A 144,179-nucleotide genomic window follows, 5' to 3' on the forward strand; every position below is an offset into this window, starting at 1 on the left:
CCTGCGCTGTCCACCTTCCCACTGCAAGTGGTGGGAACGTGGACAGAGCAGGAGACATTGGCAGACACACATCAGGGGATCTGCTGACATTACAGAACCCCAGTAACCCAGGAACACCTGTGGATTGGGCAGACGGCTGCTGTACGCATAAACTGGCGGTGTTGGTGGTCACGTGAAATCCTGGAAACAGAGTGGAGTCAGATGCCTAATTGGAGCACGTTGACAGTCTGTTGTAGCCTACAAACAATCTAAAACTACCACCAAGTAGGACTCGGCCTACACCATGATTGTCCCTGGGCTCCAACAACGCCAGTTGGTGCTCGGCAGTATCTTTGGCACGGGTACTCCCTGTTGTCCAACCTGGTTCCAGCACGCCAGCTGTTTCCGGGTAGTGTCAAGGTCACTATGCCACCAATCCATTGTCCTGTCGTCTTGCGGCCGGGTTAGCCGACTCTACGGTGCCTGCAGTTTAAGTGACTCGTATGTGGGCTGCGGGAACTGGCACTGAAGGCTGGATCCGTAGTGCCAATGGGACATGGACCCCCTGTAGGACTGTGGGTTTTGGTAACTGCGGCCGGCTTGCGGCCTAGCTACTTTGCTTTGGATGGGTACCTTCTGCTACCCACCTGGGTTCCGGCATTGTCAGCTGGTTCTCGCCAGAGCCTTTGGCCTAGGTGCCTCCATCTTGGTATCCGAAGGTCCAGCACCGTCAGCTGGTCCTTGGTAGTGCTTTCTAGCACAGGTACCTCCTGCCTAGTAACCGTGGTCCAGCACCGTCAGCTGTTCCTCGGTAGTGCCATTGGCTCTTGTAGCTTTTGCTACCCATCTGGGTTCCAGCACCGTCAGCTGGTTCTTGGCAGTGTCTTTGGCACGGGTATTCCCTGTTGCCCAGCCTGTTTTCAGCACGCCTGCTGTTTCCGGGTAGTGTCAAGGTCACTATGCCACCAATCCGTTGTCCTGTCGTCTTGCGGCCGGATTAGCCGACTCTACGGTGCTTGCAGTTTAGGTGACTCCTATGTGGGCTGCAGGAACAGGCACTGAAGGCTGGATCCGTAGTGCCAATGGGACATGGACCCCCTGTGGGACTGTGGGCTTCGGTAACAGTGGCCGGCTTGCGGCCTGGCTACTTTGCTTTGGATGGGTACCTTCTGCTACCCACCCGGGTTCCAGCACTGTCAGCTGGTTCTCACCAGAGCCTTTGGCCTAGGTGCCTCCATCTCGGTATCCGAAATCCAGCACCGTCAGCTGGTCCTTGGTAGTGCTTTTTAGCACAGGTACCTTCTGCTTAGTAACCGTGGTCCAGCACCGTCAGTTGGTCCTCGGTAGTGCCATTGGCTCTTGTTCCTTCTGCTACCCGTCCAGGTTCCAGCACTGTCAGCTGGTTCTCGCCAGAGCCTTTGGCCTAGGTGCCTCCATCTCGGTATCCGAGGTCCAGCACCATCAGCTGGTCCTTGGTAGTGCTTTTTAGCACAGGTACCTTCTGCTTAGTAACCGTAGTCCAGCACCGTCAGTTGGTCCTCGGTAGTGCCATTGGCTCTTGTTCCTTCTGCTACCCATCCGGGTTCCAGCACTGTCTGCTGGTTCTCGCCAGAGCCTTTGGTCTAGGTGCCTCCATCTCGGTATCCGAGGTCCAGCACCATCAGCTGGTCCTTGGTAGTGCTTTTTAGCACAGGTACCTTCTGCTTAGTAATCGTGGTCCAGCACCGTCAGTTGGTCCTCGGTAGTGCCATTGGCTCTTTTTCCTTCTGCTACCCATCCGGGTTCCAGCACTGTCTGCTGGTTCTCGCCACAGCCTTTGGTCTAGGTGCCTCCATCTCGGTATCCGAGGTCCAGCAACGTCAGCTGGTCCTTGGTAGTGGTTTCTAGCACAGGTACCTCCTGCATAGTAACCAGGGTCCAGCACCGTCAGCTGTTCCTCAGTAGTGCCATTGGCTATTGTTCCTTCTGCTGCCACTACGGGTTCCAGTACTGTCAGCTGGTTCTCACTAGTTTCTCAGCCTTCTTGTACATTCTGCTACATTTCCAAGATCAAGCTTTTTGAAATTGTCTTTGGTAATCCTTATTGATCTCCATGACGACGACCCTGATGATGACGACCCTGAAGACCACACCAAAGAAGACCAGAAATATGACCCTAAACAATAAGACCAAGAGGACAAAGAACATGAAGACAACCACCAAGATACAGAACAAAAGACAGAAGAACAAGAAGCAGAAGAAGCAAAAGCAGAAGAACATTAAGCATAAGACTAAAAATCAGCATAGAAGAAATCAAAATTATAAGCAGAAGAAGACTAAGCAGTAAATGGGGAGAGTCCGTTCCTCCTCGTGGTGCCCCTGGAAAATGTCTGCTGCTGCAGGCCAAACTGAACGCGGACAAATCCTGTTGTAAATCTTTAGTGACAGGCAGAACGTAAGGTGTAATCTTATAACTTTTATAGATAAGTACTACAGGAATGCCTATCACCATAAGAAAATGAAGAAAAAGAAGAATAGGAAGAAGATGAAGAAATAGCATATGAAAATTAATAATAGCTGAATAAGAAGAATATGAAGTATGGAAAAAAAAATTAATTAATGGGAAGAAGATGAAGAAGAAGAAGATGAATAAGGTGAAGAAAAAGTTGATGAAAAAATTGATACTGCTGCGGATCATGAAGGAGAAAGTGTGGGAGAAGTACAAAAGAAGGTGAAGAGCATGGAAGTTGTGAAACATACATATCTGACAAAATATAAAAAAGGTTAACATAGTCAATATCTTTTTAACTCCGAACGTCTTGAAAAAAAAATTGGAATTAATGCTATGCCATGTGATTTGAATAAACCACTATGCCTTTAATGTCTCCTCCACCTCCCACAATACATTCTACATGATTCTTATTTGTTTTCAATTATGTAGAATTAGCCAACAAGGAAATAAAGGGGTTTTTTAAATTCTGATACCGGAAGTCCCATTGACTTGAATGGGACTTCCGGTATCGGAATCAGCGATACCCGATATTTTTTTCGTATCGGGCGATACCATCCGATACGATATTTTTGGGTATCGAACGGTATCGCTCAACACTAACAGGGATTCATTTTAAATGTTACAGGATCCTTTTGGGACAAAACAGCTCCTGCACCAATCTCAGAAGCGTCCACCTCTACCTGGAACGGGAGTGAGACATCAGGTTGCCGCAAAACCGGGGCAGAAGTGAATCTTCGCTTCAGCTCCTGAAAGGAAGAAACAGCCTCCGGAGACCAATTTAACATATCAGCATCCTTCTTAGTTAGATCAGTCAATGGCTTGGCAATACTAGAAAATTTTGCTATAAATTTCCGATAAAAATTAGCAAAACCCAAAAATTTCTGGAGGACCTTCAAAGAAGTGGGCTGAACCCAATCATAAATGGCCTGTACCTTGGCCGGGTCCATTTCAATAGTTGACGGAGACAAAATAAATCCCAAAAATGAAATCCTCTGTACCCCAAAAAGGCATTTTGAACCTTTGACACACAGGGAATTCTCCCTCAAGATCCGGAACACAGTCCGAACATGTTTCACATGAGAATCCCAATCCTTGGAGAAGATCAAAATATCATCCAGATAGATAATCAAAAATTTATCCACAAAGTCTCGGAAAATGTCGTTCATGAAGCACTGGAAGACAGAAGGGGCATTAGTGAGCCCAAAAGGCATCACCAGGTACTCAAAATGTCCCTCCGGAGTATTAAACACCGTCTTCCATTCATCCCCATGCTTAATGCGGATAAGATTATACGCCCCCCTGAGGTCAAGCTTGGTAAACCAGCAAGCACCTTTAACTCTGGAGAATAGATCCAAAATCAGGGGTAACGGATACTGATATTTAATAGTAATTTTGTTGAGGGCACGATAATCTATACAAGGCCTTAATGAACCATCCTTTTTGGCCACGAAAAAAAAACCAGCACCTAAGGGTGAAGAGGATGGTCTAATATGACCCTTCTCCAACACCTCCTTAATGTAGGATCGCATAGCCTCATGCTCGGGTACAGATAAATTGAAGAGCCGACCCTTGGGAAATTTACACCCAGGGCTCAGTTCAATTGCAAAGTCATAACTCCTATGAGGAGGCAAAGACGCAGACTCATTCTCACTAAATACATCATAAAAGTCTGCCAAATAGTCAGGAACATCATGCGACTGAGAAGAGGTGGAAAAAACCGAAGCCTCACTAAGGGCACACCGACAACCCCAACTCACCACAGACACAGATTTCCAATCCAAAACTCGATTATGAATTTGCAACCAGGGAAACCCCAGAACAATGGTATCATGCAAATTATGCAACACCAAAAATCTGCAATTTTCTTGATGGTCTGGGGCGACCCGCATTACCACCTGGGTCCAAAACTGAGGTTTATTTTTCGCCAAAGGAGTAGCATGAATCCCCCTCAAAGGGATAGGCGTCCGCAGAGGTGTCATCGGAAATCCACAACGTTTAGCAAAATCTAAGTCCATTAGGTTCAGGGCTGCTCCCGAATCCACAAAAGCCTTGGCGGAAAATGTGGACAGGGAGCAGATCAGAGTAATTGCCAGAAGAAACTTAGGTTGAACACCACCCACAGAAAACGTGTGTGCAAAACGTTTCTCTCGTTTAGGACAGACAGAAATAATATGCGAGGCATCTCCACAAAAAAAACCACAGCTTATTACGCCTTCTGAAATCCTGACGTTGCTCCCTGGACAAAACTCTATCACATTGCATAGGTTCAAACACTTTTTCAACAGGTGGCAACACCTCTCGTGCAGTCCTGCGTTCACGTAAACGCCGATCAACCTGAATGGCTAATGACATAGAATCGTCAAGACCAGAGGGAACAGGAAATCCCACCATAGTATTTTTTACGGCTTCTGACAAACCCTTCCGAAAGAGAGCAGCCAAGGCATTATCATTCCAGGTAGTAAGGACCGCCCACTTTTTGAATTTTTGACAGTACAATTCTGCAGAATCTCAACCCTGGCTCAATGCCAACAGGGTCTTTTCAGCCTGATCAATAGCATTAGGTTCGTCATACAACAACCCCAAGGCTTGAAAAAATGCGTTCACATTAGTCAGAATAGGATCATCTGGTTTCAAAGGAAACGCCCAATCCTGGGGATCGCCACACAGCAAAGAGATGACAATTTTAACCTGCTGCGTGGAGCTCCCTGACGAGTTAGGCTTCAAGGCAAAAAATAATTTACAATTATTTTTGAAATTCAAAAATTTAGACCGATCCCCAAAAAACACATCAGGAGTAGGGATCTTTGGTTCAGCAGCATGTGAATGAGCAAGGTAGGCGGAAATTCCCCGCACTTCCGCAGCGAGCTGCTCCACACGATCAGACAATTGCTTTATCTCCAGTGAGAGAAAAAAAATTCCCCCTATGGCTTCAGAGATAGAGGAAAAAATATACACACTTTTTTTTTTTACAATTCTTTCCTGCTATTGAGTACCCTAGGATCTGCGGTATGGCTGGTGATTCTGTTATGAATGAGTCACCGTAGGAGGCAAAAACAGAAATACTAGCTAAGTCCAGAAAACCAGAGAAGTTGGCAGCTATCGGATTACAGACCCCTGAACCTATCAACAACAACTAGCAGTAGCCGTTGGGGGTTCCTACGGTGCCCTAGACCCCTCGATCACAGCTGAAGAACTACATAGCCTAAAGACAGAAAGGGAAATCTAAACTGCCCCAGAGCAGACCCCAAAGCAATAGGCAGCCCCCAACATATAATGACTGTGAAGCAAGATGAAAAAACACTCACACAGATAGAAAGATAGGCTGAGCAAACGATGGGGCCCAAGCTAACTACAAAGGACAGGATAGAAAAGCTGCTGTCTGCAATCCGCCAAAACCCTATCAAAAGAGCCAACAGCTGATAGGGAAAAAAGCCGTGAAGACGCTAGGCTTCAAAAAGACTACAGTATATCAGTACTCAGGTATTTTCTGAAGACAGAGCAAAAAGGAATTCAGCACACCCCAGCAGGGAATGGCAGAAATCCAGAAAAAACAAGGAAAAACAAAACCAAAACAGAAATGCAAAAAACAGAGCAGAGAACTTAGCTTTTGAGGAGCAGGAATCAGACTGGTCTCCTAGAATCCCTCAGAGAGATCACCAGCAAGGAAGAAGGGCGTCGGCTGCCTTATATCCAGTCAGAAATTCCCGTCACCCAGTCATCATCATCCAGCTCAGGTGCTTGGTAATCAGCCTCACTACCTTCCTTCACCAGAAGAGGGAGTTCATCAGACCTCAATGGTGAAGGGGAAAATGAACTCACAACAATCCTCGATTCATGCTATCAAGGCAAATTACAGAACATCATGCCACAGGAGTACCTAGAGCTAATATTGGCGAACAAACAAGCAACTCTGGTAAACCGTTTGTTAGAGGCATTTCCAGCACACAGCAGCGGGGCAGGATCTACCACGAGCCGTACTGGGCCAAATGGAAGAGGTATTCGTGGTGCACACAGCCGAACTGGCATTGGAGACAGGGGTTTCATGACCAGGTTTTGGACTGATTTCTCGATGACCGCTCACACGACTGTTAATACTGAATCGATTGCAGCAGACAGGAGACAGCAGTTGTCAACTATGGTTCAAAATTACCTCTCCTCCCCTATTGATGTTCTCCCTCACAGTTCATTCCCCTTTGACTACTTGACCTCTAAACTGGACACCTGGCCTGAATTGGCACAATATGCCTTACAGGAGCTCGCTTGCCCTGCTGCTAGTGTGCTATCAGAAAGAGTCTTCAGTGCTGCTGGATCAATCCTGACAGAAAGAAGGACCCAGCTGTCGACCCAAAATGTTGGTGATCTCACCTTCATTAAAATGAAACATGCCTGGGTTTCAAAGGATTTTGTACCACCTTCCCCTGATGGCACATAAGTTGCCAGCAAAATGGCTTGCTTTGTCCTCCTCTTCCTCCAACTTCTGCAATTCCTCCATTTGCAGCTGCTGAACGTCCAGCCTACACCTCAACATATGCCAGTTTTTCCACCTCCCTAACTGGCCTGTACCCCCCCCCCAGGGCCGGCGTCAGCACCTGGTGGACCTGGACGAGTGCCGGGGCCCTGAGGAGGTGGGAGGGCCCACTCGTGGGCGACGGCATTGACACAGGGCCCATCACAGTACGCAAAAGTCTCTGACGGTGGGGGGCCCACTCCCCGTCACAGACAGCATCGTACTATGAGGAGCCCTGTGCCACTGCCTTCGCCCACGAGTGGACCACTCCTGCTTGCTCAGGGCACCAGCACTTGCAATACTTACCTCTCCCTGCTCCACTGCTGTGACCTCTTCCGCATTTCCTGACAGTGACATTCAGATCAGAGAGCGCGATGATGTCACGTCTGTACGCCATCTGCCTGAACAGTCCAAGTGCAGAGAGCTGGACTATGGCGACGTTAAGGCATCTAGAGTCGAGCAGTGCCCAGCGAGGAGAGGTGTTTAAATTTTTTTTAATGTTTGGAGCAATATATGGGGAGCATTATACACTGGAGAATTATATATGGGGCCCATCATACACTTGAGCATCATAGATAGGGCCCATTATACACTGGAGCATCATCTGTGGCCCATTATATATGGAGCATTATACACTGCTTGCAGATTAAATTTTTTTATGTCAGGTAATTTTTTAGTAAACATTTTCAAAAATTGAAAAAACAGGTAGTCATATACAGGATATTTCACAAATAGTGTATTACATAAACACAATAGAATCCCTCCCAACTCACCCCCCCACCCACACCCGAAAAAACACCTCTCGTCTCTCCCAATGCATTTGGTCTCTCACAGCTACAATTTTTGGGTTATATCCTCCTCAACGCTCTCATCCATGTTAATCTCAGAGGCGCCAACCCGGGTGTGTCCAACTAAGGTGTCAACATATCTTCCCATTTCTTAGTTGTTCTTCTGTTTAATACACATATTTTTCCATATCTATATTATCATTAACTGCATCGGTAACTTACGTGATTGTTGGTACAGAGGATCCCTTCCAGTGAGCCGCCACCTTTTTACGAGCTTGATATAATATTCATGATACTGCCAGCTGGTGCTCCTCCAAAAGCAGCAAAGTCTCCAACCACCCCAGAAGAGCCATTTTGGGGTCTAGCACCATTTGACATTGATAGACAGTATTAAGTAAATCATTCACACCTCCCCAAAACCTACGTAACTGAGGACAGTTCCAGGTCATGTGTATCAGATCCGTATTGGGCGTTCCACATTTCCAACAATCTGCCTCTCTAGCATAGCCCATTTCCAACAGCCGTACAGGAGTTCAATAAACTCGATGAAGCAAATAAAGATGCGACACTCTCTGTGCCTCGCTAACCGAGACTTTTGTGACTTCTTGCAATGCATCCTCCCATTCATCATCTGTTAAATCCCCCACATCAACTGGCCACTTATTCTTCAGCGTCTCCAAAGTTGCCACTCTTTTTTCCAACATGGTTGCATATATCATGGATATAATACATCTTGATCCTCCTCCCATCACTACTCTATCCAACAGCGGAGTTTTAGCTGGATTACCTAGTGGAGCGAGTCGCTGTTGTGCTTCACAAGCATGTGTCAGCTGGAGATATAGAAAAAATCTTTTATTACGGATGGAAAATGTCTGTTTGAGATCCTCAAAAGATCGAAACTCCCCTTCACAATAAAGCTGTGATTCTAGTTTAAGCCCTCTTCTCTCCCATAGCTCAAAACCCTCTAGTTTCTTTAGCTCTGTACATGTCAAGTTTCTCCAGATCAGGGAATGCGCCGTGACTCCCTGTATACCCAATATTTCTTTGGCCGTGTTCCATGCCTTATCCATGCACTTCATTATCAGACTATTGATAGCTTGACCCTGACGGAACCGCCCTGAGTCTAGCGCATGCACCAGTAAGTCCTTTCCCACTACGCATGTAAGCATACATCCCAAGGAACTTCACATGAAGGAATCCTCCTCCCCCCATCCTCTGAAATGCTGCAACTGCCCTGCAAGATAATACAGAAACGGGTCAGGACCCGCTAATCCCCCCAGTTCTTTAGATGTGTGCAAAACCTCCAACCGAATTCTAGGAACACTCCTCTTCCAGATAAGCTCTCTAAATATTCTGTTTATCTGATAAAAGATTGGGCGAGGAATCCAAATGGGTGCATTGTGGAGGGCATACAAAGCTTGTGGCATGAGAACCATTTTTACCAGGTTTGCCCTTACCACCTTACTCAGTGGTAACTTGCACCAGTCCTTTATTTTTGGATGAAATATAGCAAGTAGCGGGGTAATATTTAAAGCTCAAAATCTTGTATATTATACCCAATATGAAATACCAAGTTTTTAAACTCTTTGACTACATTTAATCGTCCGGCCAATTCCAAGAAGTTCTCGGGAGCATCTCCCACCCGCATAATTGAAGATTTCTCCCAGTTAAAACCTAAACCAGAGATCACTGCGAAGGATCCAAAGACTTCCATTGTTACCCTCAGAGAAGACGGCCACTCTCCCAAAAACAAGAGCATGTCATCAGCATACAACGCTATTTTTTCTTGCAAAGAGTCATCCCCAAACCCCTTAATTTCAGGTGTCGCCCAAATTACTACTGCCAAGGGCTCAATTGCCAGAGCAAACAGTAGGGGAGACAGGGGGCACCCCTGTCTGGTCCCTCTGTGTAAGTTAATTGTATTTGAGATCTCCCCATTTATTCTACTTTTTGCCTCTGGACTCGAATACAGCAGCTCTATCCAGGCAATAAAATTTTTATGGGAACCCATCTTGGCTAATATAGCCCACCGATATGGCCATTCGATGCTGTCAAATGCTTTAGCAGCATCCAAAGATGCAATAGCCCTAGGTTCCTTTCCCTTTGATGGGATCTGTAAATTTAGATACAACCACCGGATATTAATTGCAGTTGATTTCTCTGGCATAAAACCAGTTTGATCTTGATGAATAATACTAGATATTACTCTAAACAGCCGCATCGCCAGAATCTTTGCAAAAATCTTGACATCAACGTTTAAAAGGGAGATAGGCCTGTATTACTCTGGAAGACAAGGATCCTTATCAGCCTTGGGGATCACCACTATGATTGCTTCATTCAAGGACCGGAGCAAGTGACCATCTTCCCTAGCCGCCTCAAACATCTTCAACAGCTGTGGAAGCATTATATTTGAGTACTGTTTATATACCTCCACAGGCAGCCCATCAGACCCTGGTGTCTTATTCCCTGCCATAGAATCTAGAGACTCCTCTAATTCCTCCAGACTAATTGGTGCCTCCAGGCCAACAGCTTCTGATTCTGACAGAGTAGGCAGACCAGCAGTCCCCAAAAAGCTACTGAGCAACTCATCAGAGAACCCGCCCTGCGGATTATATAATGTCTCAAAATACTCACTGAAAGTTGCTAGAATTGCCCCAGAAGATCTTTCAAGTTCCCCATTTTTGTTTTTTATCTCCGCTACCATTGCAGGGCCAGATTGAGTCTTGATCAGGGTAGCTAGTAGATGTCCAGTTCCCTCCCCCGCCCCGAAATAAACCTGCCGCCGGAAGTATCGTTCATCTGCAGCTTTTGAAAGCTTATGTTGGGCTGATCGTTTTTCCGCATCTTTTAAAGCGCTAAAATGTATATCCGACGGAGTTTTCAAATATTGCAATTGTGCAGAGATGGCTTCCTTCTGTAAAAGTTCCTCATATTCTCTAGACTTAGTTCTAACTCTATTCACTTTCGAGATCAACATTCCTCTCAGATAAGCTTTAGACACATCCCATATTCTTTCCCTGGAGGCTGTACCCTCATTAATAGCAAAAAATTATTTTAGCAAGTCAGGGATCCTAGCATCTGCTTGAATAATAGGTAACCAGAATGCGTTAAACGACCATGGCGCCCGTTCCCCTCTCCTGCCATTTTCCAAATCAAATGTCGCCATAACAGGGGAGTGATCTGACAAGGCCCTAGGTTGATACTTGTTTGCATAATTATTACTAGGCAAGTTGTATTTGAGAGGATTCTTTTTATTATTGAACAACTATGTTCTCAATCAACCAAAAAGACTCTTAAATATCAAAGCTTAATATTTTTGGAAGTTGGAGTGGTGTTTTTTTTAGATTTGGCTATCTTAGGAGGATATCTGTTTGTGCAGGTAACTATTGCTGTGCAGAATTATTAGGCAATTTAATAAAAGCCAAATATATACCCATCTCACTTGTTTATTTTCACCAGGTAAACCAATATAACAACACAAAATGTAGAAATAAACATTTCTGATATTCAAACCCCAAAAAAAAGGGGACCAACAGAGCCACCTTTCTTTACGATGACACTCAAAAGCCTTCCATCCATAGATTCTGTCAGTTGCTTGATCTGTTTACGATCAACATTGCGTGCAGCAGCCACCACAGCCTCCCTGACACTGTCCCCGGAGGTGTAATGTTTTGACTTCATGTAGATCTCACATTTTGAGGCACCACAGGTTCTCTATGGGGTTCAGATCAGGTGAACAAGGGGGCCATGTCATTATTTTTCCTTCTTTTAGACCTTTACTGGGCAGCCACGCTGTGGAGTATTTGGATGCATGTGATGGAGCATTGGCCTGCATGAAAATCATGTTTTTCTTGAACAATACCGACTTCTTCCTGTACCACTGGTTGAAGAAGATGTCTTCCAGAAACTGGCAGTAGGTCTGGGAGTTGAGCTTCACTCCATCCTCAACCCGAAAAGGTCCCACAAGTTCATCTTTGATGATACCAGCCCATACCAGTACCCCACCTCCACCTTGCTGGCGTCTGAGTCAGAGTGGAGCTCTCTGGCCTTTACTGATCCAGCCTCGGGCCCATCCATCTGGCCCATCAAGAGTCACTCTCATTTCATCAGTCCATAAAACCTTACAAAAATCTGTCTTAACATATTTCTTGGCCCAGGCTTGACGTTTTATCTTATCTTTCTTGTTCAAAGGTGGTCGTTTTCCAGCCTTCCTTACCTTGGCCATGTACCTGAGTATGGCACACCTTGTGCTTTTTGATACTCCAGTAACGTTGCAGCTCTGAAATATGGCAAAACTGGTGTGAAATGGCATCTTGGCAGCTTCACGCTTGATTTTCCTCAATTCATGGGCAGTTATTTTGAGCCTTTTTTATCAACACGCTTCTTGCGACCCTGTTGGCTATTTGCCATGAAACGCTTGATTGTTCAGTGATCAGTCACGCTTCAAAAGTTTGGCAATTTCAAGACTGCTGCATCCCTCTGCAAGACATCTCGCAATTTTTGACTTTTCAGAGTCCGTCAAATCTCTCTTCTGACCCATTTTGCCAAAGGAAAAGAAGTTACCTAATAATTAAGCACACCTTATATAGGGTGTTGATGTCATTAGACCACACCCCTCCTCATTACAGAGATGCAAATCACCTGATTTACATAATTTGCAGTTGGTTTTCAAGCCTATACAGCTTGGAGTAGGACAACATGTATGCAAAGGATGATGTGATCAAAATACTCATTTGCCTTATAATTCTGCACACGGTTCAAAGGCCCATCATCCATGGGGCCCATCATATACTGCAGCATCATATGGGGCCCATTATATATGGAGCATAATATAGGCCCATCATACAATGGAGCATCATCCATGGGGCCCATCATATACTGGAGCATCCTATGGGGACCATCGGATACTGTAGCATTATGTGGAGCTCATCATATACTGTATGGAACATTATATCGGACCAATTATTCTGTATGGAGCAATATATGGGGCTCATTAGTCTGTATGGCGCACTATGTGGTGGCCATAATACTGAATGGAGGAATATACTGTCCAGTTTTTGAGCTATTGTAGAATTTAAAATAGATATCAGTCATGTAATGTAAGAAGTGAAGTATTTTTCATTGCACTATACCAATATTTCTCTGCCATATCGGAGGGTCATGAATTGTGACATGTGTTAAAGGGGCCCACTGACACTCTTTCGCCCGGGGCACACGAAAACCTGGAGCCAGCCCTACCCCCCCCCCACAACTTTAGCCAAATAACCCCCAGTTTTCAGTGCATAACTATTATTATAAAGTACATTAAGGTTGACAAGCTTAAGTAATAAGAATTGATGTTGTTGGCATTGAAATGGCCACTGTAGGTGTGTTTACTGTCCTACACTCCCTGACGACTTCGCTTCCCCATTGACTTGCATTGGGTTTCGTGTTTCAGTCGGACATCTGACTTTTCACGATAGTCGGCCAATTTCTTTCGACTCGACTTTTGAGAAAGTTGGGTTTCATGAAACCTGACTCGACCCTAAAAAAGGCAAAGTCGCTCATCTCTAATGATGGTCCCAACCCCATTTATAAGGCAAGAAATCCCACTTATTAAGCTTAACAGGGCACACCTGTGAAGTGAAAACCATTTCCGGTGACTACCTCTTGAAGTTCATCAAGAATGTGCAAAGCAGTAATCAAAGCAAAAGGTGGCTACTTTGAAGAACCTAGAATATAAGACACAGTATTTTCAGTTGTTTCACACTTTTTTGTTAATTATATAATTCCACATGTGTTAATTCATAGTTTTGATGCCTTAAGAGTGAATCTACAATTTTCATAGTCATGAAAATAAACAAAACTCTTTGAGATGTGTCAAAACTTTTGGTCTGTACTGTATATCTGCATATAGGGACTCATCATGTAGAGTCCCTGTCATGCTATGTCTTGTTGAGAATGCCATCACCTATCATTTTAGGCCTCCCTTGGTTGAAAAAACACAACTCGGTCATAGATTGGCAGTCTAGGGAAGTAGTCAGCTGAGATCAGTCGTGTGAGGGCTGCTGCTTGGTGGCTACTGTCTCCGCCGTTTTTCTACAACCTGCTCCCTTCTTCTCCAGTGTGGGAAGCAGAGGTGCTGCCAGGGAGTAGGGGGCAAGTCTCAACCCTCGCCATTAGCCAACACTGAGAGGCGTAGTCCTCGTAGGAGGAGGGGTCGAAGGAGGGTGGCGTTTCCCTCTGTGAATTGCGGGGGTGTGAGTGTGGTGAACGCCTCTGTTGTCAGTTCCTGGAAGAGTTCACCATCTTGTGGCAAACTTGTGTGTGGCAATAAACATTCAGGTCCGGACCTGTGTGTGAACGAGTATGTATGGGTGTCCACCAAAAACATCCGGTGGAAGTGTGCTGCAGGGGTCTGGAGTTCTCGGGTGATCGGGCCATATAGGGTGTCAGCCATTCTCGGGCCGGGGACTTACCAGCTGGAGTTACCCCCTGTAATGCCCAAGCACAACTCATTCACCAGGTCGGCACTCTGGAGATTTGTGGTGCCTCCGGAGCATACGTTGTCACTCCATCAGTCAACGTTTGCCATGAACCTGAGAGTCAGATGGTTGCTGAGGTGAACTCTTGTGGATCAAGGCATCCTCACTGTAGGTGGTTTTCTGGTGAGGTGCAGTGTTGAAGGTCCAGAGGCCCCTCATTGAAGGAGGGCTACTATCACAATCCATTTTGGGATCTGTCAGATTCTGGATTCTCTTTTATAAACTTTTTCTCTTTCAGGCCATCGGGGGTTAATGTCAGTTTTGCCCCCGGTGGTCGCTGGTGTTACTACAAATGTAGTTGGTCTGCTGATGGATTTTTCCCCCCAGTGGCTGCCGGCATTACTGCATGGTGATTAATTATCTATGCCGGTGGGTGCCACTCCCTCTTCTCTTTATAAGCCCACCTAGTGCTGCAGATCACCGTTGGTAATACTGGTCATTTGCTAACCAACCTTGGTGAAGACTGGACCTACCTTGTGCTGAGGGGGTTCAGCTTATCTGGAGCAGTGATGATGCTGCTGGATGCTGATCGGGTGCCTTACTCTGCTGCTTGGAGCATTGGCAGCAGATAAAGCTAAGTTTTGGTTTTTAGTTGCTTTAACTCTGTGGTGTCTGTTTTATATTTTCATTTTGTGCTATTGGTGCAGTTCACTTTATTCCCTGTCTCACCTCCTGGGGAGGGGGTTGGGTGTTTAGCTCTGGGCTAAACAGGAGATAGGGACAGGTTGGGGACTTGGGCCTCACTACCATCAAGTGTACCCCCAAGTTAAGGAGAGTCAGGGCACCCCCTTAGCCTGAGGGGCAGTACAGGGGCCCAGGTTCCATGTCTCCTGTTTTCCCCCTACTGCCCCGTGACACCCAGACATGGTGTCCACTAATGATTCCAGAAAATTTTGCATTCAAAAAGTCAACTGATGCGCCTTGTCTTCAAAGCACTGCAATGCGTCCAAAAAGTTGTTTTCTCCCACATATGAGGTATCGGCATACTTTGGAGAAATTTCACAAAAAATTGCTTAGTGCAATTTCTCTTGTTAACCTTATGAAAACACAAAATTTGAGGGGAAAATGTGATATATTTTTTTATTTTCACAGCTCAACATTATAAACTTTTGTGAAGCACTTGGGGGTTCAAGGTGCTCAATACAGATCTAAAAACATTCCTTGAGGGGTCTCGTTTCCAAAGTGGGGTCACTTGTGGGAAGTTTCCACTGTTTAGGCATCCATTAATGATTTTAGGAAATTTTACATTCAAAAAGTCAAATGACACTCCATTCCTTCTGAACCCTGCCATGCACCCAAATAGTAGTTTTCTCCCACATATGAGATACTCAGGAGAAATTGCGCAACAAATTTTATGGTGCAGTTTCTCCTGTTACTCTTATGACAATGCAAATGTCGAGCAAAAACATTTTTGTTTGGAAAATATGATTTTGTTTATTTTCATGACTCAATTTTATAAAATTCTGTGAAGCACCTGGGGTTTCAATGTGCTCACCATACATCTAGATAAGTTCTCTGAGGGGATTAGCTTCCAAAATGGTGTCATTTGCGGGGGATTTTTATTACTAAGGCACATCAAGAGCTCTCCAAACACAACTAAATGTTCCAGCAAATTTTGCAAAAAGTCAAGTGGCGCTCCTTCCCTTCCGAGCTCTACCATTTGACCAAACTGTTAGGCGTCTAGTTCCTGCAACTGCACAGCAGGAATCCAGAGCCTTGCATTCAGCGGTCTCCCATTCTCCACCAACCGCTCAGGAGCCTGCACAGCAATCCCAGCATTCCAGACGCCCTGCTCAGGCCAGCTCTGTGGGTCTGGCTGTTGCTGCCACCTCTGGGCCAGCAATAGCAGTGCAGGCTGGTCAGCAGCAAGCTACTTCAGAGGCTAAGTCCTCTCCTCACGCTACTGGGCATGCTCACAAGACGATCTCCCATTGGAGATCGGGAGTCACATGCTCAGGTCCTTCTCCTGATCTGATTAGTCCATCTCAGAGATCTGGAAGGTCCCGGAAGTGCACGGCTATAAAAGGCCCGCATGGCCGCTCGGCCATGCGCTAGTATAGATTCTACTTGCTACATGTGTGAATGATGACGGATGCATGAACCTGCGAATGACTCAATAAGACTCCCGTCCCTCTTATATTATGTTTGTGGATAGGGACTTAGTCATAGAGTCAGCGCCAGTCAGTGGCACGCTACAGGCCACAGTGCATATCATCACCTAACTAGCATCCAACAATGCGCCCCTCCTGGGCACTGTAGCATAGCGGCTGTGTCAGTTGCCGCGCTGCAGTCTGCAGCACCTGTGGGCGTCCACGGTAGCAATGCCGCATGCACGGTAGGTCTAGACAGACTCTGTCCCTCTGCCTTGAGCTCAGCTCCTGTGACCATATACCGTGCATGCATTTCTCTGAGACCTGTGAGTCCAACAGGCTCAGTACTTATGTTTATGTCTAAGGCGTCTCTGTGAAGCTAACAGAGTACGCCCAGTGCACACCTGGTGACGTTCAACCCGTGTGCGATATACCGCTGTATTGTGCATCTGCCATTATATAGCAGCAGTTTAACACGTCTGCATGGTGGACCCCGGGTGGCGAACGCACTGTCTATTATTTTATATTTAGTGCTTTCCTCCGTCCCTAACACAAACAGTGTTGTTACCATACATATGAGATATCAGCATGCTCACAAGAAACTGCACAACAAATTTGGGGTTCTGTTTTTTCCTGTTACCTTTGTGAAAATAAAAATATTGGGTGTAAATTAAATTTCTTGTGAATAGTTAACTCCTTAGTGCCGCGACCCTTTTTCATTTTTATGTTTCTGATTTTCGCTTCCCTTATTCCCAGAGCCATAACTTTCATATTTTTCCATCAATATGGCCATGTGAGGGCTTGTTTTTGGCAGGACAAGTTGTACTTTTGAATAACACCATTGGTTTTACCATATCTTGTACTCAAAGACAGGAAAAAAAATTCCAAGTGCGTTGAAATTGCAAAAAAGTGCAATTCTACAACTGTTTTTTGGAATTTTTTTTACCATGTTCACCAAATGCTGAAACTGACCTGCCATTATGATTCTCCAGATCATTATGAGTTCACAGACACCAAACATATCTAGGTTCTTTTTATTTAAGTGGTGAAAAAAAAGCAAAATTTGTAAAAAAAAAAAAATTATTTTTCAACACCCGTGGAGGCTCCATTTTTCGCAATCTTGGGTTGGGTGTGAGCTTATTTTTTGCATGCCGAGCTGATGTTTTTAATGATACCATTTTGGTGCAGATGCAATATTTGGATCTTCAGTTATTGCTTTTTAATGCAAATTTGTGATGACCAAAAAATGTAATTCTGGCGTTTTGATTTTTTTTTTTATATTGATAGATCTGGCGATTCTGTACACAGTGATACCAAATTTGTGTGTGTATGTTTGATTTTTGGATTGTATTATTTTGAATGGGGCCAAATGGGGGTGATTTAAACTTTTTATATCTTTTTAATTTTTATATATCTAAAATCATTTTTACTTTTGGCATGCTTCAATAGTATCGATGGGAGAATAGAAGCTGCCATAACCTTATTGGCTCTGTTACATACAGGCAATGATCAGATCGCCTGTATGTAGCAGAATTACTGATGTGCTATGAGCGCCAAACACCAGGGCGACGCTCATAGCAATCTGTCATTGACAACCATAGAGGTCTGCAGGAGACCTCTGGTTGTCATGCCGACCCATCGGTGACCCGCGATCATGGGATGGGGACACCGATGGGTGGATTTCCTGCACCATTGCAGAAAGTGTGCGTTAAATGCTGCTGTCAGAGTTTGACAGTGGCATTTAACAGGTTAACAGCCTGGATTGCGATTCCACCCACGGCTATTCTGGGCACATGTCAGCTGTTCAAAACATTTGACATGTGCCAGGAAAGATGTGGGCTCACCGCCGGAGCTCACATCAAAGGGGGAGACATGACATGCGCAGTACTAGTATGGCGCATGTCGTGAAGGGGTTAATGTTCAATTTTTCTCCACATTGGAAAAATTCCTGTGCTGCACCTGAAGGGTTAATAAACTTCTTGAATGTGGTTTTGCGCACGTTGAGGGGTACAGCTTTTAGAATGGAGTCACTTTTGGGTATTTTCTGTCATATAGTCCCTTCAAAGTCACTTCAAATGTGATGTGTTGCCTAAAAAAATTGTTTTGTAAATTTAGTTGGAAATATGAGAAATTGCTGGTCAACTTTTAACCCTTACAACTTCCTAACAAAAAAATTATGCGTCATAAACCGTGCTGATGTAAAGTAGACATGTGGAAAATGTTAATTATTAACCATTTTGTGTCACATAACTCTCTGTGATTTAAGGGCATAAGATTTCAAAGTTTGAAAATTGCAAAAATTTTCCAAATTTTTGCCAAAATTCTATTTTTTTTTTCCACAAATACAATATGCAAGTCATATTGAAGAAATTTTACCATTGTCATGAAGTACAATATGTCACGAGAAAACATTCTCAGAATCAGCGGGATTCATGGAAGCGTTCCAGAGTTATTACCTCATAAAGTTACAGGAAAGATGTATATCTTTGCACCATGTTAGCCAGTGGATAGTAAAATATTCAGAATTGAGAGTCCTCAGTGGTTGATACCTTTTAATGGCTAACTGAAAAGATGGTAACAAATGATGAAGAGACTTGAGTAGTCTCGAAAGCTTGCAATTTGCTACCATCTTTTCCTTTAGCCATTAAAAGGTATCAACTACTGAGGACTCTCAATTCTAAATATTCTTCTATCTCATAAAGTGACAGTCGTCAGAATTGTAAAAATTGACCTGGTCAATTTTTAATGTGCAAACCACCTTGAGGGGTAAAGGGGTTATCATAAATGTGAACACAACCACATCATCTATTACAAGAGGGTATACACAGATATGCAAACGTATTGTTTTAATTTTTATTTTCACAATCAAAAAGATTTCCATTTGTTATTTAAAGAAGCACTCCTCCTCCCATCAAAGTTTTTACCTCTTAATAGATTACAAGAGTCATATTTTATAGCACGGAGTACTTACAATTGCTCATTTTTCTTTTCCACCCAGGTCATTATTCTCTTTTCCTTTTGGTCTACGACATCACGTGATTAAACGCGGACTAGCTGAATCCGACTAAGCTCTATGTAGAAACAGGACTGCAATATATTAAGAGGATAAACATTTTGATGGGAGGAGTGCTTCTTTAATGGATTTGTGCTGATTATGGGTGACATTAAAGGTGGAAAAAGTTCTGAAATGATTCCTCTTGGCATGATTACTACATACAACAAGAAAATAGGGGGGGAAGCCAGCACTGCTTAAGGTTAGAACGCATAAATTGGAGTGCATATGCACATAATGTCTAGCTGTATTCAAAAATGAGATATTTAGCAAAAAAATTGTTGTTGGTTTGTGGCTCACCACCACTGTTGCCGTGCACGCTTGGTTATGTCCGCCATAATTTTTCTGTGTTCATTGTGATGGATTAGGCTGCTGTGCACACACACGGCAGCCCCACCCTGCCCCAAGCTTTATTTAATTGTGCACCTGTGTCTGGACCAACATCGTCCTTCATCTATGTTTGCTGGTCAGGCAATGTGTGGAGGCCATTCCTGATATGTCTGTGTTCAGACCTGGTTGGTCTTCATCTGCACTTGCTTCATCTGGCTTCATGGGAGCGATCCAGCAATGTTCAGGTACAGATTGCACTTGATGTGGTCATGCTCTAAATGTATTTAGGAGGCCGTAATGGCACAGCATTTATTAAAAATATATAGAGTAGGACCCCCCATATGAGATTGCCTTGGCGCGGCGGGGTGGCTCAATTGAATTGATCAATTTTTTTGCTAAATATCTCATTTTTGAATACAGCTAGACATTATGTGCATATGCACTCCAATTTATGCGTTCTAACCTTAAGCAGTGCTGGCTTCCTCCCCTATTTTCTTGTTGTTGGTTTGTGGCTCACCACCACTGTTGCCGTGCACGCTTGGTTATGTCCGCATTAATTTTTCTGTGTTCATTGTGATGGATTAGGCTGCTGTGCACACACACGGCAGCCCCACCCTGCCCCAAGCTTTATTTAATTGTGCACCTGTGTCTGGACCAACATCGCCCTTCATCTATGTTTGCTGGTCAGGCAATGTGTGGAGGCCATTCCTGATATGTCTGTGTTCAGACCTGGTTGGTCTTCATCTGGTTTCATGGGAGCGATCCAGCAATGGTCAGGTACAGATTGCACTTGATGTGGTCATGCTCTAAATGTATTTAGGAGGCCGTAATGGCACAGCATTTATTAAAAATATATAGAGTAAGACCCCCCATATGAGATTGCCTTGGCGCGGCGGGGTGGCTCAATTGAATTGATCAATTTTTTTGCTAAATATCTCATTTTTGAATACAGCTAGACATTATGTGCATATGCACTCCAATTTATGCGTTCTAACCTTAAGCAGTGCTGGCTTCCCCCTCTATTTTCATGATTACTACATAACCTGGAATTTTTACAGAGGTTTGGAAACTTTATATCCACTGTACGTGAGTTGCTTTTATTTTCTGTCCCTTATTTCTAAAGATAGCTTTGTGATAGACTCAGTTAAACTTTAGAACTAATGCATCACATACTACACAAGTAAATAAACTTATTTTTTTCCTTTAATGCTGAAATATTGGAGTTCTGATATTACTTTCTATCTATATATGCATAGGATATGGAGTCAGTAACCTGAGGCTCGAACTCTTTACCTGTTGCTGTTTTTATAGTGCTGCTTTCTCTTTTTTTCTATATTGCATCTATATATAAAAGGCAGATCTACAAACTGTACATTAGGGTGACCGGATCTCATATGGGGGGGAAAAAATGTCAGAATCTTGTTCGTCTGGACCCCACAAAACGATTCCCCTTTCCAGATATTGAGAGAGTCAAAATTTGAGCTCGATCAAACGACGTTAACCCGTGCCGCTCGTCGCTCAAAGTTTGAAAAAATCCAAATTGAGGTATTTTAAGATTTAGGTATTTTGCATAGTCTGTTAGACTATAAAGAATGTGACAACAACATTGCAGAAATAGCCCTGACCAAATTTTCGAACCATTTGTGGTATTTGAATGCAGAGTTGGTGGGATTATCGTTTTTTGATCCCACCATTACAGACAATGAAAAGTTGTTAATGGCTAATAAATTGCTCAGTAGCACAGATGAACCATCAGAGCACGCTAACCTACATGAGTTGATAATTTTACATAGTTATCTAATCTATTCTAGAGCTTTTGTTAAAGTAGTTTTTGAAACATCAGAATATAATGCTCGGCATTTGCTTACAACTTGCAGGACATATTGCTTTTGTTCTTCATCTTTTGTCAGAAGGTCGTTAAAGTCGGTTACTTCCTACCTCTTTTAATTTTTCTTTCCTAACTTTTGGATTTACAACCCTAGCGTGCTCTGATGGTTCATCTGTGCTACTGAGCAATTTATTAGCCATTAACAACTTTTCATTGTCTGTAATGGTGGGATCAAAAAACGATAATCCCACCAACTCTGCATTCAAATACCACAAATGGTTCGAAAATTTGGTCAGGGCTATTTCTGCAATGTTGTTGTCACATTCTTTATAGTCTAACAGACTATGCAAAATACCTAAATCTTAAAATACCTCAATTTGGATTTTTTCAAACTTTGAGCGACGAGCGGCATGGGTTAACGTCGTTTGATCGAGCTCAAATTTTGGCTATCTCAATATCTGGAAAGGGGAATCGTTTTGTGGGGTCCAGACGGACAAAATTCCGACATCGATTTTTTGCGGTCACCCTACTGTACATAAACACACTAGAAAGTATTAAAATGTATTTGGAATATTATTTTAACCCAAGATACAGTGTGAATGATTTTTTTTTTTTTTTTTTACATTTCTGTAGGATATCAATTTTTTTGATATGTTTAAATTGGATAATTAATTCATATTTACCCACAAACAAAAGCAAACCTGTTGCCTACTTCCCGTCTGCAGAAGCATATTTGACAGCTGGGAAGAGCAAAAATATATCAGCGCATGAAAAATAAGGAAAGTGAAAAGTATGCCAGAAAGAGATGAAAAATGGGGAAAAAGGAGTGATGCATGAATCACACTGACACTTCCAATTGTATGGCATCAGCCACCGAGCTTTTATACACCAATACTACAACTTGTCCTTGGAAACAGACAGAAGACAGATCTCCCCAAAATAGTGGAATAATAACGTATAACCTAAAGCCATACTATTTGGCAATCTTCATTAATTGCTTGTTTGGATCCAGTTTGATCTTTCCTTTTAATAGAGCTAGGAGCAGCATCAATAGTAAGACCAGATCAGAGAAATATAGAGACTGAAGTACAGTAGGTACAGAAAGTATTCAGACCCCTTTATGTTTTTCACTCTTTGTTTCATTTCAGCCATTTGGTAAAGTCAAAAAAGTTCATTTGTTTCTCATTAATGTACACTCAGGCACCCCATCTTGACGGAAAAAAACAAATGTAGAAATTTTTGCAAATTTATTAAACAAGAAAAATTGAAATATCACATGGTCATATGTATTCAGACCCTTTGCTCAGACACTCATATTTCAGTCATATATTGTCCATTTCCTTGTGATCCTCCTTAAGATGGTTCTACTCCTTCATTGGAGACCAGCTGTGTTTAATTAAACTGATAGGACTTGATTTGGAAAGGCACACACCTGAGAGAGGTAGAGAAGCTACAGCTACAATAACAAAGGAGTGGTTTCAGAACAACTCTGTGACCATTCTTGACTGGCCCAGCCAGAGCCCTGACCTAAACCCAATTGAGCATCTCTGGAGAGACCTGAAAATGGCTGTCCAGCAACGTTCACCAGCCAACCTGACGGAACTGGAGAGGATCTGCAAGGAAGAATGGCAGAGGATCCCCAAATCCAGATGTGAAAAACTTATTGCATCATTCCCAAGAAGACTCATGGCTGTACTAGGTCAAAAGGGTGCGTCTACTCAATACTGAGCAAAGGGTCTGAATACTTATGACCATGTGATATTTGTTTTTCTTTAATAAATTTGCAAAAATTTCTACATTTCTGTTTTTTTTCACTCAAGATGGTGTGCAGAGTGTACATTAATGAGAAAAAAATGAACTTTTGTGAATTTACCAAAAGTCTGCAATGAAACAAAGAGTGAAAAATTTAAAGGGGTGTGAATACTTTCCGTACCCACTGTATGTCTTGTTATTTGTTCAGAGTATCTTACATAGATGTGCTTTTAAAACTTTACTAAACTTGTGATACCAAACTGTATGACCCATCAGGACACAGTGCTGATACAATGTCTCTCCTCGTGAGACAGATTCCTAAAGTCCTTGGTCCAGATGAGTAGTTTGTATGCAGCTTGGACAATTGACATAGTTGCAGCATGGTCATAATTATGCAAAACAGAGGGTATGAGGCAGTGCTGAAACTATGACAAAAATGTACAATGGTAAATGCAGGAACGAAGCAGCAAGAAGTCCACAGTAGTGTTGTGAACATCAATATTATTGATCTTCAAGAAAATAAGTATGGTTGCAGTGGCACTTAGTATTGAAATCTGCCTCCAGCAGTTAATTTGGGTTGCAATTTCCACCTATTGCTAATAAAGAGGGACTATATATGATAAATAATGTAACCAAATAGCGCTTATTATAAGGGATTATATGTGACTCAAGGCAGAGGAGGCTAGAGGAACAACCCCTCTAGAGATAATATTCTTTATAAAGCGCAGGTTTGCCGGCCAGCTAATTTCCTCAACGCATAATCCTCAATATATGACACAGAGTCAATAAGTGAAGAGCACATGACCCAAGGTCTTCACATTGACATCCTACATATATACATATAATTGCCTTAGCAACTGTGAAGGATGACATCGGAGAGATCAAGCAGAATCCCACTATTATCTTGATCCCTCCACTTGTGAAGGATGACATCAGAGAAATAATGTAGAATCCCACTGCTGCCACCACTTGTGAAGGATGGCACCAGAGAAATCACTCAGAATCCCACTGCTGCCACTACAGTACATGTGACCTACCCACCCGCCTGATGTCACTATTATGTCAGACGGATATGTAATGCGGTCTCCCCACTTTCACTAACATGATGTTCCACACACCCCGGAGACACGTAGTCAGCTTGGTACAGTTTTAAACAGATACCCCCTGACAACACGGGCCCAAGGAGGCACGTGGAGTGATAGGATGTGGCTCACTCAGTCACTGACGTAGCATCACACTCACTCAAAACCCTGACAGGCTGAAAGGCCCCTTTCATTAGCACCAGTGAAACAGAGTGCTGCCACCCCAGTATGACTGCCACCAGCTTCTCTTTAAATCTAAGCTTGATCCTTTAACTAAATTATAAAGTGCCAGAAACCTTCCCAGGTAGCATAGAAAGTTAAACCAAGAAATAGATGTGTGGCTTCGTGGATCGAGATAACAGAGCAACCCAAGGTTAAATTATATATTTAATGGCCTTAAGGGCACACTAGACTATACATACACATGATGTTTGCACATATACAGTGGTCAGATATGCAAATACTGATATTGATAGTACAAAAGATATAGGAAGAATATATGGGTCAATTACCAGTAGATAAAAGGTTTGGCTTTTGGAGGAGGAGCTGCACATGGGAGGCATGTTGCCTCTCTGTACTTTGATTTCTCTGGGGAGGTTGCAGTGACTTCCCCAGAGAAAAAAGCAATATGCCACGCTTTGTACAAGCATTTAACCCCTTTGGGTCACTTCCCTCCTGCCCTCTAGGATGAACTTGAATCCCCTCCCCTTGCCTATGACAGCTGAAAACTCCAAAACCTAAGATAAGTCATAACTCCTTAATGGCCAGTCCTCGGGAGACAGTTTGGTTGCCATTGGTTCCAGCCCGGTCCCTGCTGCACATTAAGACCAAACACAGCTTTCCTATCTAGTATCTCTATACCCCTGGGTGCTAGAATGAGTTGAGAACCAAGCAAGCTTTCATCATGTTCTGGGGATCTTGGAAATATACACGATGTACAGCTGCAATGTATACTGTAGTATCTCCATAGCTCCTAATGGAATCAGAGCTGACTCAACAAAGCAGTTTAGACTGCATGGTTTCCAAATGGATCCTTTTGTTCTGTGCTTAGATGACTCAAGGTGTAAGATCTGTCACACACAGCTTTTTGACACTTGATCCCCCTGCTGCTAGCTCCACACTGAAGGGTGGTCTAGGTGCTACAGATGCACATTTACATGAGGATTATAAGCTGTCAATAAATCCCCCCCATCTTTCGCACCAACCTTTTTGAATTTTCATTATATTATACATGGATGGATGTAACTACCAACTATCATTTTTCATAATAATACTGAGGTGGAATGAGGCAATAGATGCTAGTAACAAGAAAATACATTATTTTCTCTTAATTATAATCCCTTATGTGCAATCATCTCATAAGCACTATACAGTTAGGTCCATATATATTTGGACAGAGACAACATTTTTCTAATTTTGGTTCTAGACATTACCACAATGAATTTTAAACAAAACAATTTAGATGCAGTTGAAGATCAGACTTTCAGCTTTCATTTCAGGGTATCCACATTAAAATTGGATGAAGGGTTTAGGAGTTTCAGCTCATTAACATGTGCCACCCTGTTTTTAAAGGGACCAAAATTAATTGAACAGATTAAATAATTGTAAATAAAATGTTCATTTCTAGCACTTGGTTGAAAACCCTTTGTTGGCAATGATTGCCTGAAGTCTTGAACTCACCAGACGCTGTGTTTCCTCCTTTTTGATGCTCTGCCAGGCCTTCACTGTGGTGGTTTTCAGTTGCTGTTTGTTTGTGGGCCTGTCTGAAGTTTAGTCTTTAACAAGTAAAATGCATGCTCAATTGGGTTGGATCAGGTGACTGACTTGGCCATTCAAGAATATTTCACTTCTTTGCTTTAATAAACTCCTGGGTTGCTTTGGCTTTATGTGTTGGGTCATTGTCCATCTGTAGTATGAAACGACGACCAATCCGTTTGGCTGCATTTGGCTGGATCTGAGCACACAGTATGGCTCTGAATACCTCAGAATTCATTCGGCTGCTTCTGTCCTGTGTCACATCAACAAACACTAGTGACCCAGTGCCACTGGCAGCCATGCATGCCAAAGCCATCACACTGCCTCCGCCATGTTTTACAGATGATGTGGTATGCTTTGGATCATGAGTTGTACCACGCCTTCACCATACTTTTCTCTTTCCATCATTCTGGTAGAGGTTGATCTTGGTTTCATCTGTCCAAAGAATGATCTTCCAGAACTGTGCTGGCTTTTTTAGATGTTTTTTAGCAAAGTCCAGTCTAGCCTTATTATTCTTGATGCTTATGAGTGGCTTGCACCGTGCAGTGAACCCTCTGTATTTACTTTCATGCAGTCTTCTCTTTATGGTAGATTTGGATATTGATACGCCTACCTCCTGGAGAGTGTGGTTCACTTGGTTGGCTGTTGTGAAGGTGTTTCTCTTCACCATGGAGATTATTCTGCGATTATCCACCACTTTAGTCTTCTGTGGGAGCACAGGTCTTTTTGCATTGATGAGTTCACCAGTGCTTTCTTTCTCAGGATGTACCAAACTGTAGATTTTGCCACTTCTAATGTTGTAGCAATTTCTCGGATGGGTTTTTTCTGTTTTTGCAGCTTAAGGATGGCTTGTTTCACCTGCATGGAGAGCTCCTTTGACCGCATGTTTCCTTCACAGCAAAACCTTCCAAATGCAAGCACCACACCTCAAATCAACTCCAGGCCTTTTATCTGCTTAATTGAGGATGACATTACGAAGGGATTGCCCACACCTGTCCATGAAATTGCCTTGGAGTCAATTGTCCAATTACTTTTGGTCCCTTTAAAAACAGGGTGACACATGTTAAGGAGCTGAAACTCCTAAACCCTTCATCCAATTTTAATGTGGATACCCTCAAATGAAAGCTGAAAGTCTGAACTTCAACTGTATCTGAATTGTTTTGTTTAAAATTCATTGTGGTAATGTCTAGAACCAAAATTAGAAAAATGTTGTCTCTGTCCAAATATATATATATATATATATATATATATATATATATATGGACCTAACTTTTCATATTTAACCCCTTTCTGCAATAAGACGTACTATCCTGTCCATGTGCCCTGTGCCTATTTGACTATGGACGAGATAGTACATCTCAGCAATTGGCCGCGCACACGAGTAGTGTGCGGTCGACCGCGGCCGGGTGTCAGCTTATTCTCACAGCTGACACCCGGCACTAAGTGCCAGGAGCGGTCACAAACCACTACCGGCACTTTAACCCCCTGAATACTGTGATTGAACATGTTCGCAGCGTTCCGGGAGCAGGCAGAGGGCTGAAAGTCTTTGAATTGGAGACTCTATGGCGTGACGCGGTGTCCCAATCGCTGCCATGGTAACCCGATGTTGTCATGACGACATCCGGGTTACCAGAGCTGAGAAACTTCTTGTCATGCGCAGTGCATGTCATGAAGTCTCTCAGGTCAGTATGCACGGATTGCAGAGCTGACAGCTTCTATAACATGCAGATGCTGCTTCATCTGCATGCTATAGAAGTGATCAGCCTGCAAAAAATGAGTGTCCCATAGTGGGACTAAGTGTGCAAGTTAGAATGAAGTTAAAAAAAATTAAATAATTGTGAAAAATATAAAAATATAAAAAAATCATAATAAAAAAATCAATATTTATTCTATCACTAAATAAATATTTGAATGAAAAAAAAAAATCTAAACAATAACAGTACACATATTTGGTAAACTGTCCCACTATATTTGGTAAACTGTCCCACTAGTTAACCCCTTTAGTGAACACTATAAAAAAAGGAAAAAAGCAATGCTTTATTTTACCACCGAACAAAAAGTGGAATAACATGCGATCAAAAAGATGGATATACATAAACATGGCACCGCTGAAAACATCATCTTGTCCTGCAAAAAACGAGCCACAATACAGTGTCATCAGCAAAAAAATAAAAAAACTATAGCTGTCAGAATAAAGTGATGCAAAAACAATTATTTTTTCTATAAAACAGTTTTTACTTTATAAAAGTGCCAAAACATAAAAAATGAGATAAATGAGGTGTTGCTGTAATTGTACTGACCCGAAGAATAAAACTGCCTTATCAATTTTAACACACACAGAATGGTATAAAGGCCCCCCGTAAAAGAAATTCATTGCTGGCTTTTGCTCATTCTGTCTCTCAAAAATCAGAATAGAAAGGGATCAAAAATGTCATGCGCCCAAAAATGGTACCAATAGAAACGTCAACTCGTCCCGCAAAAATAAGACCTCACATGACTCTGTGGGTCAAAATATGGAAAAATTATAGCTCACAATATGTGGTAATGCAAAAACTGTTTTTTTGCAATAAAAAGCGTCTTTTAGCGTGTGACAGCTGCCAAACATAAAAACCTGCTATAACACCTGTTTCACATGTCATGATATTTCCAGTACCGGAGATGTCATTTTTCATGTGTGTAATATTTACGGCACACGTGTGGCATATGTGTGCAGAATCAGTACCACACGGATGGGTGCCAGGGAAGAAGAGTTACAGTAAGCACTGTTTCCCGGCGCCGGGTGCTGAACACAGCTCTCATCATTCTCCCCTGCTCTGCTGGCGATCGGTACAAGCAGGGGAAATGATGAGTTGCATTTAACCCCTTAATGACCGCCGATACGCATTTTAAAGGCGGCAGTTAAGGGTACTTAAATCACAGCGCCGCTTTTTAATGATGCGGAGGTTTAAGGTTATAGCTCCCCCCAGCATCAGGAATTTCTCTGGGGTCTCGGCTGCTGGGACCCCAGAGAACATGATTTGGGTCATTTTTTACTGACCCCGTGTGGTGTGATTGCCGATATTATTGGTATAACGGCGACCACAAAAAAAGTCCGATTTTCCATTTAATTTCTCTCTCCTCAGATGTGATTGCACATCAGAGGAGAGAGAAATAGGGTCCCTCGGTTCCCCGATCACCCCCCCAAAGTACCTCCATTGTCTCTACAGGCCCCCTGAAGTCCCCCAGGCTACCGGCTTCTTCTTCCAGGAGAAAATGGCAGGCGCATGCACAGTGCGCCCGCTGAGATCTGCTGGCCGGCACCCGGCAACATAAGAGATTTTTTCCTATTGGTTCATTTTGATCACTGTGATAGACCCTATCGCAGCAATCAAAATAAAAAATAGTAAATCAATCCCCTCTTTATCACCCCTTTAGTTAAGGAAAAATAATAAAGTAAAAAAAATATTTATTTCCATTTTCCCATTAGGGTTAAAGTTGGGCTAAAGAGAGTTGGGCTAAAGTTAGTGCTAGGGCTAAAGTTAGGGTTAGGGTTGGGGCTAGGGTTGGGGTTGGAGGTAGGGTTAGGGTTGGGGCTAAAGTTCGGTTAGGGCTAGGGATAAAGTTAGGGTTGGGATTAGGGGTAGGGTTGAGATTAGGGTTAGGGGTGTGTTAGGGGTAGGTTTGTGGTTAGGGTTAAGGTTAGGGTTGGGATTAGAGTAAGGGGTTTGTTGGGGTTAGGGTTGGAGTTAGAATTTGGGGGTTCTACTGTTTATGCATATCAAGGGCTCTCCAAATGCAACATGGAGTCCAATCTCAATTTCAGCCAATTCTGCATTGAAAAAGTCAAACAGTGCTCTTTCCCTTCCAAGCTCTGATGTGCGCCCAAACAGTGATATATCCCCACATATGGGGTATCGGCATACTCAGGAAAAATTGGACAACTTTTGGGGTCCAATTTCTCCTGCTACCCAGCATTTTTATTGGGGATTAAAGTCTTAACCAATGCTATATTGGATACCTCTGGGCATTTCCAGCACTTCATTTGAGTATCACACTAGTGTCCCTGAGTTATGGAAATTAACCCCTTAATGGATTTTTTTGTCTAGGAATTTCTATGATTGCACAAGCACTTTACTGCTTTCATTGTTGCACAAATATTTTATTGATTCATGACACTTTCCCTGACTTATGTATTTGCATTTTATATACCATATTAAGGGAAATGCCTTGCTACAATTGCTGATAACTCTCCCTTAGGCCTAAGAATATTTAAATTAGGAGGCTTTTTTGCACCTTACTCTAAATATATTATTTATTTCATTATATTGGCCTTTATATGTTAATCTGTGCAATGAATATATCTTGTCTATCTATGCCATAAGACTTTTTCTGCAGCATTTTTTTGTATTTGTGATCCCCCTCTTTTACATATTTTTTTTGCATTGTTGCATATACTGATTTAAATAAACTTTCTTTTTTATGGTAAAAAGCTTCCATTTTCCTTTCGGGTTTCTATCTTTCTTTTGGAAGTACCTATTTATTAGGCAACACATATCTATCTGATTTATTTCCATTAATATGCTTGGATACAGCACTCTGTGAACAGCCAAGTTCTTTAGTAATGACCTTGTGAAGTGTGTCAATGACTGCCTTCTGGACATCTGTCAAGTCAGCAGTCTTCCCCATGATTGTGGAGCCTACAGAAACAGACTAATGGACCTTTTTAAATGCTTAGGAAGCCTGTGCAGATGTTTTTGTTATTTATTCTAATTTACCGAGATAATGACTTTTGGGTTTTCATTGGCTGTAAGCCATAATCATCAACAGTAACAGAAATAAACACTTGAAACAGATCACTGTGCTTGTAATGACTCTATATGAGTTTCACTTTTTGTATTGATGAACTGAAATAAATTAACTTTTTTTATGACATTCCAATTTTGTGAGAGGCACTTGTAGAGTCCCTTTCTCATGGTTATTTTTGCTCTTCATAGTTTTGGTTTCAGTTCATCTTAGGTCTTAATTGTGTATTAGTGCAATGCCATTGGCTATATATTATCATATGAAATGGGATGTTACCATAAATTAGCAACATTGCATTTTTTGTAGCTTGCCATGACTAGTAAATACTACTAAACGGTGTCTTATGATCTGTTTTTTTTCTATTTGTGACATCCATCTCAGAATAAAGACACTTTTTTTTAACTGAAGAAATAAAGATATCAATTTTTTAACTCAAAATGTTTCCAGCTGGATTTTTTTTAATGAAGTTTACTTCAGGTCCGCCTTGATATTTAGTGGTCACAGTTCCAGAGAGGGTACCCAGTACTGGCTATGTCCAGGAATACTCTAAGTATAGAAAAAGAGCATGAGTAATGATGATACATTGAGCCACCACATTGTCAGGTGGCGCAGATGAAAACCCATAAACAGAGAGGCTATTGCACCAATGTAGGGAGTTTAAACCAACCATGTGGCATACTAGACCTGAGGAGCTTCTGCAATTTTTTAGGATGAAGCATAATGTGATTGGACATTAGTCTTAATGAAGTAGGGCCTGGTCCAAAAAGACAGATCTTGAGATAGTGTGCTGGATACGTGATGCTGTATGTGAAGTATCACAGTCATGTAAGGAGATGGCAGGTCCCTTTAAATGCACTCTCTTCCCCTTCTCTGTGGCCCCTGTGCATCTCATGTAAATATGTGATACGTTCCTTATCGTAATGCACTGTTGTGATATTATGCTATGTACCACCAGATGAGGCACTGCATATGTCGTGTGATTTCTGTGTTTGCCCTGTAACATGAAGCTATGTCAGTAATGTTCCCGTATATATAGTGTATGTTTCTTATTGTAATGTTTGCAATGTTTATTTATGATGCCTTGCTATCCCTGTTATGTGGGGAGTTTCCCCTTTAACTACTATTAGTAGAATCAAGGAAAGGAGTAGTTAATGTTGGGGCTTGGACCTACAGCAGCAGTGAGGATACAGGAAGCTGCAGTTTTTCCCTTCAGAACTGCCTGTGACCTCAGACAGGACAGTCCCAAGTGGACACAGGGCATTGCCAGGCCTCCAGGACGGGAGGGAACTGCTGCCCTCAATTAAGGACTGAACACTCAGAGTGAGACTTGCAATAAGGGCCTTAGGATTGCCAGAAAGGCCACCACTTCTGTAGGGCTATGCCCGGTGCGTTCCTTAAAAGTTATTTTCCCCGTTGGAGTACAGCGTGTCCCTGGATCATCTATCATCTGGACTGCTGTGGCACAAGAAGAGAAGGTAACTGCACCTGGGGGAAAGAGCCTATCCATCCCATATTACTTGTATAAGTGGCAGGGGTGTATATAGACTGTGTTTAGTGGGTGAGCTCAGTCCTGACTACCACCCCGGTGCCCCTTGTATTACACCTATGAAGAGAACTAAATGAGATAGTTTTTTAAAATGGCCCTTATAACAATTATGCAGACAATCTTACCTTAATGCCTTCTTCTAAAGAAAGGTCAAGAATTGAAGAGAGTAGTGAATGTTGTCCAATTATGTATATGTACCCATGATGACTTAATGATAATGACCTATTACTAGAGAAGAACAAATTGACAGACTCCAATTAGCCAAATCATATAAATTTTCAGAGAATTTTGATTCAAAGTTAATCTGTGCAAACTGAATGTTCCTCATAATGCCAAGGGTTCACTACAGACCCCAGAGCATAATAAATGTAAGCTGTAAAGAAACAAAAACAAAACATTAACACTCACCTCTCACCTGTTTTGTCTTCACCGCAGTCTGCCTTACAGTCCTTGACAGGGCCTCTGTCACTACGTGTTGTGCTGTCACTCAGGTAACATGCACTGTAACATCATAATGTCTTGATGTGATTGTATGACATGCAATGATGTCAGTCAGATGCTTTGTCAAGGTGACAGCCGGGATCTGGAGTGAAAAAGGCCGAAGACGAAGCACAACGGCAAAGTACCGGAAGGCGTGCCATAGGCACAATTGGGCAAAAGTGAAGTATTATTTTTTTTTATTTTCTAACCATTTTCCCTGGCCCTCTAGGTTCAGTAAATGGCAGATATTGCTGATCACCGTTTCGCTAAATTTGAAGTAGATTAAGGATTTTTGTAAAATTTGAGAATTCAGTTCCACTTGTATAAATTTGTTCATCTCTTCCTACGACAGCCCTCTATGACCTCTAAAATGTTGGACAACAACACAATGACAGAGGAGATCTCGTATAAAATTGTAGGTTTACTTTAGTCAATATTCTAATGCAGGGTTCCCCAACTCCAGTCCTCAAGGCCCACCAACAGGTCATGTTTTCAGGATTTCCCTTGTATTGTACAGGTGATACTAAGGAAATCCTGAAAGCATGATCTGTTGGTGGGCCTTGAGGACTGGAGTTGGGGAACCCTGTTCTAATGCACGCATCCATAAAATAGTCAATACATAATCACTTCAAGCCAAAAAAAATCTAGAAAAGTTTCTTCAGTGACACTAATTTCATTTTTAATTATAAATGCTATTTGTTCCAAATATTCTTATCTGCATCTTGTAAAACTACCTGCAGAAGAAATTTAAATAAATGACTCAAAAAAAATATTTTTGCTGGAGATAAGACAACATTCATAGCACAATGAATTAGCTTCTAATAATAAATAAATTTGCCCGACAGGATGTTAAACTGGAAGATTTTTTTTTCCTCTCTTTCCTCCGCTTCTTAAACCATGTGGCTCTAAATCATTTTATAGTGGCAGGGCAGCCACAAAAATCAATTTTTAATTCTGCATTTGTTTATTTAACTAATCCTGTGCGGGTTACTTGTAAGCCCCCGAGAATCCTCGCTGTCAGTACACTGGCTTCACGCAGCTAGTCATCAGCTTAATACAGCGTGATTTCACTTCCCCCAGAGGTACAAGCGATCCTATTACAATCCCTCCTTATTAATGGGACTACGGACAGCGAGATACTTCATTATCTGATCCAGGTTGTTTATAGTTAAATAAAACCAAACTGGCTCGGTGGAGCTGCAGAATAAATCCCATTAATGACAGTGCAGGAATACACAATCAAACCCTTTATGACATATTTACCGCTATCTACCTTCAGCTGCTATTGAGCGGATATGGCAGAGGATTCTGGGATTTCTGGAAAGGTGCTGCCAAGGTTTGGAAGTAAAAGAAAGTCATCTCACTTATTACAAAGGTTATATGCACTGAAGGAAAAAGCCATAATGTATTGGGAAAAAAGTAAAGAAGAATTAGAGGGGTTATATTATTAATTCAGGTCTATATAGTATAAAAATAATAGCACTAAGGCCGGGATCACATATGCGAGAAACACGGCTGAGTCTTGCATCTTAATACCCAGCACTGCCGCCTGCACTCGGATCGGAACGTGCGGCCACATAGCAATACATGGAGCCTCACGCTCCGCTCCTGAGTGCCGGCGGCAATGCCCGGTATTAACAAGTAATACTCGGCCGTGTTTCTCGCATGTGTGATCCTGACCCAAGGGCTCAATGCATCAAGCATTTTATACCAGATTGCATGCATTAATTTTGACCCAACAAGTAGTTGCACAAAAATGAAGTAACTTTTGGTGTTTTAACACCAGCTTCACCAACAATGAAAAGTGTGAGGGGTTCATTGAAGTTCATTTTCAGATTCTGAAGCACGGGCAGGGAAAAAAATGCACCAAATTCACTAAGATCTGCAAGACTATTTTTGAATTTGGCACATTTTGCTCAAGTAAACTCTGGAAAAAGACTGACATGGCAGACTGGCGTATGTCTTAAAGATTTCCCACCTAAGTAAGAAATTTATCTTTCCATCCACACCAGGTTTTTTTTATCAACAATCTTTATCAAACTTATTACAAAAGATAGCTGTATTAAAACTACTGACATAATTACTACGATGTGTTATCACTTTAAATTCTGGAAGGTTCTGAGCCCAGCTGTAGCTGGTTATCTGTATGTGTTGCTGTACTTGGAAAATTTAGAAGAAGGGCATCAGTTGTGAATCAGCAGATTAACAATATTCCCTTTATTCACTAGTCATATATGGAACTCTGAAACCGTAAGAGAGACATCAGAATAGGGTTCCACTCCTGACAGCGACGCTGTCACTGCACTTTATTGCTACACATGTGAATCCTGTCCCACAGATACAGTCCGCCTTTCTGATAAAGGTCCTTGTTGGACTGAAACGTAATAGCTATTCATTGGACTGATTTTGGATTGTAAGAAAAATCACATCTATTGTCCGTCATCTTCTCTAGTGCCAAGTTTTACTCATAACATCTACTACAAATTGGAACCCTACTCTGGCACCTCTCTAGCAGTATCCCCAACATTTTTAGGATCAGTTGGGATCCCAGAGGTCCGATCCCTACTGATCATAAAATAATGTCATATTACATAACATTAGTTTACAAGATGGGGATGCGCTTTGAACTGAAACATCTGATGTGGTTATAGTGTCCGCCTCTATTTTATAATCGGCATATTACATTTCATTACATACACAGTACAGATAACTGACCAATTTCCTCTAATGAGATCAAAATTATCATGTGTAAACAATAGAGATGAGCAGATCTTTTGAAATTCAAATTTGCCCAAATTCAAGTTTCCCCAAAAATTTCATTGAGGGAAACATTTGTATGAATCTCAAAACTGTTAATATTGTAATTGCTAGGAAAATACACATGGGAGGGAGAGAGAGAGGGAGTCTTGCTGATCGTAAGAGCTTACACACTTCAGGAGAGAGGGAAAGGACCCCACTGACCATAAGAGTGTAGGGAAGGTGACATGACGGACAGACTTATTAGTAAGAAGAAAGGAGGGTTTGCACAGTTTAGGCAGATAGCAGTTATGACAGTGGGGAAACAGCTAGGAAAGTGTGGATGATGTGCAGTACCTTGGGTTGACCACTAGATGGCAGGGAGGAGTGTAAGTTCAGGACTTAACAGCAGCTTAGGGCTTTAGAAACCGTTGGTCATGGGGGGCGGAGTTACAGGGAACCGGGAGAGTTATAAATTTGACAGGAGGGTTCCAGAAAGTTCTAGTCCCCAGGAGGTGCTCAAGAGACAAGGAGTCTGTGACAGTTTGCATGCTGTGAGGAGAGCCAAACCAGGGGACTGAGGAGAGAGGAAGTCTGGGGGTGGTCCTGACAGACGAGGCCTCAGAGAAAAGCGTACCATATTGAAGATGATAACTAACCAGTAAAAGTACTGATGGTGAACGGGCCTAAGGCGGCCACAGTGACTGCGCTGACAGGATCGTCACTAAGTGAAAAAGGGACGGTACGTGTAATTACGTCCCTGGTGGAAAAGTGTGTAACGGGGCCTGGACCACGGAGGGCCGTGAAAAGAATTGCAATGTATCGTGAGGGCTGTCAGTCGGACTGCAGAAAATAAACTTGGACCTGTCGCACCTGAAATCTGCCTCCATCTTTTGTCTGTACGTCACTGTGCGGTATACAGAGGGACCACCCCCCAGCCCGGCCCATGACCCTACACGAGCATGCACTCTATAAGAGAAATGATGATGCTTCAGCAGTGTAGGAAATAGTACCGGGCAAGGTTTTTTTTTTTAAATGCGAATTGAATTTCAAAATATTAAAATTTACATGAAACCAGAAATTTCAGGAAAATCAATTCCAACTCTACTCTACCCTCTGGAGATCATTTCCAGTAAATAGTCAAGTGAACTGATTTTAAATTTATCTATTCTGCCCCAAAATTGATCCAATTTACTTAAAAATGTGTCTGTCAAACACAATAACTGTACTGTGTAAACAGCATCGGAAACATAACTGAAAGACATCTCCACGAAAGGGAAAATAAAAATGTTATTTTAGGCTGACAACATTTGAGGCAGATGAGAATATCGCTTGGTGTAAATGGCTAACACAGACCAATTTCAGCAAGATTGGTGTGATTGGTCACAAATCTGTAAGATGTTCTCTGCATTAAGCTGGGATTACACAAATTCACATAGTTCAGTGTGATTGGGTTGAGGCAAAAAATCCCCGCTCTTTCGAATATTAGTGAGATGATATTGAACAGCGACCAATCTAAACACTAGAAGTGGGTTTAGATGAAAATCTAATGTGTATGGAGATAACGAATGACTAGTTATCATGGAAGATGTTGTTCAACCGTGTCCGATTTTGGGCTGCCAATTGCATTATTGTCCTGGGAATAAGCTGCCAGCCAACATGTCAGCCACTGTATTTTCAAAGAAAACACAGAGGCACTTAGCCAAACGCGTATTCTTGTGTATGGAAGAGTTGGCTGACATGTCTGCTAGCAAATGATAGGCCAAAGCATCTAATGTGTTACATATTTTAAATGCTTTTGGAATGAATCTGCTGGAATAATGCCTCCCTACTTTTTGGTCTTCTAGGATCCTTGATGAAACTGTTCCCCTAAATATAAAAAATATGCTCTGTGTCCCTGAATATAACAAAGTAAACTGTGCCCCCTGGATATAAAAAATTTACAATGCGTCCCTGAATATAAAAGGGCAGGTTCTGCACCCTGAATGTAAAAAAAATGCACTTTACTGCATGAATAGTTATTAAAATAAATAGAATGTACTGTCTAAATTTAAGACTAAGAGTGCACACCAGCCACTCGAAACACGTCAGGCAACTTGTTTTTAATATGGCTTGATTTGCCGCAATAAAATATTTTTTTTTTCTTTATTCCTGGAGTATTGTCTATCTTTTTTGTCTAAATTTACATAGCACAGTATATTCAGGGAGCACAATGTGTTTATTTTTAAGCTATGTGCACACGTGCTTAATTTCCGCGGCAATTCTTCAACTCCCTGCCGCGGGAAATCTGCGGGAAATCCGCATGTGGAATTCCCTCTAAAATCTAGCGTTTTGCTAGCGTAATAAACTTGCAGAATGCTAGCATTTTCCAAGGATCTGTAGATTAATGGTGGCCCAAGAAGATGCTCCATAGTTAAATACCCCCATAAAATGCTGCACAAGGGTTAATGGTGGCCCAAGAAGATGTTCCATAGATAAATAAGGCCCTTATATTGCATTGGCAATATTCACCTGTCCCCGTTCCATTGCTGTGCGCCGCTCTGTCTACCGGGTCTCTGCAGTGACGTTCAGCAGACGACGCGCACTGACTACGTCATCGCGCCCTCTGACCTGAACGTCAGTCAGAGGATACGGAGGAGCGGCGCGCAGCGGTGGAACAGGGCCAGGTGAATATTGCACTGCTCCCAGTCCTCCCCGTCATACTCACCCCCTCCTGGTGCAGTCTCTGCAGCCCCCCTGCTTCTTCTATCGTCTCGGCACCACAGCTCTTCCAGGTTTCAGCAGTCACATGGTACCACTCATTAAAGTCATGAATATGCCCATATTCATGACTTTAATGAGCGGTACCCCGTGACCGCTAAATGCAGGAAGAACTGCGGCGCCAAGACCATGGAAGAAGCAGGGGGGCTGCAGAGACCGTGCCAGGAGGGGGTGAGTGTGATCTGACACCTGCGCTCTCCCTTCCCACCCACCCCTGGTATTTGACTCGAGTATAAGCTGAGAGGGACACTTTCAGCCTTAAAAAAATGGGCTGAAAATCTCAGCTTATACTTGAGTATATATGATATATAAATAGATATATTCAGACAGCACAGTGGATCCATATGTGTAGATATATTCAGGTGGCACAGCATATGTATTATACATGTAAATACATATATATAGTCATGGCCAAAAGTGTTGAAATTATTCCAGAAAATTAGGTATTTCTCCCCCAAAAATATTGTAATTACATATGTTTTGTTCTACACATATTCATTTCCTTTTGTGTGTATTGGAACAACACAAAAATTGTTGGCACTTTTTGAAAATTATGGGTAAACAACTTTGTTTCAAGCAGGTGATGCTCATTCAAACTCACCTATGACAAGAAACAGGTGTGGGCAATATGAAAATCACACGTAATACTGGATAAATATGGAGGAAGTTGACTCAATCTTTACATTGTGTGTCTGTGTCTGAGCATGGGGTACCTAAAGAGGAGAAGAAAACTGTTAGAAGACTGAGGACAAAATTGTTGAACAACATCAACAATCTCAAGTTTAAAAGTCCATCTTCTGATATCTTGATGTTCCTTTGTCCATGGTGCACAACATAATCATGAAGTTTACAACTCTGAAACTGTAGCGAATCTCCCTGGATGTGGATGGCAGATAAAAATTGATGAAAGGTTGCAATGCTGGATAGCCTGTATAGTGGATAAGCTGCCACAATCATGTTTCAAAGAACTTCAAGCTGTCCTGCAGGCTCAGGGTGCATCAGTGTAAGTGCAAACTATCAGTCAACATGTGAATGAAATTAAATACTTTGTCAGGAGACCCAAGAAGACCCCACTGCTGACACAGAGACATAGAAAACCTAGACTGCAGTTTGCCAAAATCCTTCTGGGAAAGCGTCTTGTGGACAGATGATACTAAGAGTTTTTTGGTAAAGCACATCATTCTACTGTTTTCCAAAAATGGAGTGAATCCTAAAAAGAAAAAACACAGTACCTACAGTCAAATATGGTGAAGTTTCAAAGATGTTTTGGGTTGCTTTGCTGCCTCTGGCACTGGGTACTATGACTCTGTTCTGGGCATTATGAAATCTGAAGATTACCAAAAGATTTTGGATCACAATGTAGTGCCCAGTATCAGAAAGTTCGGTTTGCATAATAGTTCATGGGTCTTTCAGTAGGATTAAAACAAAGCACTGGAGAGTTCTGAAGTGGTCAGCAATTAGTCCAGATCTAAATTTCATTGTTCACCTGTAGAGAGATCTTAAAATTGCTGTTGGGAGAAGGCACCCTTCAAATATGAGAGACCTGGAGTAGATTGCAAAAGAAGAGTGGTCTAAAATTCCAGTTGCGAGGTATTGAGAGGCATTGATGGTTATACGAAGCAATTGATTGCAGTTTATATTCCAAAGGATGTGCAACCAAATATTAAGTTAAACAATTTTGTTTGGCTCATTTTTGAGGTTTCGTGTGAAATTTTGTCCAATTTGCCTTTTTTCCGGTCTTTTTCGTGTTGCTCCAGTACACACAAAGAAAATAAACATTTGTCTAACAAAGCGTGTGTAATTACATTAATTTTGTGGCAGAAATCCTTCATTTTCTGCAAAAATGTCAAGGGTGCCAACACTTTCGTCTGACTATGTATACACACACATATAAACAAATATGTGGGTGTGTGTATGTGTCATATATATATATATATATATATATATATGATACATACACCATTGGCTGGAGAAAGCTGGACTCTGAGCCAGCACAGAGGCACTAATCATAGCAGCACAAGAGTAAGCACCAAGTACCAGATTCATAGAAGCAGGAATCTACCACACAAGACAAGAACCAAGGTGCAGACTATGCAAAGAAACTTCAGAAACAGTCCAACACATAGTGTCAGGATGCAAAATGCAAACTGGAACAGCGGATACCGAATGCCTCAACCAAGTATCTGGAATTGTATACAGGAATATCTGCATATCATATGGGCTAAGATCCCCTAAAGGTACTGTCACACTAAGCGATATCGCTGGCAATATCGCTATAACTTGTGACGTTATAGCGATATTGCTAGCGATATCGCTATGTCTGATACTTACCTACGACCCGCTCCCCCGCTGGTTATCGCTGATCGCGCGAGAACGTCCAGGACTGTTTCTCGTCGTCAGCTTCCTGCGGCGCTTCCTGTGGAGAGACGAGCGACGAGCGTGGACGCAGGCGGGAGGACATCAGGATCGCCTAGTGTGACAGGTAAGTAGTGACCTCATCCCCAGCGATGTTGCTGGTGAGATCTGCCTGTGTGGCAGCTCACTAGCGACCACTTAGCGATGTACCAACGATCCTGACCTCGTCATATCGCTGGTCGGGATCGCTGGTATATCGCGAAGTGTGACAGTACCTTTAGTCCAGGTGGGAGACCCCAGAGAAAGTAGTGAATGAAAAGGCTAAAGTCCTGTGGGACGTCAAGATCCAAGCGGATAAGCAGGTGTTGGCTAACCAACCAGACACGGTGATAGTAGAAAAAGGATCAGAAGACAGCAATGATAATAGATGTGGCAGTGCCAAGTGACAGCAACATCAGAAAGGAATATGAGAAGCTGGAGAAATACCAGGGCCTCAAAGGAGAACTGGAGAAGATGGGGAAGGTGAAGGCAACAGTGACTCCAGTGGTGAGAGGAGCAATTGGAGCAGTAACCCCCAAGTTGGGAAAATGGCTACAACAGATCCCAGGAGCAACATCTGAACACTCTGTCCAGAAAAGCGCAATGCTCTTAACAACTAAGATCCTGCGCAGAATCCTCAAACACCAAGGCTTTTGGTAGAAGATCCGAGAATGAGAAAGGACAAAAGAGACTACCCCACTGGGGGGTAAGAAGGAAGTAATATATATAAATGATACACAGTGTATCCAACATAGGCTGCAAGTTAACTAAAAGTGAATGAATACATTTCCTCCAAAGAACTTGAATCTGATGATGCAAATTCTAAGAATATGTAGACGTATACTATATTTTACATACAGTATGTTTTCAATTATGTATAGGTAGCTTCAAAACATTTTCTTGGCTCCTTCATTTACCCTTTTGCTTGTAATATAGGACTTCAACCTCATGATGATCACTCAAGATGCAGTAACGACATCGGAAGTCAACACAAGAATAGCTATGGGCAAATCAACAAATACTGTAAGTCACTGGACAAGATCTTCAAATTGAGGAACATTTCACTGGTGATGAGGACACATCTCGTACACATTATGGTCTCTTCTGTAGTAACAAATGGACAATAAAGAAACAAGACAGATGAAGAATCAATGCCTTCAAAATGTGGTGCTGCAGTAGGATGCTATCAATAGCATGGATGACAAGAAAAACAAATCAATTTTGGAACAAATGAAACCAGGCATGTCACTCAAAGCAAGGATTTTCAAGCTACGACTTGCCTACTTTTGACACTTCATACGAAGACAGCAATCACTGGAGAAGGACATGATTGTCGGCAAAATAGAAGGAACAAGGCGAAGAGGAAGACCAGCAACTTGATGGCTTGATACAATCTAGATAACAGCAGAGAAGACCCTGATGAACTTATCTAGGCTTGCACAAGATCAATCTTCCTACAGAGTTTTCATCCATCAAGTTGCCATGGTTCGAGATTGAGCTGATGGATGTTAATAAATAAATATATGCTCTGTGATCAACATATTTGCACAGGCAGCATCAGGACAGAAATTAGAACTGTTTCGTAAATTATGTAATTTTTTAGTATTGTACGTATTGCAATAACAAACTATTATACAATCTTTTTATTATGGAATATATGATTTGTCCTGGGTAAAAAATTTAGCATATGGACTGAATTACACTACTTTAGTTTTAAGCCCTCCTTGTGGCAAGTATTTTTCACTAAAGGAGTCACATGGTCTCTGTGCACTTTTTAATTTGTATTTTGATCTTTTTTTCTTCCTTCTCATCATTGCTGTTTTTGCAAATTAATTTCATGATTATTGTAAGGTAACATATCAAATTAAGAGGTATAAATGTAATCTTTGTACCTTAGCATGAAGATTATTTGCATCCATGACATGTCGGTAAATTAGACAAGTAGCATATATACGGGTATTTGAGTTCTAAGGCTGTCCTTCAATCTGTAGCCCCATGGGTTCAGCCCAAACTGTCATAAATCCTACACAGATTTAAAAAAAAAAAAAGGAATAGGCATCTTTTCCTTTTTTTGTTTCTTTTTATTTTCTATATGCAAATAACGCCTATAAAAAGACAATATGCCAAATACCCTGAAAGACAAACATATATGTAAGACTTTACATTTTGTCTCTTTATTTTCCCTTCTGTTTCATAACAACATTATCAACACATCTTCCCATACTGCAAAGTACACTCCAGTTTAACAGTTTGGGGTCACCCAGACAATTTTGTGTTTTCCATGAAAACTCATACTTTTATCAATCAAATGAGTTGCCAAATGAATTTAAAATCTAGTCCAGACATTGACAAGGTTCGAAAAAAAGATTTTTATTTGAAATAATAATTTTCTCCTTCAAACTTTGCTTTGGTCAAAGAATGCTCCCTTTGCAGCAATTACAGCATTGCAGATCTTTGGCATTCTAGCAGTTACTTTGCTGAGGTAATCTGGAGAAATTTCACCCCATGCTTCCAGAAGCCCCTCCCATAAGTTGGTTTGGATTGATAGGCACTTTTTACTGCCCCCAGCTGACTACTTCCCTTGCCCGCCAATTTATCACCTCCGGTACGCCACCAGCCAACACCTCTGCTGACATAGTACCTTGGGAGGGCAAAATGGAGGAAATATACACTCCCTGGTCGCCTCCCTCCGAGTGACCAGGGGACTGCGGCTTCTGAGATGGCACAGGTAATTTGGCGTGCATTGGGCAAGCCTTAAGGACATAACCAGTCTGCCCACAGTAAAAATATGCCGCCACCACTCCCTGAACCATAAGCAGCCCTGTACACAAACTAGCTCCTCCTACTTGCATGGGTTCGTCTGGAGACTTGACACGAACTAGGCAGGCTCTCATGAAATGGCCCGGCTTCCCACAGGAAAAGCATACCCCCCACCACGGCGAACCGCAGACAACCCCTTTTGTATACCAACAACACCGGGCTGCTTGGGTTCCTCCATCCACACTGGTGGGTCCTCCTCCCTAGCGAGGACTACAGGGGGCACATTTTGAGTATGTCTCTCCCTAAGGCGTCTATCTACCCGGATGGCAAGGGACATGGCAGCCTCCAGCGACCTGGGGGCGGCGTACTGCACCAGAGTATCCTGCAACTTTGGAGACAGACCCTGCAAAAATTGACTCCTAAGTGCAGGGTCATTCCACTGAATGTCAGTGGCCCACATCCTAAACTCTGAGCAGCACTCCTCAGCAACCCGGTCTCCCTGTTTACACCTACGGAGTCGGGATTCCGCCAGGGAGATGCCATTAGGATCCCCATACACAAGCGCCAAAGCCGCAAAAAACTCATCCATGGACTCTAATGATGGTGAATCGTCTGGCAGGGAGAAGGCCCAGGATTGGAGATCCCCCTTAAGAAGGAACATAATGATTCCCACCCGTTGCTCTTCACTCCCTGATGAACGAGGGTGCAGCCTGAAGTATAGTTTACAAGCTTGCTAAAATACCAAGAATTGATCTCTCCCTCCAGAAAACCTGTCAGGGAGGGATATCTTGGGTTCTGGCTGAGCCTGTCTCTGAATCAAGCCCCCAAAGCCCACCAACAGCTGCAGCTGCTGCACCAACTCACCGTGCAGCACCCTAATCTCATCCGTAAAGATTTGCAGCATTTGGGCAAAGGACTGCATTGGGTCAATGGCTCAGCAGAAAAAAAAAATGTATGGTTGGTGATAATGTCACGTGGACCCGTCCTGTTTGACATGACCCGCAGGCCAGTAACTAAAACAACAAGATACGGCACGTGTAACTGTCCTGTGTGACACGATCCGCAGGCCGGTAACTAAAACAACAAGACACGGGGGAAGGGGAAAGAGTTACAACTGTGCGCCCTGTGATAGAGAACGGGGACGTGGAAACCTTCTGCACTCCCCTGAGTCAGTGTCCCTCACACTCCTAACGTTACCTATACAGGCTCCTTACCTGTCGCTGAGCCGGAACCTGTCACCCTAGCACACCCTACACCTATCCCTTGCTAGGGAGCTGGGTGGTGCAGGCACTGGCCCCACCGCTGTACCAATACATACCAGGGAAAGATACAAACTGGGATAGCACCACTTATCTTTGCTCTGTTGCTAATGCTCCCAGCAACGGAGTCCACCACCAGAATGCAGCTTTCCTCCTGAATAGCTGCTACGTCACCCAGCGTTATCAGAGCTGCAAGGAACTCTCTGTAGCTCCTTCCACACCAGGGCTCTGACTGTGCTGCAAGGAACTCTCTCTCGCTCCTTCCTCTACCAAGGATGGTTGGAAATGTCCAATATCACCAACACATGCTCATAGACCATGTGACCCTATATAGGAAAAGGGAATGGTCAAATGATCAGGGGACAAAAGCTGCTATAATCCCAGTGACCACCGGGGGCAAAAGGCAAAGCAAAGAAAACATCAAGTGCAATGACCCTAACGGCCACTGGGGGCAAAACTAGAACTGAAACCACCAGCTTAAGGAAAAAAAAAAGGTTACTAGTGCTTTTATCTGTCATAATCCAGCATGGATCATGACAAGAAGTCCAGCAGTATATAGAAGAGGCATTAACCCGAGAAGGTCAATATGTGTACCTTTTGGGCTGAAAGTCCCGCACAAGTCCAGCACAGCAGCCCAGACAAACAGACCTAGAGGAGATGATGATGTCAGGATTCCTTACTGGCCACAGCAGTTCCAGGGGCGAATTGCTCCAACTAGCAGTCCAGACAGTAGTTAAGTGCAGACAGCAGCAGGGAGACGCACAGAGGACTGTAGGCAGCAGAACAAAGAGGGGCAGAGCACCGAGTAACAAGCAGCAGCAGCAGGGAGTCCACCAGCAGAAGCTCAGGAGCCAACAGCAACAAAATACTCAGGCAAAGAGGAGCACACGACCTGGACTTAAATAATGAGGACAGACAGGAAGTTCCATGACAGGGTGAGATATAAGGCTCCATCTTGGATCAGGGCAAAACAGGCACAAAGGAAAGTCTGGAATCCTTACAAGTCCATCGTTTCTCAGGTCAGATTTTCATACAAAACTATTTGATCTTTGCCTTAATCAATCACCATCCAAGTTTCACAAACGTGAAACATTCTCACAGGACACAGTCAAACCATGTGAAACAAAAATTTGAAAAATTATTATTGCATCTTAGCCATGTTGCATACTCTGATTTTATACAAAAAACGAACAATTTAAACTGTGTACAACCATAAGTCATGTTATTTGTTTATTTTAAGATTCACACATGATGAATCCATTTCTATTGATTGAATGATATTACTCCAATTCTCATCTGGAAGGGAGCCAAATATGTGCTCCCGTTGATATTTTGACTTATGTTTTATGTGCTGTAAGGTGAGTAGTGAGTAGTAGAGTTGAGCGACTTTTGCTTTTTTAGGGTCGAGTTTCATTTCATGAAACCCGACTTTTCCAAAAGTTGGGTCGAGCAAAATCGGCCGACTATAGGGAAAAGTCGGGGTCCGACCGAAACACGAAACCCAATGTAAGTCAATGGGGAATTAAAGTCGGCAGTGAGAGGAGGACAGGAAACACACCTACAGTGCCCATTTAAATGCCAAAAGCATCAATTCTTCTTACTTGAGCTTGTCAACCTTAATTAACTTCATAATACAAGTTACACACTGAAAAATGGGGGCTATTTGGCTAAAGTTGTGGGGGGGTAGGGCTGGCTCCAGGTTTACATGTGCCCTGGGCGAAAGAGCGCCCCTTTAACACATACCACAACTCATCATGCTCCGATACGGCAGAGAAATAGCGGTATAGTACAATGAAAAATACATCACTTTTTACATCTCATGACGAGGCTCATCTATTTCTCCATACAGAATGATTGGTCCCATATAATGTTTGAAACAGTATATGATGAGCTCCACATAATGCTACAGTATATGTTGGTCCCCATGGATGAAGCTCCACTGTCTTATGGGCCCAAATAATGCTCCATACATAATGGGCCCCATTTCTAATGCTCTAGTGTATAATGGGCCCTGTAAATGCTGCTCCAGTGTCTGATGTCCACCTTTGGAATGTTCCAGTGTATGGTGGGCCCCATCTATCATTCTCCAGAGTATAGTGCTCCCCAAAAATTGCTGTCCCAACATTGAAAACAATTTAATAAGTCTCCTCACTAGGGAATCCCTGTACTAGTCTGGACGCCTCGTCGTCCCCATCTTCCATCTCACAGCACAGTATTTCAACCTTGCAAGTGCTGTGATCCTGAGCAAGCAGGGGGGGCCCACTCGTTGGCGACGGCACTGGCACAGGGCCCCTGATAGTACGGTGGTGTGTCTGACGGCGGGTGGGCCAAACCTGCACTTTCATCTGCAGCTTCCTCTTTGTCACCGTGCAAGATGGAACTTTATATGGGAAGGGTAACCTGTGTTTCATCAGGGTCAGATTCAGTCCGTGTAGCGTGCGAGGGGAATGTAGTGGTCTGGGTCAATGTACCAGCAGATTCATCGAGCAGTGGCTGGGCATCAGTGCACTTGTGTCGCCCCCAGGAGTACGGTCGCCACAGTGGCATTACCTTCCTCCTAGGGAGTGTGATGTCATGCTTGGGAGCAACGAAGGATCTCTCTAACAGGTTAACTGATTGGGTGGCGTTATTCCCACGAGTCACGACCCTCCAAACAGCGTTCATGAAGGCAAGCAACAAAAAAGATGCACACATTGCAAGCTTAATTCCGTTAACGAACGAGACTCCGTCATGCCCCGCGGTCCGAGACCGGCTTACTAGAGGGACACACGAGGCTCTGGCATGTGAGATTGGCCAATAACTGGTGTGTCATGCCCTTACATGTCCGTGGCTGCATGTGCGCTACACTTAAAAGGCCAGCGTTTGTCGCTTACAGGTGCATAACCCGCTGAACAACGTTAGTGATGGGGATCTGTGATTACAATTATTACCCGCAAACGATGATTTCCCAGTAAGTGCAGGTCAACCGCAGTTCCCGGAATTAGGCCTAACCGTGATTCCTGAAAAAATGAAAAACTTACGTGTGCAAACCACAGGTGCTGTAGCTTGCTTAACAGCTCGCCAGCCTTTCTCAGGCCCAGTATGGATTACACATTATTGCACAAAGGTGAGAAAGGGTTACGTATCTCCGGATAACATGTATGGATAGCATAGTGTACACATTCAAAATATATGTCTATACATCAGGAGGCAGGCTCAGACGGTGTCAGGCCCAGTTTGGATTACACGTGATTGCACAAAGGTGAGAAAGGGTACCGTATCCCCAGATAACATGTATGGATAGCATAGTGTACACATTCAAAATATATGTCTATAGATCAGGAGGCAGGCTCAGACGGTGTCAGGCCCAGTATGGATTACACGTGATTGCACAAAGGTGAGAAAGGGTACCGTATCCCTGGATAACATGTATGGATAGCATAGTGTACACATTCAAAATATATGTCTATAGATCAGGAGGCAGGCTCAAATGGTGTCAGGCACAGTATGGATTTGACGGCCCAGACTACACAGCGGAGGAGCAGGGAGAGGTAAAGATTGCAAATGCTGGGGCCCTGCCCAAGCAAGGGGGGCCCACTCGTGGGCGTCGGTACTGGCACTGGGCCCCTCATAGTACGGTGGTGTGTCTGACGGCGGGTGTGCACCATCACCGTCAGAGACACTTGATTGCACTATGAGGGACCCTGTGCCAGTGCCCGCGCCCAAGAGTCGGCCTACCCACCTGTCCAGGGCAATGGCACTCGCACGGTTTCGTGCGCTAGGTGGTGACCCCGGCCATGGGGGGGGGAAGCAGCACAGTTAGGGAGTTTTAGAAAGTGGCAAATGTTGATGTTGGACATTCAGCTGATGCAAAAGGCAAAATTGTTCAAGTCCCAGGAAGAGGAGGACCAAAGCAAGCCATTTTTCTGTCACCCTATGTGTCATCAGGGGAAGGTGGGACAAAATCCTTGGAAACCCATGCATGGTTCATTTTAATGAAGGTTAGATCATCCACAATTTGGATTGACAGACGGGTCCTTTTTTCTGTCAGGATTGATCCAGCTGCACTGAAGACTCTTTCCGATAGCACACTTGCAGCTGGGCAAGCGAGCTCCTGTAAGGCATATTGTGCCAATTCAGGCCAGGTGTCCAGTTTAGCGGCCCAATAGTCAAAGGGGAATGACCTGTGTGGGAGAACATCGATATGGGAGGAAAAGTAGTTTGCAACCATAGTTGACAACTGCTGTCTCCTGTCACTTTCCATCGATGCAGTATTACCAGTTGTGTGAACGGTACTTGAAAAATCAGTCCACATCATTGTCATGAAACCCCTGTCTCCAAAGCCACTTCTGCTGTGTGCACCACGAACACCTCTGCCAAGCTGCCCCCGGCCCGTACGGCTCGTGTGAGAACCATCACCGCTGCTGTGTGCTGGGAATGCCTCAACCAACCCGTTTACCAGAGTTGCTTGTTTATTAGCCAATATTAGGTCAAGGTTCTCGTGTGGCATGATGTTTTGTAATTTGCCTTTATAGCATGGATCCAGGATGCTGGCCAGCTAGTAGTCGTCATCGTTCATCATTTTGGCAATGCGGGGGTCCCTTTTTAGGATCTGCAAGGCATAATCTGACACGTGGGCCAATGTTCCCGATGTCAATGATGCACTGCGAGTGCTGGTTGGAGGAGCACTTTCTGGCAAATCCACAACCCTCCAGTCACACACAAACCCTGTACCAGACCTTGCCACGCCAACATTTTCACTTGCCCCACAAGATGCATCCTCCTCCCCTAAGTAATCATCCCCATCATCATCCTCCTCCTCCTCTTCTTCCTCCACCTCGTCCAGGATAGGTCCCTGAGCAGACAATGGCTGAATGTCATCAAGGATTCCCTCCTCCTCTTCCTCCTCGTCATCATTGGCTGCAGACGCCTGCTCCTTAAGGTGCGTCAAAGTTTGCATGAGCAGACGCATAAGTGGGATGCTCATGCTTAGGATGGCGTCGTCTTCGCTTACCAGCCGTGTGCATTCCTCAAAACACTGAAGGACTTTACAGAGGTCTTTCAGCTTCGACCACTGCACACCTGTCAACTCCATGTCTGCTCTCAAAGTGCCTGGCCGTGTATCCTCCCACAAATGCATTATGGCCTGCCTCTGTTCGCACAGCCGCTCAACCATGTGCAGGGTGGAGTTCCACCTTGTTGCAATGTCGATAATGAGGCGGTGGTTGGGAAGGTGGAGCAATCGCTGCAGCTTCTGCATACGAATGGAGTGTACAGGCGACCGGCGGATGTGCGCGCACAGTCTTCGCACCTTCTGGAGCAGGGCTGTTATCTCCGGATAACTGTTGAGGAAGCACTGCACCACCAGGTTCAAGGTGTGAAGCAAGCAAGGTATGTGGCTGAGTTTTGAAAGGGCTGTGGCTGCCATAAAATTACGGCCGTTATCACTAACTACCTTGCCTGCCTCAAGATGTTTACTGCCCAGCCATGACTCAGTTTGTCGCTAAAAGTACTCGGCCAGCACCTCCGCGGTGTGTCTGTCGCCCAAACACATCATCTGCAACACAGCCTGCTGACGCTTTCCACTAGCTGGTCGATAGGGGGACACCTCATGTGCAACAGTGGCAGCTGCAGATGGAGTGCTCGCACGACTGCGCTTTGTGGACGAGCTTTCGCTTCTGGAGAAGGAGGAGGAGGGTCGAACGCCTACAGCCAACTGTTTCCTATACCATGGGCTAGGCAGCACTGTCCCACTACCGCTGTCCCCTGTGGACCATGCATCCACCACATTAACCCAGTGCGCAGTGATGGACTCGTAACGGCCCTGGCAATGCCGACAGGACCATGCATCTGTTGTGAGGTGAACCTTTCCACTCACTGACTGCTTGAGTGCATGGACAATGCGGTCTTTCACATGATGGTGGAGGGCTGGGATGGCTTTGCGAGAGAAGAAGTGGCGACTGGGTAGGTCATAACGTGGTACTGCATAGGCCATGAGTTCGCGGAAAGCTGCGCTTTCCACCAACCGATAGGGCATCATCTCTAACGAGATTAGTTTGGCAATGTGGGCGTTCAAACCCAGTGTACGCGGATGAGAGACTGAGTACTTTCTTCACCTACTCATAGTCTCTGGGAGGGTGAGCTGGACTTGAGAGCTGCATATGGTGGAACTAGCGGTGGACAGGGCGGACTGAGAGAGGGTTGATGATGGTGATGAAGTTGGTGTTCTTTCTGATGGCCTAGATTCAGTCTTTCGTTGATATAACAGTGGGATTCCCTGACTGCTGTGGCCTTGCAACGACACCTCAACATTTGCTGCTGTGCTAACCGCAGGGCTTACAGTGGGGGAAACAATGTAGCGTTGCTGACTACCTTCTTTGTGATCAGTTGCACATGTGGTACTTGAGGTTTGGTGTTGTGTCCACGCTTGCAAGTGCATGCTGGTTAAATGTCTAAGCATGCAACTGGTATTTAAATTTTTCAGATTTTTCCCTCGGCTAAAGGTCTTTGCGCACTTCTTACAGATAAACTTGGCCTGATCATGAGGATTTTGTTCAAAAAAGTGCCACACTGCCCTCTTCCTACTTTGGAAGACATTTTGCGGCCTAGCACACTGTGCTATTTTGACCATCTGGACAAGCTGTCCAGCAACTCTTTTGATTTTTGGAACCTGTCTTTGGAGTGCTTCGGGCCTGCCAGATAACAGCTGTTGCGATGTCGATGTCTGCTGTGGATGCTCCTCCTCCTCATCTGAGCTATTGGAAGCAGCACCCTCTTCCCCCAATGGATGCCAATCTGGGTCAACAACTGGGTCATCCATCACCTCCTCTTCAATGTCAGGTGCACCTTCCTCTGTGTCACCGTGTATGGTGGTATAGTATGTGGGAAGGGGCACCTGAGTCTCATCAGGGTCAGAATCTGGCTCATTACACTGCGAGGACAATGTAGAGCTCTGATTGAATGTACCAGCAGAATCATCTATCAGTGGCTGTGCATCAGTGCACTCCATGTCAGATTCATCTTGGCCTGGGTAATTCACCATTTCACTTGATAACCCAGGCATGGTATGTGAAAACAGCTCCATGGAGTAATCAGTTGTATGGCCTGCGTCATCCTTCAATCTTGGTTGGGGTGAAGGACACAAGGAAAGATGTGGTTCATGAACATGACCCTCCAATGACGACTCAGTGCTTTTATTTTTTACAACTTCAGAAGAGGAGGCGATAGAGCTGGAGGCTGAGTCAGCAATGTAAGCCAAAACTTTTTCCTGATGCTCTGGCTTTAAAAGCGGTTTGCCAACTCCTAGAAAACTAAGCCTTCGAGGCCTTGTGGAGCCAGACGATGACGCAGGCTCAACACCTCCTGCATTCGGTCCTATTTTGCTTTTGACACTACCATCAGATCCACCACCAACACCATCATTACCAGCTGGCAACCCCCGCCCAATTCCACGGCCTCTTCCACCAGCCTTCCTCATTTTTGGTAAAAATGTACACAAAATCCCACAAACTATATAGTAATGTAAAACAAGGTACAAGGTGTATATAGGACAGGGGAGACATCGAATTTCTGAACACACTTGTGGACACTGTTGGATTGTGTGAGGCCCAGTTAATATCACACCGCTATGTCACAGGCTCAATGTCGCAGGTGTGAAAAATGTCACTACAGGACATGGGAGATGTAGAATTTCTGAAAACACTTGTGGACACTGTTGTGTGAGGCCCAGTTAATATCACACCACTATGTCACAGGCTCAATGTCGCAGGTGTGAAAAATGTCACAATAGGACATGGGAGATGTAGAATTTCTGAACACACTTGTGGACACTGTTGTGTGAGGCCCAGTTAATATCACACCGCTATGTCACAGGCTCAATGTCTCAGGTGTGAAAAATGTCACTATAGGACAGGGGAGATGTAGAATTTCTGAACACGCTTGTGGACACTGTTGGATTGTGTGAGGCCCAGTGAATATCACACCGCTATGTCACAGGCAGAAATTGGCTAGTGTATGACAAACTACAAGATGTATATAGAATTGGGCAGAATAGGAATCTCCCTAGAGTGTAGGTCTGTAAGAACGGAACATGTCATCGACTTATTCTTACAGAGTGACACACAGATAGCTTCGCTGTGGCCGTGATAACAGCCGTTACACGGTACTGAGAGAGAAGCGTGCACGTACACCGCTGTCCGGTGTCCGTAAAATTGTCAAGCTCCGTGTTTTTTAAGTATACGGACTGACACACGCTGTCTCTCTATAGTTTTGAATGTGATCAAACAGCAAATATACTTAACTGTTTGAAAAGCAGACAAAACTAGAAGGTGTAGGTCTGTAAGAACAGAACATGTCTTCGACTTATTCTTACAGAGTGACACACACATAGCTTCGTTGTGGCCGTGATAACAGCCGTTACACGGTACTGAGAGAGGAGCGTGCACCGCTGTATGGTGTAAAAAAATGCACGCTCAGTACCTCACCAGGACAAAAAAAAAATTTGGATTGCTTTTAAAAAAGCAGTTTGCAGAGCAGTGGGAAAGCAGCAATGCGGCTATCAGGAAGCCTTATAAGGCAGCCTAACAACCAACACAGCTGATCCAGCAAAATATAGCCTCCACTTGCACTGCACACACAGTGACTGGTGTGTTGTACAGGCAAAATCGCTAGCAACAGAAGCAGTTTTTGGTGTCTTCTTCCCTGCCTAATGCTCTCCCTACAGAATCATCAGCAGCAGCAGCTCTCCCTATCCTGAGATCAGCATGAGTAACATGGCGGTCGGCGTGCACGCCCTTTTATACCCCCTGTGACGCCCCCCAAAGCAAGCCAATCACTTGCATGCCCTTCTCAAAGATGGTGGTGACCCCTGCCTATGTCATCACGCTGCCCACAGTGTCCGTGGATCCTGATAGGCTGAAAAAGGGCGGAAAACAAACTTTTGAAATGCGACTTTGACGCTAAAGTCGCCGAGCTCGTGGCCAACCTCACCCTAGGGTCGGGTTTCGTTTCATGAAACCCGACTTTACCAAAAGTTGGCGACTTTTGAAATTTTTTGACCCGTTTCGCTCAATTCTAGTGAGTAGCAATCCCACAACTGGTGTTTGAAATGTGGACAGTGTTCCCAGGGGAGCACGTGAGCCGGCTACAGAGGTACTGCATGTCCTGGGTGAAGCCAGCAAAAAATGTCAGACAGCATGGAGGACCTTGTGAAACACATGGTGCAAGCCCTGCTGCAGCAGCAGCACCAGCAACAACAGCTGGCACAGCAGGAGATGAATGAACTGCTTTTGCAACAGATCAAACAACAGCAGCAGTTTGATCTACTCGCAGGGGCGATTTGTCACTCAACGGCATCTCTGACTCCAAGGTTGACTGATGATTTTTCCATCCAGAAGGTGGTAAGAGGAGCCTTGCAGAAAATGACTGAGGGTAACGATATAGAGGCCTTTATGACCATTTTTGAAAGGGTCGCTGAGAGGGAGAAACTTCTGCCATACTTAACAGGGGAGCCCCATTATGCTTACTGTGACTTAGCCCTGCAATAAACCAAGGAATATGTAAAACTTAAAATGAAAATGTTGGCATGCATGGGTGTGAAGATGACTGCCAGGGTGCAGCAGGCCCACTGCTGGGCGTCTCCCCATGACAAACCCTCCCACTCCCAAATGTTTGATCTATGTATTCCTGCAAAGATGGTAGAGTGAGTGGTGATGAACGAGTTCATGCATTTTCTTCCAAGGCCAATACAGACTAGGGTTGCCCAGGGTGATCCATGGAATGCCAATGACCTGGTTGAACTGGTTTAGAGGTAAGAGTGGATCGAGGGTTCCTTGGGGAAGCAGCCTTCTCCATACTGTGGATCCCAACAATGGATGAAGGCCTGCGATACATGCTAGAAATGGCACGGCCCAGGCTATTTGGCCCCCCATTGTCTCATGACATGCAAGCAGATGAACTGTAGACTGGGATGCAGCTGTTCATACTATGCATATCTAGACTGCAGTGTGAACTGTTCACCCAGCGAGGGGCCACAAGCTCATCCCATGAAGGTGAATGGTAAGTGGCTAGACTGCTAGACTCAGGGAGTTTGATGACCTTCTTGAGGGCCACACTTTCTCTCCAGCTTATCCCAAGAAAGAAGATTGGCATCCGCTGCATTCATGGGGATGCTAAAGACTGTCCAGTGGCCAGAGTTGATATCGAAATGACCCAAGGTACTGAGTCCCACGAGTTTGGCTTTTTCCAGGACATATTGCACCCCAATATCATAGGCCAGGACTTTTCTTTGTTTTGGGACCTGTGGGGGAAGGGAACATAACTCGGTTGCTCAGATAAGAGACTGGTAGGCCCTAAAGAAGTATCACCACACCCAAAGTCTGACGGGTTTCCCTTCTGTGCCCTTGTGGGGAATGAGGAGGTAGTGTACACTGGGGCCAAAATTCCTCAGTTAGTGGTGCCCGGTGAAAATTTAACATCCCCCAAAATAAGGACCTAATTCTAAAAGTGGCATTCAATAATGTAACAGTCACAAATGATAAAGCGCAGGAGCCAGGGGCAGTCACTAGGTTTCCCAATTTTATCTTGAGTGGGAACTTCTTGTACTGGGTTACGAAAGTGAGAGAGGAGATAGTAGAACAGTTATTGGTACCAGGATCCTATAGACACATGGTGTTGAACATGGCTCATTAACATGTCTGGGGTGGCCATCTGGGTACAAAACTCGATAACAGGTCATGCAGAGGTTCAATTGGCCTGGATGTTTCTGGGTAATTTTAAAGTATTGCAGGTCCTGTCCCACCTGCAAGCTGACTGCCTCACCTCTCACTTTTGAAGCCCCCTAGTGCTATCACCCATCAAATCTGCTCGTGGGCATCAATATATTGGTCAGCTTTGACTATGTTACGCAATACCCTGAAGTGGTTCCCCTGAGATACTCCTCTGTGAAAAGTATAGCATGCGAGTTGGTTCACGTTTGTTCCTGGACTGGGTTACCGAGGGAGATCCTGATCAACCAAGGAATACCCTTTATCAGTAAAATGATGAAGAAACTGTACAACTGTACAAATTACATAACTGAAGACGTTATTGTACCATCCCAAGACAGGCAGCCTTGTGGAAAGATTCACTAAAACATTGAAGAGTATGCTTAGGAATGTCATAGAAAAAGACGGGCGAAACTGGGACTGTCTCCTACTGTATTTGCTGTTCTATATATGGGAGGTTCCACAGGCCTCTATTGGGTTCTCTCCTTTTGAACTTCTATATGGCCAACAGGCTTGAGGTCTCCTTGATATTGCGATGGAAACCTAGGAAGTTGAAGTCACGTCCCACCGGAGCGTCATCGAGCATGTCACTCAGGTGCAGGAGAGGAATGCAAAGGTGATGCCATCATAAAAGGACATCGCCTCCACGCACAAGAAGCCCAAGCCAGGGTCTACAACCGGTTAGCCCGAGTGAGGCAGTTCAGCCCCATGGACTGAGTCCTTGTACTAATTCTCACTGTGGAGAGTAAATTCTCTCCCAAGTGGCAAGGGTATATGGGCACAGGACTATGGGATGGAGGATATGTATGATGGGTATATGAGCACGGACTATGGGATGAAGGATGTGTGATGGGCATGGGACTATGAGATGAAGGATGTGTGATGGGTATATGGGCACTCGACTATGGGATGGCGAATATGTATGATGGGTATATGGGCATGGGACTATGGGATGGAGGATGTGTGATGGGTATATGGGCATGGGACTATGGGATGGAGGATGTGTGATGGGTATAGGACTATGAGATGAAGGAAGTGTGATGGGTATATGGGCATGGGACTATGGGATGGAGGATATGTATGATGGGTATTTGGGCACGGGACTATGGGATGGAGGATATGTATGACGGGTATATGGCACGGGACTATGGGATGGAGGATGTGTGATGGGCATATGGGCACTGGACTATGGGATGGAGGATATGTATGACGGGTATATGGGCACAGGACTATGGGATGGACGATATGTATGATGGGTATATGGGCATGGAATTATGAGATGAAGGATGTGTGATGGGTATATGGGCACTCGACTATGTGATGGCGAATATGTATGATGGGTATATGGGCATGGGACAATGGGATGGAGAATATGTATGATGGGTATATGGGCATGGGACTATGGGATGGAGGATGTGTGATGGGTATATGGGCATGGGACTATGGGATGGAGGATATGTATGATGGGTATATGGGCATGGGACTATGGGATGGAGGATATGTATGACGGGTATATGGCACGAGACTATGGGATGGAAGATATGTATGACGGGTATATGGGCACAGGACTATGGGATGGACGATATGTATGATGGGTATATGGGCATGGAACTATGAGATGAAGGATGTGTGATGGGTATATGGGCACTCGACTATGTGATGGCGAATATGTATGATGGGTATATGGGCATGGGACAATGGGATGGAGAATATGTATGATGGGTATATGGGCATGGGACTATGGGATGGAGGAAGTGTGATGGGTATATGGGCACTCGACTATGGGATGGAGGATATGTATGACGGGTATATGGGCACGGGCCTATGGGATCGTGGATATGTATGATGGGTATATGGGCACGGGACTATGGGATGGAGGATAATTATAATTTGTTATAACTAACCACAGTTAGTTACTATGCCCGGGCAGCGCCGGGCTCTTCAGCTAGTGTGTATATATATATATATATATATAAATCAGTGAGAGAGTACTGATGGCGATAATACTGTAGAGAGGGCTACATTATATTCTATGGAAGGGGGGCTGCACTATACTCTGAGGGTTTACATTACATTCTATGGGGGGCTGCATACTCTATGAGGGGGGCTGCATTATTCCCTATGAAGAAGCTTCATTACACCTTATAAGGGAGCTGCATTATACCCTATGAGACTATATTATATTCTATGGGGGGCTGCATGCTATACCATACGAGTGGGCTACCTTATAGTCTATGGGGGCTGCATTATACCCTATGAGGGGGCTGCATTATACTCTGATGGGGCTACATTATATTCTATGGGGGGCTGCATTATACCCTATGAAGGGGCTACATTATATTCTATGGAGGGCTGATTATACCCTATGAGGGGGCTGCATTTTACTCTATGAAAGGAACTGCAGTATACCCTATGAGGGGGTTACATTATATTCCATGGAGGGCTGCATTATACCCTTTGAGGGGGCTACATTACGTTCTATGGGGGGCCTGCATTATACCCTATGAGGGGGCTGCATTATACCCTATGAGGGGGCTACATTATATTCTATGGGAGATACATTATACCCTATGAGGGGGCTACATAATATTCTATAGGGGCTTAATTATGCACTATGAGGGGGCTGCATATACCCTATGAGGGGCTGCATTATACTCTATGAGGGGGTGGCATTATACCCTATGAGGGGGCTGCATTATATTCTATGGGGGACTGAATTATACCCTATGAGGGAGCTGCATTATACCCTAAGACGGGGCTACATTATATTCTATGGGAGGGCTGCATTATACCCTATGAGGGGGCTACATTATATTCTATGGGAAACTGCATTATACCCTATAAGGGGGCTACATTATATTCTATGGGGGGCTGCATCACAGTGGGTGCGGAAAGTATTCAGACCCTTTAAATTTTTCACTCTGTTTTGTTGCAGCCATTAGGTACGTTCAAAAAAGTTCATTTTTTTCTCATTAATGTACACTCTACATACGATTTTGACTGAAAGAAAACAGAAATATAGACATTTTTGCAAATTTATTAAAAAAGAAAAACTGATATCACATGGTCATAAGTATTCAGACCCTTTGCTCAGTATTGAGTAGAAGCACCCTTTTCAGCTAGTACAGCCATGATTCTTCTTGGGAATGATGCAACAAGTTTTTCACACCTGGATTTGGGGATCCTCTGCCATTCTTCCTTGCAGATCCTCTCCAGTTCCATCAAGTTGGATGGTGAATGTCTAAACATGGAGAAAGCCTATGTGAGAGAAGATTAAAAATTAGAAATGAGAATTATAGCTGTAGTTTATACCATGCTATCCGTATTAGTAAAAAAGCTCCAAGATCATGGTGCCAGAGTAATACAGGGTGCTGGCCGATCAGGCTGATCAAGGCTATTCACTAAGAAAACATTGTCCTATACTGTAGTGATGTCACCAGCTGTGCAGCTGTGTGCTTCGCCCCCTGAAAAAAAAATAAAGCATTAAGTATCTGCAATCCTCCTTCCTCAGGGATCTGAGTATTGCTCTAGTGCACATAGTACTAAGAGATTTGTTTGGTGCATCTGGGTGAGATTTTACAGGCAGCCTGAGAGATGGGCAGGTCTTGCTGCCCACATTTCCCACCCCTTGGTGTGGTTTACATGTTAAAATGGAGTCTGTTGCTTCACACTTGGTCTGTGTGTATGGAGAAAGAAGGCCTCCTGTGAGTTATCTCCAAACTGAGCCGGTATACTGGGTGCTAATACTCTTGCTGAATGAACCACTGCCTAAGAGCAATTTTGGGTTCAAACAATCTTGTATGACAGAAGCTTCCCAACAGTACATCGGTCTCTTCTTATCTCATTTCAGAGTTCGTGAGAATGGTTTTCTTGGATTTTTCGAAATATGGTAAAAAGGAGTTTTTAAAAAATAAAATAAGTGTTACCACTGAAAACCCTTGATGCCACAGTGGACTCCATTGGGTCTGGAAGTGATGACTTACATCTTTCAGTCATCTAACAGCTGAGGCCACTGCAACAGAATGGAGACTGATGGATGGCATGCCATTACTTCTGGTGGGATCATGTCAGTTTTTATTCAGCTGACCCATTCAGACTGCCCCAGTAATCACATGCCATGCATACATAAATGACTGTTGAGGCTAATGATTCTCGGCAGCACCCAGATTACATATAATTGATAAAACCCTCAAGTCCGTAACACTTTTATGGAATTGGTTATGTTTGTTTACGTGTCTCCTCTTGGTTGTAGCTATTGGGAATGTGAATGTACAGTCGCTTTACCTTGGTTTGAGTTCCTGATGGAGCCCAAAATTTCTTTTGCCAAATAAAGATAAAAACACATGATATGTGGGGTACTCAAATACAGCCTGTAGGAGTCCTACAACTACCATGTACATTGTACAGGTATAGCAGAGGAACAAAGAAGTCTCCAACTACCGCTTTGCATCTGCTCATGTTCTAGTACATCCAGTCCAGTCACTGATTCCACCAAGTTAATAGGGATAGACAATGTTGAAAGCCCTGTCCTGTTTTCTGTACAGTAGCAGAAGATTTGTTAAGAATGCGGAGGTTAATAAGATATTGAGAGAGTGTGCAGGGGATAATCACCTTCCTAGCACAGCTATTTAATGAGAAAATTGACAGTTCAGCCTTGATGAATCCATGGGGTTTATTGCCCGCATAAGCCGCAAGCAGCTCTCTGATTAGCAGGGGAAGGTCACGGATTTCCAATATGTGGAGCATATGAGATTTCCCTAGATAGGATCAGCAAATAGACGCTATCCAGTTCTAGGTGCACATCAACCAGCAAACCTTTTTCACTATTTATTAAGTTAAGCTACTTCTCTAAAAATGCGATAAAACACAGCTTTGATAACGCAAGGCTAAGAGAAAATTGACCTCATTATATCACCCCAAAATGAAGATGACATGTGACATGAAAGTATACACAAAAAAATAGAAGGGAAAGAAATTGAAATTAAAAAAGATAAAAAAGTAACACAATTAATGTAATAATGTACATTGATAAAAGAACAAATCACATTTACAATTTACAATTCTCAGCATGATGAAATAAAAAGCTTAAAATCAAAGGGTACCTAAAAAAACAGCTGCAGGTATCAATAAATATGTGAGCTGGCTTTTAAGACAGAGAAGAGTTAAAGTGTTCCCACAGGAGAATAGATAAGAGTTTGACCTTGAGAGGGAGTACAATTTATTCTATGGTACAAAGGCATACCTGACAGGACCCATCCACAAAGTGTACTGTACAGCTCCAAGTCTACAATATATCATCCAGCTAAGACCAAAGCCTGGATATGCCACATAGCATCAGCAATGCTGAGCCTACAGAGTCACAACATTCACAGTACATTTAGATCAACTTCATATCTCGTAAACATTGTACATATTAGTTTGTTAAATTGCAGGTTCACCATTTGTGAACCAATTACAGAAGGGTCCTCTTTTAGATAATCTCATCTTTTTGCTATATTGAAGAACATCTTTCCAGTGAAGAACAAGTCCTGTCCCACATTAGACAGCCTATTTATGCAAATGGTCACTATGCAATACATTTTTCCCCTGTGGTGCAACAAGTCGAGATGAGCGACTTTGCCTTTTTTTCGGGTCGAGTCGGGTTTCACGAAACCCGACTTTCGCAAAAGTCGGGTCGAATGAAATCGGCCAATTATTGTGAAAAGTCGGAGGCCGACTGAAACACGAAACCAAATGCAAGTCAGTGGGGAAGCAAAGTCGGCAGGGAGTGGAGGACAGTAAACACACCTACAGTGCCCATTTCAATGCCAAAAACATCAATTCTGTAATACTTAGGGGAACTCTACGTTAGAGAGTGGACCCTCTGGGTCACGGATCCGGAGCCCCTGGGCCGAGCACGCCAGGTGAAGACCGACCCCTATACAGGGATCGTTAGGGGCAGGGCCACAGAGGACGGAGGCGCGACAGCTGGAACCAAGAGGGACGGCTCCACGGACAAAAGGACTGGGAAGGTGACGGTGCGAAAACGAGCAAGGACCAGTGGCACAGGGGATGGAATACTACGGGAGAAAGGCACGTGGAAGGCCAAGGCGGACTGGAGACAGAGGAGGGCACAGGGGATGGAGGGAAGACAGCGCCCAGGCAGACTGGGTGGAAGGGAGACACGAGACTGAGGACGGCAGAGCGAAACAGGCAGAGAGAGGTTAACTACAGCAAAACTGTAGAGGCCAGAGGGTGCAGAGAATCTACACAATCAACAGGCGTCCTCCTGACAGCGAGGACGCCTGAAATACAGCACACCCCCGGAAGTGCGTCCCCTGGACCCGCCCCTCAGCGCCGCCCACCGCTGGAGAGAGAGCGTGGGAGGTGGCGTGCGCGAACCAGGAGGCGGGAGCCAGGAGCCGCCGTGAGGCCGAGTGGACGGCGGGCGCGTGACCGGACGGGAGCGCGCTGGAGAGGTAACGCTGCGGCGCGCGCCGCAGCAGCAGGGGCATCGGCGGGCATGCCCGCCGATGTGACAGTACCCCTCCCCTTACGTCCTCCCTTACTGAGATTGGCCAAAAACCTTTTCAGAATGAGAGGGGCGTTGATATTCTCCCGAGGCTCCCAGGACCTCTCCTCGGGGCCAAAACCCACCCAATCGATAAGAAAAAAGGTCTTACCCCGGACTCTTTTCATAGCCAAGATGTCCTTGACCTCGAAGACGTTGTCCGAGATCGCAGGTGAGGGAGGGACGATGGAAACTGGTTGGAACCGATTCAGGACTACGGGTTTCAAGAGCGAGACATGGGAGGCGTTGGGCACCCGGAGCGAAGCAGGCAACCTCAGTTTGTAAACCACTGCATTAATACGTCCAATCACTTCAAAAGGCCCAATGTACCGAGGACTTAGCTTGTAAGAGGGAACTCTCAGACGGATATGTCGAGTTGAAAGCCAGACCTTGTCACCCGGATGGTATGGGGGCACGTCCTTCCGTCTCTTGTCCGCATGTTTCTTGATTCGGACGTTGGCACTTTTGAGCGCGTCCCTGGTCTCTCTCCAAATCTGCGAGAATTCTTTAGCAAGAGAATCGGCTGCGGGTACTCCTGTAGAGGTGGAAAAAGGCAACGGAATACTTGGGTTCTGACCGGTTACCACAAAAAAAGGTGACTTAGTGGTAGATTCACTAGGATGATTATTGTGCGAGAATTCAGCCCAAGGTAAGAGCGCAACCCAGTCGTCCTGATGAGCGTTGGTGAAGTGACGTAGAAAGGTGGTTAACCCCTGATTAATTCGCTCCACTTGGCCGTTGGTCTGAGGATGATATGCGGAGGAGAAGTCAAGAGATGTACCCATAAGCCGGCAGAGTGTCCTCCAGAAGCGGGAGGTGAACTGGACCCCCCGATCCGACAGAATCCGCTGAGGAAGACCATGCAGCCTGAAGACCTGGTGGATGAAGATCTCAGCCAACTTCGGGGCGGACGGTAGTCACGGTAAGGGAATAAAATGGGCCATTTTAGAAAAACGATCTGCCACGACTAAGATGGTGGTACATCCGGCTGAGCGGGGTAAGTCAGTCATGAAATCCATGGCAATCTGCTGCCAGGGAGCCTCAGGAACTGGCAACGGGTGAAGAAGACCGGCGGGCAAAGTCCTTGCCACCTTATTCTGGGCACAGATTGTCCAAGAGGCCACGTAGTCCATCACATCCTGGTGAAGCGTGGGCCACCAGTAATACCGGGACAGCAGTAAGAGAGTCTTCTTTGTCCCAACGTGTCCAGCAATTTTGGAGGAATGTCCCCAACCCAACACCTCTGTACGTCTGCTTGAAGGGACGAAGGTCTTCCCGGGCGGAGGGATAGCAAAATTCACAGGAGCCACGGTGATCATCTTAGTCGGCTCGATAATATAGGATGGGACTTCATCCCTCTCTGAAGACTGCAACGACCTGGAAAGGGCATCGGCCTTGATGTTCCTATTACCCGGTCGGAAGCGAAGTTGGAAGTCAAAGCGGGAGAAATACAGGGCCCACCGGGCTTGCCGGGCATTGAGCCTTTGGGCAGACTGCAGATAAGCCAGGTTCTTGTGGTCCGTGAGGATGGTAAAGGGATGTACAGCCCCCTCGAGTAAATACCGCCATTCAGCCAAGGCCATCTTAATGGCCAGTAATTCTCGATCTCCAATGGAGTAGTTGCACTCCGCCGGTGAAAAGACTTTAGAAAAAAAACCGCAAGGGACCAGCCGTCCGGACGAAGCCTGCTGGGACAGGACCGCCCCCGCTCCAGTGGAGGAGGCATCCACTTCCAGGACAAAGGGTCTGCTGGTCACAGGCCGATGCAAAATGGGTGCTGACGAAAAGGAGCGTTTCAGAGTTTGGAAGGCGTTTTCCGCTTCAGGGGACCAGGTATTGGGCTTCGTTCCCTTGCGGGTCAGGTCCGTGATGGGTTTGGTAACCGTAGAAAAGTGAGGCACAAACTGACGATAATAATTTGCGAACCCAAGAAACCGCTGGATGGCCTTAATCCCCACTGGACGGGGCCACTTGAGTACCGCACTGAGTTTTTCGGGATCCATCCTTAGACCGGAGTCGGTGACGACATATCCCAAGAAGGGTAGAGACGACTGTTCAAAAAGGCATTTCTCGATCTTGGCGTAGAGTTGGTTCTCTCGAAGGCGGTGCAAGACCAAGCGTACACTCTTGCGATGAGAGGGCAGATCGGGGGAGAAAACGAGAATGTCGTCCAGGTAGATGACTACACAGGAATAAAGTAGATCCCGGAATACCTCATTGATAAATTCTTGGAACACAGCGGGGGCATTGCAAAGGCCGAATGGCATGACTAGGTATTCATAATGCCCGTCATGGGTATTGAAGGCCGTCTTCCACTCATCCCCAGCACGGATCCGGACCAAAATTATAAGCTCCCCGCAGGTCTAACTTCGTGAAGATCCGGGCTCCTCTCAGTCGGTCAAAAAGCTCCGGAATCAACGGAAGGGGGTAACGATTTTTGATGGTGATTTTGTTCAGACCCCGGTAATCAATGCAAGGCCGCAGTGATCCATCTTTCTTCCGAACGAAGAAAAAACCCGCGCCCGCGGGAGAGGAGGACTTTCGGATAAACCCCTTGGACAGATTTTCGTGGATATATTCCGTCATGGCAGAGGTCTCGGCTGGAGAGAGAGGGTATGTTCTACCTCTGGGAGGGACCGCTCTAGGAATCAGGTCGATGGGGCAGTCATAAGGCCGGTGAGGAGGCAGGGAATCTGCCTCTTTCTTGCAGAAAACATCAGCATAAGCGTGGTATGGCACAGGAAGACCAGGGAGGTCTGCAGACTTAAACTGAGGATGGGAACGAACCAGGGTACGTAAACAGTTTACATGACAGGCGTGCCCCCAGCGCAGGATCTCTCCGGAGCGCCAGTCGACAACTGGCTCATGCCGCCTAAGCCAAGGTAGTCCCAAGAGAATGGCGTGGGATAATTGAGGCAGGACATAAAAGGCAATCTTCTCAGAATGAAGTGCGCCAATTTGCAGGTTTACTTCAGTGGTTACCGTGGTGATGAGCCCAGGAAGAGGTTTGCCATCAACGGAGGTGATTGCTCGAGGGTTACTTAGGACGACTACGGGAATCTGGAGTCTGTCAACCTCCTCCTGGTGGATGAAGTTGCCTGCCGCGCCCGAGTCCACATACGCCTCCACGGAGCTACGCCCCAGACCTGAAATAAGCAGAGCTGAAACAGTAAGTGGAAGAGAGGGGGTAGAATCACCTAGGGGGCCCTCTCCTACCTGGCCTAGGCGGATGCGTTTCCCGGTCTCTCAGGGCAAGTGCGTATGAAGTGATTGGCCCCTCCACAATAGAGACAGAGTCCCTTGGTCATCCTCTCCTTCCGCCGTAGTTCAGACAGCTTGATGCGATCTACTTGCATAGGCTCAGGGGTAGGGTTGCTAGGGGGAGCAACGGAGAGCGGAATGGGAGCTTGGTATAATCTAAAGGACCTCTTCTCCCTGGCTGACTCTCTGGCGCGTTCCTGAAAACGCAGGTCAATACGGGTAGCCAGGGAGATGAGATCTTCCAGGGTGGTGGGAAGATCACGCCCGGCCAACTCGTCTTTGATTTTACTAGAAAGGCCTCTCCAAAACGCACCAACCAATGCTTCATTATTCCACCCCAGCTCTGAGGACAAGGTCCGGAAACGGATGGCGTATTGCCCTACCGTAAGGGACCCCTGGCTGAGGTTAAAAAGGGCCTCTGTAGAGGAAGCATGACGTCCAGGTTCATCAAAAACCTTACGGAATGTCTCCAAAAAACACTGAATGTTGGTCACCACCGGGTCATCCCTCTCCCATAAGGGGTTCACCCAAGCCAACGCCTCCCCCTCTAGATGGGAGATGATAAAGGCCACCTTAGCACGATCCGTGGGGTACTGTTGGGGTAACAGATCGAAGTGCAATCTGCACTGATTTAAAAATCCCCTACACAATTTTGGGTCCCCACAGTACCTGGGCGGTTTACCGACACGGGGGGGAGGACAAGGGACGGCGTCCCGGGCTTGGGAGGAAGCGGCCGCAGAGGACTGCAAAGAAAGCAGCCGATCATCCACGGACGCCATATACCCCAAAATGTGGGACTGGGCATCGCGCTGTTGTGCGAGCTCCTGCTGGAGACTGACTAAGAGGGGTGCGTGCGCTGGGTCTGCGGTTTGAAGAGCGGAGAGCCGGGAGTCCATGGACTTCATGAACGACATGATACGGGTCTGGTTCTCTCTAAGGAAAAGCAGTTCCTTTTGAGTGGCAGCCACGGCACCGGCGGGGTCCATGGCCTGATGATACTGTAATACTTAGGGGAACTCTACGTTAGAGAGTGGACCCTCTGGGTCACGGATCCGGAGCCCCTGGGCCGAGCACGCCAGGTGAAGACCGACCCCTATACAGGGATCGTTAGGGGCAGGGCCACAGAGGACGGAGGCGCGACAGCCGGAACCAAGAGGGACGGCTCCACGGACAAAAGGACTGGGAAGGTGACGGTGCGAAAACGAGCAAGGACCAGTGGCACAGGGGATGGAATACTACGGGAGAAAGGCACGTGGAAGGCCAAGGCGGACTGGAGACAGAGGAGGGCACAGGGGATGGAGGGAAGACAGCGCCCAGGCAGACTGGGTGGAAGGGAGACACGAGACTGAGGACGGCAGAGCGAAACAGGCAGAGAGAGGTTAACTACAGCAAAACTGTAGAGGCCAGAGGGTGCAGAGAATCTACACAATCATCAGGCGTCCTCCTGACAGCGAGGACGCCTGAAATACAGCACACCCTCGGAAGTGCGTCCCCTGGACCCGCCCCTCAGCGCCGCCCACCGCTGGAGAGAGAGCTTGGGAGGTGGCGTGCGCGAACCAGGAGGCGGGAGCCAGGAGCCGCCGTGAGGCCGAGTGGACGGCGGGCGCGTGACCGGACGGGAGCGCGCTGGAGAGGTAACGCTGCGGCGCGCGCTGCAGCAGCAGGGGCATCGGCGGGCATGCCCGCCGATGTGACAAATTCTTATTACTGAAGCTTGTCAACCTTACTTTACTTCAGAATAATAGTTATGCATTGAAAACAGGGGGTTATTTGGCTAAAGTTGTGGGGGGGGGTAGGTCTGGCTCCAGGTATTCATGTGCCCTGGGCCAAAGAGTGTCAGTGCGCCCCTTTAGCACATACCACAACTCATGATGCTCCGATATAGCACAGAAATATAGGTATAGTACAATGACAAATACTTCACTGCTTATATGATGTTAGCACCGCTCCCGCTGCCATACTCACCGCTCCTGCTTCTGCCCCGACTCTCTCCTCTGACGCGTCCTGCACGCGCGCCTCCACTTCCCTTGCTTTCCGGCGACCGGCGTCCTCCTCCACTTCCCTCGGCCGCGCGCACTGTGCCTCTGTGCACGCGCCGGAGGGATAAGCCGCACGCTGCTACCGGCAGCCACCTGTCTGCCGTGACCTGACCCGGACCGGCCCCCCGACCTATCAGAGGCCACCACCAGGTATTTCAGGCCGCCCTCCCTTAGTGGAGGCGCCTGACTATTGAGTTGCCTCTCGGTTGTCTAGGCCGTGCTCCCTGCTGCTTGTTCCTTGCTAGCTGCTCTCTAGTTTATTCCTTGTGTTTTGTGCCTCCTGTTAGTTCCTGTGTCCTCAGTGTTCCTCTGTCCCTCTGGTCCGTTCCTCCTGCCTAACCCCTGTGTCTCCTTCCTTTTCAGTTCGCCTCTTCCTGGACCCCCGCCTTCCTCCGTCCTTCTCCTCTTCCGCAGTCGCTGGACCCTGGTCACCCTGGTTCCTCTCTGGACCTTCCTCTGTTCCTCATCACTAGTTCACCCTCCTGAGCCGACCCCTGGTCCTGGCTGCCGTGGCGCTAGAACTTCCCGAGTCTGTTCCCTAACGGTCCCTGTATAGGGGTCGGTCCACTTGGTGCGCTCGCTCGGGGAGAGCTCGGCGCCACGGTCCAGTGGGTCCACTCTCGTCACCTGTGTCCACAGCGTAACAGTATAGTCAGGCCATGGACCCCGCTGGGGCCGCTACCCAAAAGGAGTTGGTTTTCCTTAGGGAGAACCAGACCCGTATTATGTCTTTCATGAAGACCATGGATTCCCGCTTGTCGGCCTTGCAGGCCGCTGATCCTGGTAACGCCTCCCAACTTGCCAGCCTCCAGCAGGAGCTGGTTCAACAACGGGACACCCAATCCCATATTCTTTCGTATATGGCTTCGGTCGACGATCGGCTGCTTTCCCTTCAATCGGCCGCCGGACGCGATTCGTCCCGCAGTTCAGATCCCGGACCCTCTCCGCCTCCCAGGCTTGGTAGACCGCCTCGGTATGGCGGCGACCCCAAGTTGTGCAGGGGCTTCTTGAATCAGTGCAGGTTGCACTTCGAACTCCTGCCCCAACAATACCCCACCGATCGGGCCAAGGTTGCCTTCATTGTCTCCCATTTGGAGGGAGAGGCACTCTCCTGGGTAAATCCCCTGTGGGAGCGGGATGATCTCGTGGTCTCCAGTCTTCAGACCTTCACTGACACATTCCGTAGGGTCTTTGACGAGCCCGGACGGTTGGCTTCCGCCACGGAGTCTCTTTTTTGCCTCTCCCAGGGCGCTTTTACAGTCGGACAATACGCCATCCGGTTCCGTACCCTGGCCTCCGAGGTAGGATGGAATAACGAGGCTTTGGTTGGGGCCTTCTGGCGTGGCCTCTCAGGCAAAATTAAAGATGAGCTGGCAGGGCGAGACACCCCAACCTCCTTGGAGGATTTAATTTCGTTGGCCACACGCATCGACCTTCGGTTCCAGGAACGCGCTAGAGAGACTGTTAGGGACAGGAGACCGCTGAGACCATCTGCTTCTTTTCACAGGCCGTCCAGCCCACATCCGCCTGGGGCATCCTCCAGTCCGGCGTCTGAGCCAATGCAGGTGGATCGGGTCAAGTTGGCAGAACGGCGCCGTAAGGAGAGAATGATGGAGGGTCTGTGCCTGTATTGCGGCAGCGCGTCCCACTTCTTACGCTTCTGTCCTGAGAGACCGGGAAACTCCTCCACCTAGGGCAGGTAAGAGAGGCCGATCTAGGTGTGTCTCACTCCTCTCACCCCCTTACCCTTTCAGTTCAGTTGGTTTTGGGTCGGAGACGTGGTTCGGAGGTGGCCTATGTGGACTCGGGCGCGGCAGGGAACTTCATTAGGTTGAAGGAGGTAAAGAAGTATCAGATTCCTGTGGTCTCTCTGAAGACTCCACGTGTCATCGCCTCAGTAGATGGTAGACCCCTACGTGAATCCGTGTTCCTGGTAACAGAGGAGGTGTGTCTGCAAATTGGGGCCTTGCACCAGGAGCGGATCGCTTTCTACGTCCTCCCCAACCTTTCCCATGCTGTGCTGCTTGGTCTTCCGTGGCTTAGGACTCATGAACCTGTCTTGGATTGGCGTTCCGGTGAGGTCCTCCGCTGGGGGCATCCCTGCCAAGAGAAGTGTCTGGGGCCTGTCCGCCCGGCTAACCCTCCACCAGCCTCCTCGGGTCCCGAGGCTCTTCCAGCCGCATACTGGGCTTTCTCTGACATATTTGACAAGAAGGAGGCAGAGGTTCTTCCTCCCCATCGCCCGTATGACTGCCCTATTGATCTGCGACCCGGGACCACTCCGCCCCGAGGGCGAATTTATCCCTTGTCCCCTGCAGAGACTACGGCCATGTCCGAGTATATTCGTGAGAATTTAGCTCGAGGGTTCATACGGAAATCTTCTTCCCCGGCCGGAGCCGGGTTTTTCTTTGTAAAGAAGAAAGACGGTTCTCTCCGTCCTTGTATTGATTTCCGGGGCCTGAACGACATTACTGTGAAGAACAAATATCCGTTGCCTCTCACTCCTGAACTCTTTGACCGGTTACGGGGAGCCCGCATTTTCTCAAAGTTGGATCTACGTGGGGCTTACAACCTCATCCGCATTCGCCCTGGTGACGAATGGAAGACCGCCTTTAACACCCGGGACGGGCATTACGAATACCTGGTTATGCCCTTCGGTCTCTGCAACGCTCCCGCGGTCTTTCAGGAGTTTGTTAATGATATCTTCCGAGACTTGTTGTACTCCTGCGTGGTGGTATATCTGGACGACATCCTTATTTTTTCCCCGGATCTGGCGTCCCATAGGAGGAGTGTTCGTCTGGTCTTACAACGTCTGCTGGAGAATCGCCTCTACGCGAAGCTTGAGAAGTGTCTCTTTGAGCAGTCTTCCTTGCCTTTCTTGGGCTACATCGTTTCAGATTCTGGGCTGGAGATGGATCCTGAGAAACTGTCGGCTATTCTTCGATGGCCTCGCCCTGTGGGGGTCAAGGCGATTCAAAGGTTCCTCGGCTTCGCCAACTATTACCGTCAATTTGTGCCACATTTTTCGTCCATCATCAAACCCATCTCCAGTCTCACTCGCAAGAGCGTCAACTCCTCGTCCTGGCCTCCGGAGGCTGAAGAGGCCTTTTCCTGCCTGAAGCAAGCCTTCGCGACCGCACCTGTTCTACACCGACCCGAGGCTAATAAGCCATTCATCCTGGAGGTAGACGCCTCCTCCACCGGAGCAGGTGCAGTGCTCTCACAGAGGTCCCCGTCCGGCCGCCTGATTACCTGCGGGTTCTTTTCAAAGGCCTTCTCGCCGGCTGAGTGTAACTACGCCATCGGGGATCGCGAGCTGTTGGCCATAAAGTTGTCGCTCGAGGAGTGGCGTTACCTCCTTGAAGGCTCGGTCCATCCGTTTACCATCTTTACCGACCACAAGAACCTTGCATATCTCCAGTCAGCCCAGAGACTTAACCCTCGGCAGGCCAGATGGTCCCTCTTCTTTGGTCGGTTCGATTTTGAATTGCGTTTCCGTCCCGGGCCAAAGAACATCAAGGCGGACGCATTGTCCCAATCTCTGCAGCCCTCTGATCTGATGGAGGAACCATCTCACATTATCGATCCCGCTAAGATCATCACTGTGGCCCCGGTGAGACTGATTACTCCTCCTCCCGGCAAGACCTACGTCCCAGATGCTGAAAGAGAAAAGGTACTGCATTGGGGACATTCCTCGAAAGTTTCCGGACATGTCGGAGTCAAGAAGACATTTGAGCTCATCGCTCGTTTTTACTGGTGGCCCTCACTCCGCCAGGATGTGACAGACTTCACGGCCTCCTGTCCCTCTTGCGCCAAGGTCAAGATTCCTAGGCGACCACCCACCGGCCTTCTGCTTCCTCTCCCGATTCCTTCGGTTCCATGGCAACATATTGGTTTGGATTTCATCACGGATCTGCCTAAGTCTTCCGGATCTACGACTATCCTGGTAGCTGTTGACCGCTTCTCCAAGATGGCCCATTTTGTTCCTCTACCTGCGCTGCCCTCCGCTCCAGAGTTGGCGAAGATTTTTATCCAGCACATCTTCCGCCTCCACGGCTTTCCACAGCATATTGTTTCCGATCGAGGGGTACAATTCACCTCTCGGTTTTGGAGGGCCTTGTGTAAACTTCTAGAGATAAAACTGGACTTTTCATCCGCATACCATCCCAGTCCAATGGTCAGGTTGAACGCGTTAATCAGGTACTAGCGTCCTACTTACGGCAGTTCTCTAACGCTCATCAGGATAACTGGGTCCATCTACTTCCCTGGGCAGAGTTCTCCTACAATAACCATCCCAGCGAGTCATCAGCCAAGTCTCCATTTTTCGTAGTCTTTGGCATGCACCCTGGTGTTCCTCTACCTTTGTCCGGTTCCTCCGGTGTGCCTGCAGCCGACTCCCTGACCCAAGAGTTCTCTCGGATCTGGTCCGAAACTAAGGAGGCCCTCCAGAGATCGGGGGAACGCATGAAGAGGCACGCTGACAAAAGACGCTTGGATGCTCCCAACTACCTCCCAGGTCAACAAGTTTGGTTGTCGGCCAAGTACATTAGGCTAAAGCTCCCTTCCTACAAGTTGGGACCGCGCTACATTGGGCCTTTCAAGATTCTCAAACGTCTGAACAACGTATCTTACAAACTGGAGTTGCCTGCGTCGCTTCGGGTTCCCAACTCCTTCCACGTCTCCCTCCTTAAACCGGTTGTCCTGAATCGGTTTCACCCGGCCCCGAACCTTTCTCCTCTTCCTGTTACGTCTGATGACGTCTTCGAGGTAAAAGACATCCTGGCCTCGAGAAAAGTTAGAGGTAAAACCTTTTTTTTGATCGACTGGAAGGGTTTTGGTCCCGAGGAGAGATCCTGGGAGCCGCAGGAGAATATCAATGCTCCTCGCATTCTTAAGAGGTTTTTAGCCAGACGCAGTGGAGGGGAGTGTAAGAGAGGGGGTACTGTTAGCACCGCTCCCACTGCCATACTCACCGCTCCTGCTTCTGCCCCGACTCTCTCCTCTGACGCGTCCTGCACGCGCGCCTCCGCTTCCCTTGCTTTCCGGCGACCGGCGTCCCGACGTTCTCCTCCACTTCCCTCGGCCGCGCGCACTGTGCCTCTGCGCACGCGCCGGAGGGATAAGCCGCACGCTGCTACCGGCAGCCACCTGTCTGCCGTGACCTGACCTGGACCGGCCCCCCGACCTATCAGAGGCCACCACCAGGTATTTCAGGCCGCCCTCCCTTAGTGGAGGCGCCTGACTATTGAGTTGCCTCTCGGTTGTCTAGGCCGTGCTCCCTGCTGCTTGTTCCTTGCTAGCTGCTCTCTAGTTTATTCCTTGTGTTTTGTGCCTCCTGTTAGTTCCTGTGTCCTCAGTGTTCCTCTGTCCCTCTGGTCCGTTCCTCCTGCCTAACCCCTGTGTCTCCTTCCTTTTCAGTTCGCCTCTTCCTGGACCCCCGCCTTCCTCCGTCCTTCTCCTCTTCCGCAGTCGCTGGACCCTGGTCACCCTGGTTCCTCTCTGGACCTTCCTCTGTTCCTCATCACTAGTTCACCCTCCTGAGCCGACCCCTGGTCCTGGCTGCCGTGGCGCTAGAACTTCCCGAGTCTGTTCCCTAACGGTCCCTGTATAGGGGTCGGTCCACTTGGTGCGCTCGCTCGGGGAGAGCTCGGCGCCACGGTCCAGTGGGTCCACTCTCGTCACCTGTGTCCACAGCGTAACATATGACATGACTGATCTATTTTAAATTGCACAATAGCTCAAAAAAAGGACAGTATATTCCTCCATACAGTATTATGGCCACCGCATAGTGCGCCATACAGAGTAATGAGGCCCATATATTTCTCCATACAGAATCATTGGTCCCATATAATGTTCGATACAGTATATGATGAGCTCCAAATAATGCTACAGTATATGTTGTTCACCATGGATGAAGCTCCAGTGTCTTATGGGCCCAAATAATGCTCAATATATAATGGGCCCCATTTCTAATGCTCCAGTGTATAATGGGCCCTGTAAATGCTGCTCCAGTGACTGATGTCCACCTTTGGAATGCTCCAGTGTATGGTGGGCCCCAGATATCATTCTTCAGAGTATCGTGCTCCCCAAAAATTGCTCCCAACCTTTAAAACAATTAAATAAGTCTCCTCGCTAAGGAATCACTGTACTCTGGACTCCTCGTCATCCCCATCTTCCATCTCTCTGCACTTGGACTGCTTAGGCAGAGGGCGTACAGACATGATGTCATCGCGCTCATTGACCAGAATGTCACTGTCAGGAAAAGTGTTTGGTTTCCGGGGGCAGTATGGTTGCAAAGCTGAGCCTTAAAGGAATGTCCACAAGGGCACGACCAGGAGTGGAGCCTGCGGCTTAATTGGACTCAGCAAGGGCAACCTCAACCATGCCATCCACAAAAAAGCTGCACAGATTGCAAGCTTAATTCCGTTAATGAACGAGACTCAGGCATGCCCTTGCGGTCCGCGTCCAGCTTACTAGAGGGACACGTGAGGCTCTGGCACGTGAGATCAGCCAATAAAAGGTCTGTCATGCCCTTATATGTCCGGGGCTGCATGCGTGCTACAATGAAAGGACCAGTGTGTATCGCTTACAGGAGCGGATAACACGCTGAACCCCGTTAGTGATGGGGATCTGGGATTACAATTCTTCCCCGCGAACAAGCATTTCCCAGTAAGTGCAGGTTAACAGTAATTCCGGAATTAGGCCTAAACGGCATTCCAGAAAGAAAGTGAAAAAATTAAGTGTCCAAACCACAGGTGCTGTAGCTTGCTTAACAGCTGGGCTCCTCTGCTGAGTAGCACACAGTTCTTACATAAACAGGCAGCAAAGCTTGGTTCACGGGTGGCCAACTCTGCTGAGTAGCATACACAGTTACTAGGCCCAAAGTATTAAGTGGTGTAAATGCAGTCAAAAACTGGTTCTTTCATAAACAGGCAGCATAGCTTGGTTCACGGGTGGGCTCCTCTTCTGACTAGCAGACACAGTTACTAGGCCCAAAAGGATTTTCAGGATAATATGCGGTAAAAAATTATTAGAAGCACACACGGTGTAGCTCCTTCACAGGTGTACTACACCGCTGGCTACCAGACACCGCTACTATGCCCTAAAACTGTCTATTATCATTGAAAACCATTATTAATGTGAAAAAGAAGATACGCTTTTGTTTAACGAAACGTTCTCGTACGGAAACTCGAACAGCCGAATTTTAATCAAAGTGTTGTAGTTCGACGAACTGATCTAACACCACCCAAAACAGCTAGAATTTGAACTTGGCCAACAGTTCCACTCAAACACCACTCATCTGTAATAGGGAGGCAGACTCAGACGGTCTCAGGCACAGTATGGATTCGACAAGATTACAGAAAGTTGAAAAAGGGTACAGTATCACTGGATACCAGGTATATATAGCATAGTTAAACATTAAAAATCTCCGTGTTTATTTCCGGAGTCCGACAAAGACACTCACAGCCTCACTATGGATTAGACAACAATCTAAAAAGTAGAAAAAAGGAAATGTTTTTGAAGCGTACACCAGTATACACTGTTGGGGTATTTTTAAATCTTCATATATATTTCTGTCTCAGTAAGACAGGCCAGACTCTCCACAAGAGGAAACGAGATGGATAAAAGTACAGACATAAAGTCGAGTGATTGCAGAAATTTAGGAATTACTAATCACGAGAAAAACTCCCGGGAGAATTCTCAGAGGCGATGCTGACCCTCAATTTCTTTGTGTGAGGAGACAGCGAAAACAGTTCTTTGTGAAGAAAGGGTTGCTGTATCGCAGAACCATTGATCCCATCACCGTTACTCATCTCCATCAAATTTTGATCACAGGGAGAGATGTAGACATGGTCCTCACTGTCTATCATGATCTGTCAGGTAACTTTGGAGTGCAAAAGACAGAAGCCACAGGCTGTAGGTGAATCTATTGGATTGGCATGAGAGGGCACATTTAAAAATGTGGGCAGGAATGTCACACGTCTGTGAGTAGGAAAACTGTGAAAGCTGATGATAAACCACCACTGCATCTCATTGTGAGTCGACGTCCATAAGAAATGGAAGCCATAGATCATCTGAAGCTAGAGCCCGGCCAGCAGGACAGGGCATAGCTATGTCTTAACCATCATCTATCAGTTCACCAAATTTGTAGTGGCAGTCCCAGGGATGGATTTGACAGCCCAGACTACACAACGGAGGAGCAGGGAGAAGTAAATATTGCAAATGCTGGGGCCCTGCCCAAGCAAGGGGGGCCCACTCATGGGCGTCGGTACTGGCACTGGGCCCCTCATAGTACACCGGTGTGTCTGACGGCGGGCGTGCACCCCCACCATCAGAGACACATGATTGCACTATGAGGGACCCTGTGCCAGTGCCGGCGCCCAAGAGTCAGCCCACCCACCTGTCCAGGGCAATGGCACTCGCACGGTTGCATGCTCTAGGTGGTGACCCCGGCCATGGGGGGGGAGGCAGCCCTGTTAGGGAGGTTTAAAAATGGCATATGTTGATGTTGGACATTCAGCAGCTGCAAATAGAGGAATTGGAGAAGTCGGAGGAAGAGGAGGACAAAAGCAAGCCATTTTTCTAGCAACCTATGTGTCATCAGGGGAAGGTGGGACAAAATCCTTGGAAACCCATGCATGGTTCATTTTAATGAAGGTTAGATCATCAACATTTTGGGTCGACAGATGGATCCTTTTTTCTGTCAGGATTGAGCCAGCAGCACTGAAGACTCTTTCCGATAGCACACTAGCAGCAGGGCAAGCGAGCTCCTGTAAGGCATATTGTGCCAATTCAGGCCAGGCGTCCAGTTTAGAGGCCCAATAGTCAAAGGGGAATGACCTGTGAGGGAGAACATCGATATGGGATGAGAAGTAGTTTGTAACCATAGTTGACAACTGCTGTCTCCTGTCTCTTTCAATCGATGCAGTATTACCAGTCATGTGAACGGGACTTGAAACAACATGGTCATGAAACCCCTGTCTCCAACGCCACTTCTGATGTGTGCACCACGAACACCTCTTCCATGTTGACCCCTACGGCTCGTTGGAGAACCATCACCGCTGCTGTGTGCTGGGAATGCCTCCATCAAACGATTTACCAGAGTTCCTTGTTTTTTAGCCAATATTAGGTCAAGGTTCTCCTGTGGCATGATGTTTTGGAATTTGCCTTTATAGCGTGGATCCAGGATGCTGGCCAACCAGTAGTCGTCATCGTTCATCATTTTGGCAATGCGGGGGTCCCTTTTTAGGATCTGCAAGGCATAATCTGACATGTAGACCAATGTTCCAGGTGTCAATGATGCACTGCAAGTGCTGGGTGGAGGAGCACTTTCTGGCAAATCCACATCTCTCCAGTCATGCACAAACCCTCTACCTGACCTTGCCATGCCAACATTTTCTCTTGCCCCACGAGAAGCATCCTCCTCCCCTAAATAATCATCCCCATCATGATCCTCCTCCTCCTCTTCCTCTTCTTCCTCCACCTCGTCCAGGAGAGGTCCCGGAGCAGACAATGGCTGACTGTCATCAAGGCTTCGCTCCTCCTCTTCCTCATCCTCCTCGGCTGCAGACGCCTGCTCCTTAATGTGCGTCAAAGTTTGCATGATGGTGTCATCTGCGCTTACCAGTTGTGTGCATTCCTCAAACCACTGAAGGACTTTACAGAGGTCTTTCAGCTTCGACCACTACACACCCGACAACTCCATGTCTACCTTCAAAGTGCCTGGCCGTGTATCCTCCAACAAATGCATTTCAGCCTGCCTCTGTTCGCACAGCCTCTCAACCATGTGCAGGGTGGAGTTCCACCTTGTTGCAACGTCGATAGTTAGGCGGTGCTTGGGAAGTTGGAGCAATCGCTGCAGCTTCTGCATACGACTGGAGTGTACGGCGGATGTGCGAGCACAGTCTTCGGACCTTCTGGAGCAGGCCTGTTAACTCCGGATAATTATTGAGGAAGCACTGCACCACCAGGTTCAAGGTGTGAGCCAGGTAAGGTATGTGTCGGAGTTTTGAAAGAGCTATGAAGGTGGAGGGCTGGGATGGCTTTGCGAGAAAAGAAGTGCCGACTGGCTAGGTCATAGCGTGGTACTGCGTAGGCCATGAGTTCGTGGAAAGCTTCGCTTTCAACCAACCCGTAGGGCATCATCTCTAACGAGATTAGTTTGGCAATGTGGGCATTCAAACCCAGTGTACGCGGATGAGAGGATGAGTACTTTCTTGTCCTACTCATAGTCTCTGGTAGGATGAGCTGGACTTGAGAGCTGCATATGGAGGAACTAGCGGTGGATATGGCAGACAGAGAGGGTTGATGATGGTGATGGAGTTGGTGTTCTTTCTGATGGCCTAAATTCAGTCTTTCGTAGCAATAACATTGTGATTCCCTGACTGCTTTGGCCTTGCGACGACACCTCAACATTTGCTGCTGGTGGTGTGCTAAGCGGTGGGCTTACAGTGGGGGAAACGATGTAGCATTGCTGACTACCTTCATTGGGAGCAGTTGCACATGTGGTACGTGAGGTTTGGTAGTCCGTCCATGCTTGCAAGTGCATGGTGATTAAATGTCTAAGCATGCAACTGGTATTCAAATTTCTCAGATTTTTCCCTCTGCTAAAGGCCTTTGCGCACTTCTTACAAATAACTTTTGCCTGATCATTAGGATTTTGTTCAAAAAAGTGCCACACTGCACTCTTCCTACTATGAAGACATTTTGAGGCCTTGCACGATGTGCTAATTTGACCGTCTGGCCTAGAGGTCCTGCAACTCTTTTGGTTTTTGTAACCCGTTTTTGGACTGCTCCGGACCTGCCAGATTACAGCTGTTGTGATGTCGATGCCTGCTGCGGATGCTCCTCCTCCTCTTCTGACCTATTGGCAGCGGCACCCTCTTCCCCCAATGGATGCCAATCTGGGTCAACAATTGGGTCATCCATCACCTCCTCTTCAATGTCATGTGCACCTTCCTCTGTGTCATCTTGTAAGGTGGTATAGTATGCGGGAAGGGGCACCTGAGTTTCATCAGGGTCAGATTCGGGCTCAGAACACTGCGAGGACAATGTAGTGCTCTGAGTGAATGTACCAGCAGATAAATCTAGCAGTGGCTGTGCATCAGTGCACTCCATGTCAGATTCTTCTTGGACTGGGTAATTCACGATTTGACTTGATAACCCAGGCATGGTATGTGAAAAGAGCTCCATGGAGTAATCGGTAGTGTGGCCTGCCGCATCCTTTACTTTTGGTAGGGGTGAAGGACACAAGGAAAGGTGTGGTTCCTGACCATGAGCCTCCAATGACGACTCAGTGCTTTTATTTTTTGAAAGCTCAGAAGAGGAGGCGATAGAGCTGGAGGTTGTGTCAGCAATGTAAGCCAAAACTTGTTCCTGAAGCTCTGGCTTTAAAAGCGTTTTACCTACTCCCAGAAAAGGGAGCCTTTGAGGCCTTGTGGAGCCAGACGATGACGCAGGCTCAACACCTCTTGCATTAAGTGCTATTGTGGTTTTGCCACTACCAGCAGATCCACCACCACCATCATTACCAGCTGGCAACCCCTGCCCACTTCAATGGCCTCTTCCAACACACTTCCTCATTTTTGGGAAAATGTACCCAAAATACCACCAGCAATATGGTATTGTAAAACAAGGTACAAGGTGTATATAGTATTGGGGAGAATTTGAATCTCCCTACAGACTTGAGGACACTAAACTATTATCTCAGGCCCAGTGTAGATTACACCTCAATATAACAGGCTGAAATTGGATGGTGTATAAAATGTCTATATAGGACTGGGGAGAATTTGAATCTCCCTACAGTCATGGCCAAAAGTTTTGAGAATGACACAAATATTAATTTTTACAAAGTCTACTGCTTCATTTTTTCTAATGGCAATTTGCATATACTCCAGAATGTTATAAAGAGTCATCAGCTTAACAGCAATTACTTGCAAAGTCTATATTTGCCTAGAAAATGAACTTTATCCCCCAAAACACATTTCAACATCATTGCAGCCCTGCCTTAAAAGGACCAGCTAACATCGTTTCAGTGATTGCTCCATTAACACAGGTGTGGGTGTTGATGAGGACAGGGCTGGAGATCAATCTGTCATGATTAAGTAAGAATGACACCACTGGACACTTTAAAAGGAGGCTGGTGCTTGGTATCATTGTTTCTCTTCTATTAACCATGGTTATCTCTAAAGAAACACGTGCAGTCATCATTGCACTGCACAAAAATGGCCTAACAGGGAAGAGTATCGCAGCTAGAAAGATTGCACTTCAGTCAACAATCTATCTCATCATCAAGAACTTCAAGGAGAGAGGTTCCCTTGTTGCCAAAAAGGCTCCAGGGCGCCCAAGAAAGACCAGCAAGCGCCAGGACCGTCTCTTAAAAGTGTTTCAGCTGCGGATCGGGCTACCAGCAGTGCAGAACTTGCTCAGGAATGGCAGCAGGCAGGTGTGAGTGCATCTGCACGCACTGTGAGGCGGAGACTCTTGGAGCAAGGCCTGGTCTCAAGGAGGGCAGCAAAGAAGCCACTTCTCTCCAGGAAAAACATCATGGACAGACTGATAATCTGCAAGAGGTACAGGGAGTGGACTGCTGAGGACTGGGGTAAAGTCATTTTCTCTGATGAATCCCCTTTTCGATTGTTTGGGACATCTGGAAAGCGGCTTATTCGGAGAAGACCAGGTGAGCGCTACCACCAGTCTTGTCTCATGCCAACTGTCAAGCATCCTGAAACCATTCATGTGTGGGGTTGCTTCTCAGCCAAGGGAATGGGCTCTCTCTCAGTCTTGCCTAAAAACACAGCCATGAATAAAGAATGGTACCAGAATGTCCTCCAAGAGCAACTTCTCCCAACCGTCCAAGAGCAGTTTGGCGATCAACAATGCCTTTTTCAACATGATGGAGCACCCTTGCCATAAAGCAAAGGTGATAACTAAATGGCTCAGGGAACAAAACATAGAGATTTTGGGACCATGGCCTGGAAACTCCCCAGATCTTAATCCCATTGAGAACTTGTGGTCAATCATCAAGAGACGGGTGGACAAACAAAAACCTTCAAATTCAGACAAAATAAAAGCATTGATTTTGCAAGAATGGACTGCTATCAGTCAGGATTTGATCCAGAAGTTGATTGAGAGCATGCCAGGGAGAATTGCTGAGGTCCTGAAGAAGAAGGGTCAACACTGCAAATATTGACTTGCTGCATTAACTCATTCTAACTGTCAATATAACCTTTTGTTACTCATAATATGATTGCAATTATAGTTCTGTATGTGATAAAAACATCTGACAAACACACATAAAAACCAGAGGCCAGCAGATCATGTGAAAATATAATATTTGTGTCATTCTCAAAACTTTTGGCCATGACTGTACAGACTTGATGACACAGAACTATTAGCTCAGACCCAGTGTAGATTACACCTCAATGTAACAGGCTGAAAATGCATGGTGTTGTGAGTTCATTTTCCCCTTCGTCACTGAGGTCTGGTGAACTCCCTATTCTGGTAAAGGAAGGTAATGAGCCTGATTATCAGGCACCTGAGTCTAATGAGGATGACTGGCTGAGTGGAGTCACAAACTGGATATAAGGCTGCTGACGCCCTTCTGCCCTGCGGGTGATTTCTCTGTGGACTTCTAGGACACCAGTCTGATTCCTGCTCCTCTAAAGCTAAGTTTTTTGCTTTGCCTGATAGCATTTGTGTTTTGTTTTTGTTTTTCTTGCTTTCCTGGATTCTGCCATTCCCTGCTGGGGTGAGCTGAATCTCCTTTTGCCGGTTGCTCTGTCTTCAGAATATTCCTGAGTACTGACATAGCTTTTTTGAAGCCTAGCGTCTTCAGGGCCTTTTTCACTGTCAGTCTGTTGGCTCTTATTTTCATAGGGTTTTTCACGGATTGCAGACAGCAGCCTTCCTGTCCTTTTCTATCTAGTTAGCTTGGGCCCCGTCTTTGCTCAGTCTATCTTTCTGTCTGTGTTAGTGTTTTCATCTTGCTTCACCGTCATTATATGTTGGGGGCTGCCTATTGCTTTGGGGTCTGCTCTGGGGCAGTTTAGATTTCCCCTTTCTTTCTTTAGGCCTATTTAATTCTCCCGCTGTGATCGAGGGGTCTAGGGCATCGTAGGAACGCCCCACGGCTACTGCTAGTTGTGTTGATAGGTTCAGGGGTCTGCAATCCGATAGCTGCCAACTTCTCTGGTTTTCTGGACTTAGCTAGCATTTCTGTTTTTGCCTCCTACGGTGACTCAATCATAACAGAATCACCCGCCATACCGCAGATCCTAGGGTACTCAATAGCAGGAAAGAATTGTGCTTTAAAAAAAAAAGATTTGTGTATATTCTTTCCTCTATGTCTCTGAGGCCGTAGGGGGAAATTTTTTTTTTCTCTCAATGGAGATAAAGCAATTGTCTGATCGTGTGGAGCAGCTCACTGCGGAAGTGCGGGGAATTTCCACCTACCTTGCTCATTCGCATGCTGTTGACCCAAAGATCCCTACACCTGATGTATTTTTTGAGGATCGATCTAAATTTTTGAGTTTCAAAAATAATTGTAAATTATTTTTTGCCTTGAAGCCTAACTCGTCAGGGAGCTCCGCGCAGCAGGTTAAAATTGTCATCTCTTTGCTGCATGGCGATCCCCAGGATTGGGCTTTTTCTTTGAAACCAGATGATCCTATTCTGACTAATGTGAACGCATTCTTTCAAGCTTTGGGGTTGTTGCATGACGAACTTAATGCTATTGATCAGGCTGAAAAGACCCTGTTGGCATTGAACCAGGGTCGAGATTCTGCAGAGTTGTACTGTCAAAAGTTCCGGAAAGTGGGCGGTCCTTACTACCTGGAATGATAATGCCTTGGCTGCTCTCTTTCGGAAGGGTTTGTCATTAGCCGTAAAAGATACTATGGTGGGATTTCCTGTTCCCTCTGGTCTGGACGATTCTATGTCATTAGCCATTCAGGTTGGTCGGCGTTTGCATGAACGCAGGATTGCACGAGAGGTGTTGCCACCGGTTGAACAGACGTCTGAACCTATGCAATGTGATAGAGTTTTGTCTAAGGCGCAACGTCAGGAGTTCAGAAGGCGTAATAAGCTGTGTTTTTTGTGTGGAGATGCCTTGCATATTATTTCTGTTTGTCCTAAACGGGAGAAACGCTTTGCACACACGTTTTCTGTTGGTGGTGTTCAACCTAAGTTTCTTCTGGCAACTACTCTGATCTGCTCCCTATCCACATTTTCCGCCAAGGCTTTTGTGGATTCGGGAGTAGCGCTAAACCTAATGGACTTGGATTTTGCTAAACGTTGTGGATTTCCGATGACACCTCTGCAGACGCCTATCCCTTTGAGGGGGATTGATGCTACTCCTTTGGCTAAAAATAAACCTCAGTTTTGGACCCAGGTGGTCATGCGGGTCGCCCCAGACCATCAAGAAAATTGCAGATTTTTGGTGTTGCATGGTCTGCATGATGCCGTTGTTCGGGGGTTTCCCTGGTTGCAAATTCCTAATCCAGTTTTGGATTGGAAATCTGTGTCTGTGGTGAGTTGGGGTTGTCGGTGTGCCTTTAGTGAGACTCCGTTTTTTTCCACCTCTCCTCAGTCGCATGACGTTCCTGACTATTTGGCGGACTTTTATGATGTATTTAGTGAGAATGAGTCTGCGTCCTTGCCTCCTCATAGGAGTTATGACTGTGCAATTGAACTAAGCCCAGGGTGTAAATTTCCCAAGGGTCGGCTCTTCAATTTATCTGTACCCGAGCACGAGGCTATGCGGTCCTATATTAAGGAGGCGTTGGAGAAGGGTCATATTAGACCATCCTCTTCACCCTTAGGTGCCGGTTTTTTTTTGTGGCCAAAAAGGATGGTTCTTTAAGGCCTTGTATTGATTATCGTGCCCTCAATAAAATTACTATTAAATTTCAGTAATCGTTTCCCCTGACTTCGGATCTATTCTCTAGAGTTAGAGGTGCTTGCTGGTTTACCAAGCTTGAACTCAGGGGGGCGTGTAATCTTATCCGCATTAAGCAGGGGGATGAATGGAAGACGGCGTTTAATACTCCGGAGGGACATTTTGAGTACCTGGTGATGCCTTTTGGGCTCAATAATGCCCATTCTGTCTTCCAGTGCTTCATGAACGATATTTTCTGAGACTTTGTCGATAAATTTTTGATTATCTATCTGGATGATATTTTGATCTTCTCCAAGGATTGGGATTCTCATGTGGAACATATTCGGACTGTGTTACGGATCTTGAGGGAGAATTCCCTGTATGTCAAAGGATCGAAATGCCTTTTTGGAGTACAGAGGATTTCATTTTTGGGATTTATTTTGTCTCCGTCAACTTTTGAAATGGACCCGGCCAACGTGCAGACCATTTATGATTGGGTTCAGCCCACTTCTTTGAAGGCCCTCCAGAAGTTTTTGGGTTTTGCTAATTTTTACCGGAAATTTATAGCAAAATTTTCTAGTATTGTCAAGCCATTGACTGATCTGACTAAGAAGGGTGCTGATGTGTTGAATTGGTCTCCGGAGGCTGTTGCTTCCTTTCAGGAGCTGAAGCGAAGATTTACCTCCGCCCCGGTTTTGCGGCAACCTGATGTCTCACTCCCGTTCCAGGTAGAGGTGGATGCTTCTGAGATTGGTGCAGGAGCTGTTTTGTCCCAAAAGAATCCTGTAACATCTAAAATGAATCCCTGTGCTTTCTTTTCCCGAAAGTTCTCTCCATCTGAACGTAACTATGATGTGGGGAATCGGGAACTGTTGGCCATGAAATGGGCATTTGAGGAGTGGAGACATTGGTTGGAGGGAGCTAAATATCAAGTTGTGGTCCTCACTGACCACAAGAATTTGATTTACCTAGAGTCGGCTAAACGCTTGAACCCTAGACAGGCTAGGTGGGCCGTGTTTTTTACACGTTTTGATTTTGTGGTCTCTTTTCTTCCTGGAACTAAGAATGTCAAGGCAGACGCCCTCTCTAGGAGTTTCTATGCTGATTCTCCTGTGGTGACCAAGCCTGCTACCATCTTAGGCGAAGGGGTAGTTCTTTCTGCCATCTCGCCCGATTTGAGACTTGCACTGCAAGAGTTCCAGGAGGACAAACCAGAGCGTTGTCCCAGTGGAAAGTTGTATGTTCCTGACCAGTGGAAGAAGAGAGTGATGTCTGAAGTTCATTGGTTTGCATTGGCTGGTCATCCAGGTATTTTTGGTACTAGAGATCTGGTGAGTCGCTCTTTTTGGTGGCCCACCTTGTCTCATGATGTCAGGAATTTTGTGCAGTCCTGTGGGACTTGCTCCCGGTCTAAATCTTGTTCTTGCTCTAGTGGGTTGTTGATGCCTTTGCCGGTCCCCAGGAGGCCATGGACCCATATTTCAATGGATTTCATCTCTGATATGCTGGTCTCTCAAAGAATGACTGTTATTTGGGTGATTTGTGATAGGTTCTCTAAGATGGTTCATCTTGTACCACTCCCTAAGTTGCCATCTTCCTCTGAGTTGGTGCCCCTGTTTTTCCAACAGGTGGTTCGCTTACACGGGATTCCTGAGAACATTGTATCTGACAGAGGAGTTCAGTTTGTGTCTAGATTTTGGAGGACTTTCTGTTCCAAGCTGGGAATTCAGTTGTCCTTCTCCTCTGCTTTTCATCCCCAGACCAATGGGCAGACAGAGAGAACAAACCAGACCTTGGAGTCGTATTTGAGATGTTTTATTTCCGCTGATCAGGATGATTGGGTTTCATTTTTGCCCTTGGCCGAATTTGCTTTAAATAATAGAGCTAGTTCTGCCACTTTGATGTCACCTTTTTTTTGTAACTTTGGGTTTCATCCTCGATTTTCTTCAGGGCAGGTGGAGCCTTCTGCCTGCCCAGGTGTTGACACTGTGGTGGAGAGAATGCACCAGATCTGGGACCAAGTGGTGGATAAGTTATCTCTCTCCCAGGAAAAGGCCCAGCGGTTTTCCAATCGACATAGGACCATTGGTCCCCAGTTTAAGATTGGTGATATGGTGTGGTTATCATCAAAAAATATTGCTATGAAGGTGGCTTCTCCTAAGTTTAAGCCTAGATTTATTGGACCTTACAAGATTTTGGAGATTATTAATCCGGTCTCTTTTCGTTTGGCTCTTCCTGTCACATTTAAAATCCATAATGTGTTCCATAAGTCCTTGTTGAAGAGGTTTGTTGAACCAGTTGTTCCTGGGGTGGCACCTCCAGACCCTGTATTGGTTGAAGGTAACATTGAATATGAGGTAGAGAAAATACTGGATTCCCGTTTGGCTAGACGGAGACTCCAGTATTTGGTTAAGTGGAAGGGTTATGGTCAGGAGGATAATTCCTGGGTCTCTGCCTCTGATATTCATGCCAAAAGATTGGTGCGTGCCTTTCATCGGGCTCACCCTGATCGCCCAGGTGGCGTGGTTGAGGGTTCGGTGACCCCTCCTCAAGGGGGAGGTACTGTTGTGAGTTCATTTTCCCCTTCGTCACTGAGGTCTGGTGAACTCCCTATTCTGGTAAAGGAAGGTAATGAGCCTGATTATCAGGCACCTGAGTCTAATGAGGATGACTGGCTGAGTGGAGTCGCGGACTGGATATAAGGCTGCAGACGCCCTTCTGCCCTGCGGGTGATTTCTCTGTGGACTTCTAGGACACCAGTCTGATTCCTGCTCCTCTAAAGCTAAGTTTTTTGCTTTGCCTGTTGCATTTGTGTTTTGTTTTTGTTTTTCTGGATTCTGCCATTCCCTGCAGGGGTGAGCTGAATCTCCTTTTGCCTGTTGCTCTGTCTTCAGAATATTCCTGAGTACTGACATAGCTTTTTGAAGCCTAGCGTCTTCAGGGCCTTTTTCACTGTCAGTCTGTTGGCTCTTATTTTCATAGGGTTTTTCACGGATTGCAGACAGCAGCCTTCCTGTCCTTTTCTATCTAGTTAGCTTGGGCCCCGTCTTTGCTCAGTCTATCTTTCTGTCTGTGTTAGTGTTTTCATCTTGCTTCACCGTCATTATATGTTGGGGGCTGCCTATTGCTTTGGGGTCTGTTCTGGGGCAGTTTAGATTTCCCCTTTCTTTCTTTAGGCCTATTTAATTCTCCGGCTGTGATCGAGGGGTATAGGGCATCGTAGGAACCCCCCACAGCTACTGCTAGTTGTGTTGATAGGTTCAGGGGTCTGCAATCCGATAGCTGCCAACTTCTCTGGTTTTCTGGACTTAGCTAGCATTTCTGTTTTTGCCTCCTACGGTGACTCAATCATAACAGGATGGTGTATAAAATGTCTATATAGGACTGGGGAGAATTTGAATCTCCCTACAGATTTGATGACACAGAACTATTAGCTCAGGCCCAGTGTAGATTACACCTCTATATAACAGGCTGCAATTGGATGGTGTACAAAATGTCTATATAGAACTGGGGAGAATTTGAATCTCCCTACAGATTTGATGACACTGAACTATTATTTCAGGCCCAGTGTAGATTACACCTCAATATAACAGGCTGAAATTGGATGGTGTATAAAATGTCTATATACGACTGGGGAGAATTTGAATCACCCTACAGACTTGAGGACACTGAACTATTATTTCAGGCCCAGTGTAGATTACACCTCAATATAACAGGCTGAAACTGGATGGTGTACAAAATGTCTATATAGGACTGGGGAGAATATGAATCTCCCTAGAGATTTTAGCAAGCTGACAATGATGCTCTCAGTCCCAAGTATGGCATCAGGCAGCCTAATAAGCAGGACTGCTGCACACAAAAGTGTGGAAAAATGAAGGCTTGGTAACTGGGCAAAAAGAGGATGAAAAGTATTTTTGCTTTTAAAAAAGCAGTTTGCACAGCAGTGTGAAAACAGCAATGCAGCTATCAGGGAGCCTCATAAGGCAGCCTAATAACCAACAGAGCTGAATGCACCAAAATATAGCCTCCCCTTGCTCTGCACACTAACTGGTGTGTTGTACAGGCAAAATCGCTAGCAGCAGAAGCAGTTTTTTGTATCTTCTTCCCTGCCTAATGCTCTCCCTACAGAATCATCATCAGCAGCAGCTCTCCCTATTCTGAGATCAGCAGAAGTAAGATGGTGGTCGGCGTGCACGCCCTTTTATAACCCCTTTGACGCCACACAAAGCAAGCCAATCACTTGCATGCCCTTCTCAACATGGAAACTTGTTATGAATGAGTCACCGAAGGAGGAAAAAAACAAAATACAAGCTAAGTCCAGAAAACTGGAGAGGTTGGTAGCTATAAGATTGCAGATCCCTGATCCTATTCACACAACTAACAGTAGCCGTGGGGGGTTCCTACGGTGCCCTAGACCCCTCGTTCACAGCCGGAGAACTAAATAAGCCTAAAGAAAGAAAGGGGAAATCTAAACTGCCCCAGAGCAGACCCCAAAGCAATAGACAGCCCCCAACATGTATTGTCGATGAAAAGCAGATGAAAACACAAACACAGACAGAAAGACAGGTTGAGCAAATGATGGGGCCCAACTAACTAAATAGGAAAGGACAGAAAAGATGCTGGCTGCAATCCGCAAAAATTCTGCCAAAATAATGTCCAACCCGTCTGATAGAAAAAAGGCCCTGAAGTCAATAGACTTCAAAAACACTATATCAGCACTCAGGTATATTCTGAAGACTGAGCAAAAGATCAACTTGACCAGAGACAAAAATGGAGCTCAGCCTGTACCAGCAAGGGCAGGCAGAACACAAACACTAAGTAAACAGACAATATCTCATGGAAAAATAAGAGACCAAATACTTAGCTTTCAGAAGACAGGTACTGAACTGGTTTGCAAGAGCTCAGAGCAGAAAGGATCACCAGCACCCCTGTAGGGCGTCGGCTGCCTTATATCCACTCAGTGATTCCGGGTGTCCAATCAGGCTCCACCTGTTCAGATGACAGGTTCTTCCAAACCCAATCAATTTCACTACCTCTCTTCACCAGCAGAGGGAGTTCATCAGACATCAACGGTGAAGGGGAAAATGAACTCACAACAGAAACTGCTGGTGGTACCAGCCTCTTGGGCGGTACCACCAGCGGAACATTGTCGCACCACACAAACTGTATACACCGTATGGCGGTCTGATTTACTGCGCCTGCGCGAATTTCGCACAAGCGCAGTGAACCATTCGGCTGATCCTGTTGGCATATACGCGACGTGTCTACAGGCAGAGGAAGCCAGTCACATTAAAGGGGTTTTCCCACGAATGAAGGTTAATTTAAAAATTTTTCTGTCTGACCGTGTATGGAACATACCACATCTCCTGGGCAGGGAAAGAAGCAAAAGACAATACTGACATTACTGACAGCAAGGTATCACAGAGGATTCATTTTGTGAGGTAAAATATTTCAACGACTGTTTTTAAACAATATTTTACCTCACAAAACGTATCCTCTGCGATCGCCTGCTGTAATGTCAGTATTGTCTTTTGCTTCCTCCCCTGCCCAGGAGCTGTGGTATGTTCTGTGCAAGGTCAGACACAGGCAATGAGAGAAAAGACAGCAGATGGGAGGGAGAGAAAACGCACAGGGGTGAGAGAGACAGCACAGGGGGAGACAGCTGAAACAGGACAGCACATGAGGGGAGAACACAGCACAGGAAGGAAAGAGACAGCAGACAAGGGGGATAGCACATGGAGTAGACTGTTGTGAGTTGATTTTCTGGTCTACCAGTTGTGAGTTCTCCTTCTAGGCTCCCTCTGGTGGTAACAGGAGGTAGTGAGGTGTTATGATTGAGTCACCGTAGGAGGCAAAAACAGAAATGCTAGCTAAGTCCAGAAAACCAGAGAAGTTGGCAGCTATCGGATTGCAGACCCCTGAACCTATCAACACAACTAGCAGTAGCCGTGGGGGGTTCCTACGATGCCCTATACCCCTCGATCACAGCCAGAGAATTAAATAGGCCTAAAGAAAGAAAGGGGAAATCTAAACTGCCCCAGGGCAGACCCCAAAGCAATAGGCAGCCCCCAACATATAATGACGGTGAAGCAAGATGAAAACACAAACACAGACAGAAAGATAGACTGAGCAAAGACGGGGCCAGGCTAACTAGTTAGGAAAGGACAGGAAGGCTGCTGTCTGCAATCCGTGAAAAACCCTATGAAAATAAGAGCCAACAGACTGACAGTGAAAAAGGCCCTGAAGACGCTAGGCTTCAAAAAAGCTATGTCAGTACTCAGGAATATTCTGAAGACAGAGCAACCGGCAAAAGGAGATTCAGCTCACCCCAGCAGGGAATGGCAGAATCCAGAAAAGCAAGGAAAACAAAAACAAAACACAAATGCTAACAGGCAACGCAGAAAACTTAGCTTTAGAGGAGCAGTAATCAGACTGGTGTCCTAGAAGTCCACAGAGAAATCACCCACAGGGCAGAAGGGCGTCGGCAGCCTTATATCCAGTCCATGACTCCACTCAGCCAGTCATCCTCATTAGGCTCAGGTGCCTGATAATCAGGCTCATTACCTTCCTTTACCAGAATAGGGAGTTCACCAGACCTCAGTGACGAAGGGGAGAATGAACTCACAACAGTACCTCCCCCTTGAGGAGGGGTCACCGAACCCTCAACCACGCCACCAGGGCGATCAGGGTGAGCCCGATGAAAGGCACGCACCAATCTTTTGGCATGAATATCAGAGGCAGAGACCCAGGAATTATCCTCCTGACCATAACCCTTCCACTTAACCAAATACTGGAGTCTCTGTCTAGCTAGACGGGAATCCAGTATTTTCTCTACCTCATATTCCATGTTACCTTCAACAAATACAGGGTCTGGAGGGTGCCACCCCAGGAACAACTGGTTCAACAAACCTCTTCAACAAGGACTTATGGAACACATTATGGATTTTAAATGTGACAGGAAGAGCCAAACGAAAAGAGACCGGATTAATAATCTCCAAAATCTTGTAAGGTCCAATAAATCTAGGCTTAAACTTAGGAGAAGTCACCTTCCTAGCAATATTTTTTGATGATAACCACACCATATCACCAATCTTAAACTGGGGACCAATGGTCCTATGTCGATTGGAAAACCGCTGGGCCTTTTCCTGGGAGAGAGATAACTTATCCACCACTTGGTCTCAGATCTGGTGCATTCTCTCCACCACAGTGTCAACACCTGGGCAGGCAGAAGGCTCCACCTGCCCTGAAGAAAATCGAGGATGAAACCCAAAGTTACAAAAAAAAGGTGACATCAAAGTGGCAGAACTAGCTCTATTATTTAAAGCAAATTCGGCCAAGGGCAAAAATGAAACCCAATCATCCTGATCAGCGGAAATAAAACATCTCAAATACGACTCCAAGGTCTGGTTTGTTCTCTCTGTCTGCCCATTGGTCTGAGGGTGAAAAGCAGAGGAGAAGGACAAGTGAATTCCCAGCTTGTAACAGAAAGTCCTCCAAAATCTAGACACAAACTGAACTCCTCTGTCAGATATAATGTTCTCAGGAATCCCGTGTAAGCGAACCACCAGTTGCAAAAACAGGGGCACCAACTCAGAGGAAGATGGCAACTTAGGGAGTGGTACAAGATGAACCATCTTAGAGAACCTATCACAAATCACCCAAATAACAGTCATTCTTTGAGAGACCAGCATATCAGAGATGAAATCCATTGAAATATGGGTTCATGGCCTCCTGGGGACCGGCAAAGGCATCAACAACCCACTAGAGCGAGAACAAGATTTAGACCGGGAGCAAGTCCCACAGGACTGCACAAAAATCCTGACATCATGAGGCAAGGTGGGCCACCAAAACGAGTGACTCACCAGATCTCTAGTACCAAAAATACCTCGATGACCAGCCAATGCAGAGCAATGAACTTCAGACATCACTCTCTTCTTCCACTGGTCAGGAACATACAACTTTCCACTGGGACAACGCTCAGGTTTGTCCTCCTGGAACTCTTGCAGCGCAAGTCTCAAATCGGGCGAGATGGCAGAAAGAACTACCCCTTCGCCTAAGATGGTAGCAGGCTTGGTCACCACAGGAGAATCAGCAAAGAAACTCCTAGAGAGGGCGTCTGTCTTGACATTCTTAGTTCCAGGAAGAAAAGAGACCACAAAATCAAAGCGTGTAAAAAACAAGGCCCACCTAGCCTGTCTAGGGTTCAAGCGTTTAGCCGACTCTAGGTAAATCAAATTCTTGTGGTCAGTGAGGACCACAACTTGATGTTTAGCTCCCTCCAAACAATGTCTCCACTCCTCAAATGCCCATTTCATGGCCAACAGTTCCCGATTCTCCACATCATAGTTACATTCAGATGGAGAGAACTTTCGGGAAAAGAAAGCACAGGGATTCATTTTAGATGTTACAGGATCCTTTTGGGACAAAACAGCTCCTGCACCAATCTCAGAAGCATCCACCTCTACCTGGAACGGGCGTGAGACATCAGGTTGCCGCAAAACCGGGGCGGAGGTAAATCTTCGCTTCAGCTCCTGAAAGGAAGCAACAGCCTCCAGAGACCAATTCAACACATCAGCACCCTTCTTAGTCAGATCAGTCAATGGCTTGGCAATACTAGAAAATTTTGCTATAAATTTCTGATAAAAATTAGCAAAACCCAAAAACTTCTGGAGGGCCTTCAAAGAAGTGGGCTGAACCCAATCATAAATGGCCTGTACCTTGGCCGGGTCCATTTCAATAGTTGACGGAGACAAAATAAATCCCAAAAATGAAATCCTCTGTACTCCAAAAAGGCATTTCGATCCTTTGACATACAGGGAATTCTCCCTCAAGATCCGGAACACAGTCCGAATATGTTCCACATGAGAATCCCAATCCTTGGAGAAGATCAAAATATCATCCAGATAGATAATCAAAAATTTATCGACAAAGTCTCGGAAAATATCATTCATGAAGCACTGGAAGACAGAAGGGGCATTAGTGAGCCCAAAAGGCATCACCAGGTACTCAAAATGTCCCTCCGGATTATTAAACGCCGTCTTCCATTCATCCCCCTGCTTAATGCGGATAAGATTATACGCCCCCCTGAGGTCAAGCTTGGTAAACCAGCAAGCACCTCTAACTCTAGAGAATAGATCCGAAATCATGGGTAACGGATACTGATATTTAATAGTAATTTGATTGAGGGCACGATAATCAATACAAGGCCTTAAAGAACCATCCTTTTTGGCCACAAGAAAAACCCGGCACCTAAGGGTGAAGAGGATGGTCTAATATGATCCTTCTCCAACGCCTCCTTAATATAGGACCGCATAGCCTCGTGCTCGGGTACAGATAAATTGAAGAGCCGACCCTTGGGAAATTTACACCCTGGGCTTAGTTCAATTGCACAGTCATAACTCCTATGAGGAGGCAAGGACGCAGACTTATTCTCACTAACTACATCATAAAAGTCCGCCAAATAGTCAGGAACATCATGCGACTGAGGAGAGGTGGAAAAAAACGGAGCCTCACTAAAGGCACACCGACAACCCCAACTCACCACAGACACAGATTTCCAATCCAAGACTGGATTATGAATTTGCAACCAGGGAAACCCCAGAACAACGGCATCATGCAGACCATGCAACACCAAAAATCTGCAATTTTCTTGATGGTCTGGGGCGACCCGCATGACCACCTGGGTCCAAAACTGAGGTGTATTTTAAGCCAAAGGAGTAGCATGAATCCCTCTCAAAGGGATAGGCGTCTGCAGAGGTGTCATAGGAAATCCACAACGTTTAGCAAAATCCAAGTCCATTAGGTTTAGCGCTGCTCCCGAATCCACAAAAGCCTTGGTGGAAAATGTGGACAGGGAGGAGATCAGAGTAATTGCCAGAAGAAACTTAGGTTGAACACCACCAACAGAAAACGTGTGTGCAAAGCGTTTCTCTCGTTTAGGACAAACAGAAATAATATGCGAGGCATCTCCACAGAAAAAACACAGCTTATTACGCCTTCTGAACTCCTGATGTTGCGCCTTAGACAAAACTCTATCACATTGCATAGGTTCAGACGTCTGTTCAACCGGTGGCAACACCTCTCGTGCAATCCTGCGTTCACGTAAACGCCGATCAACCTGAATGGCTAATGACATAGAATCGTCCAGACCAGAGGGAACAGGAAATCCCACCATAGTATCTTTTACGGCTTCTGACAAACCCTTCCGAAAGAGAGCAGCCAAGGCATTATCATTCCAGGTAGTAAGGACCGCCCACTTTCGGAACTTTTGACAGTACAACTCTGCAGAATCTCGACCCTGGTTCAATGCCAACAGGGTCTTTTCAGCCTGATCAATAGCATTAGGTTCGTCATACAACAACCCCAAAGCTTGAAAGAATGCGTTCACATTAGTCAGAATAGGATCATCTAGTTTCAAAGAAAACGCCCAATCCTGGGGATCGCCTCGCAGGAAAGAGATGACAATTTTAACCTGCTGCGCGGAGCTCCCTGACGAGTTAGGCTTCAAGGCAAAAAATAATTTACAATTATTTTTGAAACTCAAAAATTTAGATCAATCCCCAAAAAATACATCAGGTGTAGGGATCTTTGGTTCAACAGCATGCGAACCAGCAAGGTAGGCGGAAATTCCCCACACTTCCGCAGCGAGCTGCTCCACACGATCAGACAATTGCTTTATCTCCATTGAGAGAAAAAAAATTCCCCCTACGGCCTCAGAGATATAGAGGAAAGAATATACACACACTTTTTTTTTTTTTTTTTTTTTTAAACACAATTCTTTCCTGCTATAGAGTACCCTAGGATCTGCGGTATGGCGGGTGATTCTGTTATGATTGAGTCACCGTAGGAGGCAAAAACAGAAATGCTAGCTAAGTCCAGAAAACCAGAGAAGTTGGCAACTATCGGATTGCAGACCCCTGAACCTATCAACACAGCTAGCAGGAGCCGTGGGGGGTTCCTACGATGCCCTAGACCCCTCGATCACAGCCGGAGAATTAAATAGGCCTAAAGAAAGAAAGGGGAAATCTAAACTGCCCCAGAGCAGACCTCAAAGCAATAGGCAGCCCCCAACATATAATGACGGTGAAGCAAGATGAAAACACAAACACAGACAGAAAGATAGACTGAGCAAAGATGGGGCCAGGCTAACTAGATAGGAAAGGACAGGAAGGCTGCTATCTGCAATCCGTGAAAAACCCTATGAAAATAAGAGCCAACAGACTGACAGTGAAAAAGGCCCTGAAGACGCTAGGCTTCAAAAAAGCTATGTCAGTACTCAGGAATATTCTGAAGACAGAGCAACAGGCAAAAGGAGATTCAGCTCACCCCAGCAGGGAATGGCAGAATCCAGAAAAGCAAGGAAAACAAAAACAAATAATAAATATCTTTATTTTTATATAGCGCTAACATATTCCGCAGCGCTTTACAGTTTGCACACATTTCATCACTGTCCCCGATGAGGCTCACAATCTGAATTCCCTATCAGTATGTCTTTTTTGGAGTGTGGGAGGAAACCGGAGTGCTCGGAGGAAACCCACGCAAACACGGGGAGAACATACAAACTCCTTGCAGATGTTGTCCTTGGTGGGATTCGAACCCAGGACCCCAGCGCTGCAAGGCTACAGCGCTAACCACTGAGCCACCGTGCTGCCCAAAACACAACACAAATGCTATCAGGCAATGCAGAAAACTTAGCTTTAGAGGAGCAATAATCAGACTGGTGTCCTAGGAGTCCACAGAGAAATCACCCGCAGGGCAGAAGGGCGTCGGCAGCCTTATATCCAGTCCGTGACTCCATTCAGCCAGTCATCCTCATTAGGCTCAGGTGCCTGATAATCAGGCTCATTACCTTCTTTTACCAGAATAGGGAGTTCACCAGACCTCAGTGACGAAGGGGAGAATGAACTCACAACAGTGTGGCTGATTTAATCAGTAGAGATCTGCCACCTGATAATGAGGATGACGACTGGACCTCAGGAATCTCAGATTGGATTTAAGACTGCCGACGCCCTACTCTGGTGCTGGTGATTCCTTCTGCTTGTCAGGTCTTGGTTCTCAGCTCTGTTTCAGTCAGCTCACGCCAAGTTTTTCTGCTAATGTTCACACTTGATTTTGTTGTTCTATTCAGTTTTTTGTGTGGTCAGCCAGCCCCAGCTGGGGTTGTGCTGAATTTCCACTCTTATTTATCTGTATTTGCCAATTTGATTTTTGTCCCTTATTAGATTGGCCTCTTTTTGCTCTGTCTCAGAATATTTCAGAGTGCTGATATAGTGGGAGAAGTCTAGTGACTTCAGGGTTAATTTTGTTATCAGAATTTTTGGACATTATTTTGTTGGGTTTTGGGCAGATTGCAGACAGTGTCTTTCCTTTCCTTTCTAGTTAGTTTGGGCCCCATCGTTTGCTCAGCCTATTTTTCTGCCTGTGTTTGTGTTTTTATCTTGTTTCACCGTCAATACATGTGTGGGGGCTGTCTATTCCTTTGGGGTCTGCTCTGGGGCAGTTAGTTTTCCCATTTTCTTGCTTTAGGCTTATTTAGTCCTCCGGCCGTGACGAGGCGTCTAGGTTCATCGTAGGTACGCTCCACGGCTGCTGCTAGTTGTCATCCTCATTATCAGGTTGCAGCTCTCTACTGATTAAATCAGCCTCACTACCTCCTGTTACCACCAGAGGGAGCCTGGAAGGAGAATTCACAACTGGTAGACCAGAAAATGAACTCACAACAGTAGACAGGTCAAAGAAGAGAGCAGAGATGGGAGAAGTCAGCACATGGGGAAAGAGAGAGTGGATAGGTGGGTGAGCACATGGGGGGGATTCTCAATGCTGCAAAGCCTGCCCCCATCGTGACATTACCGCCCTCCCAATGTGATAGCATTGGGCCTCCATCTAGTTATTAATAATTATGTTTTTATATTATATTAAAATTGAGCACAATTACTTTCAGCCTATTGGTTCGGTGTCCAGAATAGTCACGGTTTGTCATCTGGCCCCTTGCGAAAATTAATCTCCCACCCCTGCTCTATTGTGTATAGCACTGTTATTTATAGTGCAGTACATAAGGGAAATATTAGTTTTCCGTGTATGGATGTGCACCACAATACCTGGGTGCTAAACACATGACCTATCACACGATCTATCGGGAGAATCATGTGACATGTCACGTGATACATCGGGTACCTAGGGGGAGCAGCCACACCTTCTAACCTACCTGGGCCTGGATACTCTTAATCCAACCCTACCAGAAGTGGATCCAGTAGGTAGAAGTCTTGGTCCCTCTTTTATATAGCTAGCTATTTTGAATCCTCTACTGCGAAGGGTTAAATATGGATATAAAAAAATGCTTGGGTGATTTCAGCCATAAATGTTAAGATGTAATTCTGTATTATATAAAATGCTCAATTATATAAACCTTTGCTCTATACTTCTTTAATGCAGATGAAACATTTCATAAAATTACAAAGATATCATGATGCAGAAAAGTGACACTAGATACAGAAACATACAAGATCAAAGACATTTGTTTTAGGTCTGTTCGTTAGCATTCTGCATCATGATGACATATTTCTTGAGCATTAGTTTAAAGGGGTACTTGGGCAACCACCTTGTAAATTCTGCAGTCCACTGAGTAATGTAAAAAAAAGCACAAACTCACTTGCGCTGGCGCCTCAACACTGCTTTTCCCAGCACTTACGAGTTATTGTTATGTCATATGAGTGTTGCAGCCAATTAACAACTGCTAATGGACTATTTCACTCTTAGATGAAACTCAGTTAGTGCCATGCTCAAACTATCAGTATTTGGTCAGTGTTTTACATCAATATTTGTAAGCCAAAACCAGGAATGGAACAGTCATAGAGGAAAAGTATAATAGAAACACGTCACCACTTCTGTATTTATCACTGACTCAGGGTTGTGGCTTACAAATACCAACGTAAAATACTGACCAAATACTGACGGTGTGAACGTGGCCTAAGAATGTCAAAACAATGTTAGGTGAGTGCCGAGAGACCAGTGGCAACAACATCGCTGGAAACATGCCGGTGCAGAAGGTGAGTATGAGGTTTTTTTTTTTTACTTTATTTTCTTGTAAAGCACCATTAATTGCAAAGCACTTTACATGTATTAACATTAGATTTGAGCGAATTTGTTTGGGTCCCTGCTTATTCGGCAAGCTCTATAGCTGCAGCGGGAACTCGGATACCTGGAGCGCTTCTGCTGATCAGCTGTCCGGCACCGCAGCTGCATGGGTCATGGCTGTGTCACAGTCCAGCACAAGCTTGGAGAGTGGTGTGTTGGGCTCTCCATGCATGTGTTGTGACAGTGACACAGCCGCGACATAAGCAGCTGCGACGCCGATCAGTTGTTCAGCCAGCGGGATCCAAGGAAGCCGGGTTCCCTCTCCAGCTTATTTGGTAAGCGCTATAGCTTGACGAATAAGAGGGAACCCGAACAATTTTGCTCAACTCTAATAATCATCATCATCATCATTATCACTATTGGGGCTTACATTTGAAGTGTGGAAGGAAATCCACAAATTTGTTGCAGATGTTTTCTTTGGTAAAATATAAGAAGGTGGTGAACAAATCCTTTAAGACAGCCTTTGTCTTTATCTATGAGATGATTACATTTGCTTTGATATGATACATGATACAATATATTAGACTACAGGTTATTCTGAAAATACATTAACATTTCTATTATTACAGCAAGGATTCCCAACCTGTCCACATTTAGTAAATGCCTTCATACTTTCATATGCGTTATCATTGTTCAGCATGAAGTCCATTTGAATTAATCACTTTCACCCTACATTCTAGTTTACTGGTATTCACCCTTTTCAGAACCTAATCTATAAAAATAGAGACTATTACTGATTTAATAGCCTTGAACACCCTGCTAACTGCAACTAGAGATTACAGCTAGAAGGCATTAAATAGATAACACCAGATACTCAGCTGTCAGGAGATTAAATTTAACCCAGAAACAATGTGACTACTTTGGATGACTCTCCCCTTCTGTCTGCACATCACACTAAAATACTAGGCTACAATATATTGTCATGGGCACACATGGGTTGTATGTTTGGTCAATCACAATAATTTCCACTGTAGCTTACATGTCATTTTTCTGCCCTGCCCTATTACATTTAATGAGTATTTTCACCCATTATTTACCCTCACCTTTAGGATATGTTTTCACACATCATCCTTTTGACCTAAAATTTAACTTGAAAAGTGCTTAAAAATGCTAAAAGACTTGCTGTGGATATGCTCAGTATTTTTTTAGCTTATTTCAGCAGCTTCAGCCTTTGAAGGCTGTGAAGCAACTAAAAGAAGTAACCTGACCATAATTCAGGTGACTTCCATTTGGAAGATGCTCACTAGTTTATATATAGAGTTAAAAAAAGATGCCAGCAGCATTGCTGCTCCAGAAAAGTCCAAATGATGTGAAGCAGGTGTAGCATCATCTAAAAGACTTTGTGCGCATAGGCCTTAGGTCGGGGTCACACTAGAGAGGAATACGGACGAGTGAGAGGCGTTAAAAGCACGCATTACACACGGACAAATGATTCTCTATGGGGCAGCTCCCAACAGCCATATATTTCTCGCCTGTATTCTACGGACCGTGCCAATCGCAGCATGCTGCGATTGTCAGCGTACTATGCCCGTAGTACGCCAATGCAAGTCTATGGGTGCGCAAAAAATACGGATTACACACGGAACACACGTGTGACTTGCGAGAAATGCGCAGGTCTTTTGGCTGGTGACAGGAAATGGGCCAATCCATCATCAGGAAGCTTAGACATGCAAATGAGCTCAAAAAGCGCTCCAGACATCCAGGAAGTATGCCTCCACGAAGTACATCAGCGTCATGGTGCCATATTTTCTGAATGTGGAGATGTTGATTGTGCTAGTGCAGGAGCGGCCAGAACTCTTGAACCAACGTGATGCCCATTATGCCAACCGGGCAAGAAAGGAAGCGTCATGGAGGCGCATATGTCGCCAGATGTTCCATGATTTTGGTGATCGGTCACATGAGGAGCAGCAGCAACTGAGTAAGTACAACCCAAAAACTGTTTAAAAATACCTCACATCAAAAGATGCATATAGAATCAGCCACCCCGCCCCCCTTCCTGAGTTTGTACCTTTTTCCTCATGAGGCGGGTAGATTTTGATGTGACCCATGGTTTTACACTGCCATCATTTGCCACAGGCCACAAGCTCCTCATCCTCCTAGTCAACCAAGTTATTAAGTGTAGTTACTTGATACATGAACTATTGTGACCCTTTGTATCTGGCCTGGATGGCCCAATTAGATATGCCTCCCTGGGTAGAAAGCACACCCCAGAAGGCCACATGCCTAGGCTACTTGTAGCAAATTTCACCTATCAAATATGTGAAATTGAGAATATTTCCTGTCACATTGCAGTGGAAGATGTGATGAGACGCTGGTGCAGCATCCGCGACCAATATAGGCGGGAACGTCAGCAACGGTCCAGGAGTGGTGATGCGGACCACACAAAGAGAAAATTTATTATGACCGTCTCTCCTTCCTCACCCCTATTCTGGATCTGAGACCGTAAGTAGATACCTCACACCACATTACACAGATATTTTACGGGGCCAAAAATATTGATTTATTTTTGGCTCTGTTCTATTTCATAACAGAACTCAGTCCAACCTTACGGAGAGAGGAACTGGCTCAGATACAGAGCCCATCATTGATCCTGTAGGGGATGAGATGGCTGGCCCATCTTCTCCCCCTACAAGAAGCAAGGGTGAAGAATCCTCTCAGAAAAACCCACCACCAGGACCACATCCACAACCAGGACCGTCTGCTGCTGCACCATCAGCCATACAGGAGGAGCAGGGCAACATGAGCATCAGCCCAACTGCCCAGATCCGGGGCTTCCCACAGCCTGCTGGACCATCCCGGCGAGGAAGAAGAAGGCGCCATATGCCTTCCCAAGATATCCGTACCAAAGTGGACACAGGGGTCCTCAACTATCTGTCTAGAGTCAATAATGATGATGGCGAGGAGGCATACTCACGCAGCCTGGCTCTTTATCTTTGTGCCCTTTCCCGTGAGGTGAGGCTCTGTATTCGAGGATGTTTTCAGATCCTGCTTGATGCAAGCACACACCCCAATACCCCAAATGAGTTATTTGAATATCTGGAGAGGTGGCAGCTTTCACCCAGAAATCTAATGCGCCTTAGACCACCCACACACATGTTTGCTCAAGCAGGCTCTGAGGATCCTCAAATACGTTGGCCTACACCTCACCCCCTTCCTCCCCCTACCCAACCTTTACAACAGCAGCCACATATGTCTGGCTCTAGCCAACCTCACCAATATGGCCACTTTTTCCCACCCAGTGTTGGAGGCTGGTCCCAACCTGGTTGTGGACGACATAAATATATATTGGTGGGTATTATTATTTATTTATTATTATTATTATTTATTGTTATAGCGCCATTTATTCCATGGCGCTTTACATGTGAGGGGGGTATACATAAAAACAAGTACAATAATCTTAAACAATACAAGTCATAACTGGTACAGGAGGAGAGAGGACCCTGCCCGCGAGGGCTCACAATCTTCAAGGGATGGGTGATAATACAGTAGGCGAGGGTAGAGCTGGTCGTGCAGCGGTTTGGTCGATCGGTGGTTACTGCAGGTTGTAGGCTTGTCGGAAGAGGTGGGTCTTCAGGCTCTTTTTGAAGGTTTCGATGGTAGGTGAGAGTCTGATATGTTGTGGTAGAGAGTTCCAGAGTAGGGGTGATGCGCGAGAGAAATCTTGTATGCGATTGTGGGAAGAGGAGATAAGAGGGGAGTAGAGAAGGAGATCTTGTGAGGATCGGAGGTTGCGTGCAGGAAAGTACCGGGAGACGAGGTCACAGATGTATGGAGGAGACAAGTTGTGGATGGCTTTGTATGTCATGGTTAGGGTTTTGTAATGGAGTCTCTGGGCAATTGGGAGCCAGTGAAGGGATTGACAGAGGGGAGAAGCTGGGGAATAGCGGGGGGACAGGTGGATTAGTCGGGCAGCAGAGTTTAGAATAGATTGGAGGGGTGCGAGAGTGTTTGAGGGGAGGCCGCAGAGCATGAGGTTGCAGTAGTCAAGGCGAGAGATGATGAGGGCATGGACTAGGGTTTTTGCAGATTCTTGGGTGAGGAATGAACGGATGCGTGAAATATTTTTGAGTTGAAGTCGGCAGGAAGTGGAAAGGGTTTGGATATGTGGTTTGAAGGAGAGATCAGCATCAAGGATTACTCCGAGGCAGCGAGCTTGTGGGACTGGGGAGAGTGGGCAGTCATTTACTGTAATTGATAGGTTCGTAAGGGGGGTCACGTGAGATGGGGGAAAGATGATGAATTCTGTTTTGTCCATGTTGAGTTTCAGATATCTAGTGGAGAAGAAGGATGAAATAGTGGACAGACATTGAGGGATTCTGGTTAGTAGGGAGGTGATATCTGGTCCAGAGATGTAGATCTGTGTGTCATCAGCATAAAGATGATACTGAAAGCCATGAGATTCTATGAGCTGTCCCAGGCCAAAGGTGTAAATAGAGAACAGCAGGGGCCCTAGGACTGAACCTTGTGGGACTCCGACAGATAGGGGGTGAGGTGAGGAGGTGGTGTGTGAGTGGGAGACGCTGAATGTCCGGTCTGTTAGGTATGATGAGATCCAGGAGAGGGCCAAGTCTGTGATGCCGAGGGATGAGAGGGTCTGTAATAATAGGGAATGGTCCACTGTGTCAAAGGCAGCCGACAGGTCCAGGAGGAGGAGGACAGAGTAGTGTCGCTTGCTCTTGGCAGTTAAGAGGTCATTGGTGACCTTAGTAAGGGCAGTTTCAGTGGAGTGGTGTGACCGGAAGCCAGATTGTAAGCGGTCGAAGAGGGAGCAAGAAGAGAGATGGGAGGACAGTTCAAGGTAGACGTGTTGTTCCAGTAGCTTGGAGGCGTATGGGAGAAGTGATATAGGGCGATAGCTAGATGCAGAGGATGGGTCAAGAGAGGGCTTTTTGAGGATAGGTGTGATGGAGGCATGTTTAAAGCTTGAGGGGAAAACACCAGTTGTTAGTGATAGATTGAAGAGATGGGTTAGGGTTGGGATGAAGACTGTGGTGAGGTTTGGGATGAAGTGGGATGGGATCGGGTCGAGTGCACAGGTGGTGAGATGTGATCTTGAGAGTAGAGTGGAGAGTCGATCTTCTGTAATGGTGGAGAAGTTGGTTTTGAAGGTGGAGGGCTGGGAAGTCGGGAGGAAGGGCTCTGGGGGTTGTTGACCAAAACTGTCCCTGATGTTATCAATTTTCTGCTTGAAAAATGAGGCAAAGTCTTCAGCTGAGATGACTGGGGAGGGAGGAGGTGCTGGGGGGCGGAGGAGAGAATTGAAGGTGTTGAATAACTGTTTAGGGTTGTGAGACAGGGAGGATATGAGAGATGAGAAGTAGGTTTGTTTAGCTGTGGCGAGTGTGGTCTTGAAAGTAGTGAGGGACTGTTTGAATGCGATGAAATGCTCGTTGGAGTGGGATCTTTTCCATCTGCGCTCAGCAGCCCTGGAAGCTCGCCTCAGCTCTTTGGTCAGGCTGGTGTGCCAGGGCTGTCTGTTGATTTTGCGAGTTTTGGTATGTGTAAGTGGGGCAGCGGATTCCAAAGCTACAGCTATTGTGGTGTTATATAGAGCGGCAGCGTCATCCGCATTGTGTAAGGAACTTATATCTGTAAGAGGGAGGAGGGAGACACGGGCCTACCCGACCCAACAAGATGCCCCTGTTCATTATCACTCTGGCCAGAACCAAGCCCAATCCCAGGAGGCAGTACACTACCCACATCATGGGCAACAGTATGCCCCCACACAGGGCGATGGGCAAGTTGGGAAAAGTAGCCAGCAGCAAACACAGGCTGGTCTTCCGCCTTCTCCTCCCCCAACGTACCAAAATTTATAATATTTCCATTTTGTTATTGCCTAATGTTATTTTTGTTGTTTTCTATGTTTGAAAATTTTACTGTCACACAATGTTCACATCTGCAAAAAGGCCAATTTGGCCCATTGCCACATTTCTGATATGGCAAGAATATGTTTTGCTTTAATAAAAAACAAAAAAAAAGGCAAAAGTAAACATTTGTCTACTACATTTTACATCTCTGTCTCAACTCTCAATTCTAAAAACCGTGTCAGCATGCTAACATACGCTTACCAATGCAATTCAACAGTCATAGAATCAGAAGGGGAAGAAATATATATATTTAGACACACAGAAACCAAAATATTATAACAGACACAGCATGCTCTTGCCAAGAAGTTTCCCCCTCAGGTGACATACTGTAAAGTAATTTGTGAAAATATCACGCACTTTGAGGCCAGAGAGCGGTCTACGTTGAGGGTTGATAGGTGGTCTCGCCCTACGCACATTGTCCAACCCACGCACAACACCAGCAGAGGAGGAACAATCATGTATCCTGGTGAAGTTATGAAGAACAACACAGGCTTTAACTACTTCATTAACATTTTGTTCACTCAGCTGAATGGCAGACTGGAGTACACGCCATTTTGCACAAAGAATGCCAAAGGAACACTCCACCAGTCGCCGAGCACGTGATAGGCGCAAGTTAAAAATTCTGCGCCGGTGGTCAAAGTTGCGTCGGGGAAATGGCCTCATGACATTGCGCGTTAACTGAAATGCCTCATCTGCCACAAGGACATAAGGGACTGATTCTTGAGTGGAGCCTGGTAGCTGGCGTGGTGGTTGTAGATCCAACTGGTTGGTGCGTAGCCGCCGAGCCATAATGGAAGTATTGAAGACTCGAGAGCCTCCCGTCCTTCCATAGGCCCCAATGTCAACATTTATAAACTTGTATTGAGGGTCGGCCAGAGCCAACAATTCGACAGAAAAGTATTGTTTATAATTGAAGAATTGGGAGCCAGAGTTCGGCGGCTTACGCACCCGGATATGTTTGCCATCAAGGGCCCCAATACAATTAGGAAACTGGCATTCCTCCTCAAAGTCCCTTGATATCCTCAACCAGTCTTCCATCCTGGGCTCAGGCATGACGAGTTGATGTAGTCTTGACCATATTTCACTACATGTTGACCTGACTATGCCAGAAATGGTAGATCTTCCAATGAGAAACTCATGGTGGAGGGGGGCATAAGACAGGCCAGTGGACAGGAAGCTGAAGAACAACAGAAAAGGAACATTTTAGAATGCACAAATTAACCAAAAAACAGGTACATACATACCAAACTTGTTAGGATTTCAGATCTACTAACACACATATATTTGGTCGCACAATGACTACGTGATTTTCAGTACATATTACACATAACATTCTGGTCTGTAAGTTTCAACATATCTGGAATAAGATGAGGGCATTAAAATTAGTCCATGAAGCAATAAATACATACTTTGGCCAACACATCATGAACATAGAGAATGTGGTTGTGTAGTACATACCGTAATGTGAGTATAAGTCGCTCCTCTGCAGATATAGCTTTGTGCATCCTTGTGTCCTGAAAGGTTATCCCAGGGCGCACTGTCTCCAAGAGTCAATCAAATGTTGCAAGGCTCATGCGACAGTATTGGTAGAATTTTGCAGGATGCTCCCGCAGAGAAGAATAGAGGCGGTGAAAATGTCCTCTTGTGAGTCGTTGCGTCAAAAGTGGATGTACCCACATGCGTCTCCTCCTCCGCGGATCCACTATCACTTGGCATGGTTGACCAAAGCGGCGTGACAAAAGCCAGTTGAAGAGAACCTGCTCAGTTGTGTTGAAACTCAGACTGTCTGCCATGTTGCACATACAACACCAACACACCTAGTGAAGGCAAGGTCACAAATGGACAGAATGGAGGCTGCCACCTGTTCCTGAGGCAATAAATAGGGTGCAGGCTAATGATTTAAATAGTTAGCAGGCCTCAAAACCATTAAATGTCCATTTTGCAAGCCTGCGAGAAAATCTCGCAATACGGATTCCATACGGATTACATACGGATGCTGACATGCGCAAAATACGCGACCACACCTTGCTTACGGATGACATGCGGAGCACTATTTAGGGGTCATTCGTATTACGCATGTAAACTACGGACCGTATTTTGCGTCGGTTAATGTGACCCCGGCCTTAATGTTGCCATACACTTTAGAAAGCCTTGCCAGTAACCATGCACACTGTTAGTCATGCATTGGGTACTGGATTGCTAATGGATAGACATCGTTGCAATCATAATCACACGCCTTGCAGCTGGATATTTCTCATGTTATGAGTTCTTGATTACCATATTTTGTAATGTTTACAGTGATGTGGATGTAATATGTATATGTTATATTGTGAAATTACTTTACCACTTTTATATTTGTATACTAGCTGAAGAGCCCGGCGTTGCCTGGGCTTAGTAACCAACTGTGGTTAGTTATAACAAATTATAATGATTATATTGCACATAACAACCGTGCATCTAATGCTATCCTGTGTGATACTGTCTGCTGAGCTGTGTATCTAATCCTATCCTGTGTGATACTGCCTGCTGAGCCATGTGTCTAATCCTCTCCTGTGTGGTACTGACTGCTGAGCTGTGTATCTAATCCTATCCTGTGTGATACTGACTGCTGAGCTGTGTATCTAATCTCTCCTGTGTGATACTGACTGCTGAGCCATGTGTCTAATCCTATCCTGTGTGATACTGACTGCTGAGCTGTGTATCTAATCCTATCCTGTGTGATACTGGACTCCCCCAGCAGTCTGTGTCAGAGGGTGGTCTGTGTTGGCATGGTAATAAATTGTGTTATTTCCAGCTGTACAGAAGGACGATAACACCATAGAACTGATAAGAATAATAGGCCTCAGTTACCACAACTGTCTACAAAGAAAACTGTTGCTGATAGCAACCAATCACAGCTCATTTTTCATCTTTTAAACAGCTCTGGGACAGCGTGGCGAATTTTGAGTGGCGACTATTGTGCTTCAACTTTTATATGGCGAGGTTGGTGTATGTGTGGTGAAATGTGTGCTGAGGGTGGTATATGTGATGAAGCACGTAGTAGTGTGTGGCGCATTTTGTGTGTGTGTGTGTGTTCATATCCCTCTGTGTGGTGAGTATCCCATGTCAGGGCCCCACTTTAGCAACTGTACGGTATATACTCTTTGGCGCCATCGCTCTCATTCTTTAGGTCCCCCTTGCTCACATCTGGCAGCTGTCAATTTGCCTCCAACACTTTCACTTTTTCCCCATTATGTAGATAGGGGCAAAATTGTTTGATGAATTGGAACGCGCGGGGTTAAAATTTCACCTCACAACATAGCCTATGATGCTAGCGGTGTCCAGACGTGTGACTGTGCCAAATTTTGTGGCTGTAGCTGCGACGATGTGGATGCCAATCCCAGACATAGATACATACATACATACACACACACAAACATACACACATGCATGCATACATACATACACACACACACATTGAGCTTTATATATTAGATTATATTGCATACACTCCAGTCAAGCTAGTTAAATGGAACTCTTGATGAAATTCAGGGGCCCACCTCTGCCAACAGAAACTTTAATTGAATGTATATCCTCGGACGCACATTTAGCTGAAGTGCAGTGCAGTTGGTGTGTGCACCACAATAAAAGCTGCCAGACAGTCAGAAACCAGCAGCTATCGGCAGCATACATGTGACCAAATGCATGGCTGTGACGTCATACACTCTGGTTGCACGCCAAAATCAGCTGCCGCCTTCAGCAGAGGACATGTGCAGTAGATGAGCGAATGAAAAGTGAGTATTTATTTTTAAATCAGTACCTCATTGTTTATGGATGACTATGGCATGCATTATATTTTATGCATGACTATAAGTGTGCTTTATACTTTATAGATGATTATTTGGGTGCACTATACTTTTTGGATGACTATAGGGTGCATTATATTTTATTTTGGATTTTGACTATAGGGGTGCATTATAGTACATGTATGACTATGGGTTGTGTATTATACTTTATGGTGACTATGGGGTGCATTATACTTTATGGTTGAGTATGGGGGTGCATTATAGTACTTAGGAAAGAAACTGTTATACACTGGTGCTGACCACCTGGGGGAGGGGAGGTTACTCAGATGCTGCTGGTGAAAAACAGGTTCTGTGTCTAACCGTTTTAATTGGTAGAACTATGAAAAATAAATGAAGTATTCACCACGCTATGCTGAGGGTAAAAATATATACCTGTTTGTATAAATGAAATAGAGATATCAAAGAATTTGATATACTCACTTTTATGACAGAGGGTGCTGAAGTATATTCTTAAGTCCACAGGTAGAAGGTGTATTCAATAATGGATTTAGATGCTAGTAGGGTAATAATAAGGATATACGTGATAGTTAATACCCAATTAATATATTGGTATAAGATTACATACAAGCTGTTTGTGGACTCTTGTGTACTCACTGGGATCAGCAAATGATGAGCTTCGAAGCTTTATCCTTCAGAGTGGTTGTTATAACAAATGTAGTCGACTGAAAAAACAATTTTCTGCAGATGCAGAGGCTGAAAGGTTGGACGGTGATAATGTAATTAATAAAAGGGTTTTCGCATAAATGGTTGATTTTATGTGTATCTATTCTAACAGGTGTTAGCTACAGTTTCTTAATGGCAAGCATTCCATATATTTACAGTGACACAACCTATTTGCAGTACCAGGCACCTGCCTGTGCTAGCTTCACGCTGCACCACCAATGACGATATAAATAAGTACACTGTAGATGGTGGACGACGTATTTGCCTTCCCAGGCTGCCTGAAGCTTATCATTTGGTATGAGGACCAGCACCCACACCTTTTGACCCACATGGTAGGTCCGCTCCCGGGCGGTCTGCTCGTACCAGTGCTTCTGGTTAGCCTGAGCCTGCGCCATGTTGTCATGCACCACCTGTATCAAGGTCTGCATCTTGTCACAGAAGCGCATGACATAATCCAAGATGGACAATTTAGAAGGGTTCGACTCATCTTCCTAGGATTTCCTTACCAACCCAAGGGGTCCACGGACTTGCCTGCCATACAGGAGCTCGATGGGGGAGAACCCGTCGAGGCCTCTGGAACTTCTCGGTAAGCGAATAGCAGGAGTGGGAGGTACCACTTCCAGTCACGTCCTTGGGTCTCAACCAGCATGCGTAACATCTGTCTGAGGGCTTCCATTAGGTGAGACATGAATTGGGTCCCTTGATCGGTAAGCATCTCCCTGGGAATTCCTACCCTTGCAAAGATGGCCAACAGTGCATCCGCCACCTTATCCGCCCTGGTTAAGGACAGAGATACTGCCTATGGGTACCGGGTAGCGTAGTCTACCATGGTTAGGACGTATTGCTTACCAGAGCTGCTGGGGATGGCCAGCTGACCTACAATGTCCACCGCGATCCTCTGGAAAGGCTTCTCTATCACTGGCAAAGGGATCAGGGGAGCCTTAAGAGCAGGCCTCGCCTTCCCCAGTCTTTGGCAGGTGCCACAGGAGCAACAGTAGTTTGTTACATCTGTCCCCATCTTGGGCCCATAGAAGTGTTGAGATAGCCGGGCCTTAGTTTTACTGACCCCCAAGTGTCCAGCAAGTGGAATCTCATGGGCAATCTGCAACAGCTCACCCCTGAATTGATAGGGAACGACCAGCTGTTTTTCCCTCAACCACTCCTTTTGGGATTCTCCAGGTACCGTCTCCCGATACAACTTTCCTCGTTCCCAGAACACCCTCTCCTTATCTTTCACGGAGGTGGGCGTCTCGGCGAGGTGTCTCAGTTTCTCCAGGCTCGCATCTAAGTACAGAGCAGCCTTGAACTCCTGGCTGGAGGCAGCCAGAAGTGACGTCAAGGTCCCCTTATCACTGGGTCCCTGTGGGCCCTGCCCTGGGTCCATCTCTGGTTCAGTCACTCCTGTGGTGGAGGAGGGTCCAAAAGGCAGGGCGTTACCTGTGTTCTGGGCACTCTGACTGTGGGTGACAGCGGCTACGGTGCTAGCTGTCTCCCCGGGGATTTCTACAGACCCATCAGCCGGCACTGCTATGAGTTCTACCTCCCCATCCACCCTCTACATTTCAGGAGCAGTGCTATTTATGGGCCAGTTACCTTCCTCGGTGGCACTGGACAGTGGCATGGCATCACCTTTCTCCTGGTTCCCATGCACCTCCCCCTTTCCTTTAGTACCTTCACTTGCTCCTGCTAAGGGTTCCTCAGCCGTCTCACTCTGCAGAGGGACGTGGCTGAGCACTCCTGCACCTGTGGACACATCAACCCTTTCAGAAAAATGGTTATCAGGTAAAGTCAGCACATTTACACCATTGTCAGAATCATTCCTAGGGGAAAAATTGTTATCAGATACAGTCTGCACATTTACATCACTATCATTATCGTTCCTAGGGAAAGAATGGTTATCAGATTCACCATTACTCGGTAAGGCATTGTCAGGTAACACATGCAGTTTCCCATCATCATCACCATCAGTATTATTAGATTGGGGAGGGGTGTCAGGGATGTAATATACAACCATCCTCCCCAAATCAGTCCCCAATAAAACGTCGGTGGGCAAGTTATCGGAAAAGCCCACTTCCTTCACCCCGCTCCCAGCATCCCAATCAATAAAAACCCGGGCCATCGGCAGGGGACAGCAGACGCTCCCAATCCCGTTGGCAGTCAGGGTTATCCCAGGAATAATCTCTTCAGGGGCTGCTAGTTTGGGTCGGATGAGAGTTCGTTCAGCCCCGGTGTCCTTAAGGCCTCTAGCGAGACGGGCCTCCACTCGGACTTCCTGCACAATGTCATCGGCCCTCCCAACCACCGCACCCACCAGAACAATGGCTGCCTTAGGCTCAGAGGCCTTGGCTGGGGGGTTGTTCTGATTCTTTGGACAGTTGGCGCTGATATGACCAGTCCGTTTGCAGGAATAACATTGGCGAGGGTCGGTGGTAGGTCTGGTGCTGGCAAATGGGACAGGGCCTCAGCTGGCAGGGGCACTGGGGTTGTCAGCTGGCAGGGGCACTGGGGTTGTTTGCAGGCTTACCCTCTCTCTAGCTGGTGGTGACTGGCTTCTGCCCGTCCGGTTTATGGTTGGCCTCATAGGCGTCAGCAATCTGCGTTACTTTAACCACGTCTATGGGCTCTCTGTCCATTATGAACTGGCACACCTCAGCTGGGCAAAGATGTAAGAACTGGTCTTTGATCATCAGGTCCTGGAGCTGTGCAAAGGTGGTCAGAGCCAGTCCTTGGGTCCACTGGTCAAAGTGGGTCCCGAGTCCATGAGCCACATCTCCATAGCTGTCATGTGGGCCACGTTGGAGGTTCCGGAACTTTCTACGGTAAACCTCAGGTGTAAGCTGGTACTTGGTGATCAGGGCCTGCTTGATGGCCTCATAATCGTCATCTTGGTCTGGCAGGAGAGAAGCAAATGGCTCCAGTGCTTTGCCTTTTAGCCCTGGGGTCAAGTACCTGGCCCATTGGTCCGCAGGCAGCTGGTACTGTCTGCAGGCTTTCTCAAATGCCCACAGAAAATTGTCCAAGCCCCATCTTTTTCCATCACTGGAAAGTGCTCAGGCCGCGATTTCGGACTCTGGGCGCTGCTGGGCTCACTACTCCGTGCTGTGGAGGGTACTCCCCTCAGCCGGGCCATCTCCAGTTCATAGTCTCTCTGAGCTTGGGCCTCCCACTTGTCCCTCTCCTGGGCTTGCTGGATCAGCTGCAGATGTCTGTCCATATCGCATGCGGGGCAGTGTTGTAGGGCCAGTAGCAGATAGCTGTCCACGGCTCCCTGGCTGCAGGTAAGACCGACCTGCACCAGCTGGACCTCTGAAGCTGCACAATCAAGCACTGGTGTTCTCTTCTGCATCCACTGGGCCCTGGGGACAGTCCTGACTCTTTTCCCATTGCACCAGAGCCGCAACCAACTGTTCCTTGTTTTTATCGGCGGCGTCGATCTGGTTCGCCGTGCACAGGGCAACAAGGGTGTCCTTGGTCTGCCGCTTATAATGAGATTCTCCTAGCTTAAGCATGGTTGCCAAATAAAAGATAGGACAGATAAACAAAGAGAAGGGAGGGGGAAATCGCAAGTACACACAATTGTCTCAGGAATACTAAACCCTGAGTTCGTTCTCCAAACTCTTGCTGCAGGGTCCTTGGAAGAACCGTGCAAGGTGCAAGTTTTTAGTGAGAGGAATGATTGCTCAGACCAGATCACTAATGCACTGTTATCCCACCGCTCTGCCACCAAATGTCATGGAAACCTTACACATATATCACAATTGCAGGGGGGCTTATCTTAGTTATCCCACCTCTGCCACCAAATGTGATGAAAAAACAGCAAACAAGTCTATTGACCTATCAATTTACCACATGGGGGATTATTTTAGGTATCCCACGACTGCCACCAATGTGTCACGAACTGCAGGGATTTATGTATATCCCACTTTCCAGTTCCGCTTTGGAACTCGCAGCTTGCCGGTTCCCCCTTACCCTAAGGTCAGTCAGGGAACTGCACCTAGGATAATTAGTCGCTGGGCGGGCCGCTTGGATGTGTACTGGCTATTAGGCACGCTGCAGCAAGGGAATTATACCTGATGCTAGCCGCAGTCAGACAATGGGCTTTTAAATCCCATTCCTTCACTGCCAGCTTTGCCCAACTTGCCCAAAACACATTTCGCTGCCACCAGCTCCGATTTCTTAATTAGGGGTACGAAGCCAACCCAAATTAGTAGCATAATTCACTTCGGAGATCATACAGAATGTTATAGAGCAAGGAGAAACTGAACTAGTAATTTTATATTTTACTCCAAAAAGGTAGGCAGTATATACAGAAGGTATAAAAAGATTTTACAATATGAGACAACTAAAGTATGTACAGAATGATTACAAAATAACTGGAATTAAAAGAAAAGCACTTACAGCCATTTATGTCATCTCATGGCAGAACATGTGGTCGGCAGAGGGGTGATACATCGCAGTGCATCACAGACTCTCTATATCGCAGCTTTCCCAAGCAAAGACTGCCCCAGACTGAGCTAACCCTAACTTATACACCTGGGCCGTGATATCACTTAAGGGGCTGAGTTATGGAAGTCCTCCTCTTTCTGCCAAAATGAACATCTTGCTATAAAGCTTCTCAGTTACATAACTTGGATGGAGAACCTAGCAGAATAACAGCATAACCATCACTCATCTTGTTTTGGAATTAGCTTTCTATCAACTCTGAACATAGAGTGGCTATTCAACTCGGTTCATGAGAAATTCATTTCTCGGATTCTGCTGGTGTTAGAGTTTAGGAAAAAGCGCTGGAGTGTAGCTTAAACATTGCAGGTCCTAAATATGTAATTTTCATACTCATAACATAAGCTGGTGTCGAGTTATGCCCTAATGGTTAGATTCTAAATCAATGCTATCTGAGACCCAGCGCACATGGTCTTAGACAAAGAACTACTCTTGGCTAATTAACACATTCCTTCCGGAGGGGTGAGGAGGGGGTACAGAATTACAGGCAAGAGAGTTAAAGATCTCCCCTGGTGCAGGGGGCTGTGAGGGGGGGGTCACCTCAGCAGCGTGTGTATGTGTGTGTTTGTGTCAGACAAGCCATGGAATGTTCTAGAACGTGTGATGAGAAAGAAAACCATACATCAAAGTTACATTATCATGACAGGGTGCATTATACTTTATTGGTCCATTATAGTACATATATTACTATGGGCTGTGCATTATACTTTATGATTGACTATGGGTTTGCATTATTCTACATAGATGACTACGGGAGTGCATAATTCATTATGGATGACTATGGGAGTGCATTATACTTTATGATTGACTATGGGTTTGCATTATTCTACATAGATGACTACGGGAGTGCATAATTCTTTATGGATGACTATGGGAGTGCATTATACTTTATGGCTGCATATAGGGTGAATTATATTACATAGATGACTATGGAGTGCCTTATAATGCATGGATTACTATGGGCTGTGCACTATACTTTATGGATGAGTATAGGTTGCATAATACTTTATGGGTGAGTATGGACGGCATTATAGTACATGAGCTGTGCATTGTGCTTTATGAATGACTATGGGTATGCATTATGCTACATGGATGACTATGGGGTGCATTATACTTTGTGGATGACTACGGAGTGCATTATACTTTATACGTGACTATGGGGTTACATTATACTTTATGGATGACTATGTGATGCATTATACTTTATGGTTGACTACGGAGTGCATTATACTTTATTCACGACTATTGGGTTGCATTATTATAGTTTATGGATGACTTTAGGAGTGCATTATACTTTTTGGATGACTATGGGATGTGCAATATATTATATGGAGGATTATAAGATGCATTATATTATATGGAGGATTAAGGGGGGTGCATTATACTTCTGCTATGGAACCCCATGACTTCTATTTATGTCTCTGGTGTGAATAATGGTTTATTTTTTCTATACATTAAAGAAGAGCGGCAGAACAGGAGACATATACCAAGATGGAGGATATATAAATTAGGATGGGGCCCACGATAAGGGACATATTTGAAAATAGGCGATATCTATACCAGGAAGGGGACAGAAAGAGGGACATACAGTTGTGCTCAAAAGTTTACATACCCCGGCAGAATTTTTGCTTTTTTGGCCTTTTTTCAGAAAATATGAATGATAACACCAAACCTTTTTCTCCACTCATGGTTAGTGGTGGGGGGAAGCCATTGATTGTCAAACTACTGTGCTTTCTCTGTTTAAATCATAATGACAACCCAAAATATCAAAATGACCCTGGTCAAAAGTTCACATACCCTTGTGATTTTGGCCTTATAACATGCACAGAAGTTGACACAAATGGGTTTGAATGGCAGCTAAAGGAAATATCCTCACCTGTAACCTGTTTGCTTGTAATCAGTGTGTGCATAAAAGCTGAATGAGTTTCTGGGATTCAGACAGACTCTTGCATCTTTCATCCAGCCACTGACTTTTCTGGATTGTGAGTCATGGGGAAAGCAAAAGAATTGTCAACGAATATACAGGAAAAGGTAGTTGAACTGTATAAAACAGGAAAAGGAATACAAAAAGATATACAAGGAATTGATAGTGCCACTCAGCAACTTTCAAATTGTGATTAACAATTGGAAAGTCAGGGGCTCTGTAAAAACAAAACCACGGTCAGGTAGACCAGCAAAAATTTCATTCACAACTGCCAGATTTGTTCAGGATGCAAAGAAAAACCCACAAATAATATCAGTTGAAATACTGGACTCTCTGAAAACTAGTGGTGTGGCTGTTTCAAGATGCAAAATAAAGAGGCAGTTGAAGAAAATGGGCTACATGGTCGAGACCCCAGAAGAAAGCCATTACTGCACAAATGTCACAAAGTATCTCACCTACAATACGCAAAATAGCAGAGTCAAGCCTCAAAACTTCTGGAACAAGATCATTTATAGCGATGAGACCAAAATTTTACGTTTTGGCCACAACCATAAACATGACATTTTGAGAGAGGTCAACAAGACCTATGATGAAAGGACACCATTCCTACTGTAAAGCACCGAGGTCGATCACTGATTTTTTCGGGATGTGTGAGCTGCAAAGGCACAGTAAACTTGGTCAAAGTTGAAGGAAAGATGAATGTAATACATTTTCAGCAAATACTGGACGCAAATTTGCAATCATCAGCTTGGAAGCTGTGCATGGGACATACTTGTATGGTCCAACATCAAAACGATCCAAAACACAAGGTCAAGTTGACCTATCATTGGCTTCAGCAGAACAAAGTGAAGGTTCTGGAGATGCCATTTCAGTCTCCTGACCTCAATATCATTGAGCCACTCTGGGGAGATCTCAAGCGCCCAGTTCATGCTAGAGAGCCCAGTAATTTACAGGAACTGGAGGCTTTTTGCCAAGAAGAGTGGGGCAGCTTTTCTATCTGAGAAAATAAAGAACCTCATGCACAACTTCCACAAAAGACTTGAAGCTGTCATTGATGTTAGAAAAGGCAATGCACGGTGTTAAGAAATGAGGTATGTGAACTTTTGATCAGGGTGTTAGGCATCGGGTTCCTGTCTCTGCACAGGAGGAATCCTGAACCTTGCCTACTGCGGTCTCCCATTCTCTCCCAACCGCAGAGGAGGATGCTCAGCAAAGATGTCGATCCCAGCTTCTTGCCCAAGCTAGTACTGTCGGTCTGGTTGCTGCTACCTTCCCGAGGTCAGCTATAGCAACCTGCACTGGCCAGCAGCGAGCAGCTCCTGGGACTAAGTCCTTCTTTCGGGCTACTGAGCATGCCTGTGGGTCGACCTTTCATTGGAGGTCAGAGGTCACATGCTCAGGTCCTATTGCTTCCCCGATTGGGCCATGTGGAAGGTCCCGGAAGGACGCTGCTATAAAAGGTTCACATGGCCGCTCGGCCATGCGGTAATATAGACTCTATTTGCTATTAGTGTGTGTGGTGATCGATGCTTGAGACTGGTGACTGAGTCATTATGACTCCCTCCCTCTGGTTGTGCTTGTTCGTAGGGTTTATGATTTAGAGTCAGCGCCTACTAGAGGCATGGTCTTGTGCCACTGAAGCAACCTAGTCACAGCACCTCACTTAGCGCCATACGGTGCCATTCAGTTCAAGGCACCTCAGTACCGCATTAGGTAGCTACATATGCCAGTGCAGCGCCGTGTGCAGGTCAAGCGCTTTCCTCCCCTGGTCTGGGTGGCTAGTGGCATCCGCCAGAGTGGTGTAGTGCACACTTGGTGCATTTATATTTCCGTTCCTCTCTTGCTGGCACCGCAGCTGCGGCGCCGAGCGCTAGTGGTCTAGAGGGACTCTAACACTTTGCATCAGGGGCAGAGTCCTGTTACTGTTTTACTAGCACTCACCTGGCTGACCCCTGTGAGGCTAACAGGTTTTGTTATTTATACTCAGCGGTAATGCGGTTCTGTGAAGCAACAGAACTCGCTCCTGTACACACCGGGTGACTCTAACCCGCGTGTGTTTCTCTATTATTTTGCCAAGTAGCCTCCGCCATTACCGAGTAGCAGGAAACATCTCTGCACGGTGGAAACGCACCTCGTTATCTTCCATTATTACTTGGTGCGTTCCGCTAGCCCTAACACATGGTCAATTGGATGTTTTGGGTTGTCATTATGATTTAAAAAAGAGAAAACATAGTAGTTTGACAATAAATGGCTTCACCCAACCACTAACCCATGAGTCTAGAAAAAGGTTTGGTGTTATCATTGATAATCTGTGAAAAAAGGCCAAGAAAGAGAAATTCTGCCGTGATGGAGGGGATTAAAAACACACATGTGACATGCACAATGTGAACAAGTCTGTTGGACCATGTTCACTCCACCCTGACTGAAACACAAACAAAAAGCACAGAATGACAAATGTGCAAAAATACCTTGCAATAAGACATATAACAGTAGTCAGCAAGTGCTGATAAAAGGTAATAACAAACACAGGGTATTTAGTCTATACGTTTTTTTGCAAAAAAATGTATACCAAGCTGCCTCACCAACGTCAAAGTAACCCGTATTGAAGCAGTCCCTATCTAATGTATTTAATACCTGAACATATGAACGGTGTCTAAATGAGCAGGATTAAGATAGGCGCTTTCTGGTATGGGCACGTGATGCAAGACAGCTCCTTATGTGCATGTCACACAAGAGAGGGGTGGGGTCTCTCAAATCATGCATAAGCATGAAAAAAACTGGATTAAAAACACACATGTGACATGCACAATGTGAACAAGTCTGTTGGACCATGTTCACTCCACCCTGACTGAAACACAAACAAAAAGCACAGAATGACAAATGTGCAAAAATACCTTGCAATAAGACATATAACAGTAGTCAGCAAGTGCTGATAAAAGGTAATAACAAACACAGGGTATTTAGTCTATACGTTTTTTTGCAAAAAAATGTATACCAAGCTGCCTCACCAACGTCAAAGTAACCCGTATTGAAGCAGTCCCTATCTAATGTATTTAATACCTGAACATATGAACTGTGTCTAAATGAGTAGGATTAAGATAGTCGCTTTCTGGTATGGGCACGTGATGCAAGACAGCTCCTTATGTGCATGTCACACAAGAGAGGGGTGGGGTCTCTCAAATCATGCATAAGCATGAAAAAAACTGGATTAAAAACACACATGTGACATGCACAATGTGAACAAGTCTGTTGGACCATGTTCACTCCACCCTGACTGAAACACAAACAAAAAGCACAGAATGACAAATGTGCAAAAATACCTTGCAATAAGACATATAACAGTAGTCAGCAAGTGCTGATAAAAGGTAATAACAAACACAGGCAAGGTATTTTTGCACATTTGTCATTCTGTGCTTTTTGTTTGTGTTTCAGTCAGGGTGGAGTGAACATGGTCCAACAGACTTGTTCACATTGTGCATGTCACATGTGTGTTTTTAATCCAGTTTTTTTCATGCTTATGCATGATTTGAGAGACCCCACCCCTCTCTTGTGTGACATGCACATAAGGAGCTGTCTTGCATCACGTGCCCATACCAGAAAGCGCCTATCTTAATCCTGCTCATTTAGACACAGTTCATATGTTCAGGTATTAAATACATTAGATAGGGACTGCTTCAATACGGGTTACTTTGACGTTGGTGAGGCAGCTTGGTATACATTTTTTTGCAAAAAAACGTATAGACTAAATACCCTGTGTTTGTTATTACCTTTTATCAGCACTTGCTGACTACTGTTATATGTCTTATTGCAAGGTATTTTTGCACATTTGTCATTCTATGCTTTTTGTTTGTGTTTCAGTCAGGGTGGAGTGAACATGGTCCAACAGACTTGTTCACATTGTGCATGTCACATGTGTGTTTTTAATCCAGTTTTTTTCATGCTTATGCATGATTTGAGAGACCCCACCCCTCTCTTGTGTGACATGCACATAAGGAGCTGTCTTGCATCACGTGCCCATACCAGAAAGCGCCTATATTAATCCTGCTCATTTAGACACAGTTCATATGTTCAGGTATTAAATACATTAGATAGGGACTGCTTCAATACGGGTTACTTTGACGTTGGTGAGGCAGCTTGGTATACATTTTTTTGCAAAAAAACGTATAGACTAAATACCCTGTGTTTGTTATTACCTTTTATCAGCACTTGCTGACTACTGTTATATGTCTTATTGCAAGGTATTTTTGCACATTTGTCATTCTGTGCTTTTTGTTTGTGTTTCAGTCAGGGTGGAGTGAACATGGTCCAACAGACTTGTTCACATTGTGCATGTCACATGTGTGTTTTTAATCCAGTTTTTTTCATGCTTATGCATGATTTGAGAGACCCCACCCCTCTCTTGTGTGACATGCACATAAGGAGCTGTCTTGCATCACGTGCCCATACCAGAAAGCGCCTATCTTAATCCTGCTCATTTAGACACAGTTCATATGTTCAGGTATTAAATACATTAGATAGGGACTGCTTCAATACGTGTTACTTTGACGTTGGTGAGGCAGCTTGGTATACATTTTTTTGCAAAAAAACGTATAGACTAAATACCCTGTGTTTGTTATTACCTTTTATCAGCACTTGCTGACTACTGTTATATGTCTTATTGCAAGGTATTTTTGCACATTTGTCATTCTGTGCTTTTTGTTCGTGATGGAGGGGAGCCCGGTCCAAATCTTGTACCTGGGCCCATCAATCTCTAGTTACGCCACTGTTTAGTATTAACCACTCAATAGATAATTTTGATGTGTCTGATCCGATCGAACATTTCCTTAACTCTGATGACAAATTTCCAATTTACATTTATTTTATATTCCTAATAAAAGCAAGAGACAATTTTGGAATTTACAAACAGCAGGGCCAACCTGCTGGACTGGAAAGCTGTGCCACAATCTAGATTCCACCACTAATGGAGTATCCACAGGGGTCAAATATGCTGTTTTTTTCCAGAGCATCCATGTTACAAATAGGTAACACAAATTTCCACTGCTGATTTCTTTTTTTTTTTTTTAACAATGTGTAGATGACAATTAGTAAAATTTCATCCACAATGATGGTTCTTTGAAATGCTGCAAAGTTTTCTATCTGGAAAATTCTGATTGAAAATCCATATCATATCTGACTCATGTGGATACACCCTAATATGAATACAAAAATGCCCTTTAAATTAAGCATTTATCAAAAATCTTCTAAAGCCCTAAAATGGTTCTATGCAATAGCCGCATAACGGATAGCAAAGGGTTAAGCTCTTCCACGCCTGCACTGTTCACTAACCAGCAAAAATTGAAAATGCACTTTAGCAAAATGCACCAGTTTAAAGCGTCTATTTCTTTTGGTGCTGCAATACGAGAGGAATTTGGAATTTTGATGACACCGCCACGCGCTATTAAACTTGTTACAGGTTACTGAGCAGGACTCCATCATTTTAAATTCCATTCCAAAGTCATTTTAACCTAACAAAGCAAAGCAGCTGGTGCCTGCATGGTAATGGGTGAAGACTGGGGGGACGGGTGTCTGAGCTGCGTGCTAAGTACATAGGACACTATATATTGTAATTGTGGAGGATGCGTATTGTCAGGCTAAACCAATGGTACCACAGTGCAGTTATCAGGTGCTATTTTATAGGTAAGGTTATAATTTGTGCTCTTCCAAACCTCGTCCCCCCACCTCTCCCGCCTACATGCTGTTTGTGCACATACATTACCGCTTGAGTTTATGCCTTGTGACTTGTGAGTTTAGCTAATGGTAGGGACTGATTTAGGTTATATTGCATAGAGGTCTTGCGAGCTTCTCTTGCTTATACTGTATAATGACGGATAATTCTAATTTATCCACTATAAACCGATGGCCTGGAAAAAACAGTGCTGGCATTTAAAAACAATGCAGATCAAACAATGTGTTTGTTCAGTTGTTAAGACTGACATCCTTGCTTTGTTAAGGAAAATAGCAGTATTCTTTGACCATTCTGCTTTTAGGCTACCAATTCAAGTTACGTGAAACTGAAGCCTTATGTACATGCAAATCCGTTAAATCCTTCCAGCTCCATACTTACAAAATCAAGATTCAATACCTTTGACAGCACCTGATATGCACCTGGAATGAATTCATCTGAGTTCATACATGTAAATGGATGCTATATTATGGCTCCATACAGCTCAAAGGTAGCTACAGTGTTCACTGGCAGACACGGACAAAAGAGGGCCCCTGTGAACTAACAATATATTGGCCCTTTGCGCCATATAAACCTTGTACTCTGTGGCAAAAAAATACTATTGCTCTAGGCCAAATAAAACTTGTTTTCTGTGGCAAAAAAATCTTATTGGTTCGTGCCTTATAAACCTTGTTCTCTCTGGCAAAGACAGATGATTGAGTTGGTGCCCATTAACTTCAAACCTGACCTGGTGGTTTGTGATAATGGGCAAAATCTGGTAGCAGCTCTGGGCCTAGCCGGTTTGACTCACAACACTTTCCTGGTGCATGTGCTGAATTTGGTGGTGCAGAGTTTCCTGAAAAACTAACAAACATGTCTGATTTGCTGTTGAAAGTGAGTGTGTGCTTTCGGCATTTTCACCCTGCTGCTGCTGACCTGTCTGCGCTGCAGCATCAGTTCTGCTTTTCAGCTCACTGCCTCAGAAGTGATGTACCAACAAGGTATAATGCCACCTTACATATGCTGGAGAGACTGTACGAGCAACAACAGGTAACAGTGGAGTTTCAGCTGCAGCACGCAGCCACCAATCGTTCAACAGAACACCACTTCACCATGAATGAGTGGGCATCCATGTGGAACGTGCATGCCGTATTGCATTGTCTTGAATATTCCACCCACATGACCAGCGTTGATAACACCATCATCAGCGTTACTATCCCACTTCAATGTCTGCTTGAAAAAACCTTTCAGGCAACGATGGATGAGGTGGTGGCACAAGAAGAGGAGAGGAAGGTCAGGCAACATTCACACCTTTATCAGGCCTGTCATCCACACATGGCTGAGAGGATGGGTTCCTGTACCTACAGCGGCATGGTACACAAGGGTCCAACCAAGAGACAGTTTTGGAGGATAAAGAAGAGGAGGACGTTGAGGAACCATGTTTCCAGCAGGGTGGCATTCCAAGTTACTCATGGGCATCACTCGAGCGTGACTGGTGTATTACAGAGGACCCAGACCATACACATCTCACAGAGAATAGCTTGTCATTGACTCTGGGCAGTCTGGCACACATGAGCCAATACATGTTGCTATGCCTATGTAACATAGTAACATAGTTTTGAAGGCTGAAAGAAGACCTTATGTCCATCTAGTTCAGCCTATTTTTAGCGCAGCTGTTCTGCATTGTTGATCCTGGGGAAGGCAAAAAACCCACAGAGTAGAAGCCAATTTTCTCCATAGGGAAAAAAATTCCTTCCCCTAAGCTGGGTCAATCATCTACCTATAATATTATGTTATTCGTAACCTTCTATACTGTTACTCACAAGAAAAGCATCCATTCCTTTCTTAAATTCATTCAGTGAGTTGGCCATCACCTCTTCCTCAGGAAGAGAATTCCAGTGCCTCACTGCTCTTACCGTGAAGAACCCTCTTCTATGCTGGTGCAGAAATTGTCTTTCCTCCAAACGAAGAGAATGCCCCCTTGTTCTTGTCACAGTCCTTGGTACAAACAGTTCTTTGGAGAGATCTCTGTATTGCCCTCTGACATACTTGTACATATATATTAGGTCTCCCCTAAGTCTTCTCTTTTCTAGAGTAAATAGACCTAATTTTGATAACCTTTCTGGGTATTGTAGTGAACCAATTCCATTTATCATTTTAGTAGCCCGCCTTTGAACCCTTTCAAGTTCAGTAATATCTTTCTTGAGCACCGGGGTCCAAAATTGCACACAATACTCCAAGTGTGGTCTGACGAGTGATTTGTACAGAGGGAGAATTATGTTTTCATCTAGTGTCCCCAGACCTCTTCTAATGCATCCCATGACCCTCTTTTTCCATGTCTGACTTCCCCAGCAGTTTCCCATTTAGTAAGTATTTATAGCATCTGTTTCTCCTTCCCATGTGTATAACCTTACACTTCTCTGTGTTAAACCTCATTTGCCATTTTTCAGCCCAATTCTCCAATCTACTCAAATCTGTCTGTAGTTCCAAACTGTCCTCCTTTGTGTTAACTACCTTACATAGTTTTGTATCATCTGCAAATACTGATATTTTACTGTGTAAGCCATCCACTAGATCATTAATAAATATATTAAATAGTAGGGGGCCCAATACAGAACCCTGTGGTACCCCACTAGTAACCCTGGCCCAATCTCAGTATGCACCATTAATAACCACTCTTTGCTTTCTATCACTAAGCCACAGGGGTACTGCATCTCATCCAGAGGTGTAGTATCCCACTCTCAGATAAGGAGGGGGCACTACCCAGGACTCTAGCACCTAACACACACCAGTTCAGTCATGGCATCTGGGTGTACCCTTAGGGAGGATGGCCTCATCCCAGGCTGGCTGGGAAAGGGTGTTGGAGAGTGAGTGGGGAAGGTAGGAAAAAGGGAAGTAGCTTAGAAGGTGAGAGTTAGTGAGCAGAGACAGTTAGTGGGAGGAGTTAGTGCTGAGGAAAAAAGATTGCTCTGGAAAGAATCAGTCAGTCAGAGGGGAGTGAGAGAAGGTGTGAGGGCTAACAGAGTCTGAGGAGAATTAGTGAGAACATGAGGAGACGAAGAAGGAGAAGGACTGCAGTAGGAACAGCTAGGGAGAGAGTTGCGAGGGAAACCTGAAGGAAGCTCCTGGGACGACAGAAGGGGTCCTTGGGTCACGGGAAGTGCGGAAGCTACCCATGGGGCCCATATCCAGAAGTGGAGGGACCAGGTCACAGTGAGGTAACTGTACATACCTTAATCACATCCACATTCATTTACCAAAAAGGCAGCCATATAGGAGCAAGGTGACTCAGAGAACGTCGCCCGACAAGGTCCGCGGGTTGCTGGCTTGTGAACACTGTTTGTGAAGGTGCTGGGCAGAAGAAGTGGAAACCAGCACAGTGAGATGGCCAGGAGAGAAATACATAGAAAGGAGTCCTTGAAAGGTGTATCCTAATCAACCTGGGAGTTTTCTGGACCCCTCACTTAGAAGACATGGTACTAAGCAAGGCACCTATGCACAAGAGAACTGTGAGTAACATATTGGAAACTTCATTCTGCTGTGTCATCTGTGTCATTCACGTCTCTCCTGCCCTGCACCTCACTCACCACCACAGCCACCATCTTTACTTATAACATCCTAACTGCCTCTTGACACAGTCGTACCCGTGGAAAGCTTAATCATCTTTGCTGCTCTAACACCATCCCAGGGGATCTGCATTGCAGAACCGGCTGCCCTTGCCAAATACCACGGGTGGCGTCATGACTAAATCCCCTATAAACTACCCCATCATCATCTGTTATTAATTTTACTGGACGCCCAGGGCCATGGTCCGGGTCACTGCTGCCGTGACATCCCCTTAAAGAACCGTCCGGCCCAGTACAGAGTAAACTAAGGCCCTGTGGGGCACTCCAACTATGCAATGACCACAGAGTTGCCTGTATCATTACAAGTTCTGATTACTGGGGTGCCACCCGGCTGGATCCCCTCTACATGGACAAAGTACCATCCATACTTTCATCCTTGGACCAGGATCATCAAATGCGTGAATATAGTCACATGCAGGTAGAGAAAGTATTGATGGCTTTCCCACTTGATAGCTGGGGCTCAGTGGAAAGACATGACAGAGGCAGACAAGGAAGTCGCCAATGCAGCTGGTGCCCCACCAGCATCACAGAAGGGAGGGTTAACATGGCCAAAATGTTGTAAATAATAACTATGCATGCCACAACATCTGGCACCACCATCTGATACAATCCATATCAGCAGGAGGCAGCATTTCCACAACATGGTGAAAGAGCAAATGCCCACATATCTTCATATTATAACTGATGGGTCTGCCCCATTTAACTTTTTAGTCTCCTAATTGGACACATGGTCTGAGCTTGCCCTTTACTCCTTGAAGGTGCTGGCCTGTCCACCAGCAAATATACTGTCTGAACATGTGTTTAGCATGGCAGGGCCTGTCATCACAGACAGTCACATCCGCCTGTCCACAGCCAAATTGGGCAAGCTCACATTCATTAAAATGAACCAGGCATTGATCACAAAGGACTTATTAGTGCCTTTGGCTGACTAGACAACTATACCAGCCTAGACTCTATTTGTTGTTCTTTTAATTTTGCAGCCTCCCTTACCAAACAAAATAAAAAATGTAAAAAAGACATTGGTTACCTCCTCGGCCTCTACCACGTCCACCTTATATTCCGCCTCATCCTCTTGGTTCAAGATAATACTTTGATTTATATTTAATTTCTGCTATTTTCATTACTTCCACTTAAAAATTAAAAAACAAAAAATAAATTAAAAAACCTTAAAAAAGTGTTGGCTACCTCCTGCTTCGACAGATATACCTACATCACAACATGTACCTCATCCTCGACTTGCACCTCAGCCTCCTGGTTCAAGATTATTGTTTGGTTTTTCATTTTATTCTGTGTTATTGTGATTAGATTCCCTTAAAAATTAAAAAAATACCAAAAATTAAAAAAAAAAAAAGTGTTGGATAACTCCTACTTTGACTATTAAACCTGCATTACAACATCTATCTCATACTCCACTTGCAACTCGGTCTCCTGGTTCAAGATGATTGTTTGGTTTTGTATTGTATTCTCAGCTATAGCCATTAGTTTCCATTAAAAATTAAAAAAATACCAAAATTTTTTTTAAAGTGTTGGATAACTTCTACTTTGACTGTTATACCTATATGACAATGTCGAGCTCATCCTCCACTTGGACCCCAGCCTCCTGGTTCAAGATAATACTGTTTTTATTTAATTTCTGTTATTTTCAGTTCCCCTTAACATTTAATATATTGTATGTATGTATATATACTGTATATACATGTGTATATATAAGGTGAGTATATGGTGTTTTTTTTAAATGTTTTTACAGAAGACAAGGGCTTCAGGGATTAGATGTAAGGTGAGTATATTCTGTGTTTTTTATTTTTATTTCAACACGTATTTCTTTATTTTAACTTTTATTTTGTTCTTTAATTTGAGCACAGGCATCGGCTGATGACTACGCCCTTCAGCCACCGCCTGCTCCCACTGTTATCAGCGACAGCAAGCATAGGCTGATGGAAGTAGTAGTCTCTCATCAGACTATTCTTGTGATCGCGGGACACAGTCACAGCTGCTGACATCTGACAGCATGACCCCGCAATTCTCTGACCGACGGTAACAATCTTACCAGCAGTAACGTTACCGCAGATCAGAGCCGCTGTGTGCACACAGCCTTAATTGAAACTCGGTCATTTACCAAACTTTGGCCGAGCTTTGCCAATTTTGAATAAAATGCTCGGGAATCCAAACACGAATCAGACTATGCAAGGTTCATGCCGACTTTGAGATTGGCAAATGTTTTCCAAACAAGTTCACTTGTCTCTTGTGCTAATGGTCCTAATTCAGGCATGGTTGCTTGCTTTGAAAAGTAATTTTATCATGGTAAAATCTTTGGGATTTGGAAGCTAGCATGTTTCCCTCAGATGCATTTCCAGTACACAGTACTGTAGCATAAATTTTTTGAACTTTTGGAGTATCAAGCCCCATGCTGTGTAGCTGAAATTTAGTGTAATCTTCTGTGGGGGTATTGTGCCCACGCTCTGAGGCTGACATTTTAAAAAAATCTTCTGTGGGGTATGGAAGATCAGTTCCAGATGGATGTAGACTCAAGTACACTGTCTCTTTTAATCTTCTGCTGGTTTATCATACATGTGGCATAAACTAACATGAAGTGAAAATAAAAACGGTCATTTGGCAAAACAGGAAAAGCAAAACAAAAAAACAAAATAGTATATAGTCTCTGCAGCTGCAGGCACCCACCAGCTCAGGATATCACAGCCAGGTTCAGTATAGTTCACATAAACAAAATCACTTCGATGGAACTGAAGGCTCCAGACTCACTGAAGACCTAGGGTATGTTTCACGGTCAGTATTGGCAGAACTTTGGACGCAGCACATGTCCACTCCGTCCAAAGCGCTGCCGGCTTTTGTTCGCGCAGTGATTCCGCATGTGTTTATTGGACCATGCGGAATCACTGCATCCTATACAATGTCTATCTCCGCAACATAAAAATACATGCTGTGGTCTGGAAAGACGCGCCACATGTCCGGTTACGCAGGGATGCCGGAGGCGTCCCTGGACGCATAGTGGAGATGGGATTTCATGAAATCCCCTCCACTATGCTGTAACATCTGGCCGCTGTGGGTTGCACGCTGCGGCTGTACGCTGCGTCCAACCTGCAGCGTTTACTGACCGTGGAAACATACCCTTAATGCCTCAGGAGACCGACTATTTAAACCCCAGACCACATTCTGGGGTAGAGATAAGGTGGACAACCCTCCACCCGCTCTTCAGTTGTCCAGAAAAAAGCAGCCCTAAAAAATGGCCAATTAACCCCCTTCACCACATAGTATGCTGGAGCAAACTTCTGGGTTTCAAATCACTGAAGCTAATAGCCTCAGGGAGATGTATCACCCCTCCAACACTTTTCCAGTGACTTTGTCACAGGGAGTATCATGCCCTTTGTTCTGTAGCTAAAATTTAGTATAATCCTATGTGGGGGTATTGTTCCCCATGCTCTGAGGGTGAAATTTTAATCACTTTGGGATTCGAACTGGGGTTCGCAAAAAAAAATCTTGCCTCATTTCCCACACTGCTAAAGCATCAGAAAGCAGGAGAATGTCTCCTTGTGTTGCCATGCGGGTTTCTCCATAATGCCCTGCAGTTATAACGTCTTACGGATTATTACACCTTGTATAATGGTGGTCATTAACTCGGCCATTTCCTGTAGAGTGTAAGCTCTTATGGTCAGGAGGGTCCTCTCTCTCCTATAGAGTGTAAGCTCTTATGGTCAGCGGTTTTCGCTCTCTTCTGTAAAGTATGTTTTTCTTGTCAGCAGGGTCCTCTTTCTCTCCTATACAGTGTAAGTTCTTATGGTCATTAGTATCCTCTCTATCTCCTACACAGTGTAAGATTTTATGATCAGAAGGTTCCGCTCTTTCTTCACTGTCATTTGCACATGGAAACATAAGAAGCATGAATGAAACTGAAAGGGAGAAAATATAGATTAGTTTTTAGAAAAAAAACTTTTTGACGGTGAGGGTGATCAATGAGTGGAACAGGCTGCCACGACAGGTGATGAGTTCTCCTTCAGTGGAAGTCTTCAAACAGTCTGAACAGAAATCTGTCTGAGATGGTTTAGTAAATCCTACATTGAGCAGGGGGTTGGACCAGATGACCCAGGAGATCCCTTCCAACTCTACCATTCTATAATTCCCCTATACAGTATAAGGTCAGCATTGTCCTCATTCTCTCTTACCTGTAGAATACAACCTCATGTGGTCGGCTGGGTTCTCTCTCTTTTTCTCCTCTTCGCCCAACACGTGTATTTCCGATTTTCCGAGAAATGACAAACTTTTCTGTATTGAGATTCGCACAAATTTATTCACTGCAAATCAAATTTTTAGGGAAAATTTGGTGAATTTGAAATTCAAATAGTCTGCTCATCTCTCTATGTCTGACATAAAATTTTAATTGTATGAATCCCATGCAATCATCTGGTGCATGTTGTATGATCTATCATGATGCTATTGATCTGCTGAAAATGGAGATAGGTAGGGATTTTTGTTTTGGAAGTAGGATGGAAATTAGTGAAATTTAGTAAACATGGTCAGTGTCTTTGATATACAGATCAGTGCATTTAATCCCCATTTCATTTTTGATGACCAAAGTATTGAGGAATCTTATGCAGTTTGTATCATAACTTGAGATGAGCGAACATTGTCAGCTCCCTCCTTATTCGGCAAGCAATATCGCTTACCAAAGAAGCTGCATCAGGAACCCGGATACCTGGAGCGCTCCCGATGAGCTGTTCGGTGACGCAGCTGCACGTGTCGTGGCTGTGTGACAGTCACAACACACAGGCTCTCCATACATGTGTTGTGACTATCACACAGCCGCGACACATGCAGCTGGGACGCCGATCAGCTGATTATCGGGAGCCCTCCAAGCATCCAGGTTCCCGATGCAGCTATATGCATTATAGCTTACCAAATAAGAAAGGAGCCGACGATGTTCAATCGTCTCTAATCATAACATATGGTGAATCAACCTGCTCTCACCTGGCGATTTTTCTAATTTTATGTGTTCGTTTTTTCCTTCCGTTCCCATGATTTTTCTATTTTTTTTTGTCCACATAGCTATTGTTAGGAGTCGGATTCCTGCGTTTCCTCAGCAGGGATCCTGATCCTCACATTCTGCAGTCTCCTCCTATTTTTCCACTGCAGAGGAGATTGCAGAGGAGATTGCAGAGGAGATTGCCTTGCAGCAAATCTCTCCTGAGGCTAAGACCTTCTGTCCTCTTACTGAGCATGCTCATGGGACAATCTCCCATTGAAGATCAGGAGTCATGTGCTCAGGTCCCGCTCCAGTTCTCATTGGTCCATCTCGGAGATCTGGAAGCGTACAGAAGGTCCCGGCTGCTATAAAAGGTGCTCATGCTGCTGTGTGTATGAGGACGGATGTATGATTCTGGTGAATGACTCATTTGATACCCCTTCCCTTTGATATTATGCATGTGAATAGGGACTGAGTTAGTTTCAGGCCAGCCCTCCTCTGCTTCAACTTGCACAGCTGCTAGCATCCGACATTGTGCTTGCGCTTTGCCTTTGTCGTTTGGCGGCAGTGTCCACGCCGTGCTGCAGTAGCAGCCTCCTTTGCGTTCACAGTTGCAACACCGCTCACACGGTAGGTCTAGACGGACATAGTGCCGCCGTCTTGGGCTACTCCTGTGACCGTATACCGTGTGTGCGTTTTTTACTGGGTACTGTGACTACAAAAGGCTCAGTAATTTGTGTTTGTACTTTTGGCATCTCCGTGAGTTTAACTGAGATTGCTCTGTGCACCTGGGTGGAGTTTAACCCTGTGTGCAATTCCGCCATATTGCTCCTGCCACCACTTAGCAGCGGTTATTTCACCTACTGCACGATGGACCCCGAGCGGCGAACGCACTTTATTTATATTTTTAACTAGTGCATTCTGCCGCTCGTAACAGCTATATGAGGGTAAAGCAAAACTAAGGGCCCCGTCATACTGATTGATTTCACATTGATATCATTGTCGGGATCGCTGGTGAGTCGCTATGTGTGATGGGGCCCTTAGGTTTAAAATATAATTGTAAAAACAAATTAAGTGCCTATAAAGTTGAAAGTGCTAGGTGAAAATAAGCAAGCAATGAGATTGCTGGTATTGGTGTACAAATAAGATTTAGGATGTCTCCTATAATGTAATTAACTGGGGAAAAAAAACCTAAAGTAATGAAGAGATTGAAGCTTCAGAGACTGGGAGTTCTGTGGAAACTGTTTGGGTAAGAATACAAGGACAGAACAATGGAAAAGACACCATTGTAGGCATTTACTACAGGCCGCCTGTGCAAGCTGAAGATATGGATGAACTCATTATGCATCAAATGGCCAAATTCTCCAAAAAATATGACATAGTTGTCATGGGAGATTTCAACTATCCAGACATTTGTTGGGAATCTCTCTCAGGCAAAACTAACAGGTCAAGGAAATTCTTATCCTCTCTTGCTGACAACTTTATCTTCCAAAAGGTAAGGGAGAAAACAAGGGGAACTGCTACCTTGGATCTAATCCTTATAAACAGGGAGGAAATGGTTGAGGAGGTAAAAGTGGCTGGGACCCTAGGAGGTAGCGACCATGCTATTTTAGAATTTTGGATAACTAGAGGAGGAAGACCTGTGAAGACTCAGACGTCAAGGTTAGATTTCAGAAAGGCAGATTTTAAGGGATTCAGAAAGAGAATTGGAGGGATCCAATGGCTGGATATCCTTAAAGACAAAAATGTCCAGGAAGGATGGGAAATCTTGAAAAGTGAAATTCTCAAAGCACAATTGTTAACAATTCCGAAAAGAGGGAAGAATAGGAAGCATTTAAGGAAACAAGGATGGATGAACACAGAACTTAAGCACATGCTAAAAAGGAAGAAAAAAATGTTTATAAAATGGAAAGAGGGAGGCATATCTAAAGAAGAATATAATGCTGTCTGCAGAACCTGCAGGGCACAAATCAGATTAGCTAAAGCTGAAAATGAATTGAGGCTTGCAAGAGATGTCAAAAGCAATAATAAAGGATTTTGGGGATATGTCAAAAGTAAAAGAAAAGTCAAAGATGCTATAGGATTTTTACAGGATGAAAATGATGAAATGGTAAGACAGGATGTTGAGAAGGCCGAACTTTTAAATTCCTATTTTGCATCTGTTTTCTCTCAGAAAGGAAATGTAACATCAACTGTTCTTCACTGTCCTATTAAGGGAATAGAAGAATCCAGGATATCTATAAACAGAAAGATAGTGAGGAAACACTTAGCTAACCTAAATGAATTCAAGTCTCCAGGTCCAGATGAATTACACCCCAGAGTACTGAAGGAGATAGCAGAAGAAATTTTTGAACCCCTCTCCATAATCTTTGAAAATTCTTGGAGAACAGGAGAAGTCCCAGAAGACTGGAGAAGAGCAAATGTTGTTCCTATCTTCAAAAAGGGGAAGAAGGTGGACCCAGGCAACTATAGGCCGGTGAGTCTGACTTCTATACCAGGAAAGATCTTTGAACAGATTATTAAACAACATGTATGTCAGTACCTGGATAAGAATGAAGTGATTAAACCGAGTCAGCATGGGTTTGTAACTAATAAGTCATGTCAGACTAACTTAATTTCCTTCTATGACGGAATCACTGATTGGGTGGATCAAGGAAATGCTGTAGATATAGTATATCTTGACTTCAGCAAAGCATTTGACAAAGTATCTCATACAATCCTTATTGAAAAAATGACTAAGTATGGAATGGACAAGGCAACTGTTAGGTGGATTCATAACTGGCTTAGTGATCGGACCCAAAGAGTGGTCGTAAATGGCTGCACATCCAGTTGGAAGAATGTCTCAAGTGGGGTACCACAGGGCTCTGTCCTGGGCCCTGTATTGTTCAACCTCTTTATCAATGATTTAGATGAAGGAATTGAGGGTAAACTGATTAAATTTGCTGATGACACAAAGCTAGGAGGGATAGCTAATACTAGAGAAGAGAGAGAGAGGATTCAAAAAGATATAAATAAGCTGGGGAAGTGGGCAGCAACTAACAGAATGGTTTTTAACAGGGAAAAATGCAAAGTACTACATCTGGGCAATAAAAATGAAAAAAGCATATACAGAATGGGAGGAATAGGGCTAAGCAACAGCACATGTGAAAAAGACTTGGGTATACTAATAGATCACAGACTGAATATGAGTCAACAGTGTGCTGCAGCAGCAAAAAAAGGCAAATGCAATTCTAGGATGTATTAACAGAAGCATACAGTCTAGATCACGTGAAGTCATTATTTCCCTCTACTCCTCTTTGGTCAGACCTCATCTGGAATACTGTGTCCAGTGGAACAAGCTGCCATGAGAAGTGGTGAGTTCTCCTTCAATGGAAGTCTTCAAACAGAGGCTGGACAGACATCTGACTGGGATGATTTAGCGAATCCTGCTTTGAGCAGGGGGTTGGGCCAGATGGCCCAGGAGGTCCTTTCCAACTCTACGATTCTATGATTCTAAGATTACCCAATCAAAGGGTTGTTACAGACCCAGACAAAAGGCTACAGATAGACAAAATTTTTCAGATCTGTTAATGCATCATTAGTAGAGTTGAGCGAAACGGGTCGAAAAAATTCAAAAGTCGCCGACTTTTGGCAAAGTCGGGTTTCATGAAACGAAACCCGACCCTAGGAAGAGGTCGGCCACGAGTTCGGCGACTTACGCGCCAAAGTCGCGTTTCAAAAGTTTGTCTTGCGCTCTTTTTCAGCCAATCAGGATCCACGGACACTGTGGGCAACGTGATGACATAGGCACGGGTCACCACCATCTTTCAGAAGGGCATGCAAGTGATTGGCTTGCTTTGGTGTGCGTCACAGGGGGTATAAAAGGGCGTGCATGCCGACCGCCATCTTACTTCTGCCGATCTTAGTATAGGGAGAGGTTGCTGCTGATTCTGTAGGGAGAGCGTTAGGCAGGGAAGAAGACAAAAAAACTGCTTCTGCTGCTAGCGATTTGGCCTGCACAACACACCAGCCACTGTGTGTGCAGTGCAAGGGGAGGCTATATAGTGGTGTATCAGTGGTGTTGGTTGTTGGGCTGCCTTCTAAGGCTTCCTGACATTCCTGCATTGCTGTTTACCCACTGCTCCGCAAACTGCTTTTTTAAAAGCAATCCCAATTTTTTTTTTTGTCCTGCTGAAAAGAAAAAAAAACTGCTTCTGCTGCTAGCAATTTGGCCTGCACAACACAACAGTCACTGTGTGTGCAGTGCAAGGGGAGGCTATATAGTGGTGTATCAGTGGTGTTGGTTGTTGGGCTGCCTTCTAAGGCTTCCTGACATTCCTGCATTGCTGTTTACCCACTGCTCCGCAAACTGCTTTTTTAAAAGCAATCCAATCTCCCTTATCCTCTAGTCACTTTTGTCACAGCTGTGCCATCGAGCCTGTCACATAGCGCTCAGATATTCATTGGGCCTCACACAATCCAAAAGTGTCCAGTGTCCAAAAGTGTGTGCAGAGATTCAAAATCTCCCTTATCCTCTAGTCACTTTGGTCATAGCTGTGCCATCGAGCCTGTCACATAGCGCTCAGATATCAGTGGGCCTCACACAATCCAAAAGTGTCCATCCAGTGTCCAAAAGTGTGTGCAGAGATTCAAAATCTCCCTTATCCTCTAGTCACTTTGGTCACAGCTGTGCCATCGAGCCTGTCACATAGCGCTCAGATATCAGTGGGCCTCATACAATCCAAAAGTGTCCATCCAGTGTCCAAAAGTGTGTGCAGAGATTCAAAATCTCCCTTATCCTCTAGTCACTTTGGTCACAGCTGTGCCATCGAGCCTGTCACATAGCGCTCAGATATCAGTGGGCCTCACACAATCCAAAAGTGTCCATCCAGTGTCCAAAAGTGTGTGCAGAGATTCAATATCTCCCTTATCCTCTAGTCACTTTGGTCACAGCTGTGCCATCGAGCCTGTCACATAGCGCTCAGATATTCATTGAGCCTCACACAATCCAAAAGTGTCCAGTGTCCAAAAGTGTGTGCAGAGATTCAAAATCTCCCTTATCCTCTAGTCACTTTGGTCACAGCTGTGCCATCGAGCCTGTCACATAGCGCTCAGATATCAGTGGGCCTCACACAATCCAAAAGTGTCCATCCAGTGTCCAAAAGTGTGTGCAGAGATTCAAAATCTCCCTTATCCTCTAGTCACTTTGGTCACAGCTGTGCCATCGAGCCTGTCACATAGCGCTCAGATATCAGTGGACCTCACACAATCCAAAAGTGTCCATCCAGTGTCCGTGTGCAGAGATTCAAAATCTCCCTTATCCTCTAGTCACTTTGGTCACAGCTGTGCCATCGAGCCTGTCACATAGCGCTCAGATATGAGTGGGCCTCACACAATCCAAAAGTGTCCATCCAGTGTCCAAAAGTGTGTGCAGAGATTCAAAATCTCCCTTATCCTCTAGTCAATTTAGTCACAGCTGTGCCATCGAGCCTGTCACATAGCGCTCAGATATCAGTGGGCCTCACACAATCCAAAAGTGTCCATCCAGTGTCCAAAAGTGTGTGCAGAGATTCAATATCTCCCTTATCCTCTAGTCACTTTGGTCACAGCTGTGCCATCGAGCCTGTCACATAGCGCTCAGATATTCATTGGGTCTCACACAATCCAAAAGTGTCCATCCAGTGTCCAAAAGTGTGTGCAGAGTTTCAAAATCTCCCTTATCCTCTAGTCACTTTGGTCACAGCTGTGCCATCGAGCCTGTCACATAGCGCTCAGATATCAGTGGGCCTCACACAATCCAAAAGTGTCCAGTGTCCAAAAGTGTGTGCAGAGATTCAAAATCTCCCTTATCCTCTAGTCACTTTGGTCACAGCTGTGCCATCGAGCCTGTCACATAGCGCTCAGATATCAGTGGGCCTCACACAATCCAAAAGTGTCCAGTGTCCAAAAGTGTGTGCAGAGATTCAAAATCTCCCTTATCCTCTAGTCACTTTGGTCACAGCTGTGCCATCGAGCCTGTCACATAGCGCTCAGATATCAGTGGGCCTCACACAATCCAAAAGTGTCCATCCAGTGTCCAAAAGTGTGTGCAGAGATTCAAAATCTCCCTTATCCTCTAGTCACTTTGGTCACAGCTGTGCCATCGAGCCTGTCACATAGCGCTCAGATATCAGTGGGCCTCACACAATCCAAAAGTGTCCATCCAGTGTCCAAAAGTGTGTGCAGAGATTCAAAATCTCCCTTATCCTCTAGTCACTTTGGTCACAGCTGTGCCATCGAGCCTGTCACATAGCGCTCAGATATTCATTGGGCCTCACACAATCCAAAAGTGTAAAGTGTCCAAAAGTGTGTGCAGAGATTCAAAATCTCCCTTATCCTCTAGTCACTTTGGTCACAGCTGTGCCATCGAGCCTGTCACATAGCGCTCAGATATCAGTGGGCCTCACACAATCCAAAAGTGTCCAGTGTCCAAAAGTGTGTGCAGAGATTCAAAATCTCCCTTATCCTCTAGTCACTTTGGTCACAGCTGTGCCATCGAGCCTGTGACATAGCGCTCAGATATCAGTGGGCCTCACACAATCCAAAAGTGTCCATCCAGTGTCCAAAAGTGTGTGCAGAGATTCAAAATCTCCCTTATCCTCTAGTCACTTTGGTCACAGCTGTGCCATCGAGCCTGTCACATAGCGCTCAGATATCAGTGGGCCTCACACAATCCAAAAGTGTCCATCCAGTGTCCAAAAGTGTGTGCAGAGATTCAAAATCTCCCTTATCCTCTAGTCACTTTGGTCACAGCTGTGCCATCGAGCCTGTCACATAGCGCTCAGATATCAGTGGACCTCACACAATCCAAAAGTGTCCATCCAGTGTCCGTGTGCAGAGATTCAAAATCTCCCTTATCCTCTAGTCACTTTGGTCACAGCTGTGCCATCGAGCCTGTCACATAGCGCTCAGATATGAGTGGGCCTCACACAATCCAATAGTGTCCATCCAGTGTCCAAAAGTGTGTGCAGAGATTCAAAATCTCCCTTATCCTCTAGTCAATTTGGTCACAGCTGTGCCATCGAGCCTGTCACATAGCGCTCAGATATCAGTGGGCCTCATACAATCCAAAAGTGTCCATCCAGTGTCCAAAAGTGTGTGCAGAGATTCAAAATCTCCCTTATCCTCTAGTCACTTTGGTCACAGCTGTGCCATCGAGCCTGTCACATAGCGCTCAGATATCAGTGGGCCTCACACAATCCAAAAGTGTCCATCCAGTGTCCAAAAGTGTGTGCAGAGATTCAATATCTCCCTTATCCTCTAGTCACTTTGGTCACAGCTGTGCCATCGAGCCTGTCACATAGCGCTCAGATATCAGTGGGCCTCACACAATCCAAAAGTGTCCAGTGTCCAAAAGTGTGTGCAGAGATTCAAAATCTCCCTTATCCTCTAGTCACTTTGGTCACAGCTGTGCCATCGAGCCTGTCACATAGCGCTCAGATATCAGTGGGCCTCACACAATCCAAAAGTGTCCAGTGTCCAAAAGTGTGTGCAGAGATTCAAAATCTCCCTTATCCTCTAGTCACTTTGGTCATAGCTGTGCCATCGAGCCTGTCACATAGCGCTCAGATATCAGTGGGCCTCACACAATCCAAAAGTGTCCATCCAGTGTCCAAAAGTGTTTGCAGAGATTCAAAATCTCCCTTATCCTCTAGTCACTTTGGTCACAGCTGTGCCATCGAGCCTGTCACATAGCGCTCAGATATCAGTGGGCCTCACACAATCCAAAAGTGTCCATCCAGTGTCCAAAAGTGTGTGCAGAGATTCAAAATCTCCCTTATCCTCTAGTCACTTTGGTCACAGCTGTGCCATCGAGCCTGTCACATAGCGCTCAGATATTCATTGGGCCTCACACAATCCAAAAGTGTAAAGTGTCCAAAAGTGTGTGCAGAGATTCAAAATCTCCCTTATCCTCTAGTCACTTTGGTCACAGCTGTGCCATCGAGCCTGTCACATAGCGCTCAGATATCAGTGCGCCTCACACAATCCAAAAGTGTCCAGTGTCCAAAAGTGTGTGCAGAGATTCAAAATCTCCCTTATCCTCTAGTCACTTTGGTCACAGCTGTGCCATCGAGCCTGTCACATAGCGCTCAGATATCAGTGGGCCTCACACAATCCAAAAGTGTCCATCCAGTGTCCAAAAGTGTGTGCAGAGATTCAAAATCTCCCTTATCCTCTAGTCACTTTGGTCACAGCTGTGCCATCGAGCCTGTCACATAGCGCTCAGATATCAGTGGGCCTCACACAATCCAAAAGTGTCCATCCAGTGTCCAAAAGTGTGTGCAGAGATTCAAAATCTCCCTTATCCTCTAGTCACTTTGGTCACAGCTGTGCCATCGAGCCTGTCACATAGCGCTCAGATATCAGTGGGCCTCACACAATCCAAAAGTGTCCAGTGTCCAAAAGTGTGTGCAGAGATTCAAAATCTCCCTTATCCTCTAGTCACTTTGGTCACAGCTGTGCCATCGAGCCTGTCACATAGCGCTCAGATATCAGTGGGCCTCACACAATCCAAAAGTGTCCAGTGTCCAAAAGTGTGTGCAGAGATTCAAAATCTCCCTTATCCTCTAGTCACTTTGGTCATAGCTGTGCCATCGAGCCTGTCACATAGCGCTCAGATATCAGTGGGCCTCACACAATCCAAAAGTGTCCATCCAGTGTCCAAAAGTGTGTGCAGAGATTCAAAATCTCCCTTATCCTCTAGTCACTTTGGTCACAGCTGTGCCATCGAGCCTGTCACATAGCGCTCAGATATCAGTGGGCCTCACACAATCCAAAAGTGTCCATCCAGTGTCCAAAAGTGTGTGCAGAGATTCAAAATCTCCCTTATCCTCTAGTCACTTTGGTCACAGCTGTGCCATCGAGCCTGTCACATAGCGCTCAGATATTCATTGGGCCTCACACAATCCAAAAGTGTAAAGTGTCCAAAAGTGTGTGCAGAGATTCAAAATCTCCCTTATCCTCTAGTCACTTTGGTCACAGCTGTGCCATCGAGCCTGTCACATAGCGCTCAGATATCAGTGCGCCTCACACAATCCAAAAGTGTCCAGTGTCCAAAAGTGTGTGCAGAGATTCAAAATCTCCCTTATCCTCTAGTCACTTTGGTCACAGCTGTGCCATCGAGCCTGTCACATAGCGCTCAGATATCAGTGGGCCTCACACAATCCAAAAGTGTCCATCCAGTGTCCAAAAGTGTGTGCAGAGATTCAAAATCTCCCTTATCCTCTAGTCACTTTGGTCACAGCTGTGCCATCGAGCCTGTCACATAGCGCTCAGATATCAGTGGGCCTCACACAATCCAAAAGTGTCCATCCAGTGTCCAAAAGTGTGTGCAGAGATTCAAAATCTCCCTTATCCTCTAGTCACTTTGGTCACAGCTGTGCCATCGAGCCTGTCACATAGCGCTCAGATATCAGTGGGCCTCACACAATCCAAAAGTGTCCAGTGTCCCCAAGTGTCTGCAGAAATTCAAAATCTCCCCTGTCCTATAGACACCTTGTACCTTGTTTTACATTACTATATAGTTTGTTGGATTTTGTCTACATTTCTACCAAAAATGAGGAAGGCTGGTGGAAGAGGCCGTGGAATTGGGCGGGGGTTGGCAGCTGGTAATGATGGTGTTGGTGGTGGATCTGATGGTAGTGGCAAGAGCAAAATAGGACCGAATGCAGGAGGTGCTGACCCTGCGTCATCGTCTGGCTACATAAGGCCTCGAACGCTTAGTTTTCTAGGAGTTGGCAAACCGCTTTTAAAGCCAGAGCAAAAGGAAAAAGTTTTGTCTTACATTGCTGACTCAGCCTCCAGCTCTATCGCCTCCTCTTCTTCAGTTGTAAAAAGTAAAAGCACTGAGTCGTCATTGGAGGCTCATGTTCATGAACCACACCTTTCCTTGTGTCCTTCACCCCAACCAAGATTGAAGGATGACGCAGGCCATACTACTGATTACTCCATGGAGCTGTTTTCACATACCATGCCTGGATTATCAAGTCAAATGGTGAATTACCCAGGCCAAGATGAATCTGACATGGAGTGCACTGATGCACAGCCGCTGATGGATGATTCTGCTGGTACATTCACTCAGAGCACTACATTGTCCTCGCAGTGTACAGAGCCAGATTTTGACCCTGATGAGACTCAGGTGCCCCTTCCCGCACACTATAACACCATACACGGTGACACAGAGGAAGGTGCACATGACATAGAAGAGGAGGTGATGGATGACCCAGTTGTTGACCCAGATTGGCATCCATTGGGGGAAGAGGGTGCTGCTTCCAATAGCTCAGATGAGGAGCATCCACAGTAGACATCGACATCGCAACAGCTGTTATCTGGCAGGCCCGGAGCACTCCAAAGACAGGTTCCAAACATCAAAAGAGTTGCTGTACAGCTTGTCCAGAGGGTCAAAAGATCACAGCGTGCTGGCCGCAAAATGTCTGCCAAAGTAGGAAGAGTGCAGTGTGGCACTTTTTTGACCAAAATCCTCATGATCAGGCCAAGGTTATCTGTAAGAAGTGCGCAAAGACCTTTAGCAAAGGGAAAAATCTGAAAAATTTGAATACCAGTTGCATGCTTAGACATTTAACCAGCATGCACTTGCAAGCGTGGACACAACACCAAACCTCAAGTGCCACTTGTGCAACTGATCACAACGAAGGTAGTCAGCAACGCTACATTGTTTCCCCCACTGTAAGCCCACCGGTTAGCACAGCAGCAAATGTTGAGGTGTCGTTGCAAGACCACAGCAGTCAGGGAATCCCACTGTTATATCAACGAAAGACTGATTCTAGGCCATCAGAAAGAACACCAACTCCATCACCATCATCAACCCTCTCTCAGTCCGCCCTGTCCACCGCTACTTCCACCATATGCAGCTCTCAAGTCCAGCTCACCCTCCCAGACACTATGAGTAGGTCAAGAAAGTACTCAGTCTCTCATCCGCGTACACTGGGTTTGAACGCCCACATTGCCAAACTAATCTCGTTTGAGATGATGCCCTTTCGGTTGGTGGAAAGCACAGCTTTCCGCGAACTCATGGCCTATGCAGTACCACGCTATGACCTACCCAGTCGCCACTTCTTCTCTCGCAAAGCCATCCCAGCCCTCCACCATCATGTGAAAGACCGCATTGTCCATGCACTCAAGCAGTCAGTGAGCGGAAAGGTGCACCTCACAACTGATGCATGGTCCAGTCGGCATGGCCAGGGCCGTTACGTGTCCATCACTGCGCACTGGGTTAATGTGGTGGATGCAGGGTCCACAGGGGACAGCGGTGGTGGGACAGTGCTGCCTAGCCCACGGTATAGGAAACAGTTGGCTGTAGGCGTTCGACCCTCCTCCTCCTCCTCCAGAAGCGAAAGCTCGTCCACAGAGCGCAGTCGTACGAGCACTCCATCTGCAGCTGCCACTGTTGCACACGATGTGTCCCCCTATCGAGCAGCTAGTGGAAAGCGTCAGCAGGCTGTGTTGCAGATGATGTGTTTGGGCGACAGACACACCGCCGAGGTGCTGGCCGAGTACTTGAAGCGACAAACTGAGTCATGGCTGGGCAGTGTACATCTTGAGGCAGGCAAGGTAGTTAGTGATAACGGCCGTAATTTTGTGGCAGCCATAGCCCTTTCAAAACTCAGCCACATACCTTGCTTGGCTCACACCTTGAACCTGGTGGTGCAGTGCTTCCTCAAAAATTATCCGGAGTTAACAGCCCTGCTCCAGAAGGTGCGAAGACTGTGCGCGCACATCCGCCGGTCGCCTGTACACTCCGTTTGTATGCAGAAGCTGCAGCGATTGCTCCACCTTCCCAACCACCGCCTCATTATCGACATTGTAACAAGGTGGAACTCCACCCTGCACATGGTGGAGCGGCTGTGCGAGCAGAGGCAGGCCATAATGCATTTGTGGGAGGATACACGGCCAGGCACTTTGAGAGCAGACATGGAGTTGACAGGTGTGCAGTGGTCGAAGCTGAAAGACCTTTGTAAAGTCCTTCAGTGTTTTGAGGAATGCACACGGCTGGTAAGCGCAGACGACGCCATCCTAAGCATGAGCATCCCACTTATGCGTCTGCTCATGCAAACTTTGACGCACCTTAAGGAGCAGGCGTCTGCAGCCAATGTTGATGAGGAGGAAGAGGAGGAGGGAATCCTTGATGACATTCAGCCATTGTCTGCTCAGGGACCTCTCCTGGACGAGGTGGAGGAAGAAGAGGAGGAGGAGGATGATGATGGGGATGATTACTTAGGGGAGGAGGATGCATCTCGTGGGGCAAGTGAAAATGTTGGCGTGGCAAGGTCTGGTACAGGGTTTGTGCGTGACTGGAGGGATGTGGATTTGCCAGAAAGTGCTCCTCCACCCAGCACTCGCAGTGCATCATTGACACCGGGAACATTGGCCCACATGTCAGATTATGCCTTGCGGATCCTAAAAAGGGACCCCCGCATTGCCAAAATGATGAACGATGACGACTACTGGTTGGCCAGCATCCTGGATCCACGCTATAAAGTCAAATTACAAAACATCATGCCACAGGAGAACCTTGACCTAATATTGGCTAATAAACAAGCAACTCTGGTAAATCGGTTGCTTGAGGCATTCCCAGCACACAGCAGCGGTGATGGTTCTCACACGAGCCGTACGGGCCGGGGGCAGCTTGGCAGAGGTGTTCGTGGTGCACACAGCAGAAGTGGCGTTGGAGACAGGGGTTTCATGACAATGTTGTGGACTGATTTTTCAAATATCGCTCACACAACAGGTAATACTGCATCGATGGAAAGTGACAGGAGACAGCAGTTGTCAACTATGGTTACAAACTACTTTTCCTCCCATATCGATGTTCTCCCACACAGGTCATTCCCCTTTGACTATTGGGCCGCTAAACTGGACACCTGGCCTGAATTGGCCCAATATGCCTTACAGGAGCTCGCTTGCCCAGTTGCAAGTGTGCTATCGGAAAGAGTCTTCAGTGCAGCTGGATCAATCCTGACAGAAAAAAGGACCCGTCTGTCAACCCAAAATGTGGATGATCTAACCTTCATTAAAATGAACCACGCATGGGTTTCCAAGGATTTTGTCCCACCTTCCCCTGATGACACATAGGGTGACAGAAAAATGGCTTGCTTTGGTCCACCTCTTCCTGGTACTTCACCTATTTCGCCTTTTGCATCAGCTGAATGTCCAACATCAACATATGCCACTTTCTAAAACTCCCTAACTGTGCTGCCTCCCCCCCATGGCCGGGGTCACCACCTAGCGCACGACCGTGCGAGTGCCGTTGCCCTGGACAGGTGAGTAGGCCGACTCTTGGGCGCGGGCACTGGCACAGGGTCCCTCATAGTGCAATCAAGTGTCTCTGACGGTGGTGGTGCACACCCGCCGTCAGACACACCGCTGTACTATGAGGGGCCCAGTGCCAGTACCGACGCCCACGAGTGGGCCCCCCTTGCTTGGGCAGGGCCCCAGCATTTGCAATCTTTACCTCTCCCTGCTCCTCCGCTGTGTAATCTGGGCCGTCAAATCCATACTGTGCCTGACACCATCTGAGCCTGCCTCCTGATGTATAGACATATATTTTGAATGTGTACGCTATCCATACATGTTATCCGGGGAAACGGTACCCTTTCTAACCTTTGTGCAATCACGTGCAATCCATACTGGGCCTAACACCGTCTGAGCCTGCCTCCTGAGACATATATTTTGAATGTGTACGCTATCCATACATGTTATCCGGGGATACGGTTCCCTTTCTAACCTTTGTGCAATCACGTGCAATCCATACTGGGCCTAACACCGTCTGAGCCTGCCTCCTGATGTATAGACATATATTTTGAATGTGTACGCTATCCATACATGTTATCTGGGGATACGGTACCCTTTCTCACCTTTGTGCAATCACGTGTAATCCATACTGGGCGTGAGAACGGCTGGCGAGCTGTTAAGCAAGCTACAGCACCTGTGGTTTGCACACGTAAGTTTTTCATTTTTTCAGGAATGACGGTTAGGCCTAATTCCGGAACTGCGGTTGACCTGCACTTACTGGGAAATCATTGTTCGCGGGTAATAATTGTAATCAGTGATCCCCATCACTAACGTTGTTCAGCGGTTTATCTGCACCTGTAAGCGACAAACGCTGGCCTTTTCAGTGTAGCGCACATGCAGCCACGGACATGTAAGGGCATGACACACCAGTTATTGGCCAATCTCATGTGCCAGAGCCTCACGTGTCCCTCTAGTAAGCCGGACTCGGACCGCGTGGCATGACGGAGTCTCGTTCGTTAACAGAATTAAGCTTGCAATGTGTGCATCTGTTCTGTATCTGGCATGGTTGAGGTTTCCCAGGTGGAGTCGAATTTAACCGTAGGCTCCACTCCTGGTGGTGCCCTTCTGGACATTCCTTTAAGGTTCAGCTTTGCAACCATACTGCCCACGTAAAACAAACACTTTGCCTTCATGAACGCTGTTTGGATGGTCATGACTCGTGGGAATAACGCCGCCCAATCAGTTAACCTGCTAGAGAGATCCTTCATTGCTCCCAAGCATGACATCACACTCCCTAGGAAGAAGGTAATGCCACTGTGGCGACCGTACTCCTGGGGGCGACACAAGTGCACTGATGCCCAGCCACTGCTAGATGAATCTGCTGGTACATTGACCCAGACCACTACATTCCCCTCGCACGCTACACGACCTGAATCTGACCCTGATGAAACTCAGGTTACCCTTCCCATATACAGTTCCATCTTACACGGTGACAAAGAGGAAGCTGCAGATGAAAGTGCAGGTTCGGCCCACCCGCCATCAGACACACCACCGTACTATCAGGGGCCCTGTGCCAGTGCCATCGCCAACGAGTGGGGCCCCCCCTGCTTGCCCAGGATCACAGCACTTGCAAAGTTGAAATACTGTGCAGTGAGATGGAAGATGGGGACGACGAAGAGTCCAGACAAGTACAGGGATTCCCTAGCGTGGAGACTTATTTGATTGTTTTCAATGTTGGGACAGCAATTTTTGGGGAGCACTATACTCTGGAGAATGATAGATGGGGCCCACCATACACTGGAACATTCCAAAGGTGGACATCAGACACTGGAGCAGCATTTACAGGGCCCATTATACACTAGAGCATTAGAAATGGGGCCCATTATGTTTGGAGCATTATTTGGGCCCATAAGACAGTGGAGCTTCATCCATGGGGACCAACATATACTGTAGCATTATGTGGAGCTCATCATATACTGTTTCAAACATTATATGGGACCAATGATTCTGTATGGAGAAATAGATGGGCCTCGTCATGAGATGTAAAAAGTGAGGTATTTTTCATTGTACTATACCGCTATTTCTCTGCCGTATCGGAGCATGATGAGTTGTGGTATGTGTTAAAGGGGCGCTCTTTCGCCCAGGGCACATGAAAACCTGGAGCCAGCCCTCCTCCCCCACAGTCTGTAGCCAAATAACCCCCATTTTTCCGTGCGTAACTTGTATTATGAAGTTAATTAAGGTTGACAAGCTTAAGTAAGAAGAATTGATGCTTTTGGCATTCAAATGGGCACTGTAGGTGTGTTTCCTGT

The sequence above is a fragment of the Dendrobates tinctorius genome, unplaced genomic scaffold (genome assembly GCF_039654945.1).
Source record: "Dendrobates tinctorius isolate UK_male_01 unplaced genomic scaffold, ASM3965494v1 ptg000223l, whole genome shotgun sequence".
Classification (NCBI taxonomy): Eukaryota; Metazoa; Chordata; class Amphibia; order Anura; family Dendrobatidae; genus Dendrobates; species Dendrobates tinctorius.